Source organism: Cyanistes caeruleus, chromosome 2, assembly GCF_971803275.1.
Source record: "Cyanistes caeruleus chromosome 2, bCyaCae1.hap1.1, whole genome shotgun sequence".
Taxonomy (NCBI): Eukaryota; Metazoa; Chordata; class Aves; order Passeriformes; family Paridae; genus Cyanistes; species Cyanistes caeruleus.
The window spans coordinates 32,438,918-32,556,409 of NC_141702.1; the positions used below are offsets into that span (position 1 = coordinate 32,438,918).

The 117,492-nt window shown below is 36.5% G+C and overlaps 2 protein-coding genes across 2 annotated transcripts; one reads left to right on the top strand and one right to left on the bottom strand.

Moving 5' to 3' along the window:
- Window positions 1-1,365: 1,365 nt before the first annotated feature.
- Window positions 1,366-107,335, bottom strand: PHIP (PHIP subunit of CUL4-Ring ligase complex). The gene is made up of 40 exons (XM_086876353.1): window positions 106,976-107,335; window positions 106,808-106,866; window positions 106,598-106,627; window positions 106,380-106,439; window positions 96,240-96,390; window positions 96,029-96,127; window positions 85,629-85,789; window positions 80,391-80,612; window positions 79,710-79,810; window positions 74,412-74,482; window positions 73,541-73,641; window positions 73,384-73,424; window positions 72,224-72,322; window positions 70,122-70,275; window positions 69,005-69,139; window positions 53,979-54,107; window positions 48,811-49,036; window positions 45,726-45,863; window positions 44,537-44,720; window positions 43,707-43,830; window positions 35,755-35,895; window positions 34,858-34,934; window positions 33,952-34,183; window positions 30,761-30,880; window positions 27,052-27,159; window positions 26,540-26,664; window positions 26,248-26,330; window positions 23,172-23,283; window positions 22,896-22,957; window positions 21,198-21,353; window positions 19,115-19,235; window positions 17,322-17,447; window positions 15,293-15,365; window positions 14,846-14,896; window positions 14,404-14,553; window positions 12,752-12,904; window positions 10,549-10,712; window positions 9,793-10,073; window positions 9,324-9,485; window positions 1,366-7,544 (listed from the first exon to the last, which is right to left on the bottom strand). Exons 1-40 carry the CDS (start codon window positions 107,019-107,021, stop codon window positions 6,898-6,900), a joined length of 5,475 nt encoding a protein of 1,824 aa, XP_086732479.1. The 5' UTR covers window positions 107,022-107,335; the 3' UTR covers window positions 1,366-6,897.
- A 221-nt stretch (window positions 107,336-107,556) lies between these two features.
- LOC111925789 (uncharacterized) lies at window positions 107,557-109,446 on the top strand. Its single transcript, XM_086876357.1, has 2 exons — window positions 107,557-107,902; window positions 108,210-109,446. Exons 1-2 carry the CDS (start codon window positions 107,563-107,565, stop codon window positions 108,302-108,304), a joined length of 435 nt encoding a protein of 144 aa, XP_086732483.1. The 5' UTR covers window positions 107,557-107,562; the 3' UTR covers window positions 108,305-109,446.
- Window positions 109,447-117,492: the final 8,046 nt, after the last annotated feature.

Consider the following 117,492-nt stretch of genomic DNA (forward strand, 5'->3'; position numbering starts at 1 on the left):
GGCTGGGGTGTGGCTTGTTTGGAGTTTGATTTCCTGCTGTGTTAAAACCAGCACATGGTCCAACAGCACAGTCAGGTACCAACATTTCACAGCATCTGTTAATCCTAAGCAAAGTCTTGATTTCTACACAAAATAAAAGAACCACAGTAGGTTTCAAAACCTGTCACAGAAATAGGAACTGGGACAATTGTATTTTAAGGATTCTGTACAGTTACATAGAAAAAGGTTTTTTAGATCTTTTCAAAACAAAGAGAAAGTTATTTACTGCTTAAGACTATTCTCAGTAACAAAACTAAAACCATAGAGCTGGAGTGGTTTGGATGAGCAGACCACTATTTCTGTTGTTCTGTAATACTGGAAATGCACATCAACCGGACCTACCACCTCCAGGACATAACAGCAGCACCAAAGGAAATGTGTCATATTTTCAGTATTTTTAAATTATTTTCTCCAAGCAGAACGCATCAGCGAGCAAAACTCACACACTTGGGACAGAGATTTTTCCTCAGTTGCTAAAACAAGTCTTGTTTTTGCCAGACTTCATGTGGAGTCTGGAAAGCCACAGGGAACTCCTCACACTCATTCCACTGTGACCCTTCCACATTCCCGTCACCCAGAAGCACACATACCTGCATCTGTGAGGTGAGTGAGGGTCTCTTCCATCACTTCCTTGTGTTTTCAGGTAAGGAATGTAAGGAGGAAAAGATCATCTGATAAAGCAAGTAATATGTGAAATTAAACAGAGTCCACATTTCTTTTTTTATTGCATCTATTGAACAAAAAAATGTAGATATAAACAAACCAACCCTGCAGTTTTGTGAAAACACACCCCGTGTTGACTTTTCCTTGCATCACCCACTCAGGGCAGCTAGGCTGCAGACCAGTACTCTACAGGCAAGGAGGCAGGGGATTCTCTCTGCTTAAGTGTTTATAGCTTCTTCTAGAGCTGTTGGGAAGCACATTTCCATAGACTGGATGTAGCTCTGGTACAAACAGTTGTCACCTGAACAGGGAATGCTTCCTGGAGGATTAGAGGCAGGTGCCCTGGTGCATATGTGAAAGCGAATGAAGAGGACTCGACATGGTGCCTTCAGTGCCAGACGTTACTGCCTTTATATTGCCTCCTGAACTGTGGGGCTTAGTGAAAACCCCTGCCAAATAGCAAATTCTGATCTCTATCAGAGAATGCTCCAGTTCCAATTTTGTTTTTTCCCACTTACCCACTGTATCATACTACCAGATACCGCTATTCCATATTCCATAAAGAATCAAAAGGAGTTGAATTTAGGGAGTTCTGAAAAACACACAACCAATCGTCCCATAGCACAGTAAATTACCAGATATAAACAAACACTGTTGGACAGCTTAGAAAAACATGTTTTCTATTTATTTAAAAATAAGTTTGTAGTTACTACATTGCAGTGACAGTAATTCTTACACGTACATTCTAGTTTGTATAAAAGGATTCAAAGTATTATGCATCAAAACTAACATAGAAAGTGTCCACATAACAGTAAAGAAATTTCCAATCCATATGTACAAAAAGAAAGGGCACTGTTATCCTGGTGAGATACTTCAGGTTATAACATGATAATCTAGATTTCTGGAAGGAAAAAAGCCTTGATAAAGCTAAAGAATTATAGTTTTCAAAACTGTTACTCATTACATACAACAGATTTGTGTTTTACATAATTCTGTACAAAATAAGTGTAATTTTTAATCTGAAAATCTTGTCAGTTTTAAAATTAACCTTTCTAGGTAATTTACTTGAAGTTGAGCTCCATTCTATACATATTGAAACATTATGACAGAATTTAATTCACGCATGATCATTATCCAGTTGTCCACCACACTTCTGCAGTTTTAGTATGGTCCAAAAATGTAACTTCTGTATGGTCTCAATGCATTAGCAAACCAACCCACGCAGTTGTAAGCACAAAATAGTACATGTACATCACACAGTACATGATAGGTACTTCTATTTCTTTCTCCTACTACTTTGTGTGACCTCATTCTTTGTTCTTTCAGTGTAGAAATTCCTAGTATAGTACTACTTTCCCTCCCTAAAATGTATTGTTTGCATTATTTGAAGTGAATTTCCTGATGTATTTATCTGCATTAAAAAGGATCCAAATGACTACTTGTCTCACTACGTACCTCCTAAAAGCTAAATTTATTCACCCTTATTTTATTGCAGCATACAAGGTTTCTCTCTAGAGCGCCTTGAGGCTGTTAGAACCTTGGGAAAAGGGGGGATGAGGGGGGTGAGGGGGAAGCAGCTAATCACCTTTCTGCAATTTAAGATGTCTTTTCATCTGGCTTCCTGGCATGTTTCCTCCTCTAGCACACTGTAAAAATGACATGGCGAATTCCCGCATTAAAATCGGCAGAAACACAAGAGCACCTGGAGGTTAGCTCTGGTTTAAAAGCTACCTGCTGTTTTCCCCCAGACATCATAGAAAGTGAGCAAACTGTATTCACAATTCAAAAACAAGAAGCTACATAAGCTGTCAATGCCAGATTTGTTATTTGAAACACACTGTCAAGCCTTGGCCAGTTTTATGAAATGTAATACACTTTCCTCTGCATATGAACATGTATATACAGTAATTTACAGCAGAACACTAACAGCCCTTTTATCAGTTGAATATCTAGGTCCCCTTGGAAACCAATCTTTTACAAGAACTTCAGGGATAAAAGAAAATATATACTCATTTTGCACAGTTCATTTGTCTTCATTTAGGTCATAAACAGAAATTGAGCTTTTGCTGTTTCTAGGTGAGGTTTCAAAACCCTGTACCTTCTCTATCACAGCACTGTAGCAGAGTTTTAATTAAATATTTTAAAATGCTTTAAAAAAAGCTGAAAAGGAAAACTCTTGACAGTCTACTGTGGACAAAATATACTATTTTAGAATAAGGTGAGGACTCGGGAGAAAATGTAAATATTGTGGTATGGCTACATTTTGATTGACCAGTGATGTAAAATTACCTCAGCAAGATTCACATGCTACAAATAAATGTTGATCAAAGTGAGCTTAAAAACCTCTAATCTCCAATCTACTATATAAATACAGGGTGAAAGGGTCCCATCCAGTTAAGCCTATTGCTTTTATAGAATCTGTCAACTATTTAACATGTGCCTAAATTCAAATTACACGCTAAAGTGTTTACTTGTAGTCCTCGATCCAACAAATGTGAGCAAAATATTTAAAAATGCAGTGTAAAATTGTAACAAGCTTGAAGTTACTGAATGGACAGGCTATTTTTTGTGTTGCATTGTAGTCCTTTTTTTGGTAAGACAAAAGCCTCTGGTGCAGAATTGGTACTTAAAAATATTTGTACAGCAATACAGTGAATAAGCTGTCTCTACACTACAATTTATTTTTTAATAGATATTAATATCTATACGTGCTGCATCAGGGTCCTTTATCAATTAATAGTTTTACAAATATTAAGCCATAGTAATATTTAACTCAACCAACTCAACCTTACAAGTCTATCAACAAACTGATCACAGGTACAAACCAGACACTGTACAAATAAACATCTGAAAATCTTTATCACAGCAGTTGAATCACTGGAGGAAGACATTTCTCTGTAAAGTTGTATCACTGGTCATTGCCGAGTGACAAAGAGCTCTAGTTCAATATTGACCACTACAGTGGCAAAATTTCAGTTCAGCTCCCAGAGAACACACTAACAACAGAAACAAAGTGGCTAAAGCATTGTTAAGTATGTAGGCACAGGTACAATGATTCCTGTTAAACATTTAGAGCACACTTATGACAGAAGCAGAAGTATTTCCTCATTGGTAGGTAAAGAACACACTGTTATCAAGATACCACTCAGCAGCAAATACCAATTTTAACGTTTCCCAGTATAGCATAGAAATACCAGAACTGTATCCTCATATCCATGTCAAATATAAACTAATTTAATGAAAAAGGAACTGAGTTAATTGCTGCCAGATTATTTGCATGTATGTGACTATGAAGCTATGTTATTTACAATGCAAATGTAAAACAAGCATATGAGGTTTTGATACTCCATTTTCTGAACCAGTTGTTAGGTACTTGAGATGGTATTATTAAACATGCATACAACTATAGTTCTTAAATTATTTCAGAACACTGACCAATAGTTTATTGCTCACATTTAAAAACCTATGACTCTGCAATCAAAAGCTCTTTTTCTGTATTGATACAGTATCTCACGACCACCTCAAATAATACATTTTTCCCCAACCAAAATATGGTCTGGTGGTGACTAAAGTCTCATAAATAAAGTTTGCAACCTAGTGAAATTAAATTATAAAAAATATAACTTTTAAATAAATCTGGTATTAATTTCTAATAAATTTCTAGCATTGCTTCTATAAAAAATTGACCCAAATGATCCAGTTTAGTTTTAAAGGAAAAATATTAATGTGTCTAATAAGAATCAAAAACTTACTGGCTAAAGTCACCGATATTACTGGGTGGGAAGCAGTACCCATGTTCTGCAGATAAGGCCTTCTATCCTCGTAAAATTAAGATGTACAATCTTCTACCTACTGTTAAGGGAATGCAGATTATTTCAGTCTCCAGAACTTACACACAAGGTATTTTCGATATATAAATATATACATAAACATGCCATATAAAACATTCTTACAAACGGAGTAAATACAGAAGATGAATTTTAGATATAATCTATTTTATATATTACAATGCAGATAACATCAGGAAATTACACATTTTCAAATGATTGCCTTCATCAGTGAGATTTGACAAAATTAACAAGTAGAATCAATCAGTTTTGAATTGTGAAGCTGTATTGCAACTGTACAAATGTAGCTTGTTATCTAACCACATGTTTAGTGACTCCATTTTAATCGGATGATAAAAGAAATACTTGTTAGAAAAAATAAATATGCCAACAAATCAAATACAAGCTAATCCCTGGCCCCCAAATTCAAATCTGTAACAATTCAGAGGATCTGGAAAATATCTCAGCCATTTTTTGTAGCAAAATGAACTACATAAAACTAGGTATGGTGGATCCTAATCTGCTATCCACAGTAGTATATTTCTATTACTCTTAGTGGCAAATACCAATATTCTTTGTTCAAACTTTTAGGCTTTTTTTTGTAAGAAACTAAAGAATGAAGAATCAGGCCTCAAATACATGTACAGAATCTGTGCAAATTTAAGATCTTAATTCCGCATGTCCTCCCTTCCAGACACTGCAAATGATGTGTAAAAAAAAAAAAAAAAGTATAACCATAAAATTTTGGTTACATTTTTGTACCATACCAGATCTCAGTAAATACCACTATTAATGTATTTTTTTTCTTTGAAACTGGACAATACTTTTTTTTTTTTAAGTGATAGAAAATGGTATTAAGGTTTGTTTGTAAAGTTATAAAATAACTAAATGTACCATAAACAAATAAATAACTGCTTTTCTTTTCCAGAGCAGTACATATAACAATACATTCCCCTAAGTCATATAGTTATCATTTACAATAGACAACTTAATTTTAGTAAGGATGCAAGAAATAATAGAATACAAGGCACAATCATTAAATGGAATTTTTCTTTAGGGTGTATATTGACATATGTCAGCGTGATATACCATAAAAAGTGCAGAAAAACACAATGTGCAATGAGACCACTGTATAAAACATGATTGCATAAAAAGTGATTTGGCCTTTTAACCCTAATAATTGAAAATAACCAATCTTCCCCTTAAAATTAAACTATAAAGTATGACATTTTAAAATTTTCAATTCTAGTGCTATCTAAAAAATCCTGAAAAAAATTTATACCTGGGTAATATTTTAGACATATGTGTTTATGTATATATTAATATATACACATACACTATTCTTTGTAGGTAATTTCAGACTCTTAAGCATGTCTAAAGTTGTAGAAACAACAAACAATCTGGATCAGAAAGTAAACATCATAATTCCATACATGTCCTGTAATTTCCTTGAATCCTTTAACCAATTATACATTTAGACTAAAACATCTCTGTCAAAGGACCCCACCAGTGCATTATTTTCTACCAGAAGTACCAAAAAGGATACATTTCAGAACAATGTTAACAACTTACTATTTAAAACAAGACACAGTTTTATCACTGTAAATGGTATGCTGTACTGACACTCAAAAAGAAAAAAAGGTTTTCCACTGCACTGATTCTCAGTCTTTGGCACAATAAACAGAGATTTAGTGATTGATACAAGAATCAAGGTCTGAAAAATTAGACATTAGTCAAACTTTTTCCAATGTGGATATATATATTTGTGATTACATTTTTGCTATGTTTGGCAGAACTTGGATAAACAATGGCCTGTGCTAGGCTTCTTTTGCAGCTGAACGTTCCATCACAACTGAAATTAAACATTTCCAGATGAGCAAAGTTTGGTATTGTATTATTTAATAGAAATGCAAGCGAATTTACTGCCATTTTTTGCCAAAGTCTGCCTTCCTAGGCAACTTGACTTTACAATCAAAGCGTACCTTGCTTGGTCAAAAATAGATTTCTGTTTTCAATTTGTGGCAATTAAAATTTCTATTACCTTTTTTCAATTGTGTAGAGATATTACAACTTGAGCAGAGTAGCTCTGAACTCTGTACGTCAGTCAGAAATTGCTTCAATTCTCAACTGTGAACAAAATGACTGTTGAAATGTATAACCTATTTGGAGGGCAATAAATAGCAAAAGTTTAAAATATATATTTCTTTCAAAGAATGTTCTTTCAGTTTATCATTTTGCTAAATTTTTCTCCCCAAATCAGAACATATTCTTTCTAACCCATAATAGCAGCAGGGAAGCAGAAGTCTGTTCTGCTGTTCCTTAACTGTACCTGCTTCATAGCATTCTGAAGGAAAACCCTTGGTAAAAATTACCAACCAATTAAATTAGCTTTTGCTTTTTCAGTCAACTTTCGGACTCTGCCTCTGCTTGAAGTTCCAAAAGTTAAGGAGGTGTCTTCAAACAATAGCTGCCTTTGCTCTTCCTCAGAGTCATCTTCATTGTAAAAGGCTGTCCTCCTACCCTGGTTTCTAGTTCTCATGTGAGGTTCAGAATCTTTAAGCTCTTCAGAACTCTCCTCCATAGGCTCATGTGTCTTTTTCCTCCTGCTTCTTGTTTGCATTTTAACATTTGCAGGAACTAAGAGGTCTGAGCCTGGCTGGCGGCTCTTCATCTTCCTTTTTGGCTTTCTACCCCCTCGGCCTTTTTTTTGTAGCAAGTCTTCCTTCACATTATTTTCAGAAAGAGAATTGCATGCAGTAGAAACAGAGGCTTCCTCTGGTATATCCCTTGCAGTCTGGATTGTATTCTGCTCTGCTACCTTTTGCTGTTCAACAATTTGTAGCTTTTTTGGTTTCCTGCCTCTTTTCTTGTGCACCACCACTTCACAGCTACTGTTATTAGTCTCCACCTTGGGTTTCCGTCCAGGACCCCTTTTAACTGGAGGTTTCAAAGGCTGTCCTCCATGTCCATTTACCTGAACGCTTCCCGATGGCAAAGCATTGTTCTTGCAATCCGCTGTAAAGAAATGGTACAATGTACATGTCACATAACAGATCTGCATTTACATTCATTTTCACACTGCCTTAATAAAACTTACTAAAATATCTGAATGGATTCACAGTGATTGCCAATATGTCAAAATCTAAGAAACCCAAAGTTGAGCTCAGAGAGTTTCCTTCTAGTATGGAATGAGGACTAACTTCTAGTTGGATTTAGCACATGGTAGCCACAAGGAAAACTCCAAGAAACTGAAAAAGCCAGGAAAAATGCAGGGGGGGGAAAAAAAGGAAAAAAGGGAACCTAAGGGTTTTTCTCAGATGATACAACACCAGTGGACAAAACTCCTATTTTGTATCTGCAACAGCAAAAGGTCACTCAAGAAATGTTACTGCAAGGATTGGGAATGCTTCACAGCAACTCATCTCTGCAGAAATAAAAATTTACTTTCAACCTGAGGTAGCATCTTCTGTACAAATCGAATTTGTACAGATTTCTCACACTAACAGACAGCAGAATGTACTTGGAGACTTTTACAGGGTACGAGTGTTCATTATGTGAGGGGTACTCAACTTCCTCAACTCAAATTCCCGTGACATGCCAGAGAGGCATGTCACAGGACCTCTTAGGAAATGTTCTGACACCACAGTCCTTGCCTAAAATATGGCCAAGAGCAGGCTCATAGCCAGCATGATAGTTCCTGCAGCTCTTTGGTGAAACACCCACACACAGCTTCTGCTGTATTTGAATGTGCACCATCATGCACTAAAAGCACAGGCCTCCTCAGTCCTATGAGTGGATTTGAGGAGACAGGACCATGTCAATATTCAGAAACCCCTGACCTGACCAAACATCCCATCCTATAACAGATGCATACTTAGCATCTGTTCCAGTGTGGAACAGCTGGGGCCTTTGTAAGAGAGCTTACAAGCAATGGACAGATGATTTGACTTATCAGACCACACACTACTTTTTCAGAAGCACGGATGAGTAAGAAAGAACTCCCTGGGGAAAGGATTAAAATGAGTAGGCAGATTAATTAGATGGGAACCAATTTGCAGACTACTGTGCCCCCATTTTCAGAGAAAAGATGTTTAGTGGATCCACCTGCTTCAAGCATCTTTGTAACAGTTTAAAACTCCTTCATAAAAAGGAAAGCTTTCTGAATAGATCTTATTTCAGCCTCCACAGAAGCTTTGAATTTTAAGGTATTCTGACATCAAAAGACCAAGCAAGCTCCCTCAGGAGACTTCATGAACTAGGTCCAAGCAGGCCATTCAAATATATTAAATAGAAGCAGTAAATACTGCATATTTTTCTTTTTGCTGTGCCAAAAAATGAAAGAATGAATATGCAGCTGGGGTCCTCTGATGCTTATGCTTGTTGCTGCACAGAATGTTGTCACACTCAGTCTTACTGACCCAAATATAACCCACAGAAGTTGTATGTGTTTAAACACAAAGGATTTAAAGTGTGACCATGCAGAAGTCTGCTTTGCAATTAAGGAACTTCTAGCATGACTTTTTTAATAGTTTAAATGAAAGTACAGGTATGCTAACATCTCAAAATCATTTAGACAACAGTTTTCACACCATGGAAATGGTGTTAAGAGTAGTCAAAGCCATGCTAATTCATCAAGAAGGAAACTAATGGTGACTGAGTTGTTCCATTGGATTTCCCTATTCTGCTAAATCACAATGCATTCTAATGTCCCTGCCCCATAACTGAAGTACAACACTACAGTCACTACATCAGTAACTCTGAGGGTGGGGAGGAAGTTCCAGGGAAATTAGGTACCTTGTGGATTAACAGTGGAAGATTTTACTTTGCGCTTGATTTGCTTCTCTTTCTCGGGATTTTCTTTCGTGGAGTTATTCCTAGTGTTATGACTGTAATCAGATGGAGTGGGGTTTGATACAATATTCTGGTTCTTGGAATGTTTGGTTGAATTCTCCAGTACTAGAAGGATAAAAAGAAAAAAAATTATCATGTAATTTATACTACATTCAATCTTGTTCAACTACTACATGTTCTACTACAAACCATTTGACTCAGTGATCCAAAAGGGAGAAAGCTTCCTAGATAAAACAACATAGCCTAATTTGTTCAGCTTTCCTCTGAAGAGCCTCAAAGGCCCATCAGTTTGAAAACAGAACCAGTCTTAACCAAAAGAGATATATTAGATTTCCAAAGAGCCAGTTTTATCTTTAAAAACATTCATGGACTAATTAAAAAAAACCTCAAAACCAAAAACGCCCCAACTTGCCTGACTTTCCTGACCCTGCAGTAGTATTAGGCTTTGTAATTAAAGGCTTGATAGTTAAAGGCTTTGCTCCTGAAGAAGTAGATGGTTGCTCTGTAACAGCCACATCTGTTATCCCCTTATTGCTTCGAGTCCGCACAAGAGAGGAGGCCTCAGCGGCTTTTCCATTCATCTGAGGCGGAGTGTGTCTCAGTGCTGTCGACCGTGCAGGTGCAGATGATGATGAAGTGGCAGAAGTTTCTGCCTTCAGCTGAGGTTTTATCAATCTCCTCTTCCTTTCGGGGCTGCAAAAGGAATAACAATTTGTATCCTGGATGACCACCTTGTCATTTTACAGGAATAAATAAAATTAAATGCTAGTGTCTGAGATTGTGGGAGTAAAACAATCACCTCTGCATGAAGTATGTTAAAAATATGGCATTTACTGTGGAAATTCATGTAAGTTGTGAGCTTCTGGAAAGTGAATCTTTACAATAAATACTATAGTTATATGACAAAGCATGATGCCATCACTACCCTAACGATGCTGTTTTACTGTACACATTTAGCAGTTATTTGAATTTTAAGCACTTACACTAGGATAGCTCTAAGTAAAGTTTAAAACTCTTCCACATCATAGGGACTTGCATGTCAAAGCTACCATTCTGCAATATAGGGAATAGTAAAGGAAGTATTAAGAAAAAAACACACTAAGTTTTATTGTTTAGGTATGTCAAAATTTCACAGCATTTCATGAACACCATAATGGAATTAATGTACCTGGATGCAACACTACTGGAAACTGAGCTGCTTCTGCTTCTTTTTTTCCTTCGTTTCTTTATAGTATTTCTTTTATGAAAGCGTAGGGCAGATTTATAATCTGATAAAATAGAACTTATGTGTTCTTCAAAGAAAGCAGAAAGGCGCAAGCTCATGCTGTAGATCTAAAAAAGAAAAGCCAGTAAACAAGTTTTATACTTCTCCAAAGCATCCTTTTACTTATTTATCGCTGAACAATAGCTAGAAAAGCAAAAAGTGATTAATATAGAAATGTTTTAGGGAAATTTACAATCTACCTCAACAAATATATGCTAACCCACATGGAGGTTTGCTTTAACTATTTTCATGGTTTTGAACAGTGTATCACAACTGAAGATGACACAGAAAAAGAAAAATTGGATAAGTCAGTTTTTCAATTGCTTTTATAGAATGTATCTCTTTCTAGTTTCAACAGAAATCACAGAGATACTTAATATAATTTTACTGTATCATACCTAGGGTCAAGAAATCTTATTTTCTGTTCTATTAAGTTTCATCCTTATATCCTGTATTTGAATATCAGTCTATTCCTTTTATAGATGAATTGATACAACAAGTTGGCTGCAACAGGTACAATAAACATATTGGAATTATGTAGGTGCACTTTTTTTTTCTCATCTTTAAACTTGGATGATCGACAGAGACTCTCAAATTCATTTTAGTAATTATTTAGGCACAGTTGCTATTAATTCTGGAAACAGAAAAAACACCAAAGCGACCTCTCTAGGTACTTTCAGGAGACATGGCACCTTCTCTGAACACAAAGACAATATTGAACCAGTTCCTACTTAATGACACACCAAACCACCTGAGCACCAGACTCGATAGGTTTGACAGATTCTGTGCATGTTACTGGAGATGGCATGCAAAGGAATGTGTGTCTGACGTGCCAAGCTAAAAGAAAAAAGCTGATGACTTTAGGTTTACTATTCAAGAAAGCATCAGTGACATCAGTTGACTGTTCAAATAAGCATCAGTGACAAAATAAGATGTTAAAAATATAAGTGCATGACATAGTAAAAATATCACATTCAACTACATTTTGCGTGCACTGAAAGCACATAGGTTCTAGAATATTAAAACTCTTGACATAAGAACCTTCCACTTCTACTTCTGAGTAAAACAATGGAAGACAAATTTATTACTATACCAGTTGGCTTGGAAGAAACATGAAAGAAACGAAAATGTCAAAACAATCTATGAAACCACACAAAGCTAAAAATTATGTCAGGTATGATGAGGTCAAGGAGAGAAAGAAAAACTAGGAAATAATCCAGACCTGCCTCAAAAGCCCTGCCATTTGCTGCAACTGAAAGAGCAATTCTTTTATGGGGTATGGCAGCCTCAACAGTGAATGGGCCTGTCTGCTACTGACTGGAGAGGAATCACTGATCCTGCTAGTCACCTACTAAGAAATTTGTGCACAAGTCTTAAAATAATGAAGTCCTAATGATTAACCTTCTATTTAGAACAGCCAAACATAAAGCTGTTAATAAGTCTGATCTTAAAACCTAACATTAGTAGAAGCAACGCTACACTGAAGTCTTGAATCCATGTAAACATGCCTCTATAATTTAAGTGTTATCAGATACTGCACCTACCACTATAGCAGGACATCTCAGTATGAATAGCTTTGTACGCTGACATGTCATGTAAACTGTCCTGTTTCCCAGAAATCCTAAGAGCTTCATTACAATCCTACTGCATTAGTGGTGAACAGCAGAGAATTTCAACATCCTCAGCTGTCTATACCTGGATATTCCAGTTTGGGGCAACATTCAAAGTGGAGGGGATCGCTATGTGTTTGTTTTGAAAATCTGGTTTCTTCCCCAAAATATTGGGAAATTTCACTGTTGTGCTCATAATCCTGCTTCTACAGAACTCTTCTTCCATGTGGTTTTCTCTTTAGACCCACTTTCTAGTATTTTCTTTTGAAACACACAAGCAGAACATCAGAACTTTCAATATTTAAAGAGCACACATTCCTTTTCCTTCAAATACAAAGCTGTAATAGTTTCTCAGAAATACTTACATTTTAAGATGAGAAATTAATTTAACTTGTTTTTTAAAAGCAATCAAATTACACTCTTTCTCTGCTTTTGGTTCTGTATTTTTCAGATATAAGTGTTCTTTCAAACAACAATGGAAAACAATAACATCTTACCCTTGATCTTTTACTTGGTGTATAGGCCTTAGAATTGCTGAAAATAAGTCTCACATCTTTACATAACTCCATTGGTGACTCGTAGTTGCCAGCTTCCAGTGTTTCTCTAACAGTAGCAAAGTCCATAGGCGTGTCAATAATATCTCTATAATCCTGTTTAGAAATAGCAAAGCAAATAATTTCTTACATTATTTTCCCAGCCTTAATGTATCATTTTCATTAGGATGAGTTTGATAAACCTGTTTAACCAAAATGTGCTCTTTAAATAGGTGTAGAAGACTGCTGAAGACATTCTGCCCCTTTCCACTAATATACAACATACCTCCTTGCAGACATACCCAGCAGGGTCAAGGTTAGAAGTTAACTGATAGACAATTTAATTCATTTTATAACCCGATTTACTGAAACACAGAACTCAAAATTTTGTGTCCTAAGGGTTGCTTTACTGACACACTAACATGAAGATAACAGTGATACATGTTATAACATGTATATGTTGTTATAACATGTTATAACATGTTATAACATGATAACATGTGACTACAAGTGGGTGACTTCTGGGTGGCTTAGCAGAAAGTAAGGACTAAGACTAATACTGTTCTTGCATATTAGCTTTAAAACATGAAGTTCAAACACTTGAACCTGATCAGAGGCTTATCACATCCTTTCTGAAACCTAAGCAGTTTCCCACATGGAGACCTGACAATCTATGAATGCAATAAAGCATTAAAAACTCCACAGGCTTAGGTAGGACCCAATTCAAGCCAATGACAGAACAATTTCTTTCCAGGCTATGGAAGAAACAGAGACATGTCCATACAAGTAAAAGCTTAAATACCAAATTTAACCAAAAAGTTTAAGGTAATCCATCAGAGCAAATAGAACCTGCAGGAGTGCCTCTGCATGTTAAACAGGCTTGTGACACCAGGGAGCAGTGTGCTTCATGCCTAAGCCTAGTAGAGTGCTCTCTATCAGCTCATTTGAGGATCTCAAGCACATAGGGCCACTTGTAATTTGCCACAGCATAAAGTTTAGGTTACTTCAAAAATAATGGTACCCAATGGCTGCAGAAGTGTCAAGACAGATCTACTAGTGACTTACAAAAGAGAAGCATTTCTTTCCTCTAATTGAGACAGCTAATTTCGCTCAAGTTAATCACCCTGGAGTGCTATTTTACAGAACTTAAAGATATGCTGGAAGGAAAGCAAGCAAAATCTTTGCTTTATTACTTGAAGTTATCATATAGTCTTACTTTTAGTTTTTATACTCTGAAATTAAGCCAATGATCCTTAACAACATATCACATGCAACAACCAAATATATGCATTTCATATATATATGACCATTTTTCAGTCACAAAATGAAAGACATCTTAATTGCAAAGCTGCAATTTACTTAAAAAGCTGTAATATACTTAATAACATAAGCAACAAAAGTATCTGAGACAGCAAAGAAGTATTACTTATTTTGAAATTAGTTGAAAAACAGTAAACATTATTAAACAAGTGACAATGAATTCTGTCCAAAAATTCTGTCACTACAGCTGCCTGAAGTTTAAATTGAAAAAATGGTCGAAGTTAAAAAAAAACCACAAACCAACCCATCACTTAACAACTGGATTATAACCAGTTGTCTTGTTCTAAAATACTCACTGGATACTCAAGAAGATCCACTGGTTGTCGAAATGGTTCAGAGTCTTCACACTGAAAAATGAGATTCAGCAGCTCCTGGCATTGCTTCTTCCATGACTGAATGTCATATGACTGAGCCCTGTTACGTAGCCGCCGCTTCGGCTGATGATCCTGAAATGACAAAATTGCCTGGTATATATTCAATAAACTAGCTGCTTTTACAAAACCTAATGGAAAAGTTTCCTCACAGGATATAAATTAATTCACAACGTGCAGCAGCACAGACAGAAATACTTTTACATTGAACAACTCAGTAGAACAACACGTCACTAAATTCAAAACTTCCAAAATGCTGACATTACACAATACTAGAAATATTTCAGTTTTACATTCCATTATTTCCAAATACATTTCAGCAACTGTAGCACTAACAATATAAATTAAACTATTTAAAAACATTTACCTTTCTTTTTCTAGTGGATGTCCCCGGCACGTTTGTGTCTTTCTCTTCTTCCTTTGAGCAAGATAATGAGTCGCATAAAAAGGTTAAAAAATACAAGCATATATGAGCAGGAGAGTTCTTTTATACTTTAAACTTAGAATTTCAGTCTTTACAGTCCTACCCCCATCCCTCTGAGAAGCATTTCATGTGACTGTCAATTTTGAGAAGCTCTCAGAAGTCTAAGCAGCGTCTTCCAGCGAACTATTACAGCTCTCTGCACTCAAGTAAAGAGAGGAGGCTGGATTTTTACCCAGTTTTCCAGCTGACAAGAAGAAACGTTGTACTGACAGAAAGATATACTCCACTTCCCAGCAGTGACTGAAACCAGTACTTTGGTCTTCCACAGGACAGACAGCGGTCTTGTTTCTCCAGTGTATCAATGCCAGTGCCCAAGACACCACCACTTACCTCATCGGAGTCAGACAACACTTTCTTCTTCATTGCATTGTATAATGGAATTATGTCATAGCAGCTAAGGTCTCTGTAAAAAGAAACACAAGCCAACATTCATTTTCTATCATCACCTGTGGAATCTACTGTAATTTGCCTAAGAAAAGGCAAATATTTATGAAGCCATTCCCAAATAAAATGAGAATATGTTTAGTGCTATATGAATACTAAGAGAACTGAAGTAATGTCAAGCTAACCATTAGCTCAGAAAGTTCTAAAATATAGATCACTTAACAGCATGAATATTTTAAAATGAAAAATCATAATCCTTTACCATGTAATTGTCAGCATCAGAAAAATCTACTCCTAAACTATATAAAAGGTTTGAGGCCCATCTAGCTTTGTAAGGAGCATTACAGTAAGTTTATTGTACAAAAGTGCAATTTAATAATTTAATTTAGCACGCATTTATCAAATGTATGATATTTGAAATGCGAGTGTGTAAGGACTAGCACTGTTATGGCGTAAACCTGCATAATTAAATCACCAAAACACTGATTTTCAATTCTTGATTACCATATAAAACTCCTCTACAAAGGAAAGCTCAAAGGTATTCTACTATGCAGCAATACAAACCACTGGGAAGAAAAGTGGTTTGTAACACTTTTACCAATTGTAACTGTAAACACTCAGCAACTCCACAGGGGAACCAGAATACCTAATACAGGCTACTTCTATTACCGCTAGAATAGCTGTGAGAGAAGGTGAAAAAAGGTTAACTGACTGCAACACCCACCCCCCATTTTCAGCTCTTTAAGATACTTGGGTAATTTAGGAAACTGAGACGTAGATTTCTAAGAGGCATCTAGATATTTCCTTCTCATTAGAGCCATGGGCTTTATTTTGATTGTCTAGCCCTTCTACCTTACAGTTACAACCATAAAAATAAAGTCTGGGTTTTACATGAATTGCTAGTTCACTTAAATTAGTATATTAATAGACTCAAGCTATAGGCCATTATTAAATAAGAATATCCAACAATATCCACTAATTTAGCTAAGCCAATTAAAAACATACACTTTGAAAAACCCTGAGCTGCTTAATTATTCAGGAAAAAAAAAAACATGTAGGACAAAGATGTTAAAGAACAAAATTAGTAACAGAAAAGCCCTTTAGATATATATCTGTTCCTAATGGTGTATATATCACTAAAACTTTTAACATCTAAAGCAGTTAAGTGTTTTACATTCTCCAGCAAATATTAGAAATCACAGGCACTGAAGAAATTGAAGATTTACTTATGGAGTCAAAGCCCTAGATTTCCAAATACTAAACAGAGTTCTAATGTTTTTTAAGAACACACAAAATAAAAAAAATCTAGATTCAATTTAACACCAACAATCTAAATCACTAAAAATGTCACAAGTTTTGTTAAACTAATGAAGTATCTTGCTGTGTCTACAAAGTGGAAACAGCAGCACTCATTGTGTACAAGTAAACCAAGGCAGTGGGCACAGTAAGTTCTTCCAAACTTCAGGTGTCTAGATATGTCAACTGACTGAAAAATCTTAAGTATTTGTGATTGAGCTTGTCTATTGGGTGATAATAGAACGTTTGAAAGACAGCTATAACTTCAGTTGACTACAAAGCCTTTAATTTATACTTTCCATACATACAGAACGTCATTTCAAATCTATAAATTGTAATCTAGATTTTAGAATTATGTTAACATAGCTAGTATTCAAACTCAAAATTTGAACTCCTAACTTACCAATGAATATATCTGTAACTCTGTGAAGATACTTAAACCCATTTTTATCATTTAGAAGGTTTATCAAAATAAAATGCCATGCCAATCTATGCCACTCAGTGTATTACACAACTTGTTTTGTACACTTAAGAATTCTTTGTCAACATAAGCTCTATTCTTTTCTGCCCCAACAGGTTTATTTAAAGTGCAGAACTATCCTACTTAAAAATTCAGATCTAAAAAGGCTCTTACCTTGGTAAGAGATAGGAATAACAACAGACCTACTAAGCAACTCACTTTATGAAGTGTAGCAGAAGATCTGTGACAAATTTGGCAGATTTGACAATAGGACTTCCGGGTTCATTAAATGTGCGAGTATTGTGTTCAATGTACCGGACTTCCCACATTAACGAAGAAAGGCGCCTGTATCCAAACAGTTGGAGGAAAAGAAAAGGAAAAAGAAACAAGGACAATTTCTAGCAATGTATATGAACAGGGGAAAAGACGGTTACTACATCCTTCTTCTCATTCAACGTTGTTTTCCATGACATCAGAAAACACACATTGGCTATGTTGCCCTAAGTGACCAGCAGCAGGCAGCTTCCTCTGCCTTCCTGTTCTCATGTTATATTCTGTGGTAATCTATACAAATGGCTTTAAGAACATTCAGCTAACACACTGCAGGAAAACTCAGCTGTGACACTTCAGCTTCTATTATTCCTGCATATTACCCATCCTATATCATAGCCTTTGAACTCACTTAAGGATCAACAAAATATTAATAAAAATATTACAGAGTATATCTTTTTCTGACAGATAGACAACAATCAGATTCCTTCTGATTGAATAACCTAACTATAGAATAGTGACGTTATAAAAAATTATGTACAAAAGCAGAATAACTGAATAAAACAGATCCAAATCAGAAAAAGATAAAGTAAAAAGATAGTAAAGGTTCTAGCAGCACAAAAGTTAGTTTTAAGATAAGCCTCATGAAAAACTAGCAAAAATCAAAAGCCATCTGAACTAATTGACTAAATGTAAAAAAATCACTGAGAAGCACAACACAGTGAGGTTGTTTATTACCTAACTAGGCATGAGCAATATTACAAAGTAAAAAAGCCAAATTTATCGAAGGTGTGTTAATTACCAAAATATAAATGCTTACTCTTTTGACAAGAGCAGCAAAATCCAGCAAAAAGTTTTCCATCGGACAGTAAAGCAGCACATTATAGAAGAGAAAGCCGGATTACTTCATATCACACAATAAACATAGAATTCAATATTGCAATAGAATGATAAGAAACAGTGGTGCTTTTTCGAAAATGAAAAAGCAAATTTAGTTTAGAATTTAATCTTCATTTAGCATGTACAAAGCACTAAAAATGAACTTTGAAATTCGGCCCAAAACAAAATTCTATCCATACTCTTTCAAAAGAAACTAAAGTGACACTGATTTTAAAATAAGAACTAGAACAAGAAAGGAAACTGAAGTAATTTAAAAAACTATACTCCTATATAGATATTTACTAAAAAACAAAAACAAAAAGAAAAATGCCCACAGCAATTGCAATCACAGTTTAGGAAAACATCAAAACAGTATCAAAAAGTATAAACTTATCTCGTTGCTGTACAACAACTCAGAAGTTCAATGCCAATAATTTAAGTAGTCAGATTCTGTGCAGCTGCTTAAGTGATGCAAGAATATTTTTTAAAGTATATTAGGACAAAAAACCACTTGAGATATTTTTAAGGTTTCTCTTATTAAAATTATTTTAAAAGTACTTAAAAAAAATTATTAAGGGAAACTTAATCCTTTGGACCAAAAGTCACTTTACTAACCCTGAAATTTGAATCTCACATGGAACAAGTAATTTGCATAATCAGGTATTTGAATGCCATGTAGTTCTAAAATACATTTGGGAGATGTTCATTCCTTTTTTGAGTTTTAGAAAATGGAAACCTAGATCAAGGATAGAAGATGAAAGAAAGTAAAAGTGCACACCCACGCCCACATCCTAGTTGACAAGACAAAGAGCTACCAAAAATACAGCTGCTGGTAGATCACAGAACTGAGACTTGGGTCTAACCTGTAAAATCTGCTTTCCAGTCTTTGCTTAATGGTACTGAGGTCAGTGGGATATGCCACAACAGTGCAATACATTGGGTAAGCTTGAAGATCCACCGGTGCCACAAATGCAGAAGCAATATCTAGATTAAAAAAATCAAAAAACAAACCATAAACCCCTGGCGTTATGTTCTGCAAGGTTCCATGGCAGTTTTGAGATTTATCCCCCTACAACATAAGCTATTTCTTCATGTTTGAAATGCACAGCAGTTTCCCAAAAATAACAGTAACTACTCTAGATATTCCAAATGATTTCTGATATTCTATTTAGAGTGTTTGCTGAGGTGTGTGCTGTACATCCCATTGCTGCAGTGACTGAGGGTTGCCCATTCTATTGTGCATGAAGCACCACACTCCCCCAAAGGCACAGCAAGTGCACATTTGAAATATACACATTTGAAAAGTGTAAAAACTATACACAGATGAAGGCATGCAATTCAGTATTGTTATTTACAGCACAGGCTCATTTCATTTCACTTTATATTGCCACTCTCATATCTTCAAACAAAGCAATACATTAAATTCCTGCAATAAAATTTACAGCGCTACTTCAGCCTCTGTAAGATGTGGGTAAAATCCACACTCAAAGTAAAACATAAACACTCTTTCCTGTCCCTGCCTAAAAGCAAAGAAGCCTTCCAAAGCAAATCCAGTACAGTGCTAGAGGACTGCTGAGCAATTTAAGCTTGTACACCTAAACAACCTTGCTTTCTCCCTCCTGTACTTAGAATCATCATGGGCTTAGACACATCGTTCTAAAATCTTACATCTCAAGGAAAAATACTGCATTATAAAACCACAAAATCACCTTTAAAAGTCTCAAAAGTCTTTAAAAACAGAAAATATGCTGCTGCTAAAAAGATTGCTCTTCTTCTAGAAGCTGTTTACTCACTCTTGAATATTATAGCAACTGCTACTTGGTACCACTATGCACCGCATCTGCTATAGCCAAATCCCAAACTAAGTGGTCTGCCATACATCATAACGCAAAATGTAAAACCATTACTCTTAGATGGCACAGCAAAAGCAGCTCAAATTTTCATTTCCTCCTTTTGTTTTAACATAAATCTCTAATTTGTTCTACCACACTGGACAGATAACTCCTTTGTTTAGGAAGCAAATGGAGGCTTCTTATGCAGTATGTCATCAAAGAAACTATATGGGATATACAGGTAATCAGAATTATTTCAAGAGTTAAGAGGTTTTTGGCTTTTTTGAAACATGAATCTTACCTTGCATTAAGTGCTTCAAAAATCAGTTAAACAAAGTATCTGTGACTTATATTTAATGCATGACCACTGTTAGCCCAAAACATAAGACTGCTAATTGGACACCTTTTGATCCCCATAGAGACATACAGGAGACTTATAATTCAGCCTGTATTTACTGATGGATCTCCAACCAGACATCTGTCTTTGATCAGGTAAATTTTGCAGCTGTGTGTTAAACATTTTAACAATTACTTTTTCAGAAGCTGCCTATGAAGAATAATTGCTCCACAACCAAATAGCAAGTAGCTTTCCTAAGAGAGCCAATTACTTTTCCCTCAACATTTTGCATAATTAAGGAAATGTGGAAAAGAAATCAAAAATTAGGAAAGGCTAATACAGGGAAAATCCACACATAGATATTCATTATCTAAGTAAATCTATGCTTTTTTTCTTCCCCACATCTGTCCGTAATTTAGTTAATATTCACTTAATCATAAAGGTATTAATTGTAACCCCAACAGGAGATTCTGGTAGCTGAAGTTAAAAAATCAAGTACTTGTTTTTAACATACAAAACCCAAACTCCTACCCCTAGTATATGTCAAATTATCTACCAAACAGCAACAGTTACCTTGGGAAACAGGAAAAAAATTAAGCTTCGTAAGTACCCACTATAAAAAAAACTTAAAAGATGTTCAATGCGAAAGTTTTGTTGAAGTTAACAAGAGGTTAAATGTGTATTTTAACACATTCATTTTGGTAATTTCAGAAGTTCACGTGATCAGAGTCTGAAAAATATAAACCAAAAACCTTTCCCATATTTTTCAAAATTTACCTAGAGTCATAAGTTGGTTTATCCCTGCAATAATTCTGTCACACTCCTCATCTCGAGTCCTGGAACCCCATTCTCCATCCAAAGGTTTGTAGAGCAGTGTTCTACGTTCATCGTCAGTTAAAGGAACACTAGTTCCCAGTTCTTCTGGAAATACAGCTGGAATGTAATGTGAAAATTAAAAAAAAATATAAATGTTTGTATCTTGTGAAATACATATACCTGTAAATCAAAGATACCATGAAATCAGTTTTACAAATGCATAGCTCTTGATTTACTCAAAGACATTTTGGATGTATCCAGTATCCTTTCCATATATTATTCTCTTACATCTAAATCCTTACAATGCAGTTTGGTGTAGAGGTCCTCCCTGAAGATTTATCCTCTTCTGAATAGCTAATTATAAAATTCATTTTAGAACCAACATTCATTTATCACAGTTAAAATGTGTACTTTGATTTTGGAGTTATTCTGTGTTTTAAAAGCCAATATTCTTGGGCAATGAGTTATTTCGGTAAGGAATAGGTAGATGATTTCCAGATGGAGTTTAAGATAACTTTGACAATGCTGTTAAAACATTATTCAGGTAGTGGTTCTACATTGTCACAGACAAATGTTAAAACCACAGTTCCTGAGCCTGCAAATTAATAGTATTATCACCTAAGCATCCTTGAGGACCTACCAATTTTGACAATTGATACTGTAATAGCAGATTTTTAAAATATGACATTAAGCACTCCTCTTAACAATTTTTAAGAAGGTATAACAAATGTTGATATTTGTGAATACAGCAAAAAATCAGATTCAGGTTTAGTTATCTTAATCAGTACCTACTCTTTATCTGAAAGCAGCTTCTCCTTTCTTAAGACAACAGGAATTGGCTTCTACTAAAAACTAAACAGGGGCAGTCTATTTTAATTATTGATTTTGGTCTCTAACACCTGTATTTTACTCATGACAATGAGGTACCTATTAAAAGAAGGATTGAACCAAAACAAAAAGTTGAAATTAACAGAATTACAACTTAAAATAATTTAGAATTATTTATGGTTACTTTTGAATGACAATATTATCAAATGTTTCATGGAAAACATAAGGAAAAAATGCTGATTCTACCTTGCTTTTTAACAAGAGTTTTATGTAGTCTTAGAAAAACCCAACCAACCAAGAAACTATGGAAGAAGTACTACATTCTTGTTTTGAACATGTGAACAGCTCCCATGCTATGCTGTCCACTCTGCAGCATGTGCATCTGCTACAAGTGCTGGGCCACAGGGAGAGAAAAATCCTGCTAATACCAAACTCTCTCACAAGAACAGCTGCATCTGCAATGGACTGAATATCTGCAGGAATGCTGACACATCTTAGAGCAGCCAGTTTCCTCAAACTCCTAGGGCATGGGTTTATATCCCTAATTGTACAAAGAGTTAAGTTTAACTGCACATTATCTATAGAAATTTTTTTATTATTTCTATTTCAACATCACTCAGTTTATCTAGCATGGCTGTTTTTTCACAGTTCTTTTATCTTGATTCATTTTTAGTTTAGTAATTGATCTAAAGATATTCTTTAAATGCAACTGGTTTGTGGGCCTTCCTCACACCCCCACAAAAAGCAGGATTGTTTATTTAAAACCATACAACATTTTTTTTCTTCTTAAAATATATTTGTAAAGCAAATAATATTATTAAGGTAACATACCATTACTTGGTATCAGCTCCATGTCCCAAGGGCTCATCTTCTCAGTATCACCATTGTCCCAGCTTAAAAATAACCACACTTGAATTATCTACTAATATTGCTTCAACAATGTAATTATTTAATGTTTGTAACAAAACTTTAATTTCTACACCACAGAGTATTATAATAAATTGGTACAGCGAGATGCATGACTGAATTTAATGAAAGTTTCTCAGTCAGTACTTCAAATGAAGTAATAAAATTAACATAAAAAAGATTGAAGATAAATTTGCTAACCAGACATTGTAGCACTGAAATAAGCTATCAGGATAATCAGGCTGAAGAGGTTCCTGGCTTTCAATTGTTCCAAACCACCAAGCATCATCGATCACTGACCTGAAACGATCACCTAGGTAAGAACACAAAATCATTTCATCAATATAAGGCATGTTACCCTCCCAGAAAAGCAGGTTTAGATATATCTGGCTTGATCTTGAATACAGAAATCCTTTTGAACATTTACAGCTTCAGCAGGCAAGCATGAGTCAATGCTCAGTTAAAAACCAACTAAATTGTTAAATTCTTTCTGAAGATTGTTTTTTAACCAAAATGAAAGTTAATATAGCATTTTATAAAAATGGCAATTTGCAAATCTACCTACATATTCTTTACTTATGAATTTATTTCTTAATTTCATATAAAAGATAAAACATTTCAATGTTTTAAGACTCACATCTACTTGCATTACCACATGCTACCTTAAAATAACTGAGCACTATGACACCTCTGTATGGGGAGTATTTTACAAGCTTCTGAGCTCGTCCTCCTTAGTTTCTGAAGTGCTTTTTCAGCAATTCAAATGTAACTCAAGAGTTTCATTTTCTTTACTATGCAGGCAATCTGACTGATAATAGAATAAAATTTATTAAAGCTTGCTCAAAAGGTTAGCAAAGAAATTTATTATGACTTGCAATGGCTTAACTACCACAAAGCATTCATGCAGCTGAGAAAAAAGGTCAGAAGCATTATTAAAAAAAATTACACATGAGAATGCATGTATTACACACCATCACAAATGCTAACATTTTCTACAACACATGCCACAAAATTAAGAAACAATTTTAGTGTAGTATTCTGTTCAATACAAGAAAAAATGTAATTTAAGCCTGAGATTCCAAGTACACATTCTGCTGCAGTATTTGTTCCATTTCAATACATGCACCCTCTGCCCAAATGCTTGCTGAAGTTGTCTGAAATAATAGGAAGTAAATATATTCTCAAAAATGGTCTGCTTTCTTTACCACTTTTTAAAAAAATTTAAATTTAATGGATCACAATTACAAAGCATCTATTAATAGTCCTAATTGTGCTAAATAGAACCAAATAAACCAGAAATATCCGAAATGCAAGATCAAAAATGTAAATTAGGGCTGATGTTCTATTTTAAAAGAATAACTTATTTTCTGAAGAGCTATAAAATTAGTTTTCAGTATGGCCTTCCCTGGTGATCAGTTTTACAAAGAAACATGCGTAGGTACAACTAGGAGTGACTTCACTGAGCTGAACATTAAGCAGATCAAAACCACTTAAAGGGGCATATATCCTGGCAGCTGCTTCTAAGTTCTCAAGAGCCACAGCATTCCTACAGACAGAATGTTAAAGCAGAAAACATGAGTGAAAGAATCTCTTGAATCACTACTTTCCTCATCTCCTCTGTGCTACCTCATCTATGCAGAGAGCAGTCCAAAATCTCTCAGAAGTAGGTGGCTCTAGTGTAATTTTCCAGAACTGAGTATCCCCTGCATAATGTTCACTTGAAGATAACAAAAAATGTATATGGAACTCACAGTGGCTGCTATGTAGTAAGAGAGAGATATGCACACCCATCTAAGACATGCAGCTGAAGTTGTAGGAATACTACTGGAATAGCTTTTAGCCCAAGTATTAAAGTTAAATTATGATAAGATAAAGAAATGCAATAAAAAGAATATGAATGCAAATAAGAACCTGTAATTTCAAATTTTATGTTTGTTCCTTCTAAAAGGATTCATACGTTAATATAAATTTAATATTAGAAAATGTAATAGATAAGCAAATATTTTTTCCTAAAACAAAGCCCAAACAACAAAAATTCACATTATTTGCATTGGAAGCTTGCTAAAACATCCTGCTACTTACATTACTTTCTGTGTAGCTTCCATTTATTCCAGATTGCAAATTTCTTGAAATACACTACCAGCTCAGTAAGCCTGGCTAGGCTGTTCACAAACTATGGCAATCATTCTTCTGCTGCTGCCATGATTTTGTGCAAAAACATGGCATGGCAGAGGACAAGACCACAGATCCATAACCAGGAGGAAAGAGCAAAGCTTAGTTACCTATTAGATCTTCACCAACCTTGTCACTTATGAGATCTTTAAATTTAAATGATCTTTTGATGAATGAATGAACAAATGAATGAATGAAGAAGAAATAAAGGTTTACATTTCTCATTGGATCAGAAGCCCAGGGTCTTTACTAAATTCCCTATAGAACTGAAGATGAGCTGTATTTTCAGACAACATAGTGTGAAGAATGAAATTATATGTAACTTATTCCTATGGCATCGTGTAATTTATACATCTACTGCTAAGGCACACAACCTAAGGATATCAAAAGAAAGAAGATTAATTAATTCCACTGCTGAAAGGTGATCTTTATTATCATATGGAAAAGATGACTAGTAAATAGATCTGACTGCAGGACTTAGCAGTCATGGGCATTGTTTCAGTATCCAGTACACACAAATAACTGGGCACAGGCAAAGTAAAAAGAATCCAAGTCATTCCCTCATCACTTGGCAGTGAATTATAACTATATACACTTCAATGGAGCTAAACCACAGGGTTTAGAACAGAATTCAAAAAGTATAAGGACACGGAAAGCATTCTTGTTGTACAATCTAGACATCAATTTGTGATTTTTGAAAAACTATTCCCACGTTTTCAGCAGAAATTTCAGAAACCAGAAAAAAATAATCCTACTAGCAATGCCATTGTAGGAGGGCCTTCAATTAAAAAGAGAGCTACACACAATATATAGGCTACAAGAAGTTACCAGGAGCCATAATAACTAGTCTCTCTGCAAATATACAACTGAAATTTTCTTTGCTTTCTTTTAAAGATCACCTTCACTATTTTGCTTGCTTGCTGCCACTTTGGTCAAGGACTAAGTAGAAGTCCCCAGCTAACTATGGGCAGAGTTTACTCTCTGACTTCAGCACAGTGTTAGGATTTCTTTACCATAACCTACTTCTAAGAAAGTTACCGAGAAAATAGGTGGACACTTAGAAAAACAAATAAAACCACAGGACACAACTTTCCCCACAACTCACCTATATTCCATCGCCTATGCTTTGCGTCATCAAATTGTTGCCTCAAAACTAGGAAATCTATGACATCTGGCATATCATGATACCTAATTACAACAGAACACATAACTATTAAGCGGTAAAACAGCAAAAGCATAACATAAAGCACTTACATAAAAAATTAACACTTCAAATTCAGCACTTGAAAAGCACAAGGTCAGTATTAATGTCTTCATTAAAATTTCAACCTCAACATCCCCCTGGCCACCCCTGTCCAAGAAAACCCCCAATTTGCATACAATATTGTTTTCCTTACTTCATGGTGAAGGCTCCTCCAGTCAGTTTACCCGTATCAGGGTCAAGAAAAGCTAGCTTAAGACAGCAGAGAGTAGGCAATCCCACTTCATACTTAATCCCAACTATTTTCATTAGCTCTTGCTCCTAGAATAAACAAAATACTATGTACCACCACCGAAGTTAATTGAAATAGTTTTCTAAAACATGAAAACATGGGTATATTGAATGTACTAGATTTCTGCCAGATCACATCAAAATCAAGAATCTGAAATTTAGTCTTCCACAAGCTATTATTTCACAATGCAATATGTTCAAAAAATATTTCACTATGAAGTATAACCATCTCATCCACTCAAGCTGATACAAAAAGTAGTACAGTTTAAGGTCTTATTTCATTTGACCATTAAGTTAAATTTTTCCCTTTATAATATTAAGAGTACTAGATTTATTTGTCTCAAGGACTTACTTCCAGTTAGTTTCTATTTTTGTTTTAATATTAAGATATAAAGAAAAAAGAAAAAGAAGTCATACCCGCAATTCCATTTTATGCCATGGTTGTTTCTTGGGATTAATATTATATATTTTGTTCTTCTTGGCCATTACAACATATGCTTCATGACCTTGTCGGAAATAGTAAACCTAAAAGTGAAATGTGACAGTTATCCTACAAAGACTCTGAGGAGCTGAAATGCTAACAAGTCACTGCCACACAATGTGTGTACTTTCTATTCCATCAGTTTCTATTTCATCTATTTTCGGCCTGTTTTCCTGCCATAGTCATGGGTTCTCAAAAAATTAAGTGGAGGAAAATTTAAAAAGCTATTATAAAAACATTTACAGAAAAAAGCAGGAAATACTTAGAACATTATTTTTTGTATGAACAAAATACCTTAAATTACACGTGAATGAGACCAGCAAAATCAGTAACAAAACCATCCATTTATCATTGCACCATAGAGCAATGCAGTTATAGCAACAAGAATTCCACTAATCTACCTGGTTATATATCACTGCAGGACAGCCCTAAGTTATCAAGTATCACTAAATTCACTATCTAGATTATCCTTTTTGAACAAGAAATATATTTTATAAGTTCTTGTTCTAGAATATAGAATATTCTAGAAGTTAATGTTCAGTTAAGATTTTGGTGTTTGCTTCCATATCACTGAAAAAAATAGCCTAACAAAGGCCTGAACAAACTAAAATAGACATTTCCAGTGCTTATTAATTTTTTTTTAATCCTTCCAATATAAATTTCTATGGTTCAGACATCCAGAGTCTAACAGTTCTGCTTTGATCTTGTAGTACATCATACCACATGGATGAATGCTTTTATTATAAGCCATCACTGTAATGAAGTAGTAAGTTGAAACCCATAAACATGTATTCAAGGAATGTATTTCAAATGTGAAACAGGTTCCACAAACTAGTTAGAACAAAGATCTGATAAATGTCTGTATTCTTGGTACAATGTATGCTAAATAAAAGATCCTCTTCAAGAGCCCCAACATAGGATTTCCATCTAATAGCACAAAGGAAAGACAGCTTTAAAATAAAGGTCCAATACAACAACAAAAAAAAAAGCATAGCAGGAGTCCCTCTTTAAAATGTATAAATAAACACTAATATTTGTATTTCTACCTGCTTTCCAAAATTCTTGTATCATAAAACATTATAAAGAAGTTTTTGCCAGGTTTTGACATTAACAGGTACTGAACTCTTAGCATTAGGTGGCAATTTTTAACTTTTTTAAATGGAGAAGGACTCAATACCACATTTTTTTTAAAAACCCTGTTGTTAGGATAATCAATATGCATAATATCCTCATAGGGACAAAACACACAGCAGCTACAAAAGGCATGAAAGCAGTGAGAATCTTCTAGGCACTGTCAGAATCTATCTGTCAGGAAAAGGAACAGAGGCTACTGAGATACATCTGAAGGCAAATTTCCATTACATTCTCAACATTGTGATGATTGCTTCCCATACATTTCAGCGAATCAAAACAAAAAAAATAGTGCACAGGCTACAAACCATCTCTGCTAGACTTTGTGTTTCTGCTAAACCGCTACATAAATTCAACCCACTGTTTACAGAAGTGAAATATTCTTTATTTTGCAAATGGCTCTAAGCATTGCATCTTCTGTCAGAAGAACAAACTGGGAAGATATCTGGGAAAAAATAGAATTCGTGTATTTTCTCAGGAAATAATATTTTTATTCTTGATGAATTCCTGCTTCTGCATGTTTGTTGTAGTACCCAGATAAAACTATTTTTTATCATGTTAAGGGCAGATCACTCCAACAAACATGCCTTGTATTTCTGATATTCAGACAGCAAAATTGCAACCCCATCTCTCTGGTGGGTTTCCACCATTCCTCAAGACACAGGGCAGAGATACATAAACAGCATTATTCAGAAAGGGAAATGGGATGGTATGTGCTATTCTTATATACTAAGTGTAACTAAATATAGCACTACCATCTTTTTCTTGTTTGTACAGCTTGAGAACAAATTTGAAATAAATCTCCCCTGAAATCTTATACCTACCATCCAAAAAAATGTTGGAAGGCCACACAATATTTCTTCTCACAATATTTCTCTAATTAAACCAACCCTTTATTTCTGTGAATCTCAAAAGTAACTTTCTAGATTAATAATTTCTTTTCCCATATTAAGTAAATCCAGGGAAGACAAGTATCAGAGATGGAATTTCAGACAGAGAGGCTCGATTACAAACACAGTCTCTATTGGTACAGTTATTCCTACTTTCTAGGCACAGAACACAAAACTTTCTGTTCTCCGATATAAAGCATTTTTAGCAAAAGGATGTACCCTACTTAGATATTCCTAGAACACACTGTACATGCTATTCAGCAGGTGCCAAATCAAACACAACTGTTTATCTTACTAAACCAATAGGATGTTAAAGTCTCCTGAGCAGTATGGTACTGATAAATCCTTGGCTGCTTCATTGTATCCAGATGGTGTCAGGCACCAAATACTTTTATTTGGACTTGATCTTTTGAACAGCAGTCTCCAAAATATGTTTACTGGAGGGTATCAATCCATAAGGATTTTCTCTAGCTGCAACTCTCAACTTGAAATGTTCCTTCCCTCCCTCACTAGCTTTGCTGATGCAATTTTTGCATAGCTGTGCTGTGAACTGGATCAGTGAAGTGATCCAGTAAAAACAAAACTGCTTGCACATGCAACCTCTGCTCCTGATTCAGTTTCTAAGGTGGTGCCCACATAAAGCTGTAACTTAGGAACAAACTTAATCAACTTTGCCACCATGTCAAGTATTTCTCCAACAGCATTCTGAAGGTGTGAGCTATACAACAAGTCTGTCCAGTAACTCAGAAAACATGCTGCTCCCCAAAGAGACAACACACTGTCCATTACAGCATAAGCCAGCTATTTCCTCATATTTTAACCTGAGGAGGTTTTAGCAAACATGCATAGACTCTGGCTTTCAAGATTGCGTTCTACCTAATACTACTTATTCATAGAATTCACTGTAATGTTCACCTGCTACATATTCTAAAATACAAATTGGTGGGTATCCTTTCCCTACCATATTTTGAGACATCTGGGTCATGTTTACAAAGTATTTACAGTCTGGTTTGTAAAAAATACATATACACAAAACTTTTCTCTTGGTTTTCTGTTGTAAGAGTAGCAGAAGTTCTTTGATATTAGGAGCATGAGTGATAAGGACAGTATTAGAGATTTCCTTCAGAATAAATAATATTTTTTTAAAATTACATCAAAACAATCACACCAAGCAAAAAACTCCACAACCTTCCCCAGGAGGCTTAATTCCTGTTTTTTATTTCAAGTCTCAAACTGAAGTATGTTTTCCAGACTTAATTTCATATCTGATTTCTTACCTGTTCTTCAGGATACCAAATGCCCTACAATTAAGGAATACTTCCATGACATAAAGCACCTCACACAGCTTCTCCACAGGTGTCATAAGGAAATAAACAGACTTAATACCATACAAGAAGGAACACCACAGCAACAGGGTAGATTAATAATAAAAAGTCAAAGCAACATTGTGCAGAATATTTTCTAAGTACAAGGAAGCTAAAGCAAATTTCAGCCAGATCAAAGAATGTTTTTAAGAAAATCCAAAATGTTTTGATTATAAGTGTCCGGGGAAAAAATGTGCAGATGAAAATACAAAAGGCAAAAACAAGCTGAAAGAAGGACACAGAGGGAAAAATTACAATACCTCATCCCCCATCTGTGGGACAAATGGGCACCGCCGAGGAACAGTGTCTGTAATCCATGCTGAAGGCAGCCATTCTTCCAGCGTCAAACCATTTTCTGCCAGAACTCCTACAGCCAGCCTCTGAAAAAAACGTAACCAGAAAATAAGTACAAAATTATTGCTAGTGTGAGGATTAATCTTAACTGCCTTTTGAGGTTTTTTCGGGAGTGTGTGGGGATGAGCTCTAACAAAAACTGAATTTAATAACAGTCTAGTAATTATGTCTCATGCCCAAAAAGATAAAATGGAAGCACATCATTCTCTTGAACCAAATTCACATGGTTGCCTTGGCCAAAAAGGCACTAAAATTATACAGCTGCCTCCAATTAAGGAACCTTGCACAAAACAAGGAGGAAGAGATTTATGAGATAAATAATGTGAAAATTACCTGGATTAGGTATTCATCCACATTACCTACTGGCATATTTACTATAAAGTGCTGTGGAACTGCATTTTCAGAAAGTATTTCCACATATCACATTTGTAAGCAATAACACTCAGGGCAGTTGCTGGTCCTAGATGCAAACTTCTTGTCTGTATCTAATAGATCAGATAAAGCAGGGGTTTGTACAACCATTCAAGCAAGGCTGCTTTAAAATTCCTAACAGGATCTTGTGTGTGTGTGTGTACAGAAAGCAAGCCTGGACGGCTGTACAGAAATCCACTCCATACAGCTACTGCTGGAGGATTCTGCATCTCCTGATTGCAAATAGGATATGCCACGTGTAATTCCATTACACCAATTCAAATGTGGTTTGACATGACAAGAAGTACTGTGATGATTGTACCATCGAGTATACAGGAAAAAGCATACATGTATTAAAAAACAAAAGCCCACAGGAAAAAAAAAAAGTCAAAATAGAACCTCTCTAGTGCAATAAGTCAATAACATAGAAGCACTTTCAGATTTCTGAGGTTCAAGCAGGTCTGTCTTGCAAAATGCTGATACACTCCATCAGAGCCAAGTGTCTAGCTAACTGGCAAATTATGGGAAGGTAAGAAACAGCCTTTAACCAGAGAACTTTCTTTCCCTTTTTATAATTTGACGCATTAATCATCAGTTTAAAACTTTCTAGAAGCCAAGCCTGATCTTAGTTACTCATCAGGAAGGGACTATTCCAAGTGACTTGATTAAATAATTTCTGAAACTCTACTAAATCTTTAGGTAATTAGTTCCATTACCTGACTACATGCTCAGGTAGGTTTAGGGTGTGAGGGGGATGTTGAGTGGGAAAATGGCTCATTTTTGAGCTTTATGTCTGTGTCATGGGGTGCCACATCTCATGGTAACAAAATAAGGAAGGAAATCATTCTGCATTTATTCCTTTCTAAACCATGATAGTTTTATACAAGCTTTTTCATCATATGTCTTCCAAACTCTTTCCCTTCTAACAGTCAGTCTCTGTGTCTGACCTAAAAAAAAAAAATGTTCTGTACTTTTGATCTTCCTGGGTGATCCTTCCTTGTCCTTCTTAACTGCTGTATCATTTTTTAGATTGATTTTTGGTAGAGGTGGATTAGAATGTAAGCACCATTCAAGATCATAAAACTCATACATTAATCAGTTTTTCTCTTCTGCTTTTTTAATTTTTAAGATTCTACATGTGGCTACAAAGACAGTCAAAGCTTTTTTCCACAATAAAAAGACCTAATTTTGAATCAGGATCAGAATGAGGAAGAACTTTATACCAAAAAGGCCTGTGAGCTCTCTGCTCAGTAAGGAGGTCAAATGTCTACCACAAAAAACTTCAAAGACTAACATCTGTCAGGAATGACAGGTATAATTAATACTATCTAGGGATAGAGGAAAGAGAGGTGATTTTCTGCAATTACTTCCAGCCTCATATTTTATTGTGACTCAAGAAATAAGCAGGTCAGTTTGAAATATCTAGGCCTGATACTTTTTGAATCAAAGACATCCCATATCTCAATAGCTGGGATTAAAATGGATGCAAGATTCCCAAAACACTCTGCTTAGTTTTAATCAAAGTGAAAATATTGGGCTGTCAACTAGTTTTTTATTTTATAATAGTAAACTAAACTAGAGGTTTCAATCATTTAAAAAGTCCCCCACCATATATTTTTCTAATTTGCTTTCTTATCCCTTCTCATACCTTCTTTTGGTTTCAGACTGTGTAAATAGCAATATACTATTAGTACTGACAGTGCAACTAATGACTGTGTACAATACACATAAAGTAGCCTAAATAAAGAATAAAGACTAGCACCTGACATCCCGCATGCCATACCAGAGATTCACAGCTAATCAGACACTGCCAACCTCCGTGTTCAAACAGCTGCTTTGTCTACATTCCAATGAGGTCTGAAACACTGAAATAATGATCCTAAAGAAGACTGAGGACTCCTAGTCCAATAAATAAACAAAATGCAAGTATTTAATTTAGATGATACAGTTAGCTTCCTTGGGTACTACAAAAAGAGAAGCTATAACTTTACAAAAACAATTAGCATCTACCAGATGATAATTAGCATCTACCAGATCACTTCTGGTCTCTGTAAAGAAAGAAGGAAGAGTGAAGTTTTCAGATCTAACAACTGAAAACAAAAAAACTTCTCAAAAAACACACTGAAAATAACTGAAGTCACTGAAAATTTCTTTGCACTGATTTAAATTGTAATTGCATTATATTATAAAGCAAACAAAATATAGACAACAAAAAAATCCTGATCAAGTCATATTCCCCTTGATGGAGTTAACAGTGGCAAGCATAATGCAAATATCATATATCATAGCATTGACCAAAAAAATGGCATGGTTGTGCAGATGTAAAAGAATTTGCAATTATATGGGGAGACAAGTCAGCACAGCTTTAAAAAATACTGGCATGTTATAGCAATACTCAATTGTATTGAAGTTGAATACTTCCACAGAAAGAAAGTTTCTGGTGTGGGCAAGGATAGTGATAAGGACATTAGAAGCGCTCCTTATGTCAAACGTATCATATTCAGAAAGCATATCATTATAGCCATCTATCATTTGACTTGGAAGAGTCTTTAATTATCATTTGTTAAAAGTCATGATGTGTTTTAAAATTAGACAATATTAAGTTGTATATGTAACACAATCACTCATCCAATTATTTCTAAGACAGCAGGAATGAGCAACCTATAATACACAAAGAACATCTAACCTTTTGTTTTCTCTCTTTGGGTTTCCTCTTCTTTGGTGATGTTGATGGTCCATCTTTCTCCTCAATACCCTTTTTCCTTTCCTTTTTGATTTGCTTCCTTTGTTTTTCATGTCCTTCTTCATCCTCTGAACTACTTTCTGCTTTCTTTGTTTTAATTTTAGGAATTTTCTTTGGTGGTTGCAAATTGATTCCTGCATCTGCTGTCCAGTCAGAATAATCACTAGAATAGTCACTATATATGATATGACAAAGAAAAAAGAAATTAAAACCCCAAAGTTAAAAAGTGCATTGGATTACATAAAATAACCCAGTAAAAGATTACAGTTAATGGTCTAGCTAACTACAATATTTTAATAGTTAAAATCCTAATGCTTAAAACCCTATATTCTATCTACAATTTAAATGGTAGTAAACCAAAAGCCCTGACATCATTTGGTATTGCAAGAAGCTTAACTTATAGCATCCCTTGAAGTACACACTGTATTTAGTTCATCAGTTCAAGATGATAAACACTGAAGTCTGGATATTGTTTTCAAGACTTCTTGTTTTGAATGGCTTTGGATGAAAAAATACAGGATGCATTATTTGCTCTCTAATTTCAAACCAAGGATCACAGCTCAGACTGAGAGCCATAGGAAACTGCTACTACCTGCCTGAAGTGTTTGTGCCTGAAAAGAAACACCTTCTGGAAAACAATTCTGCTTCTAGCGAACAGGGAAAACCCTTCCCTAAATTTTAGTCAGCAATATGACTGAAAATTAAATCCTGAAATTTTCATGTTCTTGTTCACCTTCTCTTCTAAATCTGCACTGGTGTTAGTTATTACTCATTTACTATTTACAGCAAAAATTATTAAAGATTTCTTGGCAAGAATTTTCTCTGTAGATTATATATGTTGTCACTTACCTAGAACTGCCATCACTGTGCCATGCTCTTTCGTCATCTTCTGATGTTCCACCACTGGCAACAACTACTTCCCCTTCCTAATAAGGAGAGCAGAAGGCATTGGGAAGGGACAGAGGCAGAGAAAAAGAAAGCATTTTCTTTAGAGCTCAAGTTATAATATATGACAATACAATGAAAACTTTTCTAGGCTTTAGATGTGCTATAAACATCTGGGATTCTAGAAGCTTAATGTTAAAAAGCTATTTTAGTTTGCAGATAGTTTCTTTACTTCAGTGGACTTATACAAAGAAGTATGAAGATATCAGTGCCTGGCACAGAGTAGAGCAACATCTCATCACCATTTGACAAAGATAGCTTATCTTCTCAAAAATTATTTCAAGTGTTTTCAATATCATATTTCCACATCTTTTTAATATCAAACAAAAACCCAATATGAACTTTATGTACTGCTCACTCATTCTCTACCACAGTTACAGAAGGCACAGAATAATTGAGGCTGGAAGGGACTTCTGGAGCTCATGTTATCCAACCTCCCTGTTCAAGCAGGATCACCTAAAGTTGGTGACCACATTGCTAGGCCATGTGGGCAGTACTGATTAGGCTTACAAATTGCACATATACTTTGCAAAATACCCTTACAAATGAGTATTTTTCTCCTTTGTCAATTACTTAAGTCAAAGCTAAACATATACCACATGTATATGTGTATATGTGTATATGTATATATACAAGCATGTGAAAACCTAATACAACATAATTTTTTTAAGAGGTGAAAGGAAATGCACAATGAAAAATGTAACTTGAGTTCCCATTAGAAACAATGTTTCATTAGCTGAAGTAGGAGATTAATGAGTAGAAATGCAATATGTAAGACTGCCTCAAGAATCAAGATCTTACATCTGAAGAACTGTGTCCATTTTCCAACTCTTCAGCAGGCCTTGCAGTTTCTTCTACCGCATATCTTGTACGGTAATTGTGCTGATTAGCTGCTTGTTTCTTTGAGTCACTAGCATCAAGTAAATTATCATGAGAATGGTTCTGTGAAGATACAAAAGCCAAAATACATAATTTTTGAGTATACATTTTATAAATGCATAGCATTTTCTTTAATATAGTATTCCAGATAGCAACTTTTACATTGATAAAAAATTACAAGTCCAAAACTAAAAAGCTGCTGAAGAAAACACTCCACATGCGTAGTTGAATGAATATAAGCACCAAACAGTTCCATGTATTCTGGAAATAATTAAATTTCTTCCCAGACACAAAACAATTTAAAAATCTGTAACCATTAAAAATAATCATTCTCTGCAAAGTACATGTCAGTTAAGAAGGACTAAAACAAGGACTAAAATATAACTACTGATAGGCTGATAAGGGCTTGTAAAAGTTCAGAATTACTCTAAAAATGGCTGAGGAAAGGAGACTCTTAAACAGAAGTCCAGAGTGTTATTTTGCAGCCAAGGGGTCAGATGTGTTAGAAAAAAACCCATACAGCAATACATCCCCCTTCAAATAGAGAGATCAATGTTAGCAAATACAACCTTTAAATAGTATGATGATGCATTGCAGAGCTCATATGAATGAGTCAGTTTGAAAGAATATGAGTTCTTATGAAGCTTAAAAGAATGAAATAAAGCTGTCATTTAGAAACACTTCATGCTCCAGCATGAAGAGATTTTATTCCTCCTGTAAAATATATAGAATGCAAACGCTTGCTCTCAACACCAAGTGTGCAATCTTGTGTTAGTCCCCAGTCACTGGGAAAAAGAACAAGAGTTATGATTTCAATTCCAAGAGTTCCGTGCTATTTTTTTTTTTTTGGCATGTATAGTTGAACTTCATCCTATCTCAGATCCAACAAAATAATTTCTGGGCACATTCCTAGATGCCACAAAAAGAGGTACACTTCCCCAGTGTTATCCTTTTGCAACAAGGAAAACCTCAGATATCTATTAGGTGCTGATAACAGTTGGGAAAAAAAAGTCCAAGAGATGAAGAAGAAAGCAGAACTGGAACAAAACAAAACACTAATATTTTGACAGTCTTCTAGTACAGCAGACTGCTTGTACCTATTCCTCTTGATTTTTTTTTCTTTTGTAGGAAAGAAAATAATCTTTTCTATCATGTATGATAAAAGCCAGTTCATGAGGTTAAATTTCCTTGTTGAGGAAAATAACTCCCACTTTTTTCAGTAAAAGCTGTACTAAAACATGGCAAATCAATAGTAGCAAAGATTTAGTTTTCCTTAGCCACATCATTAAAGTGAAGAAGTCTAGTAACTAGTTTTTCTCCCACGCTCCCTGTTAGAAGATACACAGCTTCTGCAAGCAAGACTGCATCAGTTCAGGAAAGTAAGCCAGCACACCACTCTGTACAGCTGTGTTCCAGTTTTCATCAAAGCACAGAGGACCAACACAAACTGCTTTTCAGTGAGTACTGTGCCTCTGTTGTTCTGTCCTTCAGTCTAGTTGGAAGTTATCACTGACAGCACAGCTACCAGAGACATTTCTAATGGGACTGCTCAGCAATCAGCATTTTATCATTGCCCAAGACTTTTGAGACCTGGGGCACCCACTCCTCCTTCTGGATTCAAACTGGCAGCACACACCAGATCCCCTCAAGCTGCTCTGCCCTGACTCAGAACAGCCCCAAGGCAGCCCTAAGCCCAGTGGCTGAGCCCATCACTCACAGCCTTCTGCCTTCAGCCTTCTGGGGCTGCTCACTTCTCATCAAGCTCTGAAGATTCATTACTGAAGCAAAGAGGTCACAAAAGCCAGTGTTACAGTAACTTGTTTCTGCTACTGAATTGTGACTTTTCCACCGTGAATCATAGTAGAGAAAGCAGGGACAACAGAATGGAATCACATAACCCTAATGAAACAAACTAGTCAAGTATCTGTTACAATAAGGAGGACATATTTTGCAGAAGCTTCCTTACAGTTTGACTTTTGTTTCTTCTCTAGAAACAAAGTCCTAAAACTGTACCTCCCCGTTTCTCTTCAGAGGTGAGGTTTTCAAACAGCTATCATAAATACAGCTTTCCTCTACTCAAATAGAACTACAGATGCTTGGAAAAACTGAAGCACTTCACATTATTCTTTGGTTTTGGAAAGATTTTTTTTCTTTTGGCAGTTCAAAGCTTGAGGGAAAAAAACACTGTATAAATATTGGGTCACAGTGATGCTGAAGGGTAACAAACAGCTTTGGGAAAGATAAAATGCCAAAACAAGAACAGAAAAGAAAAACAAAAACAAAAAAAACCCCAAAAAACAGGAAAACAAAACCACAAGTACTTATCAACGAGTAACAGAACAATAGAATCAAGTTGGAAAGTATCTCTAGATGTCACCTTGTCTAAACCCACTGCTCAAGCAGGGATGAGAAAAGGAGCCATAAAGTATACAATTGCCTCACCTTGCCAAAAAAATGTATTTTAACATCATTCCTATTCAGCTTAGCTTTTCAAAATCTGAAGAGAAGCTGTAATATAGAACTTGATTTATTTGGGGGAGGGGTGGAGTTGAATGTGAAGGTTTGACTATGAAGTACTACAGCCCTTTTTCTGACAAAATGTAATTATCACCAGCATGTTCAGCTAGAACTGAGGAAACACAGCTGATGCCTCCTCTCCCTCAATATATAACCTAAAGAAAGAGCTTGAAATTGTACACTCAACTCTAACAGTAGGCTGGGAAATAAAACCAAGATAACCTATAATTTGAGGTTCAATCATCATTTTCTCTCTAAACACTTTGATGAACAGTCATATATGCCGACAAGTACCTTGTACCTTGTCCAAGGCTTCAAGTCAGTATCAGAGCACATCTACAGATACACCAGAAATTACAGCTCCTGTCAGAACAGTTTTCCTGTGAAATAAAAATGATGGCATTTCCTGTATTTGAGAGGAATACTGGACACTGCTGGAGGTCTTGGTAACTTCATTTGTGAGAGATACAGTGGGAAACCAGTGGTGTCCTGACAACTCAGACCACACTGCATGCTACATCCTTATGACTCTGACAGCACTTGGAAGCACAGCTTTGCTGCAGTCTCATACAGGGCTGAAGCAATTTTGGGAAGCTTTGGCTGTAGCAATTTCATGGTGTTTCTTAACCAGCAGCATCTATTTTTTATGTGAAAATGATTTTTTCTTCATTAAGGCAACAGGAATCAACTTCTACTAGAAAGTTTAATAGGGACAAGGCACAAGCATATGTACAATATCAAAACCCCAGCATTAAATAGACGTCTTGCCATGGCATTTTCTCTTTGACTCTTACACAGTCTCAAATCTGAACCAGTGTCTGTAATTACATAGTTTTTACTCTTACCACATCACACATATGCAAAAAATTATTTAAAACTGTTCCAAAAGCAGTGAAGGTAGCAGACACTAAGCACTAAGTGCTAGGCTCTGAAGTTTTAGACTATTTTCCTCTTAATATGTTGCTGATTTAATTGGAAGTATTGTTTAAATAACATGTAAGTAGAAAACTTATTTCTGTGGAACACAAGCCACTTTCAGCAGAATAAAGTACATGTTTCTCCTCCCTGGGTTCTGTTAATTTACAATGCTGTCATTTGCACCCATCACAGCAGAGGCCTATACCTGCTTTTTTCCATTCATAACAATTTCCGATGTTAATTCCTTGAAATTTTGGCATAACATTTCCACTTAATGATAATGAAGAATATTTCCATTTTTGTCACATTTTACTAGGACACACATCACATCAACCCTCTAGTGTACAGAAATTTCACACTCTTAAATATTTATTAAAATGCTCTAATCCCAGTAGTTTAATAAACTAATCCTCTTAATTACTTGGACTGGGAATATTTACCTAAGCATGTTATTTATCTCAACTTTCATCTGCTCCTGAAAACAAGTAATTTGGGATACAGCTCCATTTTGAAGATGTAAAAATCCCATTCTATCCTCTTTCATTAATGTATTTGGGTTCAAGTTTTTGCAGTTTGCTTTTTTAGGTTTTTGTTTAATAATAGAAAAAACCCTATTCCTCACCAATGACTTTGAAAGTCAAAACAACTTCATCATTCAGCCTTCAAGTCAGTGAAACTAAATACTATTTACTAAGTACTATTCAGGTCAAAATATCTGAGTTTTTAGTTTCTGCCCCACAACTCCATTAGTCCCTTAAGCAATCATATACGCTTTCCTGTATGACCCGTGTCAAAGAAATGTGGGCTTTCAATAGCAGAATACTTATGTGACTTCCATTTAAACTGCAGATATTGTTAAAGAAGACTGAATTATAATTCTGTACTACTTTTAACACATGACCCTGGATTAAAAATTATCAGTAGGACTTTGGAATCTCCTCAAAATGTAATTACAGCTGCTCTGTGTTCTTCCTTATTGACCCACACTTTATCTTACAATCTAAAATGCTAAGAACATTCATTCCTGCCCATCTTTTCATTTTACTTTTGTATTTCTGACTTCTTTCAGTTAGAAGGCAAGAAGGGAACAGAAGAAAATATTATTCCATCATTATCATTATTATATGAATAGACCTGATAAATTCAAAAGTTCATATAAAAACCTGTATTTCCTACTGCTATAAACTACAACTGAGCTTTCCTATGAAGACAATGTTTTCAATACAAGCCTTGTTTTACTCAGCTCCCAGAAAAGCTGACCGGTCTATAGAGCGAGACATTTTCTAGAATTCTTGATGCTGTAGTTCTTAGGTCTAGGGATTACTGGAAGAAAATGTCATGCCCTGTATTTTGCTGGAAGTGTTTCCCATCTCCTTTAGATCGTAAATTCTCTCATTAAACCTGTAAGAATTCACTATGCAATAAGGACTATAGTCTTGCAATAGTACTGTAATATAACTTACAGGGAATCAGTATCAAAACCTACTAGATGTTCTCAAGGAAAAGATTTACTCTGTGCTTTCCAATAGTATCTTCAAACTAACACAGCTTGTATTTAAAGTCACACTGTCACTGTAAATGAACAGCAACAAAAGAGCAACTATAATGAAGTTATTAATTTCTATTTAAAACAGCCCTAAAAATACTGCACAACAGTTTTTGGATTGCAGTAAATCTTACTTCTCTTCCCAGGTGTTTATTTGAATTTACTGTGAACACTATAGAAGATGACAATTTCAATTCACTATTCCTGTTGCTCAGACACTCCTGAGCAGAAGTGTGGCTCATGTTAACTGTAAGCAACAACAAAAATCATAAAAATGTGAGCAGTTAACTTAATTGTGAGACTCAATCACTCAAGATCAAACACCATTATCTTCTTGAAACGTGCTTATTTGAAGCCCAGGGGATATCTACTTATTTCTGAATCCCTCTGAGATTTTACTCATGAGATTTGAATTAGTGTACTTCTCAGCAGTCTGAGTCCTCCAAAAAATGACATATTTAATGAAGAATCAGCTACTGAAGAATACAACCTTTTTATTCCAAGATGCCATAAAAAAAGTATTCAGTAGGGTTTATGAAGGCTTTAAGTGTTCTGAAAGTATTACTAACTACATCAGTAATTTTTATATAGAAAATTTACTGACACACTCAAATGAAAAGACCACGATTGCCTGGGGTTTTTCATTATTTCCTCAGAACAAAGGTGGAAAGTGACTAAAGGATTTACCAAGTTCTCTTCCTCACATTCTGAGAATCCTGATCACAGAACCCCCCAGGTGTAAATATAAGAAAGTAAGTAGCAGTTGCTCTGAAAGATTTCAAGGACATAAATATCTATAAACATATATATAATTTATAATAAAATATATAATATAAATAAAAATAGGGGGTTCAAAAGATCCAGTACTATCATTACGGTTTAGATACAAAAAAAAAAATTTTAAACAGGATTTTAAAAAACACTTGCTTTAAGTTTCTTTGTTTCAAAGATATCATAAGAGTGATTGCAAAAACCAAAATGCTGGACCAGCTAGCCTATTCTGTTAAACTTTTATGTCCTAGTGATATTTTAGAAGAAAACTGTAACCCAATTAGAAATTTAATGGTAATTTGGTATTAATTCACATTATCAAGAAGGATCTTTTGACTAGGCTGTAGCTAAAGACAAGGAAAAAAAAAATATAAACCCTTGAGCAGTGCACCTGTTTAATTAAACTAAAATAAGGTGTATAAATCAGCACACCAAAACACATCCCCTCAAGACAGGAAAAAACTTTGTCAAAATCTGAATTTGTCAGGCCGTTTTTTCCATTACTGCCAAAAGTAAAATAAGGGTTCTGAAGACTTCTGATGTCCTGGTATTTCACCAATGAGTCCTGTCACATGGCATAAAGTTTCCTCCTCAATGTACGAAACACTGGAGACAAAAGTGAACAATTATTTTTCAGTGTATCTTGGGTAAACGCACAATGTTGGTGACCGCAGAACTGGAAAGAGCACATCAGTGCCATTTTTTCAGATAGCAAAGCACTCAAATTTTAATACATGAAGAAAATTGAAGGAAAAAATAAGAAAAAAATATTAAAAAGAAATTTCAAGTTATTGGAGGACTGTGGATAGGGGAGACTTCACATCACTTCTTCTGAAATCTTTAATTTGGTTGAGAATGAAAAAAGCAGAAAAACAATATTGAAGTTCAGCATCAAATATAAACTTGTTAATCTCAGACTTACTCTACTACATATAAAATTAACTCATCATTATTAAAAATTACAGAATCACTACAAAGCATCTGAAATTTACTTATTTTCAGATTGAAAGCAATCTCAGTTCCTTCCTTCATAAGCAAGCAAGCACTAAACAGCACAGGCACTAAGTATAGAACTCAACGTTAAGAGCTTCAGTCTTTTGCATACTTGCTCTTTATTTCATTTATTCATTTTTCCACCTTATATCCCATAAGTGATTTTTACTTTCCCATCACAATTGCCACGATTTGCAGGTGTTTCTGAAAGCTGTACAGCTTGTAAAGCTTTGTTACAAGCTTTGGATTGAGGGTGGAAAGAGTCTCATCTATATTAAGCATATTACAAAACCCAAAGTATGGGTTCTCCTTTACCATTGCTAAAATTTACTTCCCTTATTACAAAAACATAGTTGGTTATTTAGTTAGAAAAGCATAGATAAGCATGTGCAATTCATAAATAAAATTTATTTTAATTTTAAACAAAGGAGACATCAAATGCTTTCTGTAAACACAGAATATATATCCTTCAAATTTTTTAACCATAAAAAAGATCCAAGACTAAAATTTTTTGCAAGTTACATGAAAAAAAAACCAAGTCACTTATGTCAATTTAATACAACTTATTTCCTTGTACTTAATCTATCCTGTTTTCATCTTTTCTGAAAACGTACTCCCAGCTCTAGCAAAAATCATGACTTAGATATATCCCATAACAGCCTACAATATGATTTTTATGGTACCATGAGAGAAAATACCCAATTCTCTATTTGGAGATGTATTTAATCTATTTAATTTAATTTAAGTTTAAGAACTCTGACTTGAGTTTTAATAGAACTATCCAGCAAACAGTATGTCAACATACATGTAGACAACATACATGTAGACAACAGCAGCAGAGTGTGATTAATAGTGACAGGCTCCCTACAGCAAATCATGTTCCTAACACCAGATTTGCAGGGATTTTCCCCCACTTCTGGAAAGCATGGAAAGCAATCCATGTTGTTTATTATTCAGAATTATTGAAACATCAGTACAGCAGGCTTCCTCATTCTGGTGAGGTAAATAAACTCCCGTACCCTGGTTTGTAAATTTAAAACTGAGAAGAAGAATGTAAATTTATGTGACCCAACTTATTGAATTAAATTTTATGCTGCATTCTGTGGTAAAGCACAGGTGGACTTCTTACCTTAGAGAACGTAGGTATTTTGTTTTCTCTTGGAATGTGACTCATTACATGTTTTCGTTTCTCTTCTGATCGATACACCCTTATTTCTTCTTCTCCCTTTGCTGTTCTCCATTCTTCCTGCCTACTGAAAAAAGAAAACTGAGATGTTAACTTTAAAGGATATTACTACAGCTGAGAGGATCTATTCCAAACCAAGGAATAGACATTCAACATCTATAGCATTCTTTGAACAGCAGTTCTTCTCTTTACAGTTAGCACATGGCTTTTAAATTAGGTTTTTTTGAACGAAGATTTTCATCTTATTTCATTAAACTAGAGCAGTTCTTTTCAAACAAAGTAAAATTTTCATCTTCATTAAACTAGAGCAGTTTATGTTTGACTATGGCAAGTAAGTTTTTTGACTTTCTGATTTAAGTACTCATCACAAGAATTACTGAAAAAATTGAAGTTCCAGTTTGGAAATCAAAATTCATCTCAGACAACCAATAGTTTAGGTCAGCATTCCAGCCATAAAATGCCATATAATGACAGGAATTAAAACATATAATCTTATGCTGCAAGTCAGAAGATATTGAGGCAACTAGATTCCATTGCCTATACAAGTTCACTCACTGTGTCATTCATTAAAAGGGCAATGTTTATTCCCAATCCTTCTGGAATTACAGGATTTTTCAAGTGATATACAAACAAGTGATTTCAAACAAACTGATTTTCTAAGAAATTTGAGATGACAACACAGAAAACAAATGACGATGTGAATGTTGATAGAAGCTCCAAAACTGTTCCATTTAATTAAGTTCACCACAGTAAAATTCTTGATCTATGCTTACCTGGCCACACCAGAAGACAGTTCAGGCACTACCACCCTGCGACTCCAAGCCACAAGGTCCCGCTCTGTGGCTATTTCACTTCTTGGTGCATTGCTGTGCATCTGACGCACACCTTCAATTTGTCCACTGCGCCGTAACCCTATATTTGGTGGGGAATGTACTTCTGAGGTAGAGCTTACAGATCCTAAAAAGTCAAAAAGCAATAGTTCTTGATCTGAAATTCTTAAGGAAGCATTTGAAAATGAAAACTTGGAATGAAATGGAAAAAATAACTTTACTTGATCTATTACTTCAAAAGAAATCATATTAACTGAGTATAAGTATTTAAGCAGTTTCTACAGTCACCACATGACAGCACAAACTGCTACTGGGCTGCAGCACTCTGTTCAAAAATTCACATAATAAAGAAGCAGATGTACCAACAATCTGAAGTGAAGGAAATGTTTGCTTCTTTAAAATACCTTTGAAAACACTTATACTGACTATTGCTTCTGGACTCTAGATCTGTGTTATAAAACAGTGAGCTATCTCACTGAATCAGCGTGCTCCTTAAACAGTATTCTGCCTTCAAAAAAATCAAGCCTCAACACTGGAAATTAGGAATCAAGCTGTAAAATTTACAGACAAAAAATTGAAACGGCCAGGAAATTAAAAATAACCCAGAACAAAATCACACACACATGCAAGAGCCTTTGAATACCTACACAGTAGCAAAATACCAACATTTTTCCATATCCTTACACACACAAGCTAATGCTGCTCAACCTAGTGGATTGCTAATCATAATTTTTCAAGTGTTGAAAACTACTGTGTACTCTAGTGAAAGACACTGAAACATGGAAAAATTTTGCAGAGTTCTCCTTTTCTTCCTCCTGTTTCCTTGTTTAAAAGTAGTCAGATTTCAAACAACTAGATGGCCAGCTGTAGATTAAACAGTAGGGCAGTTACTTCTAAGGGAACACAGTTGCTGCAATTCCCTGAGTGAGAGACAATAACAAAAAATCTGTAATGTTAAGAACCCAAACATTTTACCAAAAGAAAAAAAAAAAAAAAAAATTGAGAGCTGTACTATTTTCTACAGCTCCATACCTCCTTTCTACTAGTTCAACAAAATGCACAGAGAATGAACAATATAAAGGGATCTATATTTTCCAGCTCTCAACCTCAACACCCTTCCCCAGTGATCTACCTCTGCTTATCCGGCTGGTACTACTGGTTCCTGCCTCCCCAGAACGTCTCTGGTCCTGCTCTTGCTGAAGTCTTTGAATCATGCTATCCAACGGACTAATTTCTTGATTTGATTGCTGACTAAGAACTTGATTCAATCCTGTGAAGTAAAATATACAGGAAAACAACACACAAATGTAAATTTTTAGGAAATTCATGTAGAAACAGCTCATCTAAAACAAGCACAGTAAATTATCACATGTGCAACTATGGTCTAATGCTTATTTTTCTAATAGCCATTTATTAAAACAGATCAACTTCTTCTCTTAATATATTTGAGAGCATTATATTTTCTGGAGCAAGGTCAAGATGACCACATTTCACCTCTAATAAAAGGTTAAATTTGAACAAGTGCCAGCAAGCCACAGAAGCTTAATACAACTGTTGTTTGTCAGCTCAGTCAATGCAAATTGTTCAAATGCAAGATTAGTCTGCTTCAAATGCATTAAAAAACACTTCATAAGCTTCAATGAAAGAGCTACATCAAGGTCTAACTGAATTAGAAAATAATTATCTATACTGTAGAACACCCAGCAGTAAAAATGTTTAATTGAGCTCCACATGGAAGCACCGATCACAGATCAAGTAGTAACGGTAATTTTCTTTGTTACGTAAAACAGCCAAGAAACCTCCTTGTGGGTAGTAGTTCTTGTGAATTGAAGATGGGAAACAGTGACTCCAAAGAAGTGATTACAAGGTGATAATGCTGTTTCTGAGCAGCAAGCAATATACACCACACTTAAGCATGAACAACACAAAACCTGTTTTCATACTTACAATGATCACAAAAAACAGTTAGAGAGGTACAGAGAAAAAAGACAAAGGTTACAGTACTGATTCAAAAAAGAAGTCAGACATCTCCACACAGAACAGTGAGATGGTGGAGTGGAATGGTGGGAAGCTTTAGCCAAGAGAAGCAGAACTTGCAAACTTTGTAATGAGGAGTAACAATGCTCAAAGAAACAAGAGATAGATATTATTTTTCCAGCATGATTCCAAAGAAATATAACAGTATAAACTGCACTTTTCAAGATCAAAGACTAGATATTAGAGTAATTGCACTGTGAAATGAAGAGCTTTGATTATGTGGCTGCACAGAAGCTGCTATTTCTTAACAGTATGCAGAAAAAAACTATAAATATTTAAGACAGTGCTCTCAGGCTTTAAAGGTTATTGAAGTCAACTTCCCTAAAGCAGCAGAATCTAGGAATAATGGAATGAGCTCGGGTATAACAACAGCTGGATGTTTTCTGACTCATATAAGTGAGACAGATTAATTTGTCGATCTTGTAAGCAGACATAGTGTCTACTGAGAACAACGGGAAATACTACTAATAAACCAAGAATGATCTTAAATAAGGAAACTGCTATCTAAACAAAAGGAATGTTTTTATGTATCTGGCCTGTGAGACAATGCCTTAGCAAGAAACAGCAAGTGGTTTCTTTTTAAATAAAATAATAAAGACACTTGTATATACTTGATTTTTTCAAAACATCTGGTTTAAAGGAGCTTCATGTTCTTCAAGGCAGTAAATCATGTATGACTATCTAAAGTCCCCCTACTCTTAGAAACTACAGAAAACTTAACATGAATGGTCACTGCTCTAAGTGAGATGCATCAAATCCCACAACAAAGCTTCAGAAAGAAATGGAACTGCCTTAGTGGAAGGGAACGTATAAAATATATTAATTCTGTTTAGGTCTGCATACAACCACATTGTTGCTATATTGCAAAAAGGTAAAAAACTGTCTTGTGTCTCTCCATCACCTGCCAAGCTGGTGGATAGCTCCCTGCTATTAAACAAAACGCTATGGACACCAACTTCCTATAAGCATTCATGTGTCATGCGGACAGACCACTAAATTTAATTTTATTGGGCCTGTGTGCAGAGCCTGACTTGTTTCAAGATATATTGAAGAACGCGCCCAGGACATTTTCAAATTTGGAGAATTTCACAATGCAATGGATACACACTTTAACTGTAACAATGAAGTAAAGTGTCATCCTTCCCTAAAAATCAAATTTTGTTTCAAAGACGCTAGCTAAGAAATTTACGTTCACCAGGAATATGATATTCTCCTTTTTACAGTTGCTTCTCAGGTAGCATTTCTTCCTGTAATTTCAGAGGAAACATGGAAATCCTCCCCTAAAAATATTTAAATATTCACTGTCCTACAATCCTGAGGTCTACAAATAAGGATGAAGAGATTTTTTTGTAAAAACACCTTCAGTTACCCCTTCCTGGAATGTCTGCCACACCACAGGCTTAAGTATCATGAACATATAAATTAAAATTTACAGTAACAGTCAGTTTTCACATATTTTCAAAAATACCCAAATAGTTAACAATGCTTATCTTGAAAACATTTAAAGCTACTTTCACCAGTCACTATTTGCTTAGTCATACTAATATCAAACTAGTGACACATAGTAAGTAAGCATTGTTTTTCCATCCCTACCCATGTGAAACACCTTTATGCAGTTTCCAACAGCCAGCCCTTGGCCCAATACTTGCATGCTCTTCTCATGTCATGTGCATGAGAATAAAACTTTCAAGAAACTTCCTAGATTTTATACTTTTATCAAGTGTTCAGTTCTTCAACCAAATCACCAAAGCTTAAAACTAATGACTGTCTTCAACTAAAGAGGAAGAGAATTTTGCTTCTTTCAGAGGTCTTCTTATTTTTCTGTTCTTGTAGGTGTTACCTTTTCTAACTGATCTGTGGAAGATCAGTCTATTTCATAGGTTTTCTAAAGCAGAAAATCTTATCCTAAAGAGACAACTGAGAGCTCATACAGCATAATACACTGCTCCAGTAATGAAACAAACTCTGAGCTAACTGGTGTTATATCATCACCTAGTGCCAACTTGATTGATGACAATACTGCAAATGAAATTGTCATAAGCAATCAATGCCGAAGACACAGTAATTCTTCCACACTACATGAACTACTATGCCCATAAATGAAGAAAAAGGACAAAGTGAAATTGTAGAACAACTGAAGGTAACTAGACTACTGTTCAGTGAAGTGAAATTTTCCATACCTGAAGAGGTCACTCCCATCTGAGGAATAAGCTGTTCCTCCCTGCAGTTCTCACGACCAGGAACTAGTCTTTGATACCTTGCAGGATGAGGGTTGCCATCCACATCAACCAAAAATGGGGGAGGCATAAGGTGTGGAGCCTGCTGTGTCTGTTCATCCAGGACAAAGTTGTTGGCATCACGGATAAGGGGCCGATAATCACTATGAAAGAACATCTGATCTGCTATCTGTAAACAAAGTCATTTTGTAATTTTTTTAAAGAACCTATTAGAAAAGCATATAGAAGAGAACTGCCAAAAGTATTTTTAACAGTGGTACTCATGGTCACTTTTGCAAAAAACAGGGCTGTAAGCTGATGTGTTAATTTCAGTTTAAAAGGGAAAATTCAATTACTCCATTATTATTTTATTTCAAAGTACTCTTTTCTGTATTACACTGCAAAGAGAACAATCCACATGTTTGAGGGTGGGAAGCATGTAAAGAATAAGGGAATGGGGTAACATTTAACTACTCGAAGACATCTGACCAAATAAAACATTAATGTATTAGTTTATAAATTTTCTTCTGTAGTCTGAACACATGAATAAATTTTCTGATAAAAAATTGTGACTTATGAGATATGGTGCAGGCAGAAGACTAGGAAAAGTATTTATTACATCAGGGCATTGTCAAATATTTTAACACCATCAAAATATATATATCCTTACTATATTGCTAGATATCAGAAAAATATTCAATCAATAAAATAAAGCCAAGATAAAAATTGAATTTTCCTCTAAATTTTCTTTTTTATTTCTGTCCACCTGCTCCTAATTTATTATAGATGACCTTCCACAGACCCTCAAGACTGAAGAATTTTTTGTCCAAATAAATATAAAAAGATGTATGCTCGATCCCTCACTGGCACATGTATCTAAGTATTGTGCAATAAGAAAGATATTGAAGCACAGGAGAAAAGAAAAAGTGAATAGAAGAGAGGCTGATGCATATCCTACACAACCCAAGACCACCTACTGGCAAGCAAACCCTGCGGCAGCTCACTCATGTACTCAGTTGAACTAGGAACAAGTGAAAATCAAATCATAAAATCATCATTCACACAAATTAATATTTCCAGTCCAGTATAAAAACAATTAAGTTATTGACTGAATGCATAGAAATCTCAAAAAAAATCTTGTCTTTTGAGCATGGAGAGAAGAATGCCCAAGTTGTCATAGAACATCCCCTGATTTCTGAAGAGTATGTTCTATCATGACCAATCTGTAACACAGGCTCCAGTAACTTGCTGTGTAGTAAGGCAGAGATTATAGCAGCTACTCAGAGATCTGGTCTCTCAATGACAAATGTCTCCCATCCTGGGAGCAAGAAGACCAGGGAAAAAAGATGAAAACAGGCATTTGGCAATTACAGCATCAGAAAGTGCACCCACATTAAGAGGATTTACAAAGAAGAATTGGGAAAAAAATCATAGGAATCATGGGATCTAGACCTCAGAAAAACTCAGAAAAATAACCACAGGAAGAAACTGGAAAGATACAAAGAAATATGCAATGGAAAAGAATTCACCTCAGAGATTCAAAAGACTACTCTTACAAAATGCATATGGACAAGGTGATATCCCACTGCAGTAAAAAGCCAACAGGATGAAATCTTGCTGCCAGATTCTTTCTTAACAGAGGCTAAATGAGAAAGATAAAAGTGCTTTCATGTGTCTGACTGACAGAATCAAGGCCTGATTAACACCTTTATTTCTTCATCTCACAATAGCTCAATATGAGAGAGATATAGGTCTCCTAAGAGGACTTAAAATGTCTCTGAAAATCATAACAGAATATGCATTACTTACACCTAGTACAAGTCCTTCAGCTAAGTACTTCCCACACTGAGGAAAACAATGGCAAGGTCACACAATCTGTGAGTTTTATTATGTTGTGTCTTGGCTGTACAGGGTAGTCTGCATCCCAGGTTTTGTGTGCAAAGGGGAGACCCAGTCCTAGACTTCGTCTCAATTACACTTCTGTGTACCCTATATTGCAATCAAGCATAATAGAAAGAGTAAATAACAATTTTATACTCCATAAGATAACATGGCATTTCTTGGAGAACACAGGCTCAGAACAACTTTCAGGTAGAGAATATCCCTACTGGAATCCAGGAAAATTTCTTAATCTGAGAAAAATCAGAAGAATTAGATATTCCATCAGAAAACCAGCCAGAACTACTAACAATGAGACTTATTTGTTTATATACTGTTAGAGATCAAATTCATGACAATAAGATGATATCACGTCACCATTTGCATATGAGTCTTCTACTCATAACTTCACAAACCCAGCTTGGGAATGAGCACAAAAGCTTTCCACAAGGTCTGAGCTATTGTAGATAGATTCTCCTCCAATCACACATTCAGAATGCTCAGTTTCTCCAAATGGGCACAGTTACACAAAGAGGTTTTCCCCAGTACTGCATGAATCCATCATACACAAACTTCCAGCTAAGTACTGTGGCAGTCTACAGGAACAAATGCCTTAGAAAGCTCAGAGATCAGGCTCCCCAGGAGTGTGGTCATAGCACCAAGCCTTCCAGAGTTCAAAAGGCATTTGGACAATGCCCTCAGGCATATGATGTGCTTTGTGCAGAGCTAGGAGTTGGTCTCGATCCTAGTGGGTCTCTTCCAAATCAGAATATTCTATGATTTAAAATCAACAGAATAGCAGCTTACACTTTGGAACTGCCAAGCATTCCTGGACAAGTTTCCACCTAACCAAGAACTCCTGAAGTGCACATGCCCTGTTGACTCGGCTCAACACTGGTGATGACATACTCAGATTTCAGCTGAAATTGGCCCAAGGAACCCCAAACAAGAAGCAGCACACATATTTTTTTTTCATTTTCCCCCATAAAAGAATTACTTTACAAAAATATTTTTCATCAAAAAAACCACCCATAAAAAACCCCATAAACCCTAAACAAAAAACAAACACCCCACGCCATTCATCTTCATTGTGGCCAAGATCACACTGCGGGGGAAAGAAAGCCTAGGCACTGGTTCCAGTCAACTAGGAAATGTAAATACTATCTGAATATAATGTGAAAAAACAACATGTAGAAAAACAAGAGCTTGTTCTTGCAGTAGAGTTAACACTATCTCAGTTACAAATACTGTCAATTCAAAAATGCAGGAATACAGGACAGGTTACCATGCCTCTTTCTTCTGTAAAATTCATTTCCCCACAAAGATGGGAAACACTTTCAAGGCCAAAAAACACATATCTCACCAGATCACAGTCTGACAAGATGTCTGAACCCCTCCCCAGTATCTGGGGGGAGAAAGAGAGAAAAAAGCCACCATCTCCAGCACCTACCTACCTGTAGTTACATTTCCCATAAATCAGGTCAGACAAAAACGGAGGTGATGAAACCACACATGGAAGACACCAGACACTTCCAAGCTGAGTTTTCTGTGAGTGGAAGACTGAGATTAAAGTGGTAACAAATATAAAGTCCTATTTGCTCCCATTTCTTCTATGATCAAGAATGTCAAGAGTAACACCGGTACAGCAACAGCTGTAGATGATTATTTTAAATCATTCAATAAGTGAAAAATTTAAAATATCATGTTTTCTCAGGGGCTGCAGCAAAAATCCCAAGAGAGCCAAGGGTTTGTTGAATTCAAGCAGAGAAAAGCAACTGTATTCATTGTACAAACAGATTTAATCCCTCACAAGTAAATTCTCAAATGGCAGTATAAAGGAAAATTCTGATCTATCACAGCAAAGACCAAAAGACCCACAGTATCAATTTAATTTCCAGCATTTCAAAGTGGCAGAGAACTACATACTTCCAAAACAATTGGAGAGGAAAAGAAACCTGAAACAATCCGTGGACATGGAAAGAAAAATGTTCCTATTACAACAAGCTTTAAAGTTTGGAACAGCAAGAATCCTGAAACACAAAGAAAATGATCTGACAATCCTGATTTTTCTTGCTTGTTTTACTTATTTGTCTTATTTGGAATTGAAGGGGAAATGCATAGATGATAGTAATAACTGAGGGATCACAACAGCAGCTTAGTACTGAGCACTTCAAATCATAGTTGAGAAACAAGGAGAAAAAAATAGATCCCCAAATGCAAATCCTTCTGTAAGACTACAGAAAGAAATCCAGTAGCTTACAAGACAAAGACCAAAACTCCTTTTGCTCTCCATCCTTCAGGTCCCTCTGCACTGCTGTTTGCCAAAATGCTTTCAAAACTTGCCTGAGTCCAAAGATCCAAAGCGGGAGGCAAAATCCAAAAAAAAGCACTTCACCAACAGCATTCAAGTGCCAGCTACCAGAAGCAGAGATGAAAATGCAGCAGATAGACCTACTTAAATCTTATGAAAAGGGAGAAGAGGCACACCTAGTTTCTTTACTGTGTGGTAAAAGACAATCTTGTGGACATGCCAAACCCGTACGGTTCCCAGAGCATGTTCTTCCACAAAGGAAAAAAAATAACACCACATATCTTTATAGTCATGAGGGTCTGTGGCAGGACACCCACACTCAGAATGCACAATGCAGAGTATGACATTAGAATAAAGATATAATATTTTAATCATACTAATGGTGAAATATTTCTATGTAATGCACAAAGGCATCTATGATGGTACTTCATTAACAGACAAAATTGCATCACTAAAACATAGCATAGGTTTTATAAATAATTCTCTCAAAGGCTATTCAATATTTAAATACAGATATCAGGAATTAGTTCTATTACACACACATTTTTTGGGTCTTAGTTAGGAACCATAAAAAAATATTTCAAGTAAAATGTGTAACTACTATCAGTTCCACTGCAGCTTATTTCCATTACCCATGTGGATACATTAGTAGATATTAGTAGATATTAGTAACTTTGTCACTTAAGAGACTAGACTGGTTAATTTTGAATTCTGTTGTTAAATTACTATCGTTTTGAACTTCCCATGTAAGTAATTGTGTTTCCATAATTTAAAAAAAGACAGTGAAAGAAATCTCATTGTTAACAACAAGCATCCAAAACATCCCCTATTAATAGCTCAAAATTGTGTCAAGACATGCCCTCTTAAAATGAAGCTCTGAACAAAAGTTTGCACAAAAGCATTCAACACAAACAAACATTTTGATTTACATCTTGCACTGTACCTTGTCATATTTGCTACTGGAACCAAAGCCAAAAATCAGAAGGTGACCATGAGAATCAGTACATGCAAAATGCTGTCCATCAGGAGAGCACTTGCAGTCAAAAACTGCACCATGTCCTTGTCCTTCAATCTGAAATACATCAACATACAAAATAATTAACAGAAATTAATAATTTTCAATTATGATTCTCAAAACTGTGGTGCTGACATTGAATTTATTATAAAATCTGTATGACAGCATACTGCTATATGGAAGCTACTTTAAAACAAAGCTTACTTTTTTAGCTATTCACTTTCCAGTGAATTTTGTAATAATGCTCATGAAAGATTCCAAATTGATAGCAGTAGAAACTGACAGACTTTAATCCACAAAGCAGGCACAGTATAGGAAGTGAAAATAAAAGCTTCCCCTTGAACGTCCTGCTAATGAGCCTAACCAGAGAGCTGGGCCCAGTCCAGGGCTTAGTTACTACACCCTTTCCATCCTTCGCCTTCTTGCTAAGCTACCCCAGTAGCAGTGGCTGCTGAGGTATTCCACAACACCTGCCCCCTGGAAAACGCACTGACATAGACAACCCACATTACACAGCTTAGCAACTACCTGTTTCTGTAATTCCTACTCTTAATTTATTGGAGTGGGGAAGGAGTAAATTTGCGTAAAAACTCCACCTTTTATAGGAGAACTGCAAAGATTTTAAAAAAGGAATTTTTACCTGATACTCATTTTCTGTTTTCCAGTTCCATTAAGCCAGAACAAATGGGTTTTTGTTTTTCCCTGCAACCTGTCAATCAAGCAGAGGTGACCAATCACCACTCTGAATTTTCATGTCTTCAGCACCTCTTCAGAAAGCCCCTTTCTATTCTCCCCAGCAAAGCACTTTTGCATTTTCTTTAAAGAGACACCAAACAAAATTCTTTCCCTAACTGCAGCAGGCCTATATATAGTGCCAGGAAAGGGGAAAAAACAAAATAAAACAAAACAAAAACCAACAATATTCAGCCTTCAGACAGTAATGCTGTGCATTTCTGCAGCACCTTCCAGAGGCTATCAGCTTTATTTTAAAAAATTAATAAATCAAGCCTCAAAAATCCTGTGAGGTAGGTACTGTTTTCACTCCTACAGGCTGAGACAAAGACAAGAATTCTAAATCTTTTCCCCACAGTCTTACAACACATCCACACCCCTGCACATCCCCGCAGTGAGAGGCTGCTACATCTATTGCTTTCAGGTCTTTCTTACTACAGGTAATTTCCCTAACAGTCAAATGAGTTTCTGGACTAGTGAAAGAGAAACATAAAGCAATGCAAGTTTTACGTTCTATTTTGCCCATTATTCCAGAAGAAATGAACAGAATTATCTCACAGAAAGAGATGGAAAATTAAAACGGAACTTCAAGCGAGTGACACTAACATCACAACAGTCAGGAATGCAGAATTAATTTAGTCTAAGTGAGATCCAACTACCACAGCAAAGTTATAACTTGGAGCTGTTTTTTGCATATAGAAAGCTCACTGTATTAATGGGAGAGAGTTTGGATAAGCAGGTGGAAAGCAGACAGAATTTCACCACAAAAATAAGCTTTGCAGAAATACAGTTAAAAATTGGAAAAGAAATATTTTAGACATAGAGATTTCTGTTCCCTTACCTTTCCTCCAACAAAGCAAATATCAGTGTCAAGCTTCCTAATGTTCAAGTCCTTCATAAATAGAATTTCAGGGTTCAGCCTAACTTTTGAATACCTTCTGTTTTACAAGGTAAAAAACACATGTTGTGGGAAGAACAATTTGCTAACCATGGTGAGGGGAAAAATGAGAAACAGAAGGGAAAAAATCCAACTACTAAGATGATGGGGTTTTTAATCCTTTCCATCAAGAAATCGTTTGGATGGATAATTTTCAAGAAACCCCTGGAAATTAGAGTGTTAATTGAAAACCATTCCCTTCTTGAGTAAAGGAAATGAATAGTGTTCTACTATTTGCGGACAAGAACAGTGCAAATACTTTTAATCTAAACGTGCCCAGAATCTTTAAAAAGTGCTTTCAGAAAAGGCAACTCTAAGACCTTTCAGTACAACAATTCAAGTCTGAAGTACAAATACTTGGAAACAAAGATTCTTGTAAGGAAAAAAACTACTGTTGAGGATAACCTTCCAAGATATAATTACTATTCTAAATTAAAGAACAAAGTCAACCAGAATGTGCTACCCTGTCAAATTTTCTTTTCAATAAAGCAGTTTCAGGATTAGTAAGTGACAACTTACAACAGAATTTTTTCCATAATAAAGCTCACACACAGGAGCTAGGCATTTGAAACAGAAACTAAATGTTAAGTTACAAAAAGGGAAGCTGTAGTAAATCAGAGAAGTTGTTACTTTAGCAGGCTAGATAAAGAATTTCAGAAAGAAGGAAGCTGCCTTCTCCTCTCCATCCCTTTTAAACCAAAGATACAAGAATTACATATAGGCAGTATCCCAAGAAGATATAAAGTGCTTATTCTGTCTGGAACCTCCCCCTGCTGCAAATAAGGATAGCAATTGTGAAGGGAAGAGACTGTTCATGAGTACAAAAAAAAAGCACTGATTAATTAAGAGCTGTCACAGAATCACAAAATTGTTTGGGTTGGAAAAGACCCTTAAGATCACATAGTTCCAACCTCCTGCCATGGGCAGGGATACTTTCTAGACCAGGTTTCTCAGAGCTCTATCCAACCTGGCCTTGAACACTTTCAGGAGCACTAGGGAGCCCCCAGTTTCTCTTGGCATCCTGTTCCAGTGCTTCAACAGTAGTAGTCACTACTAAAGGCTGCGAAAAGTGAACGTGTTAAGACACTCCTGGTAGCAAAGCAAGTAGCAAGGATTTTTCAGCTCCAAACAGGGAAGAACCAGTGATGCTATACAATGAAGACCAAGTAAAGATTATTTTTTATCTCAGCTCCAAGAATTAGGAGTCCAGTTTGCCCATATTTTCACTAGCAAGGAAACATGTGGACCTTGGTATACCCTAAAGGAGGAATATGGATGAAATAAGAGAATGAAAAAGGGGAGCCTCTTTCCCTCTCAGTTTTGAGGAAAGCTTATCATTTGCCCCAAACCAGGGAGAATAGAGCTGACAAGCTTATACACAAAGCAACATCTTAAATACATAAAAATTATTTGTTGTATGAAAACAGAATAATAGCACCTACATAGTGAGCTCAGTAATAAATCTTTTTGACCTGTTGTCAATAGATAGTATGAGACAGCTAAACCTGACTTTTCAAGAAGACTATAAGACATGGGAGAAAAAGAAAGTAAAAAAAATTCAAGTAAGAGGAAAATTAATAAAGAATAAAGAGTACCAGAGAAATTTAAGAGACTTTGTTCAGAAAAATAACTAATTTTTTAATGCCAAGAAAATATAACTCATTCAACCTATACTTCAAAGCTAGATTTCAAAGGCATAATATGATATTTAAACTTGATTTAAATGATTGTGATTAGTAGGAGAAATGCAGAGTAGGTAAACTTTATAAAGAAAGGATAACAGTTACTGATTTTGGAAAGATAGAGCTAAAAGGATGTGATCACTAAAGTTCTCAAGTCAGGCCTTTCTGTTATTGACTAAAGAAAAAATAAGAGCCCTTTGATGGAATGAATATCAGGGAGTCATCCACTGAGAACAGATTTGGGACAGCATAAATTATATCAACTGAAGCAATTAAAATCCAACAGGACAAAATGCCACAGAGCATGAACCTAATAAGATTATTAGAAATAACTTACTAACACATTTACTGCCAGAAAAAGAGAATGAAACTCAGTCTGCATAAAATAACAGTACACATTTCTATAACATCTTCTAAGACAAGTCACCAGCAGTTTAAAAAAAAACTAAAAAAAGAAAACTGCAATTCTAAACCAGACCAGAAGTACATCCAGAAAAGAAAGTGTATACATGCTAATCAAATAAGACAATGCTAAGGACAAAATCTTCCAGAGCCGTACACATATTTTTTTGCTTCTAATATTCAAGATAAGTAAATTCTAAGAGTAACAGCTAGAGAGTCACCTACCATGATAACCAAAAAACAAAGAGAGATCAGCTTCTTTATATGAACACTAAGCAAAGGGGACTATTTTGCATGACTATACTAAAAGACCTTTAGAAGGAAGAGAAATGCTATACTAAAAGACCTTAAAGAGGATAGGAATTTCCCTACTTAAATGCATAGGAACAAATGAATATTAGTTAACAGCAACATTCAAACCTGAAAACTGGAAATAGGATTCTAATAATCAAAACAATGGTATACTAGGACAAATTTCTAACGTTAGCAAAAAAGCATCACTAATTGCTTTTAAATTTGTTATTAAAACCTCTTTTATAAGTGATGAAACTACATCATAACTGTTCAAGTCAAATCAGCCTCCAAGCATCTGGAAGTTCCTTTGCATGTTTGTGCTCTCCTTTGCTTTAAGGAACAATCTTCAACCACAGAATGCTTCCATAAGCCAAAAAGTATCTACAGACTTTCTGCAAAGTTAAAGGAGGTTGCTACTCATTTGCAGGAGTGGAAAAGCAGACTTACTTTTTAAGCCAGATTATAAAAATAAAAATTTTTGAAAATCAGCTGATCATCTACACTGGTTCCAGAGCAGTAACAAGAGATGAAATGGTAGGAAGATGACAAGAAGTAATTAAATTCAGAGTAACATACTTCCTAAAACTATTTCTGTCTTCCTACCTGCCAAGTCAATTATTCATTCAGGAATGCTGCATGTCTTGAAAGATAAATCTATCAGTTAAAATATCTGATAGGTCACCCACCCTGTGGATGCCCAAAGTTTTATAAAGGCTATATATATATAAATTAAATACAGCTGTTGTTGTTAAAGATTTTTCTTAATGTACATCCTGCAAACTCAGTACTGGCTTCTTCTATTTGAATTATTAGAGCATTATGCTGGTTTTGTTCTCCAGAGTCTGTTTCTCAAGATATGCTCTTATGTGCTATTCAAAGGTGGAACCTGTCAAAAGCTTCAAACCATTTCAGTAGGCCTGTAGATAAACTGATTCCAAATAAGGCATCCATAACCTTACTTAGGTCATTCTGTATTTCACATAACTATAAAATCTGACCTAAAAATACAATCCCACATAATTCCACTGAACTTGAAAGATTTTATGAAGGCCACAACTTAAGAAATACTGTTTTCACATCTCTAATTCCCATTGGAAATTACAATATGTTGTTCATATAAGCAAGAGATGTGCCTTTCAGACATTAGTAAAAAAATAAAAAAAAAAACACCTTGTGTGGCAGAAAATCCACACACAGAGCATTCTGCTGAGTTGTTCTAAATGGAACCTGATTTTTCACACTGTTCTTTTGACAGGGACTTCCAATTTTTTGGTATGTCATTTACCCTAAAACTAATCAAGTAGCTGCTAAAAAAAGACCTAGGTAGGCCTGATAGGTTTACTGTTTAAAGGAAAGGAAACAATGTTGTAAGTAATATGATAATGCTATTATGGCTTTAGAGTTTGCCAGTTTGCATTGGAAGCAAAAGTTGAATTAGAAAATAAGAAACCACATCACACAGATCAGTGGAAGAGCAGACTTCAGAAGATGGGGCAGGAAAAACATTAAGATACACAGACATAAGTAGCCATAGCATAGGAACTGCCTGTAATGAAGTGTCCACTTAAAGCTAAAAATAAAGGACAGCCAACAACTAGCTCTCTGAAGGAGCAAGAGCACACAGAAAAATCCAATTGCAACTCAGTAGTCTCTGCTTGATTGACAACTTGCAGGAAGAAACCCTTTTGACCTGAATCAGTTAATACCATAACACTGACAGTAAATTCTAAACAAAACAAGGATTAAACTGCACTAAAACATTTAAACAGTCATTAACAGGGAATGCATGTGTCCAAATTCACAAAAACTAGACATCATCGCCATTATGAAATACATGCCTATTACGACCTCCATGGGGTTTCTAATATTTTTGACTGATTTATATAAAAACATAAAACGTGAAAAGAGGGCAGAGAGACTGGGCAAGAAGACAACCAACACATCGCTGCATCCAGACAGTCTGATTCTTCAACTGTACTACATACCCTCCATTAATAGGATTAAAAAAACACCCTCGACAATTTCCATTGTAGAAATCAGGAAAATTCTTGTTGTTTGCTTCAACTTGACCTTTTTATCAAGGTCAAGTTCTGTACGTGATGATTTTTGTCACTGCTTATGCTAATAGCTCCAAATCAATATAAAACACATCTAAAGCTCTCAAAAGCTAAGAAAGTGTTTCTATTAAAATTTTTCAAAAGATACATTGTTTAAAAGTTGGAAAAAATGTATAAGCTTAAAAAAGAATCATGTAATGTAACTACCATACATCCTAGAAATGTAATAAAGGACTTGGAAAGAAACGCATGGAACCAGGAATAGCACCAGACAACTTTACATTAGACAATCAATTAGCTACAGACTTGGGGACAAAACACTTGGACATTATTTTCAGCCATCTTATTCCTTAATTTCTGTGTAGCCATAACTTTCCACCTTAACATCAGCATGTGAGATGATTTCAAGGTTGAGGTTTTTTGGGGATTATGTGTTTTGGTTGTTTTTTTAATATATAATATATATTTAATATATAATGCAGAAAATGTATCTGAATTTACACACATTTACTTGTATCTGTCTTTGAAAAGGTACATATTCACCATGGTAACTTCACGTAGTGAATGTAAAACAAAATGAGCATGAATGTACTCACTTGCTTCAAAGCTTTCTCACTGGATGCATGGCAATACACATTTTCAGTTTCAAAAACAAGTTTAATTCTTTATATACAATTATTGCTTTGTTAAATTATGTATCACCCCATTTCCTGATTTTATGCCAGCATATCTAAGTATAATCTGTTTCACTACTACATCACTGGAATAAAAGAAGCATTTAGCAAGATACAGCTATAATCATCACATAACCAGTTAAGCATGACCTTACAAGGTAGGTTAGTATCTGCTTGCTGATTCTGCTGCCCCAATTGTTTTCAAAGGTAATCAAATGAAATAAAGGAATTTCAGAGATCACCTTCAAAACAGCCCTATCAAATCCACTCTTTGCTTCTTCCGACCAAGATTTCTCAACAAAGAAGCAACCTGAAAAAGAAAACTACAGTCCAATACAAGTCAGGGTTTTTTTTCTTTACTATAGCACAGTTTTAAGAGCTTGGGTCTTAACTTCAAGATTGGCCAGAAAATCAAGAGAACCAAAAATAATTTTGTGAGTATTCATAAACAAGGTATATTCTCTCAATCACATGAAAGCATTCTTCACTGTATAAGAAGTTAGAATGCAGTCAAATGAAAGCTACTACAGCAGAGCTAAAAGTACAGAAGGTTTTAATGAGCAGTCCTGCACCATTCCAAGATCCTTCCAACAGACCTTTTCTTCTAAGCAACTTTTGCTGTGGTAACTGTTAGAAATATAGTCATGTTGTAACCCTTTAAAAGAAAACCGGTGCCAGAGTCTTATCTTCTCAAGTAAATACACAGAGATCTCCCAAAAGTAAAACTTTTGTTCTTCACAAACAGTATTTCAGAAATAACCAGACGTAACACTACAGCATTTCAAAAACATCTAGCAAATTTCATTTACACAACTGTCTCACTTACATACCTGACATTGATGTACAGAGCTTAAAAATTTAATTTACAATTAATTCATTTTTAAAGTACCAAAATATAACTATTTTTCTCTAAAAAATATTATAGTGCTGAGAGAGGCATTATGCATGTTTGAACATAAACAAGCTGTGGTAAATTTTCCCCTCTGGGGTATTTTGTCTTGAATTTGTGGTAAAATAATTACATTATGTCAGTCATACTAAATACCTGGTCTTCATGTCTTGCTAAGAAATCCTGACCAGCTCTCTCAAGCACAGCTCAGTATTTTCACCTTCCTGAAAACAAGCACTGAAATATCAAAATTGAGACTACATTAGCAAAGCCAACCCAAACTATGAGTCAAGTTGGTGAGCCAGGGTAAGACATTCAAATTTTACAATTCTATAGTTGAAAGTAGTAGATGTTCTTATTTTGTAATTCTTCAGCTAAAAAGCTTGCAGAGTCATTAGCAATTTCACCCTGCTGCAAAGACGAGCTTCTTTTTATTTGGTTTGGGTTTTTTGTTGGCTTGCATTTTTTTTTCCTAAGGATTATTAACTTCTGCAGTAATTTCCTGACTCCAGCCAGGAAGATAAGCAAAAAATCAGTCCTCCAAGTTTGTTAGCTCTGATAAGGTAGCTTATACGTGTTGCACTATATGTTCAACAAGGGTTTAAGTTCTTTAAAGGGTTTTTCAGTACTAAGAATACAGTCGTTAAAGAGAATGACTACATTTAAGTTTGGTTGTGGCAAAATAATGCCAAGTCATATAACTTTATCTTGCTGAAAGGATCCATAACTATTTACATAAGGTTCCAGTTAGATGTTCTTTCAACTTTTCAGAAATATAAGTTCCCCCCACCATTTCTCTTTTACCTGTCATGATTTTAATTCAGAAGAAAAAAATTCCAAAAAATAAATATATCTTTGCTAATGCAGTTAAATGCAGACTTCATCCTAAAATTTTAAGTAATTTGCTCCTTGGCTGACAATTTTAAATTAAGTTGGACAAAAAATTGCTGCTAAATTTGTATGAAAATTGCAACTGCAAAACTTTAACTTATTGGAAAACCGTCACTTTTCAATTCAGCTGCTTATATTGTACCTGCTTCAGTGTATGTTTTTGGACACATATGGGAAAAAAACTATGCTCATCACACTAACCAAGTCTTTGAATAAGCTGTTAAACCTTTTTTTTTAAAAAAACCCACAAGTATATAAATCCTACTTTGTTTTAAAAATGTTCATATTTCATAATCTGTTGAAAACTAAACCATATTGTAAAGAACACATGCAAATCACAACAAGTCATAAGCTTTCTAGTTCTGGATACAATGTCTATTTACATAAAATCTAACTAGTGCATTTTAAATCAAAGTGTGGGACTATTCATCTTGAGCTTCTAACAGAAGACTGCCTAGAAACAAAGAAAACAGCTAGGATTCTGATACAGAGATTTAGAGCAAAATATGCCCCAGTTAAAAAGAAAAATTTTTATAAATCAGTGGGGTTTTTTTCCTAGCACCTGTGAGGTGCCTCATCATACCTTACATCAATTACAGCTGTCAAAGGCATTGTTGTCCTTCCAGGTCTCAGGGAAATACCGTATCTTAGCTCCAAGATCAGTTTTTCAAAAACAGCCAAGAAATGGAACTGTGGCCTGTATCTTTCTCCAGTAGCGATGCAACAGGCACATCAGCCTGCCCCTCAGGCCTTGCAATTTTGTTTTATTTCTTTTTCTTGATGATTTCCATAAAAGTGGGACAGAAGGCATAAGAATGACAAATACCAATTCAAGCACTAAGCATCACACTGCTATTTTTGAGCTATCAATATGGTTTCCAGGGCAAGCAGCATTTATTAAGTGAAGAATAAGCATTTAAACAGAGGAGAACAGTGGTGTTTCTGGGGGAGATTTTCTTTCACAAATATAACTGAGTTACTTGTCATTTCAAAGGAACCTGAAGGTGGGAAAGGGGAAGAGCAGGTTCAGTTAGAATTTCTTCTTTTTCTTCCTCCTCCTCCAAAAGAATCAGAAGGTTGCTTCAAATGACTAGTTTAGAGTTCAAACTGTAATGCATATCTGAAACATACCCTTGGTATTTCTATACGCTTTCATGAAACGTGATTTGGCATTTAGAAAAAGACTCATCATACAGTTCTCAACAGTTAAGATACACATACTGTGATGTGTAAGTGTTGAAGGCTAAGGTGGCTTAGCCTTCCAGCAAGTCAGATAGTCACAAAGGTAAGAGGATTTTGAAGTACTTCAGATCTGTGAATTTAATACCAAACTGTAAAAACATTCTTTTTGTATCAGTATTTCAAAGCATTCCTCACAATATGATGGAAGAACTTAGGCCATCTCAGCCCTGAGTTCCAAGGGAGTTCCAGAACTACCACCCAGAGTGTTTTAAGGACACCCTAACACACAACAATGCTCAGAAAGACTCTTAGCATTAAGGTAATGTCACAAGAATCAATCCCAACCAACACCTCACAACTGAGAACACATTAAGATTACAAATAAGCAAAAGGCTGACCTTGACAGGCTGTCAGGCACACAGGAGGCATCCAAGGCACACATGTCAGACATAAGAAGGCTGACTGCCGAGCCTGAATTCTCAAAGAAGCAACTCACAATGAGAGTCAATCAAGTAAGACAGAAGAACAACACCTAGTCATGAAAGATCCTTTGTTGTTGGTTCTCTTTGGGTATTTTTATTAAATCCATTGTCCAGGAGAACATTTTTTTCCTTAAAGGCTTTGATAGTCCTACTTGATTAATTTCTACATTACACAAAGATTTCTTAAACATCATAAAGCTTGTCATAATTAAAACACAGGCTTCCTGTTTCAGTAATTGCAATGCCTACCTAGGATCTGCCTAGTCAGATATCAGATTCAGGCAATGCCATGACATTCAAAGATACAGTAAGAATTTCAATATTCTGCAGTGACAAAAACTGGTAAAAATGCCTGCTCTCCCCTAATCTTTCATTCTTGCTACTGTAGTATAGCTTCATAGTTTCAAAAACATACTTTAATGCAACAGGAGTCACTATGTGTTTCTGCAACTGTTCATAAACCTATGTTATAAATCAAATTATTAAAAAAAAATTAAAACAAGCAAACAAAAGAACTAAGAGAAAGGACAGAACTACAGGCCTATACATATCCTAAAATCTTTAGGAAACTTCTTTTAACATTCTTTTATAGGGCAGCCCACTCATGGGACAAGAACTATCAGCTTTATCACAAGAGAAATCTATACACAGAGGCCCCAGAAAAAATGTTTTTTGCAAGCAGTCTGAGTCAGCAGAGGCCATCTCCAGGAGGTACTGCTTAGAGGGTAGTATGCTTTAGCAAAACTGCCCAAGTCCAAAAAAACTAACAGCCAAGGGCAGCATTGTAATGCCACAAACCTATTTAGGGTCAGACTCGATGAACACCATTACTTAATGTCTCAATTACACCATCAACAAAAATCCCGTCACCAAACCAAACAAATACCCATGCATCCACCTAACATTACTAGGCATCTCCATTTAGATCTGAAATATTACATCCCTATAGTTTTCCTTTTTTGCCTTCATATGTTCTCAACATTGAGAAACTTCTGTCTAAAGCCTAAGGGCTAAGCTGCAGCACATCCCATCCAAATGCCAGCCCTGACATTCCTAACAAACCATCAGCATTAGATCTATTAGGAAGTAACTTAGTGGGAACACCTGAAAGAAAACAAATGCTATGACAAGAACTGAGTGGTGTACACCTTCTATTTATGACCTGACAGAACATTAATCCTGCAAACACAAAAGCTTGCCTGAAGGCAAAGAATTTCTATCACTTTCTAATTGACCCAGAACATGATTTGTATACCCAAGAAAACTAGCCAGTGCCTAACCCACAGGCTACAAATTCACATCTCTCCATAGTGGCACAACTTGAGAAAACTGGGAAGAAATCCTGTCTAGGGCATTTATAGCCAAGATGCTCTCCTGAGTAACTAACTGGCAGACACTGAGCTGAGTTCTTTACTACTGAGTATAAAATAGAATCCACATCTTCCATTTCCTAACTCTAACAGCTAAGATAATCCAAAAAAATGAGTGCCACCTGCTCCTGTAGACTCCTTTAGGAAAGCCAGGACCTCCCTCAGTTGTCACAAAGGTGCCTTACCACACAAGGGATCCAGATGCCTCATTGCAGCTTTGAGTAAGGAACTGTACTTCAAATATATCTTCATGTAAATTATCATACAGCTGCTTTCACCAGACAGCCCACCATTCAGTGTATTTTTTTGCCTGGATCATCTACCAAGACACCTACAGCTCATACACACTTCAGCAAAATTAACTACAATTTAAACATTTAAAGAGTCTGTGCTGTTCTGTAGCAATAACACTATTTTTGTGAAATACATAAGCTCTGTAACAGTTCTAAAGGAATCACTTGAAGTTTTTCAGAACCCTTTCTCCAAAATGCTTCTTTGTACCTGGGAGATAAAGCGGATGAAACTGCCTAATATTGCACCAAGAACACATTCTTCATTAGCAGCTGTATTAAGTAAGGAGTGGTGTGAATATGACATAGGCCAAAAACTAAATACCTGTATCTGCACATGCAATTTAAACCATCTCAGGACTTACTTGCTGAATCTCAAAATTCAGCCTAAAATACTTTAACCATCTCACACTCTTGATACTTCTATGGCAAATTTAATTCTCTGGAATACTGAATACACTCCCTCAAGTGTAGGTGACTCAAGTCACTGAATTAAACTACTTCTGAATGTCCACGGACTTCAACATCAAGTTAGGCAATACTTACACAACTAGACCAAATGAAATGAAGACTACAGGTGAAAACATGAAATATATAAAGCATATATACTTACTGAGAGTAAACCCATGTGACACTCATTTATGGGACTGAGATTACTATTAATGATAAAGACAAAAATCTGGCATACGGACCAAAGATGCTTCAAACGGACCAAAGATTCTTCACACGTACCAAAGATGCTTCAAATTAACCAAAATTATGACAATTGATTTAATAGCAAATCTTCAGTTTAAAAACCTGGGAAAGAATATTCTGCAGGACCACCAGAGTCACCTAGTGGGACCAGATTGCAACCAGCAAGGAACAAATAAATGGAGGAATCAAAGTTTAAGTTAAATTCAAAACAAACAGTATATTTGGTATATTTCATAGTCACTGACTGGATAAAAGAATTAAGTTTCAAACTGATTAACACTTAACAACCCCTGGGGTTGTTTTTTGGTTTTTTTGTGTTTTATTTTTGTTTTGTTTTTAAGTTTTTTGTTTATGTTGACAATGAAGGCATTTGGGGCAGGGTGCAAAGTAATTTAAAAATACCCAAATCTACTGCAGGGATTTGCCACAAGGATTTAGAAGTACAAAGCAATTCATCTAGGATAGAAATACCTGACTGAACTAACATTAAGCCAACTTTCATCTATGATTTTGCTAATTTAATCAACTCCCCCAAGGTCTGCAACATTTTTTAAGGAAGTCTTGTTATGAGAAAGCCACCAAGTGCTACTTCTTGTACCACAGACCAGGCAATCATGAGAGATTTGTGAACTGCAAAACAGATATTTGGCATTCAGGAAAAAGGTAAGACTAGCAGTTCTGTATGAATTCATTTATCCCACTGGAGTAAACCACAACACTTCAGCTTTGCAGCTCTGCAGAGAAGACTGCTCAATGTCCTCTGCCTGCTACCTATCACCTAAGAAAACCTCTAATTTCCACCCATGTCTTTTGAAGCATCAAACACAGAAGATTGGCTGGTGAAATATTCAGTCCAAAGAGATAGCTCTCTTGCATACCTGGCTCAGATGGTGTAATTCCTTGGTTTGAGATGAACTGATTGACAGATTTACAATTGCCCTCACCTCACACAGCAGGCAGACCTTCTCGTGCTAGTTTCTAGCACAAAGCACAGATTACTAGCTGCTGCTGTCTTCTGATTGTCTACAAATTTCTCTGATTCCAAAGATATTAAAATATATGTGACTACTATCTTTTTCTAGGTGTTTATGTTGCATGGCATCTTGAAACAAGTATTTCAGTCTTTTGGGGACTGCCTAATATCACAGGCACCTGTAATTTAGATTCTGATAGTTCTTAAATGGACTTGGTTTAAAAAGAGCAGATGAGCTCAGACCTAAACTCCATGAAAACCGTCATACATCCATAGTAACAAGAACTGGAAACACAAGCTAACTATGCAATGAGAACATACACCTCAACTGGCAGTAGTGAATAGCACCAAGTAATGAAGATGTGTGCTCATAGCGCCAATATGATTGTCTTGGATCCTTCATAAGCTTAGTTACAGAAATCAATGCAGAAAGAACACTACTCAACCTAGGTCATTGCTGAAGGAATCTAGGTGCACTCTCTCTGATTAAGATTGGCTGAATTTTCTCAGAGAGCTTATGAATTCTACTGTATTGCACATCTCAAAAACTTTCTTTGGGTTCAGTGACCTTCCTGGCTTGAGGTAATTTCTAAATGTCCCTTATCCTCTTGTAAATGTATCAGTGGTAGGTCTCTTCTTTAGATGATCTTTATGCTGGTCTCCAAGACTGCTATTCCACTACAGCTGAAGCCAATTTGCCTACTCTCAAGCATTACAAATCATTGTGGCTATTCTACAAAGGCTTTTGTAATTTTGTCCAAGAGACAGAGTCTGAATTACACAATACATCATTACCTTTTTGAGGAACAAGATACATACAAAGACCCACTTAATATCAAGAAACAGATGAAAATACCTATTACATTCATCTTTCAGGAGAATCAGTTTAGTGCAGAACGGACCAAATTTGAAACCTGCATGTGGAGGAGCTCGACACAGAAAAGCTGACAGAATTCCATCCAACGGCCCAAGGCAACAAACAACAACCTTGAATGAGATCGGGAGAGTCCTGAACAGCTTTAGCCAGATTAAGAACTTGCAATGCAAAAATAAACCAAGTTCCACCTTGGCTCCCCAGGCAGGAAAAAGAGCACTAAAGGAGGGTCTTTATCACCCTGTCTCTTATACATGACCTCTAACCATGTAACTAATGTTCAAATTTTGTGTGGATCAAGCATATAGAAATAAAACACTATGAAATATAGCCAATGAAACAACTTCTAACATTTAACAGATTTACTCTTTGCCCCACTGAACTGAAAAGGAATTCCTTGTGACTTCACCAGATGCAGGATCTTGCTCTATACATAAATCATACTTGAAGATGGCCTACATAAGAATGTACTAAAAGCAAAGGTTTAAAATGATTGCTTTGGCATATCTGTATAAAGCACAATAATTACCATGTTGAAGTAAGACCGGATTTTGACCCCTCTTGCCAAATCCCAAACTATGACATTTCCATCATGTCCAGCAGAGAACAGAACTCTTGGATCAAACGGATGAGGTTCAAGCACAAAAACTTCATCTTCATGTCCCTGAAAATGAAGTCATGGCAGAATGAAAAAAAGTATTGTATCAAATACTAAAGGCCTCAAGTTGTTGTACCATGTTACCTCATGGTAACACTAGCAGCTGCCACATTAACCTGGGAAAATACCCAGCAAAAAACTACTTTAACCACACTTTTTTATTTCTGGTAGCAGTGGATTACACTAGTTTCTTTCCAGTTGCAATTTTACTTTCCTAAGTCAAGCATGTTTCCTTCACAAGTACATCCTAATACTTTCAACGAGGATTTTTAAAGTATTAGTGTCCACAACACTTGGTATCTTGGGTCTTAATATTACACAGATTTCCATTTTCCAGAAGAGTATCAGTTAGAAATTTAATTTAAAGTCATAAAGAATGAAATATATAACTTAAAGTCAAAAAATAGCATCTTCAAAATTGATGCTGTATTTTAGAGATTTCCATTAAGTATTTTTATCTCTAAGCAGAGTATCAAGTTACCTAGAGTTAACTTTCTCAATTACAAAAGAAGTGTCAGACATTAGTAAAACTGTTGATTTATTTTAGTTAGAAGACTAATTTTTTGTATTCATGGGATGATTAGGTTGCAGAAGTGTCTCTGGTTAAAGGGGAAAAATTTACACATTGAAAGTATTTTGAAACATCACATTAAATAAAGATTAAAAAAACAAGTGTTTCCCTCTCTCCTTCAAGATGGAACTCCATTAAAAAAAAACAAAAAAAAAAAAACAAAAAAAAAAAAAGAAAAGAACCAAAACCTAAAATGTCCAAAATTAGTTTCAGACATCTTGAACAACAGTGGTTATTTGCAGATTTAAGTTTTTATTTTCTAATAAGCAGCAGACAGACATCTCTGTTACACTTCAATTATCTGGAAACATTTGTCAAGGCAATTTTCAGACAGGACAAAACATATAAGGAGGAATGTTGATGATGTATAAATAAATTTTGCATTCAAGATTGATAAATCCAGATGGTACACCTTACCATGAGAATGTGAATGAGCTGGCCAGTGAAAGAATTCCAGACCTTCAGAGTCATATTATTAACTGCAGTTATAACAGAATTGTCATGGCGGTCCCATGCCACCATGGTCACTTTCAGCTTTGTGATTTTATCTTCAACTCCTTGAAAACTTTGTCTAAAACAGAAGAGTAAAAAATTTCAGAGTAATCCTACTTTGCCAAATTAATAATGAGTGAAAATACTTCTATATTTTGCTGTATTTTTTAAGAATATTTCTTCAAGAAACCAGAGAAATTAAAGATGTTTTCTATAATGCAGCACATGCAATGACAAAGAATTGTAGACACTTAATGACTAAAGGATCTTCCAGAAAATGCCCTCTGATACATGACCTAACTTACTTAAATTGATAGCTACAGTACTATTTTGTGACATCTAAATAACAAAAATCCAAATTAATCAACCAAGTAGCAGTAAATTGTCCTAAAGAATATTTGCAATAAGTAGTTCTCAATACAGAGAAAAGTATTCTATACCTTAAAATTATCTAAATTCTCATGCAATATTTAGTCTTACACCACTACCCTGGCATTACTTTACTGTTGGTAATGACACTTAATCTTGAATGAAACCCAAACAACACAAATCTACAATAGAATCTATCAGAATACTCAAAAGTATATTTTTGGCAATTGTGATTTAAAAACTAATCACCCTTGAATTCTCTAGCACATTTACTTCTATGAAAACATCAACCAAACGCAACAATAACACATTACCACTATGTAAGCAGACAGAATACAGAATCTTCCCTACAGTAGGCACAACAACACATTGCACAATAGTATGTATTGTAAAACTCAATAATAGAAAATGTAGTTATAGCCAAATTCCCTTCTAGATTCAATGCAGAACCCAGGAGGCTTTATAAGCTGTATTCACTCTTTCCTTTCAGTGCAGCGATTTCATTTTCTTTGATAAAACTGTTCTTGTACAGAAAAGATCAAATTTGGGACTGCACTTATTCCTCTTGTCACAAGGATAAACAGAATTCTGCTATAGGTGCTTTACTAAAATGAGCATTTCAGTTTCTCAGATGAATTCAGCATTTATGACCACAATGAAGAAGAATCCATTGCTCTTTTGCCCAGTATCAATTAAAATTGAGAATTTCTACTGAGAGTAACTCAGTCTGTTATCAAAGTACCAGTGTTTTATACACTCCTGTCCAACAGTTTGATACCTATCTATTGTTGCATCTGTCCGTAATTGACAAGATAATGGCTGATCTAAACATCTAACTAAATCACAACTTATTTAGCCTTCTCTTCCATCCCTTTTGGTCTTCCAGATATCTTTCCACAGATTACTCCTGAAACCAGTATAGTTGTTTTTTTTCTACTGAATATCCTTCAAAGTGCTCAGTATGAACAGTAAGGGAGAAGAGGATGGTCCCTTAAACCTGTTATAAATCTTTTTAATTTATGTGAACTGGAAAACATCTTCATGCCAAAATAAAAAGGTGCAAGCCACAATTCCTATTAAGTCCTTCTCCATCTTCAAGCCTCTTTAGTTGCTTGTTCTAGTGTACGGAAGTTTCCCATAGCTACAAACTCTTGTAAACTCTCAGATTGGTTTAACAAATGAGAAACCATTAAAGAGCCAGAAATTTCTTTGCTCTGGCATGTTGTATGAAAAGGATCCAAAACTGCTTTTCTGGTCATGCACACTCCACAATATCTGTAAATACTACTAAAATGCAAGCAGTCTCAAGAAGTGATCCGCCCTGGTTTTCTTGCTCCAAAAATAAATGTCTATGTAAAAAACATATAAATTTGACCTTCAATGGGTTTTGATTATCTTTTATTCTTTTAATCTAATCAAAATATTAGTGGCACTATTATCAGAACAAGTTAATTTCCACAGCTGAATATGTAGTCAAATACTTATTTTCATTGGATTTCAAGAGATAGATAAGCATACTGTGCATTTAAACACTAATAATTTAAGCCTTCTCTTTTTCTTTTCTCTCACTGTATTTTTTAAATTTTTTTTTAGTAAGTCAGCAAATTATAAAGTCCCTCAAGAATCTATGTGATAACAGAACATTTTACATCACTTACCCTGCTGGGCGAGTAGCCATATCTAACAAAATGCTTTTCCATTCCCTTCGCTTAAATTGCCAGATTCGTGCTGTTCCATCACGGCTTCCACTCACAAATCTAACAAAAGGGGGGAAATGTTATTCAGAGACCAAAGGCAGATCTGTACAGAAAAGACACTTAAAAATTAAAGAATTTAGAATTCAAAACCAGAAGGTATGAGTAAGAAGTCCAAACAGTGTCAGAATGCCATACAAGTGGTTTGAGACAAAAAACACTTCCCATACCAGCAAAAAAATTGAAGGCCTTGAAAAAGTCAAACCTCCTTCCCTTATCCAGAGCCCCTTCCAAACTAACTGTTCTATGACCTTAGGTGCACCTTGCTGAGTTATGACAGTGTTATGACACTACACTGGCAGACGGACACCACAACCCAATGAACATTCCAAGGGACTGACCTATCACACCAAGTCAAGAGGAGAGTAGAAGTACAGACATGATTTAAAACAAAACCTATTTCAAATAAGTTAGCATTGTATACTGAGCAAGTATTATATTTATATGAAGAAGTGTTTCCTAGCCCGAGTTTCTCTCCCACCCTTTTCTTCCCCCTTTTAGAGGTTCAGGATAAGAGGAGGAGGAAAAAGAGGTGGGTGAAGCTTGGTTTACAACTATTTGATAAAAGTGTACATTAGAACATTAAATAAGTGAAAGTGTCAGATGCTTCATAATAACCAAACAGTTTTCTTTAGCATCCTTCATATCCAACATCCAGAACTTAAAGTGAAACGTTAAAAAAAAAAAAGCATTAGACTAACTAAACAAAACATAGTCAGATCTAGTTTGACAATTTCTCTGTCACTTAACTGCGAAAAAGTTTACACATTAAAATATATCTAAAAGTACATGTATCTGATATGTGAATATATGTATAGACACATATTTCTTAGGAAAAAGTTTCAAGTATTTCTATACTCAATATTAACAAATTCAAACACTTCAATCATTACAATGAAAAAAACCAAAACTAAGGATACCGTTAAAAAGACTCCAGTAGTTACAGATGATTTTACTGGATTAAAGTCAAAACAAAGCTCTTTTTTTTTAATAACTACCTCTGGAAACTGGTATTTAAAAATGTCTACAAGGTCAAAAAAGCTAGCTCTGAATAGTGTGCTTACCTGCTACTACTATTAGAAAACTGAATGCTGTCAACTTTGTCCTATATAAAAAAAGAGCAGAAAAAGAAAAAAGAAATCAAATTTCTCCAAATTATCCCCTTGTATCCAAATTATTACTTTAATCAAGTACATATGTAATTTTAAAAAATGTATTTACAGTATGAAACTCCAACTCTGATATCTTCTCTGGCTGACCTGATCCAAAGAAATAAACCCTAATGATGTGATCTGTACTCCCAGTGGCCAAAAACATTCCACCTGAGAAAAACAAACAGATAAGTCTTTAAAAAAAAGGGCAATCTACTGTTATTACAGTATTTTCAAAGGGATGAAACATCAAATATTTCAACTTGTTCTCTGAAATTTATAGCTGTATCTCATTTCAACTATGCCTGTAACTGACCTTTAAGTCAAAACAAGATATATAAACTCCCAAGTTTAACTGGAGCTGAATTACCTCACATTTGCTGTCAATAAATATGCATCAGCAGATGTAGCCGAAAGATTAGCTATCCAGAGTAATTTGCTTGCAACTAAGCCCTTAGAAGCCTCCCTCTTAAAAAAAAAAAAAATCACATGGAATTAGAACTCCAGCACATTTTGATATTTTATCCAATTATTTATGTACCATTCTTCATTTACCAGCTCTCAAATCAATGAAACCCAGACCGTGAGAACTCTGTAATCAGACCCTTCTTGTAAAAATCCCCATATATTACACCTCAGATAAAGCTGACTCTCCTAATTATTCTGAGAAAAAAGTATATATCTATCCTGTTCTGAAAAAGCATTAAGTCACAAGAGACTTATAACATTTCATATTTAACTGTTTCTAAGAATTTCTGTACCAGCAAGTATTAATGCATAAATTCTGAATTTCTATTTTAAATATTTGGGTTTTTTAAATAGCCACTTAAATCCATCTTATTAAAAAGAAATATGCTACAGTAACTACTGTATTTTATTTTACACTTCAAATGACTTCTTACACTCATACAAAGAGAGAAGGGGAAAAAGAAGTATTTTACCAGCACTGAAAGAAGAACAGATCATTTGGACTCCAGGCCGAGGACGTTCTGTAAACTTCGTTGGCCTTGGACTACAAATAAAAAAAGACAAACAGTTAAATAATTTCCTAATAGGGTTTCAAAAAACAAGTCAGTATCTTAGAAATAAAGGACAGAAGGATAAAATTAAATATGAAGGAACAGATGGCTGCCCATTTATAAACAATTTTGTGTGACTATGCTTCATGATCTGATCTTTAGGAAACTAAGACATCCAGATGGACGAAGCAATTCAGGCATCAAGGAGTTGTAAAATAACTTAAATCCCATTCCCTTCTGATATTGCTATACAAAAGACTTTTCTGAAGTTAACAGTAAGGCAGAACAGAGTCAGTTTCCTGTGATGTTCAGTTTTAAACCACTCAATGTACAGGTTTTCTCCAGTGGCATATGCTTGTTTTTGCTTTTGCAAGAGAGAAACAGAGCTGGGTATTCTTTATAGGCAAGGATATCAAATAAATTAAAATAAATTTTGGGTTTTTCACTGTATTAGAATATGAGAGTTTCTTCAAATTACATATATTCCTTGTAGACTAGTTTCAAACAGTACCCAAATTGTCAGGACAATGGCTAGAAGTTTGTAAGGGATTTTACTTTAGTACCCTCACTTTTTTCTAGGCATTTCAGAATGTGATGTGCAAGCAAACCTAAAGCTTCAGTGGATCTGGCACTTTAAGGATGTGTAAAACCAAAACAAACCAGATCAAGTTCTTCAATCGTTATTTCAATTCTGTTCCTGCATTACAGCAACCTCAAACCAGTAGGTGGTCTTGCACAGTATGCCATCTGCAATCTTCCCTCAAAGAATTAACTTACGAGAGAACAGCAGCACTACACCCACGAGTGTCATCACTAAAGATTTGCTCTAACATAAAAGAATGCATATTCAGAACTTAGCCAAAATGTTCTCTTTTAAAAACAAAATGGCCTGTATATTTCACCTGAAGGCAGATGCATAAGAAATCTTTCTCCACTAATCAGTTATTGCTATCTCAAAGAACGCAATAAGCATTAAACCTTAGTAATGTCTATGCATAAAACAAAGTAATAAATATCAGCAATGGTTAAACCTTTCTCCAAATTATCCATTCAGCATAGGATGTTTCTGTGACCCTTCCTGCAGGAGTTTTAAGGTAACTCCCTGAAAATTTGTAACAAGGTAACTTCACAAAATACATTAAACAAGACAAAGACTTTTTTTACAAAACTGCTTAAATGCTTCTTAACCAAGATACTAACAAGAACTATCAGACAATTCAATATGCAGTTTACATAATTTGGAACAAATGCAAATAGATAAATAGGCTGTCATTTTCTTCCACTGTTGTTTGTGAACTCTGCCTTCAGAGTTAGGACAGCTGCAAAATAGAGCAAGTATGCACTTACATTCTAGTTCAGATAAACAATTTAAATTCTCAAAGTTATGTCTCTCCAATGTGTGCTATTTTAGGCATTAGGAAACAAGAGATTACATCACTCTACTACAATAGAGCAGACTGCAAAGTGAGTTGGGCAATCAGTATTTTTGTGAAGGGCAGAAAGGGGACAAAGGCTGATTCTATCCAGGACAGTGTTTCACTTGACATATATTTTCAAAGCATTTATTGTTTTATTAGTTAATTAATCTAATCTGTAGACTAGTCTTACTCTGGCAATGTAGTGGTTAAAGCGAGACTTCTCAGAAAACAGATGTGTGATATAACCTATAACTTAAGTCTTTGTTCACAAGTTAGTGAAAAAGGTTCAGCATATTCTGATGTATGACCAGCCCCTTTAACATCAAGTGCCTTCTGCATAAGAAAGCAAAGGGGAAGTATCCCTCACACTGATGATAATTGAAAAATCAGTGTCTTGTCCAAAATAGGAATGTCAAAATCAGCATGTGTTTTTCTTGGGGTTTTTTCCCCTCTTTTTAAAATTATGGGAGGATAGATAAGAAAAAAAGCAGTACACCCAGCTCCTCTATTCAAATCTGTGAGACAGTTCTGCTGCCTTGCTCATATGGTCTGTCAGTAACAGCTTAACACTGGAAACTTGTGATGCAAACAGGTGGCAGAAGAAAAAAGAAAACTGTCTTCCTCAGAAAAGATATATAGGCAAATATTTCACAGTACAACTAATTTAACTGTGATGCGCTGATCAGTTGTAATAATTCTCCCTTAAACTTCAACAAAGCACATGATTCTTCAGTTTCTGATGAGGCAGATTTTCTCACTCCTCCCTACTATAGACTTATGCAGGATCCAACTCCTGTGTTTACTATTACCACCCAGAATAGTAAAAGACTAAATACAGGATAAGACTCAATTGCCTAAATCTTCAATTGTTTTCCCATCTTGTTCGAGCTACATTCTGTGAATTCCTTGCCTGCAGCAACAGCCAGTCTTCCTGTTTGGAAACTGAATTAATTTACCTGGAATGTTACAGCTTTTAGACATACACGTAGCTTCCTGGCTATAAATCTCTTCAAGGAAAGAAGAGGAGCACACAGGTGCTCCTATAATACTAAAGAACATGCATCCACACTAGTCACAGAACCATGTGAACAAGGTTTCTCATTTTCCTTTGAACATGAGAATTTTGTGGTCAGCTGTGCCAATGTCTCTTTCTTCCTATGACACTAAATCTATTGTAATGTGTCCTTTCGCAGTTCACCAAAACAGAGGTGCCACCAACATCTCCAGACTGGGCAGTATGTCTGACCCAAACACAGAATATGCCTCAATTAACAAGGTTATAAAAATTTGGAGACCAACAAGGGAAATGCTTTCTTTCAGACATACTATTCATTAAATACTATTAACTGCAGAGTTGTTGGCAAAGCTGAGTTACAAGATTTCTGCAATCTGAGAATGAAACAAAATAAACATTTGAAGAGATAAGGAAAAAAAAAAAGCCAAACAGGAAATACAACTCAGTGTAGTTAAGACCAAAACTGATTGGTTTTGATTTGAGAGCGCACTGAACACAATGTCAACTCTGCCTTTCCTGTACTCCATGAAAAAGTTCAGCAAAGTACTAAAGGCACTGCCAATCATCCTGAAATGAAAATTAACCACATGATCATCATGAGGATGGCTGCCCACTACCAAGTGATTCAAGTAGTGTTGAGTACAAAAAGCAGGGGTGGGATATATAGATTTTATTTTTTAAGTAGCTAAAATTTCAAGACTTCACCACCCATCCCCACTTGAAGCACTGGATAATTGAGTAACCCACTATCACCTCTGATAGCAATTGTGTTTCTGTAAAGCAGGCTACAGTCAAGTCAGGAGGAACATGAAGTCAAGATTTAAGCATGTTACAGCATCTTTCACCTGAACTACTGAACTACTCAGAACTCTTGGTCTTGTTTGAAAGCTCCAAATTTCCCCTTCCTGGGGTGGGAGTTGTATTAGAACCAAGATACACAGCAGCAAACTCAGAGGCTGAACAACCATGGTAAAAGATCTTACTGTCCCTGCCAGCTTTCCTCCTCTTTAGAAATATTGAAAAGAAGCAAGCCTGTATTTTTTACTACATGGATAAATGGAAAGACAAACTTCCCACCTCACCAGCAATACTCTCTTCCAGATGGCCTACACATCAGAAAACTAGCAGAAAAATTCCAGTCTCAACATTTCATCTGCACTCTTGTTAAGCAATACGAGTCACTGGCATGACTTAGATTACCAAACCACTTCCTTGCAGTGCTGCACAAGACAGCTGAACTGATCTGTTTTCTCTATGCCCCTGTCTAATCACACCTGTTGAAATGACTTCTACATGAAAGCATTCCTCAAATATCTTTTATTCCTTTAATATTTGTTGAGCACACCTCACTAAAAATTTTTATTCTACAATTATATATCACCATGGAAAGGAATTAGTTGAGAATCCCCTGCCATAACTAGCAGCAATTTTCTCCCTAAGTTTTATCTCAAGACAAATCCCATCCAACTCCATGATTCATTCAAACTTTCATCATTTCTAAGCATTCACCTCCCATCTTATATATTGTAAACTACCTAATTCTCAAGGATTCACGTTTTTTTAATGACAGAATTGGTTTCAAAAATCAATTCCACAGACTAAAACTTTACTTAGGAAAAGGAGAAGAAAGAAGAGAAAGATAAAAGAAAAAAACATGTGGGCTCAAAAGGTTTACCAATCAGACAGATTAAGATTTCATCTTGTCAACAAGAGCTCAGAGTTAGGAAGCCTTAAGAAAAATAAACCAACGGCAACTCCTTTGCTTCACACAAAAGTAAGCATGTCTCCTCCTGCCCTCAGTAAAAAGGGGAGTTTTAATTTGATTACAGCATGCACTAAGCAGCAGAGGAGTAACAACCTGAGACATAGCTTAATTTAAAGTACCAAAAGACAAAACAAAACACTGAGAGAACATCAAAATAGTTAAGGCCCAAACAACTAGAAAAATACCCATGCAAGTGTGCCTGAAAGCTCTGCATAACCTCAGCACACTGCAAGAAAAAGATTCTATCAGCAATTACCAAAACTATAAGGAAATTTGACTTATCTGTGAGTAGCATATATCCATAAAAACACATCCCATTATCAAAGCTAAATCACTAATGATTACTAAAACAATCATTTCCAATTTTAAGTTATGGGTTTTAGGGATAAAGGAAAATAAATAACAAAGACCACTTGAAAGCCGCCAAGACAGTTGATTTTAAAAAACTAAATACAAAAGTCCTGACAACATTTTTAGTATCTTTGAAGGCAGAAATTTTAGGCACAACTTCAGCCATCACCACACAGCTGTCCAAGACTTCTGCCTTCTGCCATGTTACAGCCAAGAGCAACTATGAAAGGGTAATATAGGTAAGGAAAGAACAAACATCAAAAATATCCCATCCTGATTTATACTAGGACATTACTGTCTCCTTTAAAAGTGGATTTTGCAGTCTAAATTGCAGTAACTTTAACAACATAATTTTCATTTAATTTGAAATTGTGATGGCACCAGAAAAATGGAGTGCCAACTTTGACATTATACTAAACAAAAAACCCAAATGTAGACTCATTTTTTAAATTAACAGATATACATTATCATCTCACAAAATGCTGTATTATCAACTTAGTTTTTAAGAAATAAGCAAGCAAGCTATAACTACATCAGAAATAGATCACACCAAACAATCCCATACCAAAATAGTCAATGACAAGCTTGGTTTAGTCAAAATTTTTCTCCATATTTGTACATCATTCTTAATTACATAAACAGAAGCAGCAATAAATAAAATAGCAACTAACTTTATTTTAAGGGTGCCAGCATCCCACAGCCAAAAGCATATAGTTCCATCTGCCCCGGTTGAAGATAAGTATCTCTTTGAGCCACTGCATAGTGGAGAGAACTGGAAAAATGGGAAAGAAAAAAAGAAAAGTTCTCCTGTTAATCTGTTCCACATGTGCTATTAAGTTCAACAATTCATCTCACCAAAAAAAAAATAAAAAAAAAAAAAATAAAATCAAGTATCAAACCATGCTTAAGGGAAACAGATTGGAGTGAACATTAAAATAACAAAATGCTGCTCCATCACTCCCTCCAAAACAACCCTTCTGGGTTACTTCCCAAAGTACTCCAGGTTCCTCCTCCCTCCCCACCATCCAAGTTGCACAACAGCATATAACTCTAAACAAAAACAAACCAAAGTACACCCAGTGACTGCAGTTTTTACTCAATGCACCTGTGCTCAGAATCACAGCCTGCAAAGGAATGGTACTTCAAAACATAACTGCCCACATGTGTCATGCAATTTTTTTGAACAAGCAGTATGTCTGGAATTCTTCAAAGGTCAGGCATTTTGACAATAAACATGTTTTTTCACAATGTATACAATGAAAATTCCTTCTCACTTCAAACTTAGTTGCCAGGCATGCCTTTTTATTACACTGAATGTTCTCATGACTCATTTTTGCAAAGCCAAAACCTACCTGCAATGACGTTATAGATGCGCTGTGGCCCTGCAGGACTGCTAAGGGTGCACAAGTTCGAAGGCACCAAACTCGGATCATTTTATCACAGCTTCCAGCAGCTATCATGGTGTTTTCATAGTTTACTGCCATATCAGATATTTCAGCTGCATGCCCTCTCAGGGTAGCCAACAACCTTCCGTCATCAGTTGCCCAGATTTTTACAAGGCAATCATCTGATCCCTAGAAGTAAGGTAGAAATAATTCCAACCATGCCATTGGCTATTTTGATGCTAGAGTTAGCACAGTGAAGTGAAAAACAGAACAGTGACATGCAGTTATTCCCACTCATGCTTTTAACAGTTTTCCACACTGCATTCAAAACACACGCTTACATTAATTCTCAACAGTATATACAAATCATGATGCATTTATAATACAGATCACAAATCCTACAGCAAGTTGGTTTATGCTTCAGTAAGGCACTTTCTCCAAAAACCCAGCACAAACTGAAGAAGCTGTTGCAATACATTAAAATAAAGATTTACATTAAATGTGAAAGTGAATTGTAAACTGGTACAGTCTGTCATTTATATTCACATATGTTCCTTATCTTCCTAGTTTCATTATCATACTTACCACAAGTTAGTATGAACAGCTATTCCATTATTAGGTCAAACTACTACAAACCTGCTTAAATATTCATGTTAACAAACACCAAAATGACCACTCTTTCTCAACAAACTCAAGAGGTTTCATCTACATATTCATACTTAATTCAAGTTTTGCTAGTCTTCCCTCACTATTCTAACAGCTACTTGCCCATATACAACAAATTCCCAGCCCTAACAAAAAATTCAGAACTCATTCCTTCATTTTTTATAGCATTTCTGTGCCTTCCTGAAAGTCTGAGCATCTGCACCACACCATGGCTCAATACCATGACATCTGAACACAGCACACACTAAAGACAGACAGGGCTTACTGTAAACATTTAATTCCATTACTTAGGTTCAGAAGCAATACAAAGTTGGGTTTAACATCCAGAGCCCTCATCTGCTACTGGACACACACAGGTGCTACAACTTACAATATGACACCACCCTTATAAAATTTCACCAGTTTTTCCTATTCCATCTGCTTACAATGACTCTGCACATCTGTCTCTGTAATCTAGCACTTACACTTTAAAGACAGCAGAAGGCATGCCAATACTATCATCTATCTTTTATAAAATAGGACCAGGTCTCCTAGGCAAAGGAAATAGCTACAAAAACTTGTTTCTAATTATATTTTTTGCCTTTTGGGTGAGAAGAGCAATGATACAGCCTATATTATTTCTACTTATGCATAAAACTTCCATGCTGAGATTCTGTGGAACATATTTGCCTCATCTAACTGCCAGACCAGGGAACACAACCACAGTAAGTTACAGCAATGAGCAGAGGACAGAATCACAGAATTGTTGAGGTGAAAAGATACTTTGGTCTAGTCCAAACTCCCTGCTCAAGTAGGGTCAGCTAGAACACATCATGCTGTATCCACCACTCCAGAACACCAGGTTTTGTTGTCTTCTGGGCATTTACTGAAGGCACCCTCTTGTTCTGTCACCCAGATTATTAAATGAAGCATGAGAGAATACCAGTCTCAGTACCAAACCCTGTGGTACAACCTGTGGTGACTGGCCTCCAGCCGAACCTTGTGCCATTAATCACAATCCTTCAAATCTGAAAATATCCTCAACTGACAGTCTCACAGTCTACACATCTAACCTGCACATCATCAGTTTGTCAGTAAGGATGCTATAATTATCCAAAAGATAGTATCTGCTGATGTGGTTCTGTTATCATATGAGACTCTAGAGTATGAAGAAGCTTGTATATCCTTCTCAAAATGCAGTCACCAATGAACCCAAGAAGCTGAGACAGAAGGGCATGTGTGCTTGTTGGTGTGTAAAACTGCAAATAAGAGCCTCACTGCTTAAAAAAGACCTGACAGTAAGAGGAGAGAATGGCAGACACAAAACTACCAAACACTAGAAAAGGCAGAAATCAGTCACAAAGATGTAAAATGGTCAGAAAGGAAAAAAAATTAAAAATAGTTGTGACAACTAATACCACCTAGAGGATCCACAGAGGTCCTCTTAGTAACAGCAAATCAAGGAAAGATCAGCATAAACCAGGCCTGCTCCCTGCCAGCTGGCTATAGTGTCACTATAGAGGTGCATGTTGTACATCTCCACTGCAAAGAAAAAATACTGCCACCCAAGTCTCAACAATGAAAATGGGGGCAGGGGAGGAGGGAGGCAGGGGGAAAGAAAAAAAAAGAAAAAAAACTAATGTAAAACTGTAAATTCTGTAGCACCTTGGCAAGACTTCAATATTACAGTTCAAATAAATTCATGTGTTTCTATCTGATCTGAATGAGACAATCCACAACTCTTAAAATACTGTTGCAATTCTACTAGCAAGGGCATTTGGCTTACACAACAGCTCATGTTTCCAAGGTTATATCCACAACTGCTACAAATTATGTACCTATTAAAAAGCATCTGTCAAAAGTGAATCCTAAAACAACTACAGCACCTAGAGAGAATTGATGACTGCATTACCAAGGTATGGAGTAAAATTGGTTCATTTTCCTACCATTACACACATTCCTACATTACAAACTGCCAAGCAGCACACAGATTAATCTTGGGTTGGAAATCATACATAGACTATTACACAATGCTGTTTATTATTCCCTAGAAAGAATAATGTCAGCAGAGACAGGAAAATAAAGGTGGGGAGAAAAGGAGGTCTTTGCAGTCAGAAATCTAAGTAGTGCAGGAACTAAATACAGTATTTGTATTACCCTGTATGGGTTCTGCAAGACACACTTTTCAGTAGAACCAGAATACAAAGTCTTGACAGGCTGCAGGGGGGGTAGCTGCCTCACCACAGTCTTCCCCATGGGTTGCAGGGGAATCTCTACTCCATACCTGAAACACTTCCTCCTCTTCCTTCTTTACACATGATAGTCTGTGCAGGGCTGTTTCTCTTCTGTATTGTCATTCCTCTGTCCCAATTGCAGCTGCCCTGGGATTTTTCTCCTCCTTAAATACATTATCCTGTTGGCACTGCCTCCATCCCTGATGTGCTGAGCCTTGGCCAGCATGTTGCTGGCTGGCATTGTTTCTGTTGGACGTGGAGAAAGTTTCTGGCTACTTCTCCAAGTAGAAAGCCCCCCTCCCAGTACCACAACTTTGGTACATGAACACAAAGACCAACTAAGCTAGTGGGAAAAAAGTATACTATCATATTTCCACTGTCTTCAGGCAAAATAGAAGTAACATCTTTCTAGCAAGGACAACATCTCCCAGCTGAGTATGACTGAAAAATATGCTGGAACACCTTCTTTTCCTTTTAATTTGAAACAGAACATGAACAAAGCTTGAATTTAGAGGCTTTCAATCCTTCAGATGTCAGGTGGAACAGGAAACAAGTATGATACAGCTTCTAGAACCAATTATAAATCTAAAACAACTTATCTAACTAATAACACACTGAAGGCTGTGGAGTAAAAATGTAAGGCAAGAACAATTCCCTACTGATGCATGCAAAATTTACATACCACATTAGAGACTTTGGAAGTTGTAGTGGTCTAGATTAAAAGAACTGGCACCATTTCCTTATACAGATGCAGTCACAACACAACAGTTCATGACTGTTTATCCACTGACTATATAAGGCCAGCTACAGCAACTAGGATTTTACTGAAATGTGCGACACAACCATTTGCCTACAACCACTTAAACATCTACACAGGGAACACTGGATTTACATAAAAGTGCAGAGTTAAGAAGTTCAGTCCCAAGCTCCCCACAATAAAAATTCAGCAACCACAATTAATATCTATGCCACTTTATTCAACACCTGAAGTAATCATGATCTAAACAGAAAACTCTCTTTCAAGCTATTAGACCAGGACACTATCAGCAAAGGAATGCCAGCAAAACTCTGGGGTTGCAGAAACATACTGTTCCTCTCCACTTCCAATTTTATTTCAGGTTGTTCTACTTTTCTCTTAAAAAAAACTGTTACAGCCAAGAGAATTTTCTCATAAAATCCTTAATGCATTCTGCCATGTCACTTACAGAATAAACCCACAACACAGAGCCCATTTCCTGGTAAGTAAATCACATATAAACCAGAATACATAAGATTTTAATGCCTGTGATTTAGCTTGCTGATGAAAAGAAAATAGATATGAAATTGAGTCTCTTCTATGCCTGAAGTAACAAGTGAACAAATAAATAGCCTGTTCAAAAAACTGCAAGGTGTCTCATTCCTTCAACCACACATCTCCCCATGTGACAAAGCAAGATGTATGTGGGCAAGACGGCAAATTACATTTACAACTGCCATGAAAGAACTTTAGAAGTTAGGACTGAAAGGCAAAATAGGAAACCTGAACTGTACTTCTATCAGCATTGTTCAAACTATCTGACATGAGGCTAAAAGGACACAATCAAGCTCCTGAATCCACACAGGTATCAATTACATCCAGTGTTTGTAGGAAGGCAATAAATGCATCCAAAGCATCCTGGACTGGCATGAAGTGTGTTTATGAAATCTTTGTCTCTAGTTAAACTGACCACTTACCAGGAAATCTAAATATTACACTGACATCTATGTGGTTTTATAAATCACATCCCTTGGGAAACCTACAATATCAGTATCGATTTCAAATATCTGTCTAGTATTTATGACTTAACAACAAAAAACAAATAGTTAAAAATACTAAAACACTATAATTTTAAAAAAGTTCCTAGGATTCCATAAAGACAATTTGTTGGGAACCAACATTTGTTACAACACAGCATGTGATTGTTGTCTCTAAGACTTCCTAACCAAAATTCTGTGGTGGCAGCTCCTTGTCTTGCTTATGTTTTTGCTAGAGAAAACAAAGCCAGAAGAAAGAACCTACACAGGGTAAATCATTTCCACTGAAAATTAAGTTTTCTCAATGAACAACACAGATCAGCAACCACCATCACACCTAGTGTTCAGATACATATGCCAAAATTATTTTAGTGTGTAAACCAGCATGGACATAAAAAGAAAATATGAGAGGAACAGTGGTAAAGGACTTATTCTGTATTTCATTCATAATCAGTGTATCTATCTTATATTCATGTCTTGCAAAGAATTAGCTGACATGTTACGTGTACTCAAAAATGAAAAAACTCTACAAAAATAAAGATTTTGTACTCACAGTAAATATTCGCCTGCCAGTCCGATCAAAAGTTACACAGTATACAGAAGATAAGTGTCCTAATATTCGTTTGTGCATCTTCATATGTTGATAGACTGCAGTTGGAACAAGACGTTCAAGTCTGTATTTTCCATTTAGTTTTCTTGAAAACAGGGTATCCACTACCAAATGGGTAAAGAAAAAAGAAGAGACAGACTTATATTGTGTTCAGAAACTAAAACAGTTGACAAGGATGGAAAATTTATCTCAACACTGGACCACTTGTACATATGAACAGCTTATTATAGTAATTATCTCATTTTGCCCTCATTAGAGAAAAGTACATACAAAAGTAGCCTATGATACAGACACGGAAAAAGTATTGACCTGCAAGGCATAGTACAAAGATGTAATACAACTTCCAACTTTAAGTGCCCAATTTCAGGAGTACTGAGGTAGCTTCCATGAAGCAGTAACATACCTCAAATATATTAAGTGTAAAAGCTTCTACATAGCTATTAACTGAAGGTCAGCACGCATTCAAATCTTCTCCAAGGCAACCTGCTTCTTGAGGTCTACTCAAACATTTATCCAGCACTTGTAACACCATTCATTTTTTAAGAATCCTGCTACCCACTACAACTAAACAAACACACACAAAACCACCAAATGAAAATTTACAAATTAATTGACCAAAACTTACAGAAATTTCTGATTTTTGACTAACAAAACTTTGTTTCAAAGAATGTGGTGATGTTTTTCAAGTTTAAAAGCTAACAAGTTCCAGGAGCAAGAATTCACTTTAACAAAATTGACATCTTCCATCAAGAATATCAGTGAAGAAAATACAGCTCACTGCAATTAATTTTAAGCTGCTATTCATGCAATAATAAAGCAACAGTATAATACTTCTCTGCATAAATGTTAGTCACACTCCATATCCTCATCAGACCTAAGAATGGCAAGGGCAATACATTTTATAATGTACAGAACTGTGACAAGGCAAGTAATGTAACATTAACACACAGAATGGTGTTGGAAGATTGAAAGCAAATTTGGAAGGGACCACAATTAGTCATCCAATATAATCTCCCTGCTCAAGCAGTGTCATCCTAGAGCATGTGGCACAGGACTGCATCTAGACAATTCTTGAATGTCTCCAGTAAGGGAGACTCCACAACCTCGCTGGGCAACTTGTTCCAATGCACAGTGACCCATACATGGAAGAAGTTCTTCCTCATATTCAGGTGGAACTTTCTGTGCATCAGTTTCTGACTGTTCCCTCTTTGTCCTATTGCTCAGCGCCACTGAGAAGAGTTTGGTTTCTTTCTCTTAGCACCCTCCCTTCTGATACCAACAGACACTGATATGGTCACCTCTCAGTTGTTGCTTCTCAAGGATGAGCATGCCCAGCTCTCTCTGCCTGTTCTATTTATCTCAGGGAGAGACACTCCAGTCTCTTACCATCCTCATAGCCCTCCACTGGACCCACTCCAAGACCTCCATGCCCCTCTTGTGCTGAAGAGCCCAGAACAGGACGCAGCACTCCAGACTGACTTCATCTGGGCTGAGTACATCACTTCCCTTGACCTGCTGGAAATGGTCTTCCTATGGCATCCCTGGAAACCACTGGCCTTCTTGGCCACAAGGGCACTGCTGGCTCATGGACTTGCTCCCTAGTATTAACTGAAAAGAGCTACAAACCCCTCACACCACTTGAGTTTGACCCAGACCAACATAACAGTGGTATAAGCTAGCACAGGTCGAACTACATCAGATATGTCAATTTTTATAGTGGGATTGTAGCAACTCTGTTAGAACCACAAGCTTCTTGTGCATTAGCCAAGTACATTAAGCCTTAGGCCCTAGTTCAAGGAAGTTTTTCTAGTTCAAGAAGCTCGGTGAAGAAGTGGAATTATTAGCTGTAGAGCAAAGCACTTTTAGTCAAGGAGCAATTGCTGTCTTAAGGCTCTGCTATATCTTCACCCTTCCCTCATACCAGAAAAAGATGCGGTTGCATTTGCTTTATGCCAAAGTTTTCCCTTGCCAGCAGTCTACTGCAGAACAGCAGGAAACCAAGATTAGTTCAGGCACAGGATAAATCTAGTTTTGGTATCTGACAAATCATCCTACATTTAAAAAAAAACCTCAACCAAAAAAAACCACACACAAAAAAGACACCAAACAAGTATACACAAACAGAATAAAGATCTTTGTCCCAACAAAGTGAGTTTACACAATAATCTCAATGTACACAGAAATTACCTTTTGTCTGCTTTTAATGTAAGATGGATATGGTTGATGGATATCTCAGTGCCTTCAAATGAAACCATAGTTCACAAAAAGTGAAAAAAGCTTAACTAAAAGTTTAATTTGTAGAGACGCATCAACAATACAAAACTGCAGGGAGACTCATTAAGATAAAACAACAAATGACTTTACACAAGCATGTAATTTTTAATATACACCTGAATTTATAAAAAACTTCTGAAGTACTTGAGATCAAGTTTGAAGGGGTTTATGGGAGTGGGTTGTTTGGTTTTGGGGGGTTTTTGATAACACTGAAGAAGCTAAGTTTAGCAGAACACAAGCCAGTATTTCTAAGAATGGTCTCACTGATGCCAATCACCAACAGGCAGCTTGCTACTAGCTCACATATCCCTGGGAAACTCAACAAGTGAAACACCGCTTGGTCAGGAACAATCAACCTACTGGAGGAAATAAAAAGTAATACTGTGACACTGGAAACAAGAACACAGGAATCTGTCTTACTCTTTAGCCTTGATCAAAACTTAATGTGCAAAAATACCAAAACTGGTTAAAAATAAAACTAAGTGAATTAAAAAGCCATTTGACATGAAAAAATCCCTCTACAGTATTATGAACTTACATTCTCTGGGAATTTTTTTTACCAAGTTCATGCAATTAGCAGAGGGGAGGGCAAGAATCAATCTCCCACAGGTTTGAAGACTATCCATAAGCACATAACTTTTAAGACTTCCCAAACTGGGGGGTATCTTTTGGTTATTTAAAACAGAATTCTCATATCCACCATTGTTTTTCAATATTCCTTTCATTTAAATACCTTTATATTTACTCTTATGAACTTTGCCAAGTGCCAAGAATCTATCTTGATTTCTTTGACCAATTCCCACTATTTATTCCAAACACCTGCGAACTTTGCTAGCACATTAACCTTTTTTTCCCTTCCAGAGTACAGGGAAAAATCAAAAATATCTGTGTCAAGAATTCCTGTATTCAAACAATGAAGTTGATTTTTCTTGTCCAAGCCAAGATGAGAAAGGGTACCAAAAGGGTACTCGCTGTTCAGAATAATGCCTTTGGCCCTTGGTTGTTTTAACAATTGTTACATCAACACTTGTCAAGTTTCTAACCTATTTAGCTTGATTTTAACTGCATCTGGAAAACAATGAATTTAGAACTCTCTATGACAGCAAGTCCAATCTCTCTCGTTTTAGCTATATTAGCACTTTTCTGTCTTTGCTCGGCCTCACACAAATGAGTATGAACAAAGCTGTTAATCACAGGAAGAATGACAAGGTATAAGTAGTTAAACAGCTGCAGTGGGAGCCACAAACTACATAAGGGAATGAAGGAAGATGATGCTTTATCCCAGGAGGCCTTAGAGAATGCTGGTTGGGCCTTACAGTGAGTCAGCCAACAAAGGGAAGGGTTGCAAAGAAGAAAACAACAGAATAGATTGCATGCTCCTTGCTGGAAGGGCACTGTGAAATGGACAATGCATTGAAAAAATTATCCAATGCTTGGCTGACCAAGGAAATTAGTACTACCTTAGTTTTACATTCCCATCTTCTACTTACACATAAGGTCCTATTTTAAAAATAAATAAATAAAATTGAAAACAGATTAAAAAAAACAGATGCTACTAAGCGGTTGTTGCACAACACAGTATGATAAACCACCAGTTACTCCCGAATTATATTCTAGTTTCAAAATCAGAATTCTTCATATTTAATAATCAGTAAACACCAGTGTCTGAGAAAGCTGTGAATTTGTTGACATTTTGAAACTTTTTCACAAATTTTATAATTTCAACTTGCTAACAATTGTTTACTAATTGGTTCCAAACAAAATGAAGTGCCTTCTAGCTTCTGGGCTCATGTTCATATAATATGACTAGCCTCCAAGACTGAAATGGTCTGCTATCATCCAAGCACTGAATGGCTGAGGTGGGAAGGAATCGATACAGAGATCATGTATTCCAAGCCCCCTGTTCAAGCAGGGTCAGCTAGAGCAGGTTGCTCAGTGCTGCATCCAGTCCAGTCTCGAATGCCTCCAAGAATGGAGACTTCACAATCTCTCTGAGAAGCCTGTGCCAGAGCTCTTACCGCCCCACAAAGCTGTTTTCTTATGTTGAAGTTGAAGTTGCTCTATTTCAGTTTTGGTTCATGACCTCTGTCATGTCATGATGCACCAGTAAGAAGAGTCTGGCTCCATCTTCATCACATGCTCCAGTTTAAGTATTTACAACCATTACTACCACCACCATCCTGCCCATGCCACACTTTCTCTTCTCAAGGCTAAACAAGCCCAGGTCTCTTGGCTCCTCCTTGTATAACAAATACCTCAATTTCTTCATCATCTTTCTGGTCCTTTGAGAGACCAGTTAACAGTTATAGACCATCCATGTATGTCTTTTCCTGAGGAGCTGGATCCAGCACTCCAGGTGTGGTCTTATTTACACTGAGTAGAGGGGAAAGAACACCCTCAACCTAAAGGCAATGAACTGCCTCCAGCAGCCCAGGATGCTGATAGTTTTATGTGCAAGGCCACATTGTGTCTGACACATTCAGCACGAAGACAGCCAGGTAGCTTTCTCCAAAGCTGCATTCCAGCAAGTCAGCCCCCAGTATCCACCGGTATATAAGGTTATTCCTCCCCAGGGCCTTTCATCTTCTCTCTGTGAAACTTCATTAGATTCCTGTTGACTCATTTCTCCACCCTGTCAAGGTCTTCCTCAATAATTCACTACTCCTGGATTTCAGTTGTTAGGCAAGCTTTTTATTTCACCATCCAAGTTATTAATGAAGATGTTGAACAACACTGGCTCTTGCACCAACCTCTGGAGTACACCAATAGTGGTTGGTTCTTGTGCCAGTCACTGGAATTCACTCTGCTGATCACGGCCCTTGGACCCCAGAAGTTGTGTCATATCTTTTCAGCTTGTCATTGAGAATGTTATGGGAGTCTGTTCAGAAAGCCTTGCTGAACTCAGGATAAATAACACTCACTATTGTCCCCAAATCTCCAAGCCCCTCATATCCTTTAAAAGACTATTGGGCTAGTCAGGCATGATTTCTCCGTCTAAGATCAGTACCAGGAACTCTTCACCATGTACCTGTCTTTTCCTGTCCTGACTGACGTTGAGGGAGAGGAGGACCCACCTTAAGTTCTATAGTCTCCTTCTCATCCTGCTTCAGGTCCCCTGCCCCAATCAGCAGCAGGATTACTGTTCCTCCTACTGCTGATAGACCTGTAAAAAATCTTCATGAGTTGCTTCATATCCCTCACCAGATTTATTGCCAGAAGAACTCCAACTTCCATTACTGCAGAATCACAGAATTCCAAAGAAGGTCAAATACTGCTCAGGATCTTTAATCTCAAGAGTTTAAAAAAGCAAGTGGGGTAGAGAAAAAACATGCCATTCTCACTTCTACTGTCACAATTCACTGCTGCCAAGAACCTTAATCCCAAAACCACACATCTTCAAAGTCAAAAACACCGTATTTGTTTGGTTTCCCATGGAACAGTGTAAAAATCAAATAAAGTCAATGGAAGTGAAGTGGTGGGAGTTTTCAGTGGACCTTACAAGAGAGTATAGATTTTCTTCCACTCAAAAGGCATGCAAAAGGTTCCAAATGAATGCCTTCAAAGTTTCAGGACTTCTCTAACTCATTCCCCACCCAGAACAGAAAAAGCAGTTCAAAGAAAAACAGAAATCTGTTAAAGGAAGATAAATTTGAGGGTCTGAAAGATCTGACAGTATTAGTCCTCTTTTTTTTTCACTTGGTTTTCTTTCTACTTTCTATTTTTACCAGTGATCAACTCTATCTCCTTATTTACATAGTCTTATCCTTGAATATGGAATATGCCTTAAAGATGGGGCATAGTAACCTGCCTTATCCACTAGCCAGTGATAAATCAAATTTCATTTTGTACCACATGTAAGTTACACTTTTAAAATCCATACACAATCTTTCATTTTCTTCCTTTCTGGAGTTGTAATTAATTAATGGAAGTTCTGTTCTGAAAACCAGAATCCAACTTCATTCCCCTTCCAGTCACACAAAAATAGAACCAGATTCAGAAGAATCCTGGAAGGATACCCAAAGGATATCATTCACTTACAACTCTTACCCTTATTGAATCAAGTTTCATTAACTTAAGAGGCTAGACAGGCCTCTAATGAATACCACAGAATTCAGAGCTGTTTAATAGTAGAGACTGCTAGACAACTCCTTTCACTCTCCAAGATAGTAAGTCTAAATGTATCAAGCATTCAGTTTGGTGCTGTTGAAGGCTTTTTTCCCCCTTCTTCAAAGATCTCCAAGACCAGAAAACAAACCCGCCTGAACTAATTTTTAACTCCCTACCGTTTCTCTGTTCAGCTTCTGAGCTCCATACAGTATTCCAACACTCTTAACTTAGAGATGACTCAATGAAGTAAAATGATTAAGCTCACTATGTTATCAAGCCAGAACTTGTCTCTGGTCATATCATGAAAGTAAAAGAATATCAGCTCCTAACTGGAGTCTTCTGAAAACACAAACATTCTATATACATCTCAAACTTCACATACAATATTAATTTGCTTGTGAAAGCAACTGCCAGCTCTTTCTAATTCAGAGTAGTAAGAGGTGAGATATTTCAAAAAGAAGAAAGCAAAAACAAATGAAAGCTACACAATTTCAAACATTTCCAAACTTCCCTAACTTCAGTAATACCCTACTTGCTTTCACTATATAGTTCCACTGATAAGTAAAGGGTTGGCTATATTACGATCAAAGTTCATGACTTTTACAGCTCATTTATTCTTGCATATTAACATGTCATTTACTTTAGTATAATTCACTCTAGACTTGACTAAATATGTATAAAAAAATGTAACTTTTACACAGATCTTTTAATATAAATGCACTACTTTCCTTTCATTTCTTCCTATAGTTAACAGAATAATAGAGTTGCACAAAGTAATCGTAAGCCAGTTTTTAGGCCTGAAGTATTTACTGCATTTCTAAAAACAGACTTTTACACTGCTTTCAGAACCTAGTATTCTCTTTACAGCCAAAACACCAGTACCACTTAATAAACATACTGAAAAAAGAGTAAAATACCTCAGAACTTTTCTTAAGGTTGCGTCTTCTGCAAAACCATGAAACGCTAATTTTGAAAGGCAGATACTTTTGCTGGTCAAGAAAAAAGATCTTTTTTGTCTGGGGCAAACAGCCAGTCTCATTCAGGTCCTCATACCCAAGTGGTGAGCTTTCCCAAGAGTTCTGAGCTCAAAGCTGTCAAAGGTCTTAGGTTCATTTCTTTTTCAGCAATTCCCAAAAATTACTGAAAAAGAGCTCTTTTTCTACATTCATGAAAATGAAACCTTTAACAAAACAAATTAGCATATGACCTATCTGCTTTTGTTCTTAAGCATTTCAACAACTTTTTTGTAAGATATATGCACAAATGAGAGCAAATGCATGAAGACTATTCCATATTCAAGTTCTACTTCTCTTCATTATGTTCTACAGATACTCTGTAGTTTACAGGGAAAATATGTATTTGTACAGATCTATTTTAATTGGTATAAACCAGCTACCTAAGAAGGCAGTTGGCAAAATATACACAAAATTAGTTCTAAATAATACCCCAATCAGCACCATGACACCTGCATTGATTCATCAGGCTAGGAAATAAATTAACAATTTTGCACAATCACTGAAATGTAAGTTAAATTTTCCTGCACAACACAGAAGAATTTCACTGTCTTTGTTTCTGTCCCTCAAGCATTAGTAGGTTATCCACCTGAAATACATACAGCCTGAATACTAGTTTTAACTTTTTTTTTTTTTTTTTTTTCATAAAATGTAGTCTTCCCAGGGGAAAGCTGGAAGTTATTTAAGGAAACAGAAAAAAAAAAAATTCTAATTCAATGTATAAAAGAAGTGTTATTCTAGTTCCTTATTTCATTGAGAGATCAGTGTAGACAGAATAAGATAAATCAAAAGTAAACACTTTAGTATACAGCTCTGAATCAAATATCCCAAAAATTCAAATACACTTCACAGCTGAAAACATTCAGTTACCAGCACTTACATGAATGTTTGGAAAAGGAAATTACTGGTCATGAAAAAAGTGGTGTTTGAAATAACGGTAATTTTCCAAACATTCAGTGCTCTGCAAAAGGTTCAATAAAAATAACATTTATTTAGAAAGCCTGACTTGTTCTTCTCTAAAAAGTCTGAAAGTTATTTTCCTTAACATTTCATTTCACTACCACAGCAGCTCTACAGCTTTCTTTGAACTTCAGCTACCATGCATCTCATGCACTGATCTTTTTCCATTTGAAAAGCGTACACCAGCTACCATGCACTGTAAGCTGCAGTACAACATAAAACAGTCCTCAACCACTCTGATCCCTCCAACGCATTTTAAAATTTGTTCACAATTTAAGCAACCACTAAAGAAACCTTAGCTATTAAAAAGCTCAGTCCTACAGTCACCTTGCAAAAATAGCCCAAGATTCTCCAAGATTATTATCATCAAGCTATTGCACAACCACTCAAGGGAATTTTCTAACCAGCAACAAGCATTTTCTCCTACACACTAGAGCACAAAACAGAAAATGCCCTCTAAGTGAATATGAAACTAGTGTTTCTAAGCAAAACCACAAAGAATGTAGCAGGTGCTACATCAGCGTTTAAGTGAACCACTTCTGATCAATACACATAATACCAGCTGAGGAGTTCAGCAAGCAAAACCAAGTCCATCTACAGAAATACAGAAAGCACGTAACTTGTGCTTTAAAATGGAAATGCTACTAGGATACTAAATACTCTGCCATCTACCAAGTCAAAATTGGCTGCACTGAACCTGAGACTTTAGCTGTAGCATGGTTCTGCTTCAGCTGTTTGAAGAGAACTATAATTCTCTGGATTAAGTGTAATGGTGTGCATTTTGAGATTTGATTTTGAGTTCCTTCAATTTAAGAAAAAATACAAATAGTCCAAAGTAACCTTTCTTGATTTTATATTTTATATATGTTATATGTATCCATTTAAATTCATTAAAAACTTAGAGGCTACCAAAATCCTCCAAAAGTAGCTTAGAGATTGAAAAATTGCCATGACAGGTTACCACATTAAAAAAACTCTACTCCTAATAGCGTCTGCCTACATATTTATGCCTTGACACTATATGTAGTGTGGGGTTTTTTTCACATACATTGTTATATATTAGTTCCCAAATACATCTGCAGTCTTTTTTTTGCCAAGACAGAAACTTTTGTCTTTGCACCTGTTCCAGAACCAATCAACTGGATATTCTCTGCCCGCTCTAATCCAACACTGCACATCTATCCGCAAATGCTGCTTTGGTAAAAATATCCACTACTCCTTGTCTGGTGTAATCCACATGGACAATTCGGTCTTAATCATTCCCCCTTCAGTGGACATCAATAGAGAAAGATGAAAAGATGCCAGTGATTCTGCTCATTTTTTCTATACACAAAAAAAAACAGTGATCCTTAAAGAATCGTCTAAAATATCACATCTTGATCCTCCTAGCAACCAAACAAATGTGTATCCTTGTTCTTAAAACATGAAAGCTAACAAATGTTTCAGTGACTATGTGAGAGCTTAAAAATAAAAATTGGAATACCTCTGACCTCCAGCTTTCAGATTTTCAATAATACAGACAGCACATGCATCCTTCATGACACAGCACAGCAAGCTAAAGGACAGCTACAAAATTACTGAATGGACCAGAGAGCAAAACGAATAACTTCTACAAGACTCTAATTTTTCCAAAGGAAACCATTACCAGTCTACATGACTTCCTAACAAGGGGTGTAGGCCTTGCTGCCCTATAATACTAATTATTTATCTACTGGCAGCCTTACTACATCTTTAAGAAAGAGTTTTGTTTGCATGTATTCATTGTTTAAATACATTTTATTAATTTTATACTTCAAAGACAAAATTAACTTCCGAGAAAATTTTATGATAGAGAAACACAGCATCTTAATAAAAATACTAAAGGTAAGGTATGTGACACTAACAAAGATAAATATAAACAGAACTGCTATTTATCTCTCACCATCATAGTAACCAATCACCCTGAGAGTTAGGTATTACAATGGCAGTGCTAGAATAAAATTGACTTACCTATACTAGGTGGACTGCCATAATTTACAGGGGACTCTGGAGGCCTTCCACAATGTAGTGCAGCAAGAGCAGATCCCTTCCATACAACGTGTTTGCAACCTGTTTGTTAAAAATCACACCAAAAAATGAAGGCAAATGGGCTTTTTCATGAAAACCACAGGAATGGTATGAAATATCAAGAACTCTCAAAATTCTCATGAAATTTTCATACTTTTGTTTGTACGAAGCAAAGACTGTCTGCCAGCCCCTAATAATGTCTGCACTCCAGGGACACTTTGTGGAATTTCTTGCTCTAGAAGTGGTCCAAGTCGATGGCATATTTGAAGCAAGTGATCAGGTGCCAAGTGTCTGTAGTATTTTACCTATTATATAAAAGAGCAAACAAAACATTTGAGAACAAATACAATATTTTTGATGCACTACTGGTTTAATCTTTTCTCCCCACATTATTACACAAATTCCTAAGAAAATTATAGGATAGTAAAGAATAAAAACAAATAATGACCTTTAAGTACAATAATTCATTCCAGCTGGTCCTAATTAATTCTTCTATTCAGCACATGCCACTTTGTACAGAGAACTGTTGGTATTTACTACTTTCTGACTTCAAGGCACAGTTGGTCATACACTAATAAGCTCTCTTACAATCACAGTAAAAAAACTGTAAAGAATATATTCAAAATTACATTCAAGTAGTGATCTAGTCAATTTAAATTACTGTAAGATAAAGATGAGACAAACACTGTAAAGACAGCAACATTTACTTCTTTCAAGAATTACAAACACCAAATAATATAGCTTTGTAAAAGAAAATGCAAAAACATTCTGCCTCAATTTACCCGAGTTAAAACACCTTGAAACTTCACAACTGGCTTCATTTATTTTACATCTATAACTTTTAAACAAAAATGTTGGTTTAAGTAATTCAATTTTTAAATTGTTATGTCGTCCCTATCGCATCTATAAACCCAAAAAGTTTTTTTAACAGACATAATTACACAGTACCAAAACAAGCTCCTATTATCAGCAACATAATTTCTCACAACTTGATAATGAACCACCTTTAGTGACTGCCAGATAAAAACAGTTTATTCTTTTGAACTACTATAATTCTAGATCAGAAAACTGTCTTAAATAACAAGGGGGAAAAACGCTTTTGAAATGCATGTGACAACAGTAAAAATCCTACTGATACAGGGCTTTTGGTTAAAAAATAGCAGTTTTAAAATGTATAAGCTATTGTCAACTCAGACTATAACCAAAAATAAATTAAAACAATAAATTATTAATAAGAGGGAGAATAGACTCAGTTTTCTCAAATTCTTGTACAGAATTTGGCATGTAGTCATTTTATCCTTCATAAAGCCTAAAATACATCTTCATAGTTTTACTTCACAGAAGAGGAAAAAAACCAGCAAAACACTGAAGATGTTGTGATGTTTTGTTATTCTGTAACTAGAGGAGGTCTTGACTGACACTTAGGCAGAATTATGTCTCTGTATTACACCCAATTAACAGAATATACCTCATTCTTTATCAAATGTGCTCGTATCTTGCTGACACACCATAATTGTTTCATGTACTCCAGCAGTTTATTAACATAAAGAGTGCTGAAGTCTGAAACTGAGGTTCTGGAAAAACCTTGCTTACACCAGTACTTCCTACCACCACCACAATCTCCTAGTGAAGAAGGGAAAGTTTACTCTCTCCTGTCTTGGTCTAACACTGGCCTCAGTTAGACATAAGCAGCTCAGTCTCCTGCAGCCACTTGTTCATTCTTACTGCATTGGGATGGCGGAGAAAATCAGATGGATAAAAGAGAAAAAACTTGTAGGTTGAGATAAAAATAGTTTAATAGGTAAAGCAAAATCTGCACAGCAAGCAAGGCAAAATAAGAATTCATTTGCTACATCCCATCAGCCGGCAAATGTTTAGCTGCTTCCTAGAAAGAAGGGTTTTCCTTCTGTGGCTCTTATTACATTTCTAGAAAACCTTGCAAGTGGTCTGAATTTGGTTTAAAGTTAAATAATAAATAAAAAGTTAAATAACTTGCAAAATTCAGACAAGTGAAAAAAAAAGATTTTCTTTAAAAAAAAAATTAAAAATTATATTTTACTTAAATAAAATTGCAGCTCATCATAAAGGTCAGTTAATTTAAAATTGCCAAATTCAATGTCATCAGACAGACACACAGAAGAGTGGCAAAAAATAATTCAGAATTATTATGATAAGAAAAATTAATCAGAGTATCAAATCATCATGCTTCTTTCTGCTTAAAGGAGGAATCACAATCAAAATACATGCATGAGCTCTAAAATATCTAAATAGCCGTAAGAATTTATGAAGCTGTATAGACTTTTTGCCATCAACAGCTTGATCCATTTCCTTAGTTTTTGTTCTCCTCTGCTCTTATCAAAAGAAGCACAAAAGCTAAATAAACACTGATCTTTGCTTAATTGCATCTGAAACCAGAATTTACATCTGCAGAATCTGAATTCATCTCTCAAATATTAATAACTACTGGGTTTTTTGTTCAACCATGAATAACACAACTAAGTACACAACACAACTGTCATTTTACCCTGCTCAAGACCCTACAGTTTTACACAACCTAAGAAATGCATAAAATCTAAAGTAAATGAAAAAAATCATCTTTGACACATTCCAAAACTACAGCAAGCTGACATCTTGAGTCATATTTTTCATGATTTGTCATCAGCCATGTGCTCACTTTTTATTTAGCAGAAACTAGGTAGTCTCAATTCCTCCTGCAGTTTTTAAAGCAAATGTTTTGATAAGAGGTATCTGTTTTGTTCTTGATCATCTGTATTAAGGAGCTCAATATATACCTTACACCCACACTACAGTCTCTTCTCATTTAAGTCCATTTGTGTGAAAAGAGCTATTTATGCTACATTATGCAGTAGTTGTGTGATGCTTCTTCACAGGATTTGTCTAAATAATCATAGTTCACTACTAAGCAGCATTTGAAGCAGCTCATTAACAAACTGATTCAACAATACTTGGCGAGCTGTACGCTTTGCCAAAACAGAAGTGGCATTGCCCATTTAAACGCTTGTCAGTTCCAGGAAGCTTATGGAGCTATTTCATGAACCATGCACAGTCAACATTTAGCTCTCATTTTCCTCCATAAAGCTAAAGTACACACAAGAAACTTAAATAAAATGGTAGATTTCTCCATAAAATCAGATAGGAAAACTTATTTAACAAAGTTTTAATTGGACTGTTTTTTTCCTTTTCTTTTTCTTCTACAAACAAATAAAATGTGGAACTTGATTAACTTAATAAAAATAGGCTATTAATTAAGTTTTGTCCAGGTGACATAATTTCTTCTTCATAAAAAAAAACCAAAACAAATTCTTTATCTACTCCAACTGCCTGACCACTCCAGGGTTGACCAAAAGTTAAAGTATGGTGTTAGGAGCATTGTCCAAATGTCTCAAACAGCAAGAGGCTCAGGGCTTTGACTGTCTCTCTAGGAATTCTGCTCCTGTGCTAATTTGTATGTGGGACTATTGTAGTGGAAGTCACAAATTCAAAAACTGTGTAACAGAAATTCACCCAATTTCTCCCTTTTGAAAAAGGAAAAATAAGAATTGCAGAAAGGACAACAACTTGGTAACAAGAAATCAAGACAGGACAAGGTAAGTTTACTTAATACATTAAACTAAAATTATTTGGATTGTTCCATAGTGCAGCCTACCAGGAAACAATTCTTGCACTGATAAACTGCAAAAAGAGCCTAGAATCTACAAAAATATATCTACAATCCAAAAAAATCCACATCCAGAGTACTTTCAAGTCAAATTTCTGAGACAAAACTAAATAAATAAATGTTTATTTCAGTGGTAACTTTAGAAGCTTTGTCAGAATCAGAAAAGCTCAAGACAACTCAGAATGAAAAAACAGAATAAAATTTGGTTTGATATCAAACTCTGATTCCAAGAGGAAAAAGGAAAGCAAAAGGAAAAAAATAACAGATGTACAAGTATTTAAAATTCATACAGCTGTAAATGAAAGTGAAAACTGGACTCTACAGACTGGAATTTTAAAATTATATGCCAAAACTGTGATGTCAAACAACATAAAAAGATCAGGATTTTTTCTCTGCCAGTCCCCCCTAGCTGAAATTCTAGCTGTTTTTATTCTTCACCCTATTAGACTTTCTTCAATGTCTAATTCTGCTCTGTTCTTCCAAAAGAAGTGCATAGAAGATGTGCTTTTAAGGCAAAATAATAAACTCTCCTTTTGTTCTCACAGTCTTTTCACATATGTTAACATTTCTTAACTATTACTATTTATTTACATAAACTAGAACTATGTCAGCAAGTACAAAATCTTCAGATCTTAAGCATAAATATTATTTCCTAGAAAATCAGAAGCAGCATTACCCTCAAACCTCTCCCTTTAGCAACTACCCCCAACTTCACCTATTCCAAATAAGCAGCATGGGAATACACAAAACGCAGCTACACAGCTATCTAGACTAACATACAAATCTTTATTACCTTTGAAATAGACCTAAGCGCTTCTATTTTCATTCTGCATGACTCTGCAGCATAATTCAGCATTAGAATCACAGTGAATGAAACAAAAAAATCGTGATTTGACCTAGACTCTTGAGTTAAATTTGTAATACATACTGCAGTTATTCACCACCAGTGTTTTAGACATCAAGTAAAATACAACCTTATTCTAGAGCTCCAAATACTCTGCACACTGAAACATTCTCTCAAAAATTGTTTGTTTCCCCCCCTTACCCTGCTAACAGTCAACATGGTTAACTACCAGGTTGGCTGTAAATATGTTTCAGAAAAACACATTTCCACACAAGGACATTTAACAACAAAACCTACTTCAGTCAGCTACCTATATTCCAAGACACGAGAGCTCAGTCTTACTAACATCAGCAGCTATCCCAATTTAACTATCCTGCTATGCAGTATATTACCCAAAACAAGCTCCAAATTGAATTACAGTAATTGTACTATATCAGATCATCAATCTAATAGAGCATCACCAGCCACTGCCTTATCATTTTTAAAATTAGGAATTGCAATGAAATGCAAGTAGTCTTCTCTGAAGAATTCTCACTCCCTTTTTTCTTTTTCTTTAGGGGGAGGTGAGGGTGGTCTGGGGAGATAGGGCAGGGACAACCAACAACAGGGCGGGAGAACCATTTTCCCCGAAACATTCTCATTTGTTGTATGCTTTCCAATTCTGCTTGAGCTAAAACTATATGAATATTTAACCACTATTTCCAATCAGAATGCCTAATATTTTACTGTAAGATTATTCTTTAGTTAAATACGTCTATATGAAACCAGCCATGCCAAGAAGACACTATTTTTTCAACTATTTAATGCTTTTAATAGGTGTGAGGCCAGAGTAGATAAGTCTTCGTATAAACAGTGTGCTGCAAGCTTACTACATGAGAAGGTGTGAGCAGAGGCAGCATTTTTTTGCCGTATAAACAAAGATGTTCAGCTGTGCCTGCTACTGTTAAATTACCTGTAGCTGTTTGCCTTCCTTAAATTTGCTCCTAAAGTTTTGTGGGCTTTGTTGGATTTGGGGTATTTTAAACAAAAGTTACATTTCAGAAACTTGATATTCCTCCTCATCCCATCTCTCAACAGTGTTTCTTAGTCCCTGTTAGAAAGAACTAGCACAAAACAGTTGGCTTGGCCAATTCCCTTGATTATCTGTGCAACAAACAAATGTGTGGTGTTACCAACAAGTGTTTCACCATATCAAAATAGAAGAGTTTGAACAGAGAGGTTTTAACATAACCTAAGTTCTCAGCTATAGGAATAGTCTGTAGATCACAAGCACTTGTCTTTTAGAACTCAGAGGAAATCATTTAAGTTGATATATGTCCAACAGAAGTGCTGTTAATGAGACCAAAAATCTGGCTAAGAATAACAATCAGAATACTTAGGTTTTCTTAGCCACAGTGCCAAGTTTTTCAGAACACCTTCCCAAATATTGTAGACTGTCCCCAAAATACTGTTAATAAAAACTATGTGATAAGGCAGCTCTCTGATTCAAGTTTTACTTCTGCTCCCTATTTCTTTGAGTATCTTTACAGAACAATCTATCCTAAAGAAACAAACCACATATTATCTGCTTGGCTTATTAAGAAACAGAATTTCTAAATAGTAACCACAATTCTGCCTGAAGACTTTACAACATGAAGAAAGAAACACAGTATCAATGTACTCAGCGCACCACTCCCACAGATATTCTGTAACTTTACTTAGGTTTGCACCACAAAAAAAAAGAACAGTCAAATGGCCTGAAAAAAAGCGTTCTGTAACTTTCACTTGAAATGACATTTAATAATTGTGGGCTGGAGAAGAGAAAGGCACAAAATGTCAGCAAAAAAAAAAATCATCAACAATTCCTGAGACCAAGACTTGCTGTCTATTAAACATACAGGACCATCCTATTTGGTGTGAAGTCCCAGCCTTCTCCCTCTTCAACCATCACCACCATGAATAAAATTCTAATTCAACAGAGAAAACTACAACTACATTAATATTCTGGATTAGAAAATTTACAAAATAGTTGTGATCATCTACACTATGATGCTTGTACCATAGAAAACTTAAAAAAAACAAAAAAACAACACTCCCACAACATTCTCTATGATAGCTCTAAATTGTCAATCTCAACAGTTGGTTTCATTCAGCTGAAGTCTACTTTGCTCCCAAAAGAAGCAACTGCAACACATTCTCCAACCCCTCCACACCCACTCCTACCATCACCCTCATGGTGGTGGTAAGACCCATGGTGTATCACACTAAAAGAGCTGAGCCATCTTAAAATTACTGTTCATTATTCAGACAGTTCAGCTGCCTCATCCAACTAACCACACATTTGGATGAGCACTCGTGCCTACACAAAGGATGCAGCAGAAACGCACAGCTTTCATCCACAGCATACAATTAGAGCAGCTACACCCATAGGGAAACTGCAACATGAAAAAAACAATTACCCTCGAGTCAAATGATGCACCAAAGATTGCTCTGTAACAAAGGCACTAACAAAGGTGTTGAAAAGCTTAAAAATGCAACACAACACTTAAACACCTTATCCACACTCTATAAACAATTCACACCGCTGCCTTGCTCTGCCAAATGAGCTGTTAACTCTTAAAATCCCTCAGTTTCTGTCCCTCATATTGAGAAACCCTCCATCTTTCAAAAGGAGAGAAAAACAGCTGTCTTACAATTCACAAGTTTTCACAACAAAAGCAAGAGAAGACAAAACATCCTGAGATTTGTTACTGAAGAGTCCCCCTTGGTAGAACTGCATTAGAAGTGGCCTACCAGGGACTCAACTCCCACAGGATCTTAGGTTATAGCACGAAAAGAAATCTTAATACTGGCAACGTTAGAATGAGATTAGCAGTCTGAAATAAGAGCCTACACTACCAAAGCAGTATTCAAGTGATTTGTACCACACATGGTGACTCTTGAAATATATAACATAGGAATACTGAAATTCAAGAAAAATCACTTAAGAACATAATAGATCAGCATTACTGCACTCATGTACTTTCCTGTAGCATTACAAGCATGCACAGCATGGTATTAGCTTATTTAAGAAAATGAAACATTTACTTTCACTGGCCAAACAGAAAAATGAAAGCAACAAAAACTGCACCAGATTTAACATTATTTGCACAAATTAAGTAACAGAAATAAAATATCTCGGGCTGTGAATTCCAGACTAATAATAAAAAGTTAACTCTAATAAAAATTCTTAAATAAATGCTTTAAAAAATCAGAAACGTCATCATACCTTGAATATATATAAAACTAATTCCGTATTAAAAATATAGGTATAATAAAAGGCATGATTTTGCACACAATAAAAGAGAAGCTTGCAATTAAATTCCATCCCAGTTACACAGAGTCCTTATTCCTTCTCAGAGTAAAAGTCAGACATCTAACATTACATTTACTGGTAATTTTAGTTTTTAGTCTTTTATCCCTTCAGACCTTTCTACAAAGCTTAGAGAAAGCTCAGGGCATTCATGTCTGAGAAGCGGTATCAAAACACAGCAAAATGTGCCATCTTGAGAAGGAAGAGTCGGCATGTTAAAGCTGAAAAGATTTTTTAAAAAAAAAATGACTGAACTAATATTGTTTCTTTATCTCAAGAGCTAAGGATGCTTTGGTTTGAGACAAATAAGTTTTTATTTAATGAAACAGGAAACAGTGAAAAACTCTTCTTTTGTACAAAAGGTAACTAATGCTGCAAATACACTTCCGTGCCAGCTTTCGCATGGCTAAAATGTCAAGTAATATAAAATTCACACAGCTTTGACGGCTGAGGCAAGAACAAATACAGGATGGAGAGAAGCATCAAGAATAAAGTAACTAATTACACACATACCTCCCCCCCAATATCTAGGTAGGGACAAGCTGGGAAAGCACTTAGAAATGGTTATTAGGAAGCCTAAGGAAACTTTGTTATGGACAGAAAGCTAGGAAAAGAGAAAGGACCTAGTCAGCATTATCTCTCCAAAACTAAGTATCCAGTGTTAAGTCCAAGTTTTGAGGAAGTACATCTTACGTCATTACATACCTATGCTGACTAAATTGGTATTTACCCACACTCCACAAACAAAAGAAGTTTCTTGGAAAGGATCAGAATGAACTTATTTCTCACCAACTTTTGTTACTTGAACCTTTAAAATGTATTTTTATCTCACATTTTCTTTCTGCACATCCTTTTATATTTCGACTATATAGAAGAAACTCAAATCCATGCTATATTAAAACTATACCTCCAAGTCTTTATAATTTATAGGATAAAAGAGAAAAGTTATCGATTAAGTTTTACCAAGCAACTCCTACCATTGTTTGAAATAGGTAAAACGGCCTCCCAGGCTTACAAATAAACAGGTAAATAAGAATAGTATAATATATCATGCACTTTGAAATTTCCAGTTAAGTTTCTTCATATTTGATTTCAAGACAGTTCAGAAGTACTGGTATGTATTCTTATATTTTCCACAAGTTAATTGCTATCAATTAACCCATACATATGAAAATGCCTGTGCCAGTGCAACTCTTGCTACATAAAAAAGCAATGCTGTAAGTAAACCCGTTCTGACCACAATAAATACCTATGCTCCATAATGCAATATGTTATAGAATTAAAAAAATGTATACAGCAGCAGCCTTTATCGAAGGCATTACATACAGATGGAAACTGTCCTGTCTCTTTTTGTGCAAGTTCAAAAGTTCTCAACATATCTATGTTTCAGAAGTTACTGGAGTTCAGAACTACTATAAGCAACCAGCAAGGGAAATCCCTCCTTGATGAGCATCACAAACAGGGCTCAGTCTTTCTCTTAAAACGTTTTCAGATATTCAGAGACTAAATGATACAATAATGCACCTGCAATGAAAACAATACCAGCAACAAGTTGCTAACAGACACAATTCATACACCTTAAATGCTGTTTTCCCAACTGCTGCAGTTCACAGCATGTTAGGAAAAAAAATCCAGGCCCCTCTCTGCTAAGCCAGAGCTACATCGCTTCGAGTAACATTTTATCACTGATCTAACCCGAGGTGAAAAGCACACACTAGGTAATTTTAAAATTTAGCAAACCAAAAATCCACCTAAGTCAAATTTATGATGTGGCCCCGGCAAGCCCGGTTATAGCCACGCACCAGATAAGTGGCCTATAAAAGCCTCCGAGCCGCAGAAAGCAGCTCAGCAGCGGGGCACGCCCGGGGACAGCCGGAGGGCCCCTCAGCGCGGCGCGGTGCCGGTGCGGATGCGGGCCGGGAGCGCGGCGGGACGGCCGGGCCGCGGCCATTGTGTGTGCGCGCGCGGGCCGCAGGGCGGGCGGGCGGCGCACAGCGCCCCCGCACGGCCGCGCGCGCCCCGGCACCCGCCGCCGCTGGCCCCGCCCCGCCCGGCGCCGCGCCGCGCGCGCGGCTGTGGCGCCCGCCCGCACCGCGTCCGTGACGTCGCGGAGCGAGCGCGGCCGGGCCCGGCGCGCGCGTTGTTGTTGACCCCACTCGGGCGAGCGGGCACCGGCCGGACCCCGGCCCGAGCCCTCCCCGGGACACTGAGATGGGGCGCAGCGAGGGATAGAGTATGTTATAAAAATTTTAAAAAAAAAAAAAAAATCCAAAGTTTTGGTGCTTTTTTTTTCCTAAGTTGCCTTTTTTTTTTTTTTTTTTTTTTTTTTGCGGGAAATTCAATTTTTTTTACCGGGCTGCTCAGTGAGAGTGAGGGAGGGGGAAAAACAACTTTGCCCGCCGCAGCTCTCTCTCCTGTTACCAGCGCCTGTTCCTCTTACCAGGTTCTCGTAGCTCCGGGGATGCTCCTTGCCCGTCCAGTCCGTGCGCTTGGGCAGCAGCTGAGGGAGGGAAAAGAGGGCGCCCCGTGAGTGGCTCCCCCCTCCCCCGAGGAGCCCCCCGGCAGCGCCCGGGATGGGGCGGGGGAAGCGGGAGAGCGAGGGAAGGGGGAGGGAGGCCGCAGGCGGGGCGAGTGCCGGGTGCACGGCGCCGCTCTTACCTCTTTCTCCGCCACTTCTCGGATCAGGACCTGCAGCAACAACAAAAGCGGGGCATGAGAAAAGGTTTCAAAAAGAGAGAAAAAGGGACAAGGAGGACGAGGCGGCCAGCGCGCCGCCCGATCATCCGCCCTGCCCGGCCGCCCCCTCCCCGCCAGGCCCGGCGGCGCCATCCATCCATCCCTCCATCCATCCATCCCTCCATCCCCTACCTGAGCCGCTTGCTGGCATGGTCCGTCCTCCAAAAAGCGAGCGATGAGGAAGTAGAGCTCTGCGGGGAGAGGAGAGGCCGTCAGGGCTGGAGCTCGCCCCTTTCCCGCGGGCTTCCCTTTCTTCCCCCTGCCCGCCGCCCCTCTCCGGCTCCGCCAGCCACCACTCACCCGCTCGCAGCTCCGCCGTGTGCCGGCTACCGCCGTCCCCGGACATGGCGAGGCGAAAACCGGGGAGGGGAGGGGGGGAAAGGGGGAAAAGGGGGGTTGCCCGGGCCGCGCTCCCGCGGCAGCGTCGGGTCCCAGCGAAATGCGCCCGCCCGGTCGCTGTCACTGCTCGTTCACCGGGGAGAGTCTCGGCTCCACCATTCAACCCACGGGCAGCAGCAGCAGCAGCAGCAGGAGGAGGAGGAAACAACAACTCGCAGCCGCCCGCCGCCAACGCCGCCGCCGTCGCCGCCAGCCAGCGCGAGCGAGCGCGATCCCTCCGCCCGGAGAAAGAGTCCCCTCCTCCTCCGCGCCCCCTCCTCAGCCCCCACGGCCCCGCGCGCCGCCCCTTCCCCCCGCGCCCCCCTCCAGTCCCCGGCGCTGCCTGGCGGGGGCAGCCAGGCGGGGAGGAAGGGGGGAGCCGGGCTCTCCTGCCCCCCGGCTGCCGCCCCGCTGCCGCGGCGGCCCCCGGCGCTGTCCGGCGCTGGAGGGGAGAGAGGGGCGAGCGCTACGCGTTTATTAGCGGGAAGGCGGGCGGGCTGTGGCAGAAGATGTCGGCGGGGTGGGCGGGAAGGCGGCGGGCGGGCGGTGAAAGGCGCTTTCTCTGCGCGGTGCCGGAGCGCGGAGGGATACGACGCACGGGGAGGAGGAGGGGCTGCGGCGGGGCAGCGGCGACTCGCGGCGGCGGTGGCGGCGCTGGAAGTTCCCGAGTTCTAGCGTCGCAAGAATGGGAAGCGAGCGAAGCCAAAATGCCCCCGGGGAGCGCGGCCCCACTGGGGAAGGCCGGCGCTTCCACACTCCCCGCTCGCCGAGGCTCCCCCCTAGCCCAGCCCGCTCCCTCGGAGCCAGCCAGGGACCTCGGGGCTCGGCCAGGGGCTTTGGCATCTGCGCGTAAGTGCCACAGTGTCACGCGTTGTTGGTTCTTATTCTTGCAACATCGTGCCCGGGTTCCTGCCGTGGGTCTGGAGCGGGGGGGAAATCCCAGAAAGCCCAAAACAGCCAGAAAGGCGCCTTTCTTCGTTGTTCGCTGGGGCTACCCAGGCGGCTCCGCCTGAGGGGTGAAGGGCTCTCGGGGCGCTCGCTTTGAGAACTTCCCTTTAAAAAAGAAAATAAATAAATAAAAAAGCAAAACCCGAAACAACCAAACAAACCCCGACAGCTGATAACGATTTTATTCATTGCTCTTGCCGCCAACCAGATCAGACATACGGGACTGACGAATCTCCTGCCTTCCAGGAGCGATGGGCAGAGAGGAGGAGTGTTGCCAAAGCCAGGACGAGCGATGGATGGTGATGCCTGCAACCTATGGCTGAACTGGAGGTAATTCACTAGCGGATCGATAACCTACCGAAGGTTCCTGAAAGGCTGCAACATTGTACGGAGCCCGGTTAGCGGTTAAATCGTTTCTTTATTTAATATTTGCTAGCTTGAGGATACTGAATAAAACGTTCTGGTTTGTGCTCTGTTTCTTTACTGCTTACAGGAAAAAAGAAAATAAAAACTAAGCAGATGTCTACTGATAATTAGCTTTTTAAAAAATCCATATCTGGTGAAGGATTTAAAGGAGCATGATCGGTTGTCTTTATGTTTTGCAACGTGTCTGCGCTTTTTCAGGTCGAGTTTGGGCCTTGCAAGAACGAATGTGTTTGTGCACAATAAGAATGAATTTAGCAGGGATCAGTGTAAACAGGAGAAGCTGTAATTTTTTAATGTTCCTTTAGCCTCAGTTATTAACTGATGCAACTTGTGAAGCAAAGACAAAAGTATATTTGAAATTATATAGAAACTAGACAAAGAACTATTTTTTTACTGTACATAAAACCCCCTGAAATTCTCAACTATCTAACTTCCAACAAAATTAAATTTGAACATTTCTGTGCAGCTGGGTAGCAGAGGGTAACATGAGTTGAGCATTTTTATACGTGTTTCCAATGCCTGCAAGCTCAGTGTATGAGCTTGAGCTTTGTGCTTGACATGGTGAGAAAGCTTCGATGCAATCACACTTCTGCTTTATTGAAGAAATGTTACCCTGAAAGGTTAAAGGAAGGAGGCTAAAATATCACTTATTTCTATTGTCTTATTATAAAAATTATTTTTATATAGTGGATGTCTAGATGCTGTGCATTTTTTACACACAATTATACCATGTCCTAAAAAATAATTAAAATCCTAATCTAGAAATTGTTATCATAAGGGTAAATGTATTTTGTAGGAGACATTCTTTTTTTAAAAAAAAAGCAAGACTGTATGTACTCGATTTGATTGCTACATCTGTAGCAATAATCACTATGTATTTAAAAATGTGCATGTATCTCCCTTTCCCCAGATTTGTAACAATAACCACTCTGATTCAGCTTCATTTTAAATCCACACTTCAAGTAATTGAAACGGAAATGAAAGCATATTTAATGTCTAATAAAGATTTTAAAAATAAAGTGACTTGAATCTTTTCTTAGCGATGTAAAATACGTATTGTAATATCTTTTGTAGGTGATTCTCACAACAAAGGGCTACATGAATAATGTGATTAACATTTTAATTTCCCTTGATGTTTACATAAAAGAAAGTATACTGAAGTATGACATCACTGAAACTGTAAACCAAGCAATAGAGAAATTTTAACAGTTAAGGAGTTTGAAAGTAGAGGAAAAACTCTCCTAGATATATTGACTCTGCTTGTTCTTTTGGCAACTCACAACTTTTTCTGTTGTAGTTCAAAATACAGCCCACAGCATGAAAAAGTTCTCGGTGTTTTGACAATAAAATAAGGATTGTGTCTTTTATTTAATTTTTTTAGATCACCAGCCAAAATGAAATCATAGTCCCAGACTTGAGCTTGAGCACTGCATACTACAAGAAATATTTAATAAACAGCTTTAAAAAACATACATTCCACTTTCTTTTTACAGATGAAATCTGATGGGGTTTTTTTTATGTGTGGCACAACAAGAAAGTCACACACAAGAGAAAATACCTAATTATTATTGTTTGATGATACATGTTAGAATGAGTCCTACAAATTCCTACAACACAACAGTAACAAAGATTCCATTAATTTTTCTGAGATTTTTAAAGGGTTTTTTTATTCTTTCAGTTAAAATTAAGTTTTTTTTTATAATGTACACAAGTGGAGAAAAATATAATCTCTGAATTTTTACTGTCTTTATTGTTTTGCTTTCTAATAATCCCTTTTTGTTCACATGATCTTTTCACCTTACATTATTCTAAAATAAAATACATCAGTGCTGCTTTGTCAGCAAGATTTAGTGTTTTCAGGAGAAATTACTTAGAAAGGTCTTCATTAAAAATAGGAAAAAATAGCAATGGAATTATTTTATTTTGTGACTTTCAAATGTTAATATTCACACACAATTGCTAAATTAATTTTACAAAAAAATAAGAGGAATAATAAAGTTTCATAGATTTTCCTGTTGCTGTAGATTTTACGCATCAGCTATACTAAGCAAGGGACTGATCCCAAGAATTGCTGGTTTGGGATGTCTTTTCTTACCCTAACTTGGCCTTTTTTTTTTCTTCTTCCATCCTCCTCTTCCCCCCCTAAAAAGTTCTATAAGCTCTATAAGTATCCAAATACAGATATATTAGAATTCTCTTTAATTACTGGATAGCTTTGACAGATAAGAATGTAGTGTCTTTGGTTCCTTCTTGAATTTTCTGGTTTCTTTCTGCACTTTTGGAATTGGTTGGTTGGAGGGTTTGGGGTAGGGTTTTTTGTTTGTGGGTTGTTTTTTTTTTAATGATATATTTTAGCCAGTGTTTTTCTTGTGTCAGTATGATTTTATACCTTGTGCACAGAAAATACATTATTTGGACCCTAGTAGCAGCAGTACTTGACATGAAAAGTCTTTCTGTTTCTTTTGAAATTTGCTCTTCTCCTTTTCTCTAGAGACAAAGAAAAGTATTTAGGGTTTGTAAATTGTCAAGCTGAACAATGTAGCTGAATATTTGAAGAATGATATGGGCAGGGGGTGGCTGAGAGCAACATAAAGCAGTGACTAAGCTTGCCCTGGGTTTGTTTGGTTGGTTGGTTACTTGAACAGGGCTTTTTTGGTGGGTTTTCTCCACCTCACGGAGAATTATCACTAGTTGCTTGTTCATTCTTATTCTTGAAACCAGCCATAAACCTTACAAGGGCAAGAAGTGTGATGAGGGCTTGTGAGGCCAGCAACAGTTTTTATTATTATCACTTGTGTTAACTTCATGCAGAAGGAACCATACATGCTAAAATACAATACTACTATGAGCAAATTCCTTCTGTAGTTTCAAACAATAACTTGGAGCTTCACATCAAAATTCATTTAAATACTCACTTGTTCGTGCTTCATGCCAAGAATACCTCCATATATTTTCTGCACCCTGCATTGGTAACTCACCTGAACTTACTACTATGAAGTTTGTAATACAGTGCTTACCTGCTTTGTATTCTGCCCTTATCTGATATTAAATAGTGAATATTAAAATTATACAATATTTTTATTCTATTCTAATATTTTATTCTATTCTAATTATAATTATAGAATGTTTCTATTCTTTATTTCCCATTTCAATGTGCTCTTTACCACAGAACATGCATGTCTTCCCACTCCACTATTTTTGAAAATATTTCCTGTTACTCTTGCTTCTCACTGGTGGTGAAGAGGAGCATAGAACTAGGCATCTGTATTACCCAAACCACTCTCAGCCCAGACAAATTAACATTTTTAAGAAAGGACACAAATAGATTAGGCTCTGAAAAATGTTTTCTATCTGTTTTCCTCCCCAGCAGCTGGAAGAGTAAAGTAAAATCACAACACTTACGAAGACAACATTAACTTTTGTGCAAAAACAAATAATTAGTTGCAAATCTACTATCGGGCTTTTAAAAGTAGATCTATATGTCATTTATATTTTGAGCAGTAAATGAGCCTTGTTGGAGCTCATCCAATGAACCTAAAAACCTCTTCAATATGCAGTTACCCAAATAAATATGATTTGCACCAGCCATGACATTCTTTCAGTTTCACTGTTACATCTTTGAGTACAAAACCTTCCCTTACAAAGAGAAACTAAGAATAAGGCCTATGTTATTCCCACTGAATAGAGGAATTCAACTGGTTCATGCTGAGGATTTTGTTTGGGTTTGTTTTGTTTTGTTTTAAAGCAAATTTATTTGTGCTCCTCTATTTTGTAAAAGACTTTCAATTAAATTTCCTGGATCAGTTTGACAATTCAACTATGCTGAATACATTTCCCAACCATCCAGAGGATATTGAGAAAAATATTAAACTGCTGTACTTAATTGTTTGCCATTGGGCTTTTCTTCACAGAGACTCTTGGATATTTGCCATATCTATTTTCACGTCTATTTGATGTCAGCAAAGTTTTCTGAATCTTCAAAGGATTATGTAGAAGGTTTTTTAAAGGAAGCTTTGAAAAAATTAATACACAGGGTATATTTTAGGGTAGGGCTACTCAATAATGAAAACAGGAGCTATGTGGCTTTGTATATTGACAATTATTTGCTTAGATTATTACTTCTACAAAAAATTTCAAAATGTTTGCTGTTATTCACTTCACAGTAAAGTGTTCCAGTATGCTAAGGCAATTTTTGTTGAGCAGAGATTCTCAAAATAAGGTGTATCATTCTTTTGTTTCAATGGTTTCATATTAGTGTTCTGAGTCCAAGAAGACTTATTTGAAGTCTTAAGTGACAAATTTTATTTAAATTGGTAAATTATGTAGTTAATTAAGGCACAATTTAATAGTGGCCTTCAGCTACTGTTTGTCTTTCCATTTCTCTAAATGAAAATTTAGATTTCAGATTAACCAAGTTTAAGAGCCATTTCCAGTTAGGGGTTTGGATTTGATTTTTTCATTTACTGTAGTAGCCTGTTAGAAATTAAACTTTTTAAAATACAGATGAGAGGTTATTTGCCTGATTTTCAAAATGATCCTGGCTATCAGTAGCTTTGGTATAGACTTGGAATTTCTCTGAGTTAATACAATAGACTATTAAAGATTTACATCTATGTAATAACTTAAAGGATTCTGTTATATTGTTATCAGATATATAGTCTGATAAACTTGCTAACATGCAATTTAGATAAAAATAGAGGAGGCCATAAGAAATACTAGTGAGATCTACTAAGAGAAGACATGAGCAGAACAAAGTGGGTAAAATTTCATGATGTTACATTCAAAATAATCAGTTGAAGAAATTATATGAGTCATTTATGCTCCTTATGGGTTCCAAACCAATATAAGGGGGAGGAAAAAACCCTCAATTTGATAGCCAGTAGCAAATGTTTTAAAAAGACCATTCTGTTTATTACATATTCAACATTGAGAATATAGTAATTTTTTTCCTAGAACTCTAATATGAAGTCAGTGAAACAAAACAATAATACATCTTCTGTTGTAATACTGCATTAGGTCTTTCACCTTATCTCAAAAAAATGGAGTTCAGGAGAAAATTAGGATCAATGAAAAAGTACTCTAGGAATAGGATTAAATACCAAGGAAAAGGAATAAAATACATGGAGGAAGTCATATTTAATAAAATACAAAATTTCTCTGTTTCAGAGAAGATAAAGCAAAACCCTCTATAAAATTTAGGGCACAGTTCAAGAATTTAAACACGAAAAATTTCAAATTAAAAACTATGTTTTTTTCTCAAAAATGTAACAAAATATAGCCATTCTGGCTTCACTTTTGCCTCAAGTTTCAATGGCAAGAATTTTAGCAGTCTTCAGAAGAACTGATACCTATAGGTAAGAATAGCCAGTGATAGTACAGATACAGTATTATAAAGATTGTTAGTCTGATACAACAAAGCCTTGCTCTGTTGCCAGCCTAAAGACAATCCTTAGTATTCCCCAAGTGTTTCCTTCTAATGTTGCTTTATTTTAGACCTACCAAGCATTTTTATTTCTATAGAGTTGAAATACCTACTTTCCCCCAAACAGCAACCATGTAGAGTGAGTAGTACCAATATTTGCACTTACAGTAAAAATTCAGGGCTGTTAGCATTGAGCCATTTGGCTGACAGTGCCTACTTTGTGTAGCATATGTGATTTGTCAGTCATCCATGAAATACACATCACTGAGATTCTGATCTCCATTTATTGTTCAGTCTTCTGAGAAAATACTGGTCTGCTGATCCAGATTTCTCAACATTTTGTATTCTTGTATAGCATCTACTTGGTGCCTTGAAAGGATTATTTTAATTTTTCAGTTTTCCCAGCTGTGGTGAGACACATAGGCGTGGTGTACTAATTGAGATACAAATTGTGTAAGATAACTGCTGATACAAAATAATTGAACCAAGCTCTTGATTTTACAGGTTGTAGAGTACCAGAGTCAAGAAGCGTGATCAGACCACAAATGATCTCTGCATATTCATGACACTGGTTGTGTATTTTGTTTGCTTCCTTGTTTTTAACCTAATATTAATGTAAGATGAAGACTGGCACACATGACTCTCTTTTAACAGGTGAGGCCCTACCAAAAGGTTAAAAGATTGTGATCATTCTAGATGGACTAATCAGTAGTTTTCTCATGAAGAGTGGAGCAGCTTTTTTAATGGAGATTAAGAAGAACCCTCTCTTGAGGATATTTTTCGAGGTGGCTAGCTCAGTCTATTCTGAGGTACAAAATACTGATTTCCCTGGAAGGATTTGAACTGAAGTGGGATCCCCTGCCCATCAGAGTAAACTAGAACTGCACAAGCCCCTCTTTGGTTAGGACCTAGTTTGGTAAGCATGCTCAGAAAATGATCCAAGAATAGGATCAAGCAAGACAAGTAGAGGTTTGAGGATCATGAGGAACAGACAGTTCCTCAAAAAAAGGAAATTAAGAAGTTTTTTAGACACTCAGCAACTTACTGTTGGAGAGTTAAATATCTGTATTTTGAAGGGTAAAATAATGGAAAGATTATTTTACAGTGTCATACACATTCTCACCTCATCACTGATGTGTGTTCTTGCAATAAGCTCTGGAGCACAAGCCTAGTGCTGATTTCTGCATGTGTGATTTTTTTAAAATCCGACTTCCAAGACTGAATAAAAATGGAATTGAACTTGATCTTTCAGCATCAAGTTTGACTACTACTAATTGCCTCTTGGCAGGCTCTTATAAATAAAGCACCAAATAACACTAAAAGTCAATCAGCTAATGTAAAGAAACACATCTTATGAAAACTAGATTGAGCAGTTGAAGAAATACATAGGTCTTTATTTTTAACATAGTTATAATAAAGCCATGTCTATTTAGTCCATGAATCGATTATTTTTTGTATATATGTTTGAAAGTGCTTTCCTCAGACCCTGCATAGCAGTTTCTGACAGTTTTAGCAACATGCCAATATTGTTGCATCCCAGATTTCATATTAAATGCACCTCTGAATTGTGTTGTTCCCAGATACTTGCAACCCTGATTTTCAGTTGGAATTTTTCAGCAGCCAGCATCCTTACATTTTTCTCCTCCCCCAGGAGAGTGGTATGTATGCCTTTCAGTTCATTCACTGATGGATAATTCTAATAGTGCAGGACTCTGTAAGAGGACAGGTCATGGCATATTTGCAGACAAAATTTCAAATTCCAGTATGTAGAAGGAAAGGTGTTCTTGGTGCTGTATTCCTCAGTTTTTAATTTTACCCCTACTAGTAATCTGAAGAGCGCTACTGCCCATTGTTTCTGGCCAGTTGCTCATGCCAGTGGCCGTATCTTTATTGCTGGGTTCTTCCAACCTCCAAAACTGGAAAGCAGCATCTGCATGTCAGCTGGGCCCGAGCTACCCCCTGAGCCATGCCAAGGGTGGCTTGGGAGAATGCTGCTTGTCCTGGACCCAGTGCAGGGACTCTGCTGTCAACAATATAATAGTGTGAGCTGTGGGCTTTGAGTCTGCAGCTCTGTGCCCTGGCACCTTTTGGTTTGCTAGCACCAATGCAGCTTTTGTGACAAACAAAATTGAAACTGCCCTTGTGCTTTACTTCTGAAACTGAGATAACTTTGTAGTAAGGTATAGTAAGTAAAACATGGAATGCATTCCTCAACAACATCCCTTGCTAGAAAGTTCTAGGGGCAAAGATAAATTCTAGCTAGTTTGCAACAAACCCTAAGACAGCTCAGTTTACTTTTGCTCAGCCTCCAAATTACTTGAATCTTTATTCTGTCCACTAAATAATGAGAAAATGCTGAAATGCTTAAAATGGTCGTAAAACCTTTTCAGGGCCACACCAAAGATCCTTAAAGGAAGAGTTGATGTAGAAAACAAACCAGAAAATACAAAGTCTCAAGCTGATGAGAAGCTGAAAGAAAACAATGTAACACTACAAAGAGGTAAACGAATTAAGATCTGTCAGAGAGATTCAGTATGTCTCAATTATTGCTACAGTGTTCTGTCCTGATAACTTCCTAAAATTTGCGGTAGTCAACTGCTGGCTGCAGCTGCTCCCAACAAATCTATTTAAAGGTGCTTGAGAGATGTCACAAGGGACATCTTACATCTGAGAGTCGTAGAATATCTTGAGTTGGAAGGGACCCACAAGGTTCATCAAAATCCAACTCCTGGCCCTGTGTAGGTCAGCCTCAAATATCACATCATGTGCCCAAGAGCATTGTCCAAACATTCCTTGAACTGTCAGGCTTGCTGCTGTGACCACTTTCCTGGTCATTCCAATGCCCAGTCCAATGCCCAACCACCTCTGGGTGAAAAACTTTTTCCTATAATCCAACCTAAAGCTTCCCTGACACAACTTCAGGCCATTCCCTTGGTCCTGTCACTGCCACCAGAGAGAAGAGCTCAGTGCCTGCCCCTCCTCTTCCCCTCACGAGGAAGCTGTAACTGCAGTGAGGTCTCCCCTCAGCCTCCTCCAGGCTGAACAGACCTGGTGCCCTCAGCTGCTCCTCATGCAGCTTCCCCTCAAGGCCCTTCACCATCTTTGTGCCCTCCTTTGGACACTCTCTAATGGTTTAATGTCTTTCTCACACTGTGGCACCCAAAACTGCCCCCAGCACTGGAGGTGAGGCTGCCCCAGAGCGGAGCAGAGCAGGACAATCCCCTCCCTTGCCCGCTGGCCTTGCTGGGCCTGATGCCCCCAGGACAGGGTTGGCCCTCCTGGCTCCAGGGCACTGCTGGCTCATATTCAATGTGCCATCAACCAGGACCCCCAGGTCTTTTCACATAGTGCTGCTTTCCAGCATCTCATTCCCAGTCTGTCCATATATCCAAGGTTGCCCCATCCCAGGTACAGATCCAGCACTTGCCTTTGTTAAACTTCATACAGTTGGGTGATTTCCCAGTCCTCTAATTTGTCAATGACTTTGTCAGACCTTACTGGGAACAGGAAGACTAGTGCAAAGAATCCTCAGTGTTCGGCCATATACCTTCCTACCACTAGCCTGTTATCTGGTGAAAATATGACTATGGGGGGGAAGGTAGAACACCTCTTTTTGAAAGAGGTAATATATAACCGAGTCCTT

What these genes read in the sequence shown, in the direction of transcription:
- PHIP (XM_086876353.1), bottom strand. Translation starts at nt 107,021, where the DNA reads ATGTCCGGGGACGGCGGTAGCCGGCACACGGCGGAGCTGCGAGCGG. An exon ending in ATGGACACAGTTCTTCAGAT is followed by an intron (nt 34,935 to 35,754) that starts GTAAGATCTTGA and finishes TCTCCTTATTAG; the next exon opens with GAAGGGGAAGTAGTTGTTGC. An exon ending in CTTCTGCTACACTTCATAAA is followed by an intron (nt 15,366 to 17,321) that starts GTGAGTTGCTTA and finishes TTCTTTTTACAG; the next exon opens with AGACCTTAGCTGCTATGACA.
- LOC111925789 (XM_086876357.1), top strand. Translation starts at nt 107,563, where the DNA reads ATGTCGGCGGGGTGGGCGGGAAGGCGGCGGGCGGGCGGTGAAAGGCGC. An exon ending in AGGGGCTTTGGCATCTGCGC is followed by an intron (nt 107,903 to 108,209) that starts GTAAGTGCCACA and finishes GCCGCCAACCAG; the next exon opens with ATCAGACATACGGGACTGAC.